The sequence below is a fragment of the Hemiscyllium ocellatum genome (genome assembly GCF_020745735.1).
Source record: "Hemiscyllium ocellatum isolate sHemOce1 chromosome 27 unlocalized genomic scaffold, sHemOce1.pat.X.cur. SUPER_27_unloc_3, whole genome shotgun sequence".
Classification (NCBI taxonomy): Eukaryota; Metazoa; Chordata; class Chondrichthyes; order Orectolobiformes; family Hemiscylliidae; genus Hemiscyllium; species Hemiscyllium ocellatum.
In genome coordinates this window covers 2,035,800-2,179,978 of record NW_026867498.1, presented here as the reverse complement: position 1 = coordinate 2,179,978, position 144,179 = coordinate 2,035,800, and the positions used below count along the sequence as shown (strand labels likewise).

At 48.1% G+C, this 144,179-nt stretch overlaps 4 protein-coding genes across 4 annotated transcripts in view; 1 reads left to right on the top strand and 3 right to left on the bottom strand.

Annotated features, from left to right (window-relative positions):
* LOC132808012 (zinc finger protein 135-like) overlaps positions 1 to 407 on the bottom strand; it is a 47,452-nt gene extending 47,045 nt beyond the window's left edge. The window contains exon 1 of the mRNA XM_060821908.1: positions 1 to 407. This exon is cut by the window's left edge and continues 81 nt beyond it. Coding sequence (XP_060677891.1) covers positions 1 to 374 — 374 coding nt within the window. The 5' untranslated portion in view covers positions 375 to 407.
* A 57,310-nt stretch (positions 408 to 57,717) lies between these two features.
* Positions 57,718 to 118,459, top strand: LOC132808065 (zinc finger protein 850-like). The gene is made up of 4 exons (XM_060821976.1): positions 57,718 to 57,816; positions 60,449 to 61,805; positions 74,128 to 74,136; positions 116,945 to 118,459. Exons 2-4 carry the CDS (start codon positions 60,858 to 60,860, stop codon positions 117,878 to 117,880), a joined length of 1,893 nt encoding a protein of 630 aa, XP_060677959.1. The 5' UTR covers positions 57,718 to 57,816; positions 60,449 to 60,857; the 3' UTR covers positions 117,881 to 118,459.
* LOC132808059 (gastrula zinc finger protein XlCGF26.1-like) lies at positions 69,827 to 85,144 on the bottom strand. Its single transcript, XM_060821970.1, has 3 exons — positions 85,046 to 85,144; positions 81,027 to 82,382; positions 69,827 to 71,459 (listed from the first exon to the last, which is right to left on the bottom strand). Exons 2-3 carry the CDS (start codon positions 81,972 to 81,974, stop codon positions 70,623 to 70,625), a joined length of 1,785 nt encoding a protein of 594 aa, XP_060677953.1. The 5' UTR covers positions 81,975 to 82,382; positions 85,046 to 85,144; the 3' UTR covers positions 69,827 to 70,622.
* LOC132808058 (zinc finger protein 850-like) lies at positions 100,463 to 141,450 on the bottom strand. Its single transcript, XM_060821969.1, has 4 exons — positions 141,365 to 141,450; positions 137,130 to 138,486; positions 121,316 to 121,329; positions 100,463 to 101,884 (listed from the first exon to the last, which is right to left on the bottom strand). Exons 2-4 carry the CDS (start codon positions 138,198 to 138,200, stop codon positions 100,810 to 100,812), a joined length of 2,160 nt encoding a protein of 719 aa, XP_060677952.1. The 5' UTR covers positions 138,201 to 138,486; positions 141,365 to 141,450; the 3' UTR covers positions 100,463 to 100,809.
* Between the last annotated feature and the right edge of the window lie 2,729 nt (positions 141,451 to 144,179).

The window sequence follows — 144,179 nt, the reverse complement described above, 5'->3', positions numbered from 1 at the left end:
GGCCTCTCCCCGGTGTGGACCTGGTGGTGGGTCAGCAGGGTGGAGGAATCACGAAAGGCCTTCCCACACTCGGGGCAGCTGAACGGCCTCTCCCCCGTGTGGATCCGCCGATGGGCCAACATGGCAGAGAAAAATATGAAGGCCTTCCCGCACTCTGGGCAGCTGATGGGTTTTTCCCCCGTGTGGCCCCGCTGGTGGGCCAGCAGGTGGGAGGAATGTCTGAAGGCCTTCCCGCACTCGGGGCAGGGGAATGGCCTCTCCCCGGTGTGACTGTGCCGATGAGTCTCCAGGGCAGACGTGACACGGAAGCCTTTCCCACAGTCACTACACTTCCACGGATCCTCCATAGGGCGGGATTCCTCAGATTTCTCCATGGCCACAGCTTCAGCTGCACACAACACGTGTAGAGTCCCTCCCTCCCGTGAAATCCCCTTCCCAGGCTGTATAACTGTTTCAGGCTCCACACACAGTGCGCTCCAACAGGGGGTCTCTCGTCCAGTTCCACTGATGCTGAAAATGTCCTCAAACAGGAACCAAAAAGCATTGATCCCTCTCACAGAAATCACAGTCAAAAATTGTTGTGTTCCCGATGGATTGAGTAACTGTCAGACATTGACATCAAAGTGAGGACTGCAGACGCTGGAGAGTCAGTCAAAAAATGTGGTGCTGGAAAAGCGCAGCAGGTCAGGCAGCTTCCGAGGAGCAGGAGAGTCAATGTTTCGGGCATAAGCCCTTCATCTGTTGATTTTGAAACTTCAGTCTTCAGATTTTCAAATACTCTGCAAAAAGAGATTACAAAAGTCATCACTATCAGTGCAGGGTAGAAATTCAGAACAAGCAACTCTACTTTCTGTGGAATATTCTTTTGCTGTTCCACAAAATTGAAAGCACCATCCCACTCTCCCTTCCCCTCTGTTCTCACTCTGCTCTAACTAATTCTCCTGAAGGTGCTGATTCAGGATCTTACAGGGACAGAAAAAGCAAAAACATCAAGACTGACAGCTCTCTGAATTTTGGATACCTCTGCCTGAAAGCTAATATCTTTCACAACACTGGGATCCTGCTGAGAGTGAGCAGGTCTGATTTTGGGAAGCAAAACAAAGTGCCAATTCAGGGTGAACCTGCAATGCAGCTTCTTGAGGAAGGACCAGACACAAAATGGTTAACAACCCCGGGAAGGTGGGAGCAAAATGAGACATCAAGGCATTAACACCGATACACTTCAGTCAAACTCTTCTGCTCCCAGTCAGGGCAAAACATGCCCTGAAAGTCCAGCCTTCACAACCACACTTCTGCTTTCACTGAGGGCAATTAGAGTCATACAGCACAGAAACAGACGCTTTGGCCCAACCTGCCCAGATATCCGAAATTAATCTAGTCACATTTGCCATCACTTGGCCCCTATAATAGGCTGGGTGCTGGCAGCTGGGACTAAATTGGATTGGCTATCTTGTCAGCAAGAGTTGGATCGAAGGGTCTGTTTCCATGCTGTAGATCTCGATGACTCCAGTCACATTTGTCACCACTTGGCCTCTCTCTATCTGAACCCTTTGTATTCATCCGCCCATCCAGATGCTTTTTAACTGTAGGAATTGGACCAGCCTCCTCCCACTTCCTCTGGCAGCTCATTCCATATACGCACCACACTCTCCATGAAAAAGTTGACCCTGAGGTCTCTTTTCCATCTCCCCACTGCCCTCACCCTGAACCTATGACCCTCCAGTTCAGGACTCCACAATTCCAAGGGAAAGACCTTGTCTATTTACCCTATCCATGCCCCTCATGAAATTAGAAATGTCTCAGGCTCTGGCACGAGAAGGAGAGGCACCATCCTTCCGTCCCTCCTCACCCGGGTAATAAAGACACATACCTGAGTTTGCAGCGTCTGCTCCCTCCTTGGATTCATTCTAGTTGCCACAAGTGAACATATTTCTCCCCCCCCCACTTGCTCCCAGGATGAAGAATTGCCCAGAGGGAGGGGGTTCACGCAAACTGACAGGGCCACTTCCACGTTGTGATGCCTTCAATGGGTCGGGGATGGGGTAGGGAATGGGAGAAGGGGCGAGAGGAAGGTGTGCGGTGCGGTCGGCTGGCTGGCCATCCCACACTGCCCTGCACAGTTTGCAGGAATTCCTTCCCTTCACAGAATCTCCACAGTGTGGAAGCAGGCCACTCGGCCCGACGAGTCCACACTGACCCTCCGAAGGGTAACCCACCCACACCCATTCCCCTATACCTGTTGCTCTACTCCCTGACTATCACACCTCACCTGCACGTCCCTGGGCACGATTGGTAATTTAGCATAGCAATTCCCCCCTAACCTGGACAAAGTTAAAAATCACACAACACCAGGTTATAGTCCATCAGGTTTATTTAGAAGCACTAGCTTTTGGAGCGCTGTTCCTTCATCAAGTGGTTGTGGAGAATAAGATCATAAGACACAGAATTTATAGAAAAACATGACAGTGTCCTGCCACTGAAATGATACATTGAACAAACCTGGATTGTTAAGTCTTTCATCTTTACAAATGGGTTGCAGATATCAGTAAAATGCAAATCCCAGAACTTCCTGGAAAGCACCTTATCAAGTGAACTTAAAGTTTTATTACGAAAAGTGACATTTCTGCTCAGCTCTGCAAATGTTCATTCACTCCCGCGGGGGTGTGTGTGTGTGTGTGTGCGCATGAGAGAGAAAATGTCTATTTCCATCCTGTATATCTCTCTGTCTATTTGAGAACAGATGCCTTACTTCTGTTGATGTAAATATTGTTGTAAATCATAGCTGGGTTCTCATAGATAGATGCAAGGGAGAGAGAATTCCTCAAGTAGGATAGTATAAGAATCCTGGGAGACCCCCATTTCTCGTTTACTTCCTAATGAATAAACATTAAACAACAGCTCCTATTTCTTACAAATTTGGTTTCATTTTTCTTCTTTGATTCCCTGCTAAGATTTAAGGGAGACAAAATTCCCCCCGAGAATCCTGGGGGAGCCCTATTTCTGGTTTACTTTCTCATGAACAAACATTAAACACGAGCACCTATTCATTTCTAATTTGGTTTCATTTTTCTTGTTTGATTCCCTGCTGTGACTACACTGTACCTGGATGGTTGACAGGCTGGGAGATTGTGGGTTGGGGCTTGATTGACTGAATGCTTTATTGTTCCAGAAGGTGTAGAAGGGGACAAAGCTTCAGCAGAAATCCAGCAGAGCTGAGCACAGACCGACATACTCCTTGGGAACAGGGAGATCAACAGAGGACAGAGACACCAGGACCTGAAATCTGAGCTGACACCAGACTACCCTGTGCTCAGTGCTTTGATTAGCAGTGCCAACCCTCCACCTTAACCAAGCTTCCCATTAGACAACACCCTCAATATACAGGATCTAATCCTTGCCATCCTGAAGCCATGTCTCTGTGAGGAGTCTCAGACCATAATTCTTCACTTCAACGTGTGCAGTCAATTCATTCACTTTTGTCACAATGCAGCACATATTCAGACACACCATTTTTAGTTTCAATTTTTGTGATCTTTTTGATTGCTGGTACATTTACTCTCCTTGTCCCTTTCTCTGATGTTCATTTTCCACATCACCTCACTGCTCACCGGCCTTGGTTTGGATTGGCCATGCTAAATTGCCTATAATGACAACGGATGTGCAGGTTAGGTGGGTTAACCATGGGAAATGCAGGGTTACACAGTTACATAGCAATAAAAGTAGGAGAAGGCCATTTGGCCCGTCCAACCTGCTCTGTCATTCATTAAGATCATGGCTGATCTATTCATCATCTGAGATCCTCCTCCTTGCATTGTCCCAACTACCCTTAATTCCCCCACCATTGCAAAAACCCATCCAACTGTGTCTTGAATATACTTAACAAAGCTGCGTCTCCTGCTTCCTTGGGCAGAGAATTCTATAGATTCACTACTGTCCAGGAAAAGCAGTTCCTCCTCATCTCTGTCCTAAATTTACTCCTCCTAATCTTGAGCCTGGTTTCATTCACCAGTAGAAATGACTCAATAAGTACAGCTTCATCCCCACAGTGCAAAGAATTCCCACTTTGCACCAAAACCTGGGATTTACTCACTCACTCAGTTGCTGTCTCACAAATGCAAGATTTAATTGTAACTTCTTCTGCTCCCATTAAGGGCAAAACATCTTTGAAAGCTGCTCTGAAACTCCAGCCTTCACAATCACACTTCTGCTCTCACTGAAGATGATTAGAGTCATATAGAACGGAATCAGACCCTTTGTCCATCCAAACATCATTCCTGATGAAGTGCTCGGGACTGAAATGTCGACTCTCCTGGTCCTCAGATGCTGCCTGACCTACCACCTTTTCCAGGGCCACATTTTGACTCTAATCTCCAGCATCTGCAGTTCTCAATTTCTCCACATCCCAAACTATCACCATTTAAACAATAAACCGCCTTTCTGCTTTTTTTTCATAGCAAAGGCTATAACTTCACATTGTGGTACTGCATTTGCCACGTGTTTGCAAATTGTCATCTTCTCTACTTCGGGGAGACCGAGAGTAAACTTGGGGAACGGTTTGGTGAGCATCACAGCTGGGTCTGGAGAGGCCATCCTGACCTCCCAGTCACCATCCATTTTAATTCTCCTTCCCACTCCCTTTCTGACAAGAACATCTTAGGCTTCCTCTATTGCCACGACAAACCAACTGCAAATTGGGGGAACAACACCCCATCTTCCGCCTGGGCAGCCGACAGCCTGCAGGACTCAACATCAAGTTCTCCAATTTCAAATAACCTCCCTTTCCATCCCCCGACTCCCTCCTCAGCCCTGTGCCCATCATTTCCACTCCTTCCTGCTACCAACCTGATTTCTTCCACCCATTGACTCATCAGGCCGTACCCTCTCCCTGTCTTCATCTATCCCCACTTTAGCCCCAGCATCCATCTCCAATCCTGAAGAAGGGTTACACCCGAAACATCAACTTCTCCACTTCCTGATGCTACCTGGTTTGCTGTGTTCTTCCAGCCTCTATTTTGCCAATTGAGACACAGACCTCGACCACGTTTCCAGAGTCTGTCCTCCCCCTGGGTTCACCCCCTTTCCCTTCAGTTGCTGAACTCCGGAAAGTAATAGAAATGTCAAAGGGGGCGAGAAAAGAGAGTGCCGTACTCACAGATCTTAGACAGAGGAAGGGGTTTGCAGTCTGGGTGAAGCTCAATGTGGATTCAGAAAGAGAGGAGCAGGAGGAGCACCTTCAGAAACTCGCGGTCCAACTTCCGCATTCAGACAATGGGGTGGCTCTGATTGGCAGGAGGATCAATTTCGTTCCGGTCCTCCACGGTTCCCTATTGGACCATCAAAGGAAGGTCGGGCGCCTTTTTCTTTGCGGAACGCGATGAGAAGCCCAGAGTTTTGCTGACACCGGTAAGCATGCGTACTGCGTTACTGACACCAGGAAACATGCGCAGTATGCTCACTGGAGATGCTGGTGTTCCTGTCAGATTTTAAGTCCAAATGCCAACAGGAAAAAAGGGGTCGAGCTACAATTTGTTTTTCCCTGTGATTCGACATTGCATTGTTTTTGCATTTTGCCTGGCTGCTCAACTTTTGTATGTCTTTTCCACACGTTGGGTGGCGAGTCCGGAACTGGAGGGCATGGGTTTAGGGTGAGAGGGGAAAGGTCTCTGAGGGGTAACCTGTTTGCACAGACGGTGGTGCGTGTCAGCCAGAGGAAGTGGTGGAGGCTAGTACAATGATAATGTTTAAAATGCATCTGGATGGGGATATGAATAGGACAGATTCAGAGGGATAAGGGGCCAAATGCTGGTAAATGGGTCACTAGATTAATTTAGGATATCTGGTCGGCATCGACCGAAGGGTATGTTTCTGTGCTCTGTGACGTTAATTCTAGATAGTTGGAACAACTTCACAAGACAAAGACTAGACCATTCACCACTTACATTCAAGATCAGAGTGGTGCTGGAAATGCACAGCAGGTCAGGCAGCATCCAAGGAGCAGGAAAATCGACGTTTCAGACAAAAGTCTCGAATGCTGCCTGACCGGCTGTGCTTTTCCAGCACCACTCTAATCTTGACTCTCATCTGCAGTCCTCACTTTCGCCCATTCACCCCTTCCAGCCTGTCCTGAGCAGTGGCCTGACTGTGCTGATTTCAGTGAAAGTTTCAGGTGGATTTCAGCAGCTCTTTTAAAAAACTTGAACGTGCTTTCTGGCGTTAACGGTGTTTCTGAAGATATCATTTTAGGTATTCTCAATTTTGAAGATCAGCCATTTCTCACCCCTCTCCCCCGACTCCCAGGTAGAGTCATTGCTACCCATTATCTCTCTCTCACTCTCTCTCTGTCCTTTGAAGGGCTTGATACAGAGGTCAAAGATGGTTCGAGGCTCGAGAAAGGATGGGTGGGGTGGGGTGGGGTGGGGGCTGGGGAGAAAAGACAGAATGGATGGGGGACACAGAGAGAGAAAATGGCAGTCAGACGGTGTGGGTAGAGAGAGAGAGAATGAGTGGGGTTGACAGAGAGATTGAGCGGGGGGAGAGAGAGTGGGCGTGGCGGAGAAGTGGGCGATGGCACAGGGCAGGGTGACACTAGGCACACGGATACACAAGATGGTCACTGAGCCATCAGTTGGCCAACTTGACACACAAGATGGCCGCCGGATCACAATACTGAGAGAAACAGCAGAGCAGATACAGACACTGCCTGGGGGCCACCAGAATGCCAGCACAACGGACTCACAACCCAGGTGATTTCTTTTTTTATTTCAAAAATATACTTTATTCGTAAAATATTCATAAAATAATTTGATACACTGTACATTAGGTAATGCCATACATATGTCAACATTTACATACACAGCTCAGAATTATTATTTCATACAGGTCTGTGCATTTCTCACTCATATGCCCATATATTGAGCTGAGGTGCCAGCAGAGCCCAAATGACTGCATAGGCCCCCTGATCTTCTTTAGACAGGCAGATGTTAAACGGTGGTCTTTCCCCACCGCGCCTTGGCGGCAGCTGCCCCAAGCTCCAGCGCGTCCCTCAACACGTAGTCCTGGACCTTGGAATGTGCCAGTCTGCAACACTCAGTCGGGGTCAACTCCTTCAGCTGGAAGATCAACAGGTTTCGGACCGCCCAGAGAGCGTCCTTCACCGAGTTGATGATCCTCCAGGCGCAGTTGATATTCGTCTCGGTGTGCGTACCGGGGAACAGGCCGTAGAGCACGGAGTCCCGCGTCACGGCGCTGCTCGGGACAAACCTCGACAAATACCACTGCATTCCTCTCCAGACTTCCTCTGCATAGGCACATTCCAGAGGGAGGTGTGTGACAGTCTCGTCCCCCCCCCCGCCGCAGCCGCTTCGAGGGCAGCGTGTGGTGCGGCTGAGAGTCCGGGCGTGCATAAATGATCTCACAGGTAGAGCCCTTCTCACCACCAGCCAAGCCATGTCTTGGTGCTTGTTGGAAAGTTCTGGCGATGAGGCATTGCTTTGACAGTCTGCTCAGGGAACCACTCAACAGTATCCTCCCTCTCCTTTTCCCGAAGGGTCTCGAGGATGCTACATGCTGACCACTTCCTGATGGACTTGTGGTCAAAGGTGTTTTTCTTCAGAAATTTCTCCACGAAGGACAGGTGGTATGGAACGGTCCAACTACTCGGAGCGTTCCGCGGCAGCGAGGCCACCCAGGTGATTAGTTTAAGGAGTGTGGGGGAGAGAATACACATGAGTATTGAACACTGCACGCCGAAGTATCTGGATCTGGCCAACACCTCTTATAGAAGTGCTAACAGCTTGGTACAGACTCAATCCCAAATGCTAATAGCCAGGGCTGCAGGAATCCTCCTTCTCAGGAAGAGCAATTAGCGCCCATTACTACAACAATGGGTTTCCATGCAGACATTGAAATGGACAATGTCTTCACTGAAACTGACAACGCCTGTGCGGAAATTAACAAAGGCTGTGCCTGAACTGACAATGGTTGTATCAATTATCAATGATTCTGCAAGGACTACCATGAACACATCATGTTACAAAGACAATAATCTCACCCCTGACCGATTGTATCACAAGATGTATAAAGGTTTCTTGACGTGTGCTCCGGGTGGAGAGAAGTCTCGCAGCTGACACTGTGCTGTTAGTGTCTTTCTCTCCCCGGAGCCCCGGGATTTCCTTGTGCAATAAACTCTGTCATTGAACCGCAATTCTGACTCCGAGCCTGGTGTTTTTCCCCACAGCAGGGGAGAGAGAATGGGGGTGGGAGGGAAGAGAGAGAATGGGGGTGGGGAAAGAGAATGGGGGTGGGGGTGGGGAGAGAGAATGGCGGGGATAGGGAGAGAGAATGGGGGGTGGGGAGAGAGAATGGGGTGGGGAGAGAGAATGGGGGAGGGGAGAGAGAACGGGGAGGGGAGAGTGAATGGGGGGAGGGGAGTGAGAATGGGTAGAGGGGAGAGAGAATGGGGGTGGGGGAGAGAGAATGGGGGTGGGGGAGAGAGAATGGGGAGAGGGGAGAGAGAATGGGGGTGGGGAGAGAGAATGGGGAGACGGGAGAGAGAATGGGGTAGGGGAGAGTGAATGGCGAGGGGAGAGAATGGGGGAAAGTGGAGGGAGAAGGGGGAAAGAGGAGGGGAGAGAGAATGGGGAGGGGAGAGAGAATGGTAGAGGGGAGAGAGAATGAGGGAGGGGGAGAGAGAATGGGGAGGGGAGAAAGAATGGGGAGAGCGAGAACGGGAGAGAATGGACATGGGACTGAGGGTGTGGTGAGAGAGAATAGTGGGGGGGGGCAGACGGTGGGGAGAGAATAGATGGAGGGCACAGAGGACGGGCAAAGAAACGACAGGGATGCAGAGGTTTGTTTGAGAGAGTTGACAGGGTGTTCAGAGGAAAGAGAGAGAATGGACAAGAAGCTGGGGCTGGAGAGAGAATGGACAGGGGGGCTGCAGTTGGCGGGGGCAATGGACAGTGAGCGCTGAGGAAGGTGGGCAGAATACACGAGGGGCTGTGAGTGGCGTGAAGAATGGATAGAGGGTGCTGGAGTGGCGGGGTGAATGGACAGGGGGCACTTTGAGTGGCGGGGGCTAATGGATAGGGGGCACTCTGGGTGGCAGGGGATAATGGACAGGGGGCGCTGGGGTGGCAGGGGAGAAATGGACAGGAGGCGCTCTGTGTGGCCAAGATCAAAAGGGTTAATGACAGTCAACACTTCTCAGATTGTTCCTGGAACAGAAAAACTTGCACTGGAGTCTCCCAGAAGAGGGGTGTCTCATATATATTCCTTCAATTAGTTTTGAAATATTATTGTGTATCTTAATTGTTAAGGTATATCTGGCATATAGAGAGATGGCTTTGGTTGTTGGAGGTCAGTCATCTCAGTTCCAGGACAACTCTGCAGGAATTCATAGGGTAGTGTCTTAGGCTCAATCATCTTCATCAATGACCTTCCTCCATCATAAGGTCAGAGGTGGAGATATTCGCCAATAATTGCACAATGTTCAGCACGGTTCACAACTCCTCACAAACTGAAGCAGTTCAGTTTGAAATGCAACAAGTCCTTAACAATATCCAATGGGCTGATGAGTGGCAAGTAACATGTATGCCATTCCAATGCCAAACAATGACTCATCCCCAAAAGAGATAATCTGACCACTGTCCCGTGATATTCAACAGTGTTACTGTCACTAAACACCCCACTATCAACATCCTTGGGGTTTACCATTGACCTGAAACTCAACTAGACTAATCACAGACACAATGGCAACAAGAGCAGGCAACAGGTCAGGAATACTGTGGCAAGTGACTCACCTCCTGACTCCCCAAACTCTGCCCATCTTCTACAAGGCACAAGTCAGCAGTGTTATGGAATAATCTCCCACCAGCTTGGATGGGGGCAGCTTCAACAACATTCAAAAAGCTTGATACCATCCAGGACAAAGTCACCTGCTTGATTGGCCCCATCTCCACATACACCCACTCCCTCTGCCCACTGTTAAGAAGCAGGAATGTGTACGGTGTATAAGATGTACCACGGAAATTCACCAAAGATCCTTAGAAAATACCTTCCAAACCAACAACCACTTCCATTTTGAAGGACCAGGGCAACAGATACTTGGGAACACAACCTCTTGCAAGTACCCCTCCAAGCCACTCACCATCTTGACTTGGAAACATATTGCTTTCCTTCAGTGTCCCTGGGTCTAAATCCTGGGTCACCACCTCCTTCTCAAGGGGAACTAAAAGCTGGCCAGCCAGCGATGCACATGTACCATGAGTAACTTTTAATAAATAATTGAAACAGAGGTTTGGAACTCGCAAACTAAACAAAAATCGAGGTTCAGGTGGAACAGATGTAGGGCTTTGATTCTGTCCTGATGTGAGGACAAATAAAGAGTGCTACACTGACACCGAATCGGAAATAGTGTTTAGAGTTGAATGCCTGCAGTATTTCACTCAGTGTATCAATCTAATATCGATTAAAGATTAGTTCCTGACGTATACGTCACCAACATACAAAAAAGGACGGTTAAGTCGGTATATGGAACACTTGATTTCATCTCTTTAATGGCTGATGTATCACCCACAATCCCATGCGATCAATAAACCGTTCTATCGGCCGTGAGCAGTGCTGATGGTGCGCATGCGTGATATCGATCTGGGGCCCCGCCCCTCATCGCTCTGATGGACGGGGAGACGAACCTTTGGAAACCCTGAAGGACCGGAAGGAGCCTGGTCCTCCTGCCAATCAGAGCCCTCCTATTGTCTGAATGCGGATGGGTTTGACCATGAGCTTCTGAAGTTGCTGCTCCACCTCTCTCTCTGAATGAAGGTTGAGCTTTATCCCAGATTGCAACTTCCTTCCTCTGTTTAACATCTGAAAGTACCGCACTCTCTTTTCTCGCTCCCTTTCCCATTTCTTTTCACATCCTTGGGTTCAGCTGTTGGTTTGTAGGAGCTGAGGGAAAAAGAAAGTCAATCGAGGTGAAGGGACAGACTCTGGAAAAGGTTGGTCTAGATCTGTGCCTGTTAATGTTTGACAGGCTTTGTTTCCTGAGCTTGAGCCATTTACTTGTCTGGCAAAAAAGAATGGCCTCTTGATCCATGTTGGGGATGGAAGTGGATTATGCTGTGGGTGACTTGCTCGTAGTAGTCCAGTAAGTATTGGATAAGTAATCATGACACACAAACCTTGAGTTATTGACTGTTTATTCGGGAGCTCACAGGGAGAGCCAAGTCGACCTAATAATCACAAGTCACTCCGATGACAAACAAATTTGTGTGATTATACAGGTCACAATCATTTAACAATTAGCAATCTGTTAATTGCAGGATATTGAGCAAACTGAGGCACTTTGCCCAGTCACGTAGTGTCTGGACAGTTTTGGTTAGAATTTGATAAGTATACAAATAGGTCCTTGCAAAGAGAAGGATATTCCCAGGGAAGGAAAGAATTTGTTTATCAGGTAGCAGTACAGCTGCAAGGCCGAGTGTCTCTGTTGAGCCTGGGAAACACAATCTTAGCCTGGGAAACAGAAGCTTTGGCAAGCAGGCACTAAGCTGAGATTGAAAGTGGTTTCCAGGTTTTTAATATGTGATAAAATGGCTGACCAGAATATAATAATTCCCCCACAATTCCTTCCTTCTTTCCTTTCACCAAATCAGGAGGTCAGTTCAGAGGAACCGGCAAAAGGAGGGATGTAGCGGACCCAGTGGGGGTTGTTGGCGATGGGGGTTTAGAGTCGCCAAGGTAACTGTCATAGTCCAGGTCACCAGGATCAGGAGAGAGAGTGTCAGTGAAACCATCCATTGGTGCGGAAATGTCAGAAATGAGAAGCGGCACAAGTTGGGAAGATGCTGGGATATTCGGCATCAGAAGGCAGCTGAAATGGGCACAGCACTGTTTCTGGAAAATAATGCGATGTGCTCGCAGAACAAAACCAGCAATGAGAAGCACAAGGCCCTTGAAGAGAGCGGTAGCCCAAGAGCCAAGCCAGCCACCCATCCATGTCCAAAGGTCCCAACGGGGAGTAGTGTCATGGAGGGAGGAGGCTGCCTTGCCCATGTGGGCGGCAATGTTAGTAATGTTGTCACTGGAGTCAGGGATGTAGGTACAGCAGTCAGAGCCGATAAGGGCACAAGTGCCTCGTTTCTCGACTAACAGAGAGTCGAGGGCCATGTGACTTTGGAGAGCAATGGTGAGGAGAGTGACCATCCCTGCATTGAGCAGGTCAAAGGCTGAAGATGTGGCATTGACAATCTCTTCCAGAGTGGTAGCAATTCACTAACCCTCAACCTCAAGGTGGAGGGGAGCATAGGGAGGGGAGAAGGTAGCGAAAAGGTGCTGAAAAGTTGTGAGCGCTCTCTTGATTTGTGGTTTGGAAGTCTCAAAAGGCAAAGTGTGAGAGTGGTAAAGGAAAGGGACAACATAACCTAAATCCCAGCTGCCAGTCCAGGAGGTAGGCAGCCAGGGGGAGGCCGTATGGCCACAAATGAAATCAGTGCCATTGAAGGGCAACGAATGATTGCATTGGATTCCAATCCAAAAGGTGGGAAATGAGGAATTGATGGCGGTCTTGTTGGGAACCCTGAGGTTAAGTACGCTCCTGTCTGCAGTGGGTTGGTAAACAGTTAAAGTAAGGAGTAGGGAGTGCAGACACTTACTGAAACCAGCCTGCCATCCTGAGGGATGCTTCCTCTTGATGCAAATACTTCCTAGATGTGGAGTCATGGCTGTGAGATTGGTGAGGAACAGGGAGGGGGGTGTACGGGAGGGGTTGTATTTTTTTTCTCTTCTCTACCCCCTCACTACTGCCTAACTGTGTGAGTGCTTATATTTCCCCCCACACCCATGTTGTGTGTGTGCAGGTGTGAGACACAGTGAGAGACAACAAGTGCACAAATCTTTATTCACCTTCCACCACCAGGAAGAAAGGAAACACCTGAGTGGCCAGTGACAAGCAGTGCCCCTCTCAGAGGGCAATGCTGCATGATCACATAGTGAGGGGGAGGGCAGGGATCAAATCCAAATAGAGTTGGAGGGGGAAATAATACACTCCACTCCCTGCGGTGCCCACCTCTCTCTGAACAGCCCAAAGATGTTGGGCACCGCGTGCTCCTTCTCCAGAGACACCCCGGCTCTGACAAACCCACAGAGGAGGGGCAGGCAGTCGGCCCTAACAACCCCCCTCCACGGCCTGCTGCCTGGATCTGTTTATGGTCAGTTTGGCCAGGCCCAGGAGCAGACCCACGAGGAGATCCTGTGACCTGTCCTCCCCACTTCACACTGGGTGCTCAAACACCACAGGAGTGATAGTATTAGGTTGGAGCCAACCCTTGAATGTATCCATTGTATATCCCACTGATTGCCAGCGGAGGTGGGGATTATCCCCGTCAGAGTTTGGGGTGCTCACCCACTTAGGAAACCAGGGGGATGTGAAAAGTTGTGACAGCAGCAGAATGACCCTGATGCAGCCCCCATTCAGCAGGGTCAGCCTCATTAAAAGGTATGGATCTCAGGGGGATCCTTCCCTTGGAGTGGGTGGGAATATGGGCACAAACCCAGCAGCTAGAGCGGCTGTCCTTTTCTGCATAAAGGTATGTCCTGTAATGAAAAGTATTACACTGTAATTCCCATTTACTACAGGTTATCAGGCTATCCATTGTGTCCCAATCAAACATAGTCAGTGACAGAAAGATAAGGAAGAGTGCAGTGCCAGGCAGAATGATGAGACTGAGCCATTCACGGATGAAGGCTGAAGATGTGTCTCTGACGGGGTCTTCTGGTGTTCCTCCAGGAGGTGGCGCTGGTTTGCATTGTGTAGTGTGTGTCCATGCGGCCTCCCCATGACCTTGCCTGCTGAACGGGGAACCAGCAGGACTAGGGACAGGCCTTTCCGTCTCAGCTCCAATATACCCCGGGCCTAATGCTGAGGCTTGGCGGACCCGTGAATGTAAACTCTGAAGAGTTTTGGTTAACTGATGCAAATATTTCCCACTTGTCCAACACTGGAGAGTCAGCTGTTTCAGCCATTGGGATGGTTTTGATTCATCTACTAAATACATCTGCTATTATTAGACAATATTCATAACAATGTACGCGAGGTGATTCTATAAAAGCAAGTTGCAGACAGGCAAAAAGGCTGACCAGGCAAGGAGGGGGTTAACAACCTCAGGGCATCCCTCTTACAGCATGCATCCTGTTTGTTTACAAATTAAACACGCTTCAGCTCTTTTCCCAGCTGCTTTCTGGAAATCTGGGTGACATCAGGTTTGTAATACAGTATTAACCATTTCCGTCTTGCCCAAGTGTGTACAATAAAGCACATAATTAACTGAAGTAAGCAGCAGCAAAGAAGGAACACAAACCAGTCCATCAGGGGTCACCCACATTTCGGTTTGAGTATCGAGGGAGTACCCTATTTGAGGCCATAGTTTGTGCTGCTCAGCAGGGGGCTTCCCCTGTGATTTCAGTCCCATACCCAGGCCTGGCATTCCTATCCCCATATTGTCTCTATCCGGGTTTTACTGGGGACCCAATGGGACCAGAAGTTTGGGGTGTAAGGCTGCCTGCTTGGCAGCAGCATCCATCTGCTCATTCCTTTGGAAGACTGTATCCATTGCCTCAGCGTGAGCTGAACATCTTGATAGCTGCCAGATTGATTGGACAAAACAGCATTACTATTCGTCTGCCCCGTGGGGGTTACAAATCCTCTAGGTTCCCACAAGGCTCTGTAATCATGGCTCACACCAAAAGCACAGTGAGAGTTGCAGATCTCAACCCCGGGAGGGGTCTCTCAGTTCCGAGATCAGTTAAATGAACACTAGGAGTATGGTCTGCTTCAGTAAGGTTTCACACTTTAATTAGTAACGTCTGGGCAAAGATTTGTCCAGCAACACAGATATTAAAAGATTCTGTGTTCCTTGGAGAAACTGCGTGATTAACTTGGAACAAAAAGCAATTTTCATACGTTTCTTAGAGATAGTACTGCATGAAATTACATAATGGACAACAGGTTAACCCTGGGAAACAATATTTCCTGGGAAACAATGTTGTTTCACATGCATTATCTCCTCATACCTGTGCTTCAAGGTTAGCTGGGATGGTCAGTAATGTCCTAACTAGTTTAATTAGATCCATACTATGAAGAAGGCACTGTTTGCTTAATCTGTGATTCAGTTAGCTCAGGGATGCAGAAATGCAGCTTTTAGCCATTTTAAACACAGTGTTAATTTGCAGCCTGAAGCCATGTTGTTATATTACTTTATATTGAGATGCCATTTTGTGGTTAATAAAAGCTCCTGACAACAGCCTAAATCCAAGTATTAGATCCTCATCTGGTGTGGACCTGCTCCGTCACTCAAAAGAAAACTAGATTTACAATTTAAGGCCATATGTGCTATTCTGCTAAATTAATCCAGTTGATTTGTTTTTGTGTAAAAATGTGAAAACCTCGAGAACAGTTCTTCCAGTTAATCACTGGATATTCAAATTTCTCTTCAAAATTGAAGATCACAACAAAACTGGGTGTCATTGTGGGATTTTGAATCTGGAGGGTGTGCTTGGTAAAGTTTGGAAGAACAATATTTCAAAGTGAATGTTATCGTGTTCAGTACTAAGACTTTCTGGAGATGAAAAATTTGCCCCTGTGTGTTTTGCAACACTTAACCAAGGTCAGTTCCATAGAATATGCAGTCAGGTTGATGCGAGAGTTAAGAGCTGGGGCAAACATCAGAAATAATGGAGGCAGGAACACAGCAATTAGAGTTAGAAAGTTAGCCAAAAATATAAAAAAATGTTGGAATGTTTTGTCAGGGTTTTTTCTTTAAGTTAACAAAGTAAGTGTTGGTTCCGTAGAGAATGAGTCTGGGGATTCAATAAGAGAGTTTAAAGAGATGATCGGAGAATTGAAAAGAGCTTGAATCTGTCTTCACTAGAGACGATTCAAGTTACACACTGGAACTAGATGGAAATCAGGAATTGAAAGGGAAGGAGGAACTGAAGACAATTACAATTACCAGGGAAGTCGAACTGAGTAAACTGTTGGAACTACGAGTTCACAAGTCCCAGTTGGCTGAAGTATTTCATTCTAGACCCTTAAAGTAAAACTAGCTAGTGAAACAGTTAATGTATTAGTTTTAATCTTCCAAACCTCATTAGTTTCAGTGGAGGTTTCTTTAGATTGGAAAACTCCTTTCTTCAAAAAGGCAGACCGAGAACAGGAAACTGCAGACCATTTACCTTAACATATGTCATAGGGAAAATGTTCAAAGCTATGATTAAAGATGTGATGACAGGGCACTTGTATAAGTTCAGGCAGCGTGAATCTGTTTTTGTCAATGGGAAATAATGTTGTAATACTGTTTTGAAGAACTGCCTCTCCGCACTGCGACTGAGCTGATGAATCTCCAGTGCCGATAGGGAATGGAATCCCTTCCTACAGTCCCCACATGTCCAGGCTTCTCCCCAGTTCTGGTATCCTTTTAGCTCCCTGTTTCTGATGAACAATTGAAACTGTGATCACACTCAGGAAACGTGTACAGTCACCCCCTGCTGCGAACAGGGTAATGTTTCTTCACCTGTGTAACTGGTTACAGCTCCTTCCCACAGACAGCTCACTGGGGCACACTCTCTCCCAACAAGGGGAAAAGACATACAAAAGTTGAGGAGTCAGACAAAATGCGGAAGCAATAAAATGTCGAAACACGGGGGGAAAATATTGTGGCTCTCCCCCTTTTTTTCCCTGTTACCATTTGGAAACTTAAAATCTGTCAGAAACACCAACATCCCAAAGTGCGTACTGCGCATGTTTGCCGGTGTCGGCAACGCAGTGCGCATGTTTGTCGGTGTCAGCAAACATATGGGCATGTTCGTCACTGCGCGTTTAAAAAAAAGCGCGACCTTTTCCTGATTACCCAATAGGAGCCTCTGGAGGACCGGAAGGACCTTGGTCCTCCTGCCAATCAGGGTCACCCCATTGTCTGAATGCGGAAGTCCGACCATGAGGTTCCGAAGCTGCTGCTCGTGTCTGAATGAAGATTGAGCTTTATCCCAGACTGCAAATTCCTCTGTCCATTATCTGTGAGTACGGCACTCTCTTCTCTTGCCACCTTCTCCATTTAATTTTCATTCTGGGGTTTAGTTGTTGACTTGCAGCAACTAAAAGGAAAGGGAGTGTGTCGGGGTGGGGACAGACTCTGGAAACGGTACTCCAGGTCTGTGTCTTAATTGGCAAAATAGACAGGCAGGAAGTTGGAAGAACACAGCAAGCCAGGCAGTATCAGGAGGTGGAGAAGTCAATGTTTCGGGTGTAACCCTTCTTCAGGATTGGGGATGGGTGTAGGAGGTGATGCAGATAAAGGGTGTGTTGGTGGATGAAGTGGGCATAGGTGTAGACAGGTAGAGGGTTCGACCTAGGCAAAAGTGAGGACTGCAGATGCTGGAAACCAGAGTTTAGATCAGAGTGGTGCTGGAAAAGCACAGCAGGTCGGGCAGCATCCGAGGAGCAGGAAAATCGACGTTTCGGGCAAAACCCTTCATGAGGAATTTCCCCAGGTTAGCGGAGTCCAAAGCTAGAGGGCATATGTTTGAGGTGAGAGGGGAATGATTTAAAAGGGACGTGAAGGACAACGTTTTCACAGACAGTTGTGCGTGTATGAAACGGACTGCTAGAAGAGTTGGCGGAGACTGGTACGATTATATTTAAAATGCATCTGGCTGGGTACATGAATCGGGATGGTTTGGAGTCGTGTGGGTCACGTGCTGCCAAACGGGACGAGATTAATTTCAGATATGTGGTCGGCACAGACAAGTTGGGCCGTAAGGTCTGTTTCCATGCTGTGAAAGCAAAAGTGTGGTTGTGAAGACTGGACTTTCAGAGCAGCTTTCAAAGATGTTTTGTCCTTACTGGGAGCAGAAGTTACAATGAAATCTTGCATTTGTGAGAGAGCGACTAAGTGAGTGAGTACATCCCAGATTTTGGTGGAAAGTGGGAATTCATTTCACTGTGGGGATGAAGCTGTATCCTATCGAGTCATTTCTGCTGGTGGGTGAGACCAGACCTCAAGACTAGGGACAGTAGATTTAGGACAGAGATGATGAGGAGAAAGTGAGGACGACTGCTTTTCCTGGAGTGTAGTGAATCTATGGAATTCTCTTCATGAAGTATATTTAAAATGGGTTTTTACATGGTTGGGGAATTAAGGGTAGTTGGGGCAATGCTGCTAGCAGGAGCTGAGACGATGGATAGATCGGCCATGATCGCAGTGAAGAATGGGGCAGGCTAGATGGGCCAAATGGCTGACTCCTGTTTTTATTACTGTGTAACTATTACCCATAGCTAAACCACCTAATCTGCACATCACAGAGCACTATGGGTAATTTAGCTGAGCGAATCCACTCTAACCTGCACCTACCTGGACACCATGGGTAATTTAACACAGCCAATCCAACCGAAGCCCCACAACACTGAATACTGGGTAATTTAACATGGTCAATCCACCCTAACCTGGACAAAGTTAAACATCACAACACCAGGTTTGTGCCCAATGGGTTTATTTGGAAGTACTCGCTTTCAGAGCACTGCACCATCATCAGGTGGTTGTGGAGTACATGATCATATGGAAAAAGATTCAAGTGTCCTGCCACTGAAATGATATATTGAACAAGCCTGGATTGTTACCTCTTTCATCTTTTACAGTGGGTTGGAACTATCATTCATAAGGTTTTATAACAAAAGGTAACAACATCTGGGCGGCATGGTGGCTCAGTGGTTCTTAATTCTGCCTCACAGCGCTTGGGACTCAGGTTCAATTCTAGCCACTGGCCACAGTCTGTGTGGAGTTTGCACATTCTCCCCGTGTCTGCATGAGATTTCTCCAGGTGCTCCGGTTTCCTCCCACAATCCAAAAATATGCAGGTTCGGTGAATTGGCCATGCTTAAATTGCCCATTGTGTTCCATCCATTGGTCAGGGGTAAATATGGGGAATGGGGCCTGGTGGGTTACTCTTTGGAGGGTTGGTGTGGATCTGTTGGGCCAAAGGGCCTGTTTCCGTACTGTACAGAATCTAATCCAATCTCAGCTCAGACAATGTGTTCAAAGTGTGAGGTCAGAGTCTGTCTTTATCCCCATCTTGAATCTGACTAGTTCTGTTTCTAAAGTGGGAATTTATCAAATACAACATGTTCTGACAGCTTGCAGGTTGTGTATTTTTAAGCAAAATAGAATTTATCTGAAAATATAATTCTGCAAATGCAACTTCACCCCCATGGACCTGTGTGTGCTTACATGCATGAGACCGCAAAAAAGTTTATTTCCGTGCTGTGTATTTGATAACAGATACTTTATTTCTGTTGGCGTAAATATTGTTGTAAGTCATAGCTGGGTACTAACAGTTAGATATAAGGCAAAGAGAATTCCTCAAGTAGGGCACTATCAGAATCCTGGGAGACCCCTATTTCTGGTTTACTTCCTATTGACAAACCTGAAGCATGAGCACCTGGAGATAGTGGATTGGGTTTCGATTGACTGAATATTGTGTTGTTCTGGAAGGTGGGGTGGTTGGGGAATCAAAACTTCAGAAATCCAGCAGAGCTGAGAACAGACCAACATCTTATTCTGTGGGAACAGGACAGAGAAACCAGGACCTGAAATCCGACCTGACACCGGATTACTGTGATCAGTGTTTTGATTAGCAATGCCAACCCTCTTCGGGCATGAAGACTTCTTCAGGAATGAGGAAAGTGTGTCCAGCAGGCTAAGATAAAAGGTAGGGAGGGGTGTTGGAAATGCGATAGGTGGAAGGAGGTCAAGGTGAGGGTGATAGGCCGGAGCTTCCTGTTTGACTACCCCCTCGATATTCAAGATCCAATCCTTGTCGGCCTGAAGCCAAGTCTATGTAAGGAGCCTCAGATCATAATTATTCTCTTCTGTGTGCAGTCAATTCATTCACTTTTGTAACAGTGCAGCACACATGCAGAAGCACTGTTTTCGGTTTTAATTTGTATGATCTTTGCAATCCGGTTTTGATTGCTGATACATTTACTCTCCTTGTCCCTTTCCATCATTCTGTGATGTTCATTTCCCACATCACTACATTGCTCACTGGCCTTGATTGGGATTGGCCGTGCGAAATTACCCATAGTGCCCAGGGATGTGCAGGTCAGGTGTATTTGTCAGGGTAATGTAGAGCAGTAGGGGAATGGGTATGGGTGGGTTCCCCTTCAGAGGGTCGGTGTGGACTCGTTGGGCCGAGCGGCCTGCTCCCACTCTGTGGGGATTCTCTGTAGCGAATGTATAGGAGCAAACGGTGCAGGACAACGCAGGTGCAGTGCGTGCGCCCGGCTTGGCCACGCCCACCCTCTCAATCGTCTGAGTACAGGATTTGGGAGATTACGTTGTAGCTGTCCAGGACATTGGTTAGGCCACATTTGGAATATTGTGTGCAGTACTGGTCTCTCTGCTGTAGGAAGGATGTCATGGATGTTGTGAAACTTGAAAGGATTCAGAAAAGATTGGCATGGATGTTGTCAGGGTTTGAGCTGAACAGGATGGGGCTGTTTTCCCTTGAGTACCAGAGGCTGAGGGGTGACCCTACAGGTTTCTATAAAATCATGAGTGACATGGATAGGATAAATACACAAGGCATTTCCCTGGAATGGGGGAGTCCAGAACTAGAGGGTAATAGGTTTAGGGTTGGGGGGAGATTTGAAAGGGCCCTAAGGGGCTACTCTTATATTCAGAGGGTGGTATTATGTAAGGAATGAGCTGCCAGAGGAAGTGGTGGAGGCTGGTACAATTACAGCATTTAAAAGGCATCTCGCTGGGTATATGAATAGAAAGGGTTTAGAGGGATATGGGCCATGTGCTGTCAAATGGAACTAGATTGATTTAGGATATCTGATCGGCATGGATGAGTTGGACTGAAGACTATTTCTGTGCTGTACATCGGGTAGACAACGGTCCTCAAAATTCTGATCCCATTAGGCTCTCCCTTAACTCGATTGCACATGATAGCCGACCCAATTTAGTCCCAGCTGACAGCATCCGGCCCTTATAGGGGCCAAGTGATGGCAAACGTGACTAGATTACTTTAGAATATCTGGTCAACTCGGACAGATTGAGCTAAAGGGTCTGTTTCTGTGCTGTGTGACTCTAATTGTCTTCAGTGAAAGCAGAAGTGTGGTTGTGAAGGCTGGACTTTCAGAGCATGTTTTGCCCTGACTGGGAGCAGAAGAGTTTGACTGAAGTGTATCGGTGTTAATGCCTTGATGTCTCATTTTGCTCCCACCTTCCCGGGGTCGTTAACCATTTTGTGTCTGGTCCTTCCTCAAGAAGCTGCATTGCAGGTTCACCCTGAATTGACACTTTTTTTTGCTTCCCAAAATCAGACCTGCTCACTCTCAGCAGGATCCCAGTGTTGTGAAAGATATTAACTTTCAGGTGGAGACATCCAAAATTCAGAGAGATGTCAGTCTTGATGTTTTTGCTTTTTCTGTCCCTGTAAGATCCTGAATCAGCACCTTCAGGGGAATTAGTTAGAGCGGAGTGAGAACAGAGGGGAAGGGAGAGTGGGATGGTGCTTTCAATTTTGTGGAACAACACAAGAATATTCCACAGAAAGTCGAGTTGCTTGTTCTGAATTTCTACCCTGCACTGATAGTGATGACTTTTGTAATCTCTTTTTGCAGAGTATTTGAAAATCTGAAGACTGAAGTTTCAAAATCAACGAATGTAGGGCTTATGTCCGAAACATTGACTCTCCTGCTCCTCGGATGCTGCCTGACCTGCTGTTTTGCCAGCGCCACATTTTTTGACTGACTCTCCAGCGTCTGCAGTCCTCACTTTGATGTCAATGTCTGACAGTTACTCAATCCATCGGGACAGCAACTGTTTTTGACTGTGATTTCTGTGAGAGGGATCAACGCTTTTTGCTTCCTATTTGAGGACATTTTCAGCATCAGTGGGACTGGACGAGAGACCCCACTGTTGGAGCGCACTGTGTGTGGAGCCTGAAACAGTTATACGGCCTGGGAAGGGGATTTCACGGCAGGGAGGGGCTCTACACGTGTTTGTGAGAAACTGAAGCTGTGGCCATGGAGAAACCCGAGGAATCCCGCCCTGGGGAGGAACCGTGGAAGTGTGGGGACTGTGGGAAAGGCTTCCGTGTCCCGTCTGCCCTGGAGACTCATCGGCGCGGTCACACCGGGGAGAGGCCATTCCCCTGCACCGACAGCGGGAAGGCTTTCAGCACATCCTCCCACCTGCCGGCCCACCAGCAGCACCACACAGAGGAGATGCCCTTCAGCTGCCCAGAGTGCGGGAAGGCCTTTACCCGATCCTCCACCCTGCTGAGGCACCAGCGTGTCCACACCGGGGAGAGGCCTTTCAGCTGCCCTGAGTGCGGGAAGGCCTTCAGCGATTCCTCCACCCTGCTGACCCACCAGCGGGTCCACACGGGGGAGAGGCCATTCACCTGCACTCAGTGCGGGAAGGGCTTCATCTGCTCCTCCAACCTGCGGAGCCACCAGCGGGTCCACACGGGAGACAGGCCCTTCAGCTGCCCTGAGTGTGGGAAAGGCTTCAGCAATTCCTCCGCCCTGCTGACCCACCAGCATGTCCACACCGGGGAGAGGCCGTTCACCTGCTCTCAGTGTGGGAAGGGTTTCATCTGCTCCTCTACCCTGCGGAGCCATCAGCGGGTCCACACGGGGGAGAGGCCCTTCAGCTGCCCCGAGTGCGGGAAGGCCTTCAGCACTTCCTCCGCCCTGCTGACCCACCGACGGGTCCATACTGGGGAGAGGCCGTTCATCTGCTCTCAGTGCGGGAAGGGCTTCAGTACTTCCTCCGACCTCCAGACCCACCAGAGGGTCCACACAGGGCAGAGGCCCTTTAGCTGCCCCGAGTGTGGGAAGGCCTTCAGCACATCCTCCACCCTGCTGAAGCACCAGCGGGTCCACACCAGGGAAAGGCCGTTCAGCTGCTCCAAGTGTGGGAAGGCCTTTACCCAGGCCTCCACCCTGCTGACCCACCAGCGGGTCCACACCGGGGAGAGGCCGTTCACCTGCTCTCAGTGCGGGAAGGGCTTCAGGTATTCCTCCCACCTGCTGACCCACCGGCGGGTCCACACGGGGGAGAGGCCCTTCAGCTGCCCCGAATGCGGGAAGGCCTTCAGCGATTCCTCCACCCTGCTGAGGCACCAGCGGATCCATACTGGGGAGAGGCCGTTCACCTGCTCTCAGTGCGGGAAGGCCTTCACCTGCTCCTCCACCCTGCTGACCCACCAACGGATCCACACCGGGGAGAGGCCCTTCAGCTGCCCCGAATGCGGGAAGGGCTTCATCTGCTCCTCCAACCTGCGGAGCCACCAGCGAGTTCACGTGCCATCACAGGGGGATTGGAGGAGTGACGGCCGAGTGCCATTATCGATCGACCGGTTCCGGAGGACTCTCGGCTTTGAATCTCACCACGACAGATGGCAGAATTGGTATACGGTCAGAAACGTGGAGTTTGGAATCTAACGATGAGACCGTTTCAGGGAGGGGGTGGTGCAGGGGAGAAAGCCCCCATCTGATTCCCTCTCTCCCTTGTTAGGGAAGGGAACCGCCATTGTGGGATAGGATTCACTCAGTCGTTCCAGCTGCATCCTTTACCCGGTCTGGCCTACACGTGACTCCAGACCCACAGCAGTCTGGTTGACTCTACACTGCCCTCCCCCCACTGGCAAAGGAGTGAGGAGAAACTTACTTGGAGACAGGGTATGGGTTGAAATTGCTGAGTGAGGCAATACTTCCTCCGGATTACGGCTGTACCAAGGATCCAATTACTAAGGGACAACTTGGTGCTGACCAATAGTAAAGATAGTGAGGGGTGGGGGGGAGGGACAGGTTAGGTGTGGTTTGTGCGCTTTGACCCTGAGCTGTTCAGAAAGCAACTACTTTTTCTCTGCCTTTTTGCTGGGGGGATCTGAAGCTGTAACAAATTTGGGTTGCAATAAAGGTTACCTGAACTTACCACCGGGCTCAGACTCTCATTGAAAGCTTTGAGCTCCAAGAGATTTTTGTTTTAAAGCTGCTCATTTCTTTCAGCCTCCTGCACTACGTTTAGAACATAGAACAATCCAGCACAGAACAGGGCCCTTCGGCCCTCGATGTTGTGCTGACCTGTGAACTATTCTCAGCTCATTCCCTGACACTATCCCAAAATCATCCATGCGCTTGTCTAAGGATTGTTTAAATCTCCCTAATGTGGCTGAGTTGACTACCTTAGCAGGTAGGGCATTCCACGCCCTTACCACTCTCTGTGTAAAGACCTTGCCTCTGACATCTGTTTTAAATCTATCACCCCTCAATTTGTAGTTATGCCCTCTCGTACAAGCTAACGTCATCGTCCTAGGAAAACGTCTTTCACGGTCTAAACTTTCTAATCCTCTGATCATCTTTTATGTCCCTATCAAATCCCCCCCTGAGCCGCCTTCTTTCCAATGAGAAAAGACCTAAGTCTCTCAGCCTTTCCTCATAAGACCTTCCCTCCAGGCCAGGCAACATCCGGTAAATCTCCTCTGCACCTTTTCCAATGTTTCCACATCCTTTCTATGATGGGGCGACCAGAACTGTACACACTATTCCAAGTGTGGCTGCACCAGTGTTTTGTATAGTTGCAGCATGATATTGCGGTTCTGGAACTCAATCCCTCTCCCAATGAAAGCTAACACACCGTGTGCCTTCTAAACAGCACTGTACACCTGGGTTGCAACTTTCATGGATTTATGCACTTGGACTCAAAGATCCCTCCGCACATCCACACTACCAAGAATCTTTCCATTGACCAACTACTCTGCCATCCTGTTATTCTTCCCGAAGTGCATCACCTCACATTTAGCTGCATTGAAATCCATTTGCCACCTCTAAGCCCAATTCTGCAGTTTATCCAAGTCCCCCTGCAATCTGTAACATTCCTCCAAACTGTCCACTACTCCACCGACTTTAGTGTCGTCTGCAAATTTACTAATCCATCCACCTGTGCCTTCATCTAAGTCAGTTATAAAAATGACAAACAGCAGTGGTCCCAAAACATCCTTGTGGAACACCACTACTTGACTCCAGACTGAGTATTTTCTATCAACCACCACTCGCTGCCTTCTTCCAGTTTCTCATCCAAACTGATGAAGGGCTCTGGCCCGAAACGTCAAATTTCCTGTTCCTTGGATGCTGCCTAACCTGCTGTGCTTTAACCAGCAACACATTTTCAGCTCTAATCCAAACTGCTAAACCACCCTCAATTCCATGCCTCTGTACTTTCTCCATCAGCCTACCATGTGAACCTTATCAAAGGCTTTACTGAACCAAGTATACCACGTCAACTGCTCTACCCTCATCTGCATGCTTGGTCACCTTCTCAAAAAACTCAATGAGGTTTGTGAGACACGATCTGCCCTTGACAAAACCATGTTGACTATCTGAAATTAAATTGTTGCTTACTAGATGATTATAAGTTTTATCACTTATAATCCTTTCCAAAATCTTTCATACAATAGAAGGAAGGCTCACTGATCTATAATTACCTGGGTCATCTCTGCTGCCCTTCTTGAACAAGGGCACAACATTTGCAATCCTCCAGTCCTCAGATACTAAACCCGTAGACAATGATGACTCAAATATCAAAGCCAAAGGCTCTGCTATCTCCTCCCGAGCTTCCCAGAGAATCCTCGGATAAATCCCATCCAGCCCAGGGACTTTTCTACTTTCACTCCTTGAATTGATAACACCTGTGTGCAACTAACCTCGATCCTTTCGAGGAGAAAGTGAGGACTGCAGATGCTGGAGATCAGAGCTGAAAATGTGTTGCTGGAAAAGCACAGCAGGTCAGGCAGCATCCAAAGAGCAGGAGAATCGATGTTTCAGGCATAAGCCCTTCTTCAGGAATGAGGAAAGTGTGTCCAACAGGCTAAGATAAAAGTGGGGGAGGAGGGACTTGGGGGAGGGGCGTTGGAGATGCGATTGGTGGAAGGAGGTCAAGGTGAGGGTGGTAGGCCGGAGTGGGGTGGGGGTGGAGAGGTCAGGAAGAAGATTGCAGTTTAGGAAGGCGGTGCTGAGTTCGAGGGCTTTGACTGAGACAAGGTGGGGGGGAGGGGAAATGAGGAAACTGGAGAAATCTGAGTTCATCCCTTGTGGTTGGAGGGTTCCTAGGTGGAAGATGAGGCGCTCTTCCTCCAACCATCGTGTTGCTATGGTCTGGCGATGGAGGAGTCCAAGGACCTGCATGTCCTTGGTGGAGTGGGAGGGGGAGTTGAAGTGTTGAGCCACGGGGTGGTTGGGTTGGTTGATCCAGGTGTCCCAGAGGTGTTCTCTGAAACGGTCCGCAAGTAGGCGGCCTGTCTCCCCAATATAGAGGAGGCCACATCGGGTGCAGCGGATGCAATAAATGATGTGTGTGGAGGTGCAGGTGAATTTGTGGCGGATATGGAAGGATCCCTTGAGGCCTTGGAGGGAAGTAGGGGGGAGGTGTGGGCGCAAGTTTTGCATTTCTTGCGGTTGCAGGGGAAGGTACCAGGAGTGGAGGTTGGGTTGGTGGGGGGTGTGGACGTGACGAGCGAGTCACGGAAGGAGTGGTCTTTCGGAACGCTGATAGGGGAGGGGAGGGAAATATATCCCTGGTGGTGGGGTCCGTTTGGAGGTGGCGGAAATGACGGCGGATGATACGCTGTATATGGAGGTTGGTGGGGTGGTAGGTGAGAACCAGTGGGGTTCTGTCCTGGTGGCGGATGAAGGGGTGGAGCTCAAGGGCGGAGGAACGGGAAGTGGAGGAGATGCAGTGGAGGACATTGTCGATCACGTTGAAGAAGGAGGCTATCTAGGTTGTACGGTATTGAAACTGGTCCTCCTGGGAGCAGATGCGGCGGAGACGAAGGAATTGGGAATATGGGATGGCGTTTTTACAGGGGGCAGGGTTGGAGGAGGTGTAGTCTAGGTAGCTGTGATCGTCAGTCGGTTTATAGTAAATGTCCGTGTTGATTCGGTTATCCGAGATAGAAATGGAAAGATCTAGGAAGGGAAGGGAGGGATCTGAGACGGTCCAGTTGAATTTGAGGTCAGGGTGAAAGGTGTTGGTAAAGTGGATGAACTGTTCAACCTCCTCGTGCGAGCACGAGGCAGCGCTGATACAGTCATCGACGTAGCAGAGGAAAAGGTGGGGCTGGTGCCAGTGTAGTTGCGGAAGATGGACTATTCCACATATCCTACGAAGAGGCAGGCATAGCTGGGGCCCATGCGGTTGCCCATGGCTACTCCTTTGGTTTGGAGGAGTGGGAGGATTGGAAAGAGAAGTTGTTCAGGGTGAGGACCAGTTCAGTCAGTCGAAGGAGGGTGTCAGTGGAAGGGTACTGGTTGGGTCGGTGGGAAAGGAAGAAGCGGAGGGCTTTGAGTCCTTCATGATGGGGGATGGAGGTGGAAAGGGACTGGATGTCCATGGTGAAGATAAGGCGTTGGGGACCGGGGAAGCGAAAACCATGGAGGAGGTGGAGGGCGTGGGTGGTGTCCCAAACTTATGTGGGGAGTTCTTGGACTAAGGGGGACAGGACCGTGTCGAGGTATGCAGAGATGGGTTCAGTGGGGCAGGAGCAGGTTGAGACAATGGGTCGGCCGGGGCAGTCAGGTTTGTGGATTTTGGACAGGAGGTAGAAACGGGCAGTGCAGGGTTGTGGGACTGAGGTTGGAGGTGGTGGATGGGAGATCCCCTGAGCTGATGAGGTTATGCATGGTCTGGGAGATGATGGTTTGGTGGTGGTCAAGGGGGCAGAAGGAGGAGGTGTCCATGAGCTGGCGTTTAGCCTCACCGGTGTAAAGGTCTGTGCGCCAAACTACTACCGCACCTCCCTTGTCTGCCAGTTTGATGGTGAGGTTGGGATTGGAGCGGAGGGAGTGAAGGGCTGCATATTCAGTGGGTGAGAGGGGTGGAGAGGTTGAGGCGGTTAATGTCGCGGTGGCAGTTGGCTATAAAGTGATCAAGGGCAGGTAAGAGGCCAGCACGGGGCGTCCAGGTGGATGGGCTGTGTTGGAGGCGGGAGATGGGGTCGTCAGAGGGTGGGCAAGAATCTTGGTTGAAGAAGTAGGCAGGGAGGCGAAGGCGGCGGAAGAATTGTTCGATGTCTTGCCGCGTGTTGAACTCGTTAATCCGAGAGCGTAGGGGAATGAAGGTGAGGCCTCTGCTGAGGACTGATCTTTCATCCTCAGAGAGGGGGAGGTCTGGAGGGATGGTGAAAACACGGCAGGGCTGGGAGCTAGGTCCTGCTGTGGGGCTGGAGCTGGGAGTGAGGGTGGGTTTAGGGGCGGGGACGGGGACGAAGATCGGTGTGGGGGCGGAGTTGGGCATGGTGACAGAGATCGGCATGGGGGTGGGGGTGGGCGCGGTGACGGAGATCGGCGTGGGGGCGGAGACACATGCGGCGTTGTGGTCGTGCGGGTTAGTGATGTCACTGGGGGCAGAAGTGGCTGCGGCGATGGCAACCCAAGGGGCTAAAGTGGCTGTGGCGACGAAAGAAACCATGTTATTCCCGATAGCCGTGGAGGTCGCAAATTGGCCACAAACAGGTCCAGGCAGCGGGCCGTGGAGGGGGTTGTTAGGGCCGACTGCCTTACCCCTCTTCCGCGGTTACGTTAGAGCCCGGGTGTCCTTGGAGAAGGAGCACGCGGTGTCCACCAACACCCTGGAGTTGTTCAGGGGGAGGTGGGCGCCGCAGGGAGTGGAGTGCATCATTTCCCCCTCCAACTCTATTTTGATTGAGTCCCTGCCCTCCCCTTCACTGATTGATCACACAGCATTGCCCTTTGATGTGAAGGGCGCTGCTTGTCACTGGCCACCCGGGTGTTTTCCTATCTTCCTGGTGGTGGGAATTGAATAAAGATTGGTGCACTTTGTTTCTCTCACTGTGTCTCACACCCGCTCACACACAACATGGTCAATGTGACTATGACAGGACAGGCCCCACATTCCTTCCCCTCCGTCCCCCCCCACAACCTGCCTCACCTTTCACCTCCCGGGCCCAGTACCTTCCAGGTGGCCCCATAGTTGACACAGGGGCCGCCCCACGACCAGTAGAACTCCACCACCCAGGCGCCCGACCAGTTCCCAAGCAGGTCCTTAACCCCATCCGCCTCCAGAATGTTCACCGGCTCCTGGCTGCTGTACAGCCGGCCGGTGTGGCCGTGACACAGCAGCTGCGCCAGGAAGGCGGCGGCGGCGGCCAGTGCCGGGTGTCTGCCCCGGGCCGCACGGCGCCATTTTCCTAACGGCCGCCCTCCCGCCGCTTCCTCGCTCGAGCGACTTCTCCTCCCAACCGCCTTCGCCCCCGCGTGACGTCTGCACGGGGGGATGGGCGGGGCCGGGGGAGCCTCACCGTCACCAAGCAACAGCCACCTCGCGCTACAACTGCTCATTCACAAAAACAAACTCTCCTGTCTCGCTCTGCAGCTGCAGGGGGGGACACTGCCACGTTTCGAGGAGCCCTGTCTACATTGGGAAAGCTCACCGCTCCATTTAAACACATATTCCCACATCTAACGGAACGGCCTCATATCTAAAGGGGCCAATCTGCATTTTAAAGGGACATGGACATTTTAAAGGTATTTCTGCAAATAAAGAAATTTAAATGGACGAGATTACATTTCAAAGGGATGTGGCACATTCAAAGGGATATCTTAATATGTAAAGTGACGCAGTTATATCTAAATGAATCTACATTTCGAAGAGACGTTGCCCTGTTTATAAGTAGAGACAATAGGTGTGAATACTGTCTGTGCCCCAATGTTCAGTCAGACTGACATTTTTCTCAGAAAAGCTCTGCACTTAAATTACATTCTTGAGAAGGTAATTTATAGGTTAGAGTGTAGGTTAGGGAGAATTGGCCGTGCTAAGTTACCCATAGTGACCAGGGATGTACAGGTTCGGGTGGATTGGCCATGGGAAATACAGAGTAAGGGGTTGTGTATGGGTGGGATACTGTTCAGAGGACCAGAGTGAAATAGATGGGCTGAATGGCCTGCTTCCACATTGTCGGAATTCGAGACCCTCCCCCACAAAGAGGCATTTTATCTGCATCTATCCTGTCAAACTCCTTTCAGAATTCTACTGGTTTCAATAGAGGCTGCTGCCGCTGGAATACAGAAAATGTCACCTTTATTTGTGGTTAGCACTGCTGCCTCACAGCGCCAGAGCCCCGGGTTCAATTCCTCTCCCACATCTGCGTGGGTGTCCTCCCACAGTCCAAAGACGTGCGGGTTCGGGTGAATTGGCCACGCTAAATTGCACCATAGTGTTAGGTGACGGGGAATGGGGCTGGGTGTTTTGCTCTTCGGCGGGTCGGTGTGGACTTGCTGGGCCGAAGGGCCTGTTTCCACACTGTAGGGAATCTGATCTAAAGTTCTGGAATTTATATATTGATGAACTAAAACCTGCAACCTATTTTAAAAGATGAAGGACTCAGCAGCGATCCAGGTTTGTTCCAAATATTGCGTCGGTTGCATGACGCTGTGACCTTTTGCTATTAATTTTGTGTCTTATGATCCTGCAGCACAGCTCCCCGCAGAAGGAGCAGCGCTCCAGAAGCTAGTGCTTCCAAATACACCTGGGGGGGCGGGGTTTACCAGGAGGGGCGGGGTTTAGCGGGAGGGGGTTGCTCATGGGCGGGGCGTGTCTCGTGAAAGGAACGCGCGCTAGTAGGCGGGGCGAGGCTCAGCGGGCGATGCGGTGCGTTGAGCCTGGAGGCGGCGGCTTTGTGGGCGGTTGCTCGTGGGGGAAGGGGGCGTGGTTTTTTTCGCGCGGGGACCAAGGGAAGGGGTGGGTTTTGGTGCGGGAGGGGGAAAGAGGTGTGGTTACAAGAGGCGGGGCTTTGTCTCGAAGGGGCAGGGTTTACGATGTTTGTTCGGAAGGGACGGGGTTTACGGGCTGCCTTCGGAAGGGGCGGGGTTTACGTTCTGAAGAGACGGGGTTTACGTGCAGCGTTCTGAAGGGGCGGGGTTTACGTGCAGCGTTCTGAAGGGGCGGAGTTTACGTGCAGCGTTCTGAAGGGGCGGGGTTTACGTGATGCGTTCGTAAGGGGCGGGGTTTACGTGTCGCATTGGCGTCGGAGGGGGCGGGGTCGAGGCCGTCCCGAAGACGGAAGTGTGTCCGCGGCCTATTGCCTCCGCTGGAGTCTCGGCTGCAGCAAGTAAGGTAAAACTTTATCAGTATTTCCTTTTACAGAGTTTGTATTTAATAACCAGTAATGGCTACTCAATATCATCATAAAGTCCCAAAATGCCATTCATTACAATCCATTGCAGATAAGCACTAAGAGTTAATTTTCTACGGGATTCAACAGCCTCAGCACGAAAATGGTCTCACAAGGGAACGGCTGTGAATGTTATCACTTGGTGTCCTGTTCACACAGATTCACCGATGCTGAGGCAAACCTTCTTAATTGCCTTACAGCATCCTGTTATCACTTGGTGAGCCCAGGTGTCCCTATCTTTAAGTTCTCTCCTCTTTCTCAGCCTTCCTGCCTGTTTATTTTCTAGTGCAGTAAATGTGTTCAATAATTCAGCATTACATTTTAGTCTAAATGTTTAATGACAAGTTTTAAGGCTGTAGACTTTATCACCCAGATGCCCACACCCTCATTCCTCCCTTTGATTGCACCGCGATCACTGAAAGAGAAGGCTAGTCCAAACGAATGCCCTTCAAGGTGGTCCAGCCATCAACATCCTGTAGAGCGGCACCACCATCTTCACGGCTCATCTGGTCATATTTATCATCACCATCGACACATGTGGGTGAGCCATCGGATCGCAAAGGGTGCATCTTCTGGGGCAAATCTATATCACTAAGGGACCTCATAAGCCGAGCAATTAAATACCTAACAATACCAATACCGACAAACATAAATAGCTAAATCGATAAGCCAATTATACCATCAGCCGGACCTGCAGTTTCCCCAACTGGTCCCTTCAGTCATTCTGTCAAGGAATCCCTGGATCTCTTCTTGTATCTTAGTAATATTGCCAGTGAGATCGGGAATGCCCATAGTGCATTTATCTTGGACAGTGATGCAGACCTCACCCTCCTGGGCGAGTATATAGTCTAAGGCATACCGATTCTGCATAGAGTAAAGACACAGGTCTGATAATCCCAGTTTACTCTGTTCCAGAGCCTCTTTAGTCTTATTTCCTCGAATGGTCAGGCCACAAAAGAGGGAATTGCGGTTCTTTTGACTTGTCACGCCGGCCGATCCTTCCAACCTCAGGGTACTCTGGATTCCCCAGCCTATTGGGTGTCCTGTATTGTCACCCAGTCCATTGGGATCCTTCCAGTCGGAGTAAAGTTGGCTGAGACCGACCGCTGCATTCTCCTCAGACGGAGGTTCCATCGACTTGTCCACTGACCAGGACAAGGTACTGTTGTGGGAACAAGGTCTCCGATATTGATGTTATGAGGGACATCTTTGCCATCCATGACAAGGAAATTGGTAGCTTTACCTCAGCTGAAGAAATAATAGTCTGATTTGGGGTAGATTAGGGAGAGTTTGTCAAAATAGGTTACTGAAATGTTACAGCAGGGGGTCTGGTCAGATATACAGGAGCAAAGGGTCGACGCTTTGCAAGAGGATTCGCTTGAGCGCTGTAAAAAATGGGCCAAGTGACTCGAGCACCCGCACTGTATAGGAGACAATGGTCCTCAGAATGCTGTTCCCATTGGACTCTCCCTTAGCTCTATTGTACATGGTCTTGGTGACAATATCAGATTCTGAAAAGAGAAAAGGCCTATAAATGCGCAAGGAAAGGGTTCTGTTCCAGGTCCATGTACCGCATAAGGCCTGCTGTACCCCAGCCAGTGTTACTCCAGCTGTTTGTATACACAGACCGGAGCTATTGAAAAGTGATATTTCACTTCGCAGGGTCGGCAGCAGGAAGACTGACGAATAGTATGGAATCAGGGACTGGGGACTGGGCAAGTAAGTCATCTCCTGATAGAGAGGAGTAACATACTCCTGCCTCTGGGGTGAAGAGCGTTCTGTGGGCCTGTATAAATAAGTTGTTTGCGGATTGTGGAGTTTCCCCTATCAAGCTTCCCTTTTCTCGAGTCGGCCCGTCCTGCAAAATGGGATGGTGTTCCCAGGCATCCTTAAAATATTTACCATAATAACGGGGTTGATCATTTTTATCCTCACTAGGCTTGCGTCTGCAGGTAAAATAAAAAAAAACATGGTAACGACATGGTAACTCCCACTGATTTCTACTGTCCAGATGGACCATCTGGTCTTTCTGATGTAAGAGTCCATTGCAATAATCAATCTTCATCACGTCCCACACGTCAAAGGTGTCTGGTCCGGTGCACTGGACCACATCTCCTCAGCATGGGTGGTGGATAATCTCTGATCATTCCGGGTCGCATCCATACTTAGTGGCTTTCCCCATCAGGGTGTTATACGTGATCAGAAAGGTGAGGAGATAGGCGATCCCCCACATGTCCCTCCTCTTAGTTCAAGTATCTGTAATAAGATTAACATTAGAACAACAGCAAAATTCAAAAACCCAAATGGACAGTGTCCACTCCTTTTGTTGGGATTCCAGTATTCTCTCCTCCTCTTCTCCACTTTTGATTGGTGCGGTCAATCAATTTACAATGGTGCAGTTGGACCCAAGCCGAACGCCCAGCGACTTTGACCACCGTAGGGGTGGGAAGTAAAACCTGGAAGGGGCCATCCCAACGAGGTTGGAGACCTTTGCAAGTCCAGGTCTTGATGAGCACCAACGAACCAGGCTCTCCCAGCGACGAGGCTGAAAGGGAGGGAACATCGCTGGAGGCCGCACGCTCCTGGGAGTGAAAGGCACGCATAACACTAGTTAGAGCAAGAACATAACCAACCATTTCTTCGGTCATGTGGTGGAAGTGGACTGAGAAAGGAGCCGAATCGTTCCAAGGAGTACGGAGAGGGTAACCAGAGAGACTCTCTGCTGGAGACAGTCATGTCTTGCCCACAGACATGGATCCCATCTGGAATAAGGCCACAGGGATTAGCATAACCAGGAGAGGCCAGACTCAGCCATTAATTTGGCAAGTTTAGTCTTGACTCTGGTTAAAACATTCACCAAGGCCGGCCGCCTGAGGATAATAAGCACCATGCAGTTGCCGACAAATACAAGGCTGGGAACAGAGTTCTCCGTTAATATTACCTACAAAGTGTGGTCCATTGTCCGAGCTAATGCACGCAGATATACTGAAGCGGGGAATTATTTCCTTAAACAAAATCTTCACCACAGACTCAGCAGTCGCGTTAGGAGGAGGGTAGGCTTCAGTCCACTTAGAAAAGACATCAACAATAAGCAAAACATATTTATAGCAACTCAACTCATTTCTACAACTCAATGAAGTCCAGTTGAAGTGTCTCCAAGGGACCCTCCAACAAGGGAGTTCTCGTAGAGATACTTGAACTAAGAGGTGGGGGATCGCCTACCCACTGACCTGTATGATCACGTACAACATCCTGATCGGGAAAGCCACTGACTGAGTATCGATGCGATCTGGAACGATCTGAGATTATCCTGATGTCATCTGGTGCACCAGACCAGACACTTTCAACGTGGAGTCGCTTGAGCGATGGCGTGAGCTGCCAGAGGAAGTGGTGTGTGCTGGTACGATGATATGTCAAAAGGCTCTTGGACGGGCATCTGAATATAAAGGGTTCAGATGGGTCAGGGCCAAGTGATGGCAAATGCGACTGGAGTCATCGAGATGGACAGCACGGAAACAAACCCTTCGGTCCAACTTGTCCTTGCTGACAAGATAGCCAACCCAATTTAGTCCCAGCTGCCAGCACCTGGCCCATATAGGGGCCAAGTGATGGCAAACGTGACTAGATTAATTTCGGATATCTGGGCAGGTTGGGCCAAAGGGTCTGTTTCCGTGCTGTGTGATTCTAATTGTCTTCAGGGAAAGCAGAAGTGTGGTTGTGAAGGCTGGACTTTCAGGGCATGTTTTGCCCTGACTGGGAGCAGAAGAGTTTGACTGAAGTGTATCGGTGTTAATGCCTTGATGTCTCATTTTGCTCCCACCTTCCCGGGGTCATTAACCATTTTGTGTCTGGTCCTTCCTCAAGAAGCTGCATTGCAGGTTCACCCTGAATTGGCACTTTGTTTTGCTTCCCAAAATCAGACCTGCTCACTCTCAGCAGTATCCCAGTGTTGGGAAAGATATTAACTTTCAGGTGGAGGCATCCAAAATTCAGAGAGATGTCAGTCTTGATGTTTTTGCTTTTTCTGTCCCTGTAAGATCCTGAATCAGTACCTTCAGGGGAATTAGTTAGAGCGGAGTAAGAACAGAGGGGAAGGGAGAGTGGGATGGTGCTTTCAATTTTGTGGAACAACAAAAGAATATTCCACAGAAAGTAGAATTGCTTGTTCTGAATTTCTACCCTGCACTGATAGTGATGACTCTTGTAATCTCTTTTTGCAGAGTATTTGAAAATCTGAAGACTGAAGTTTCAAAATCAACAGATGAAGAGCTTATGCCCGAAACATTGACTCTCCTGTTCCTCGGATGCTGCCTGACCTGCTGTTTTGCCAGCGCCACATTTTTTGACTGACTCTCCAGCATCTGCAGTCCTCACTTTGATGTCAATGTCTGACAGTCACTCAATCCATCGGGACCACAACAATTTTTGACTGTGATTTCTGTGAGAGGGAGCAACGCTTTTTGGTTCCTGTTTGAGGACGTTTTCAACATCAGGTGGGACTGGACGAGAGACCCCACTGTTGCAGCGCACTGTGTGTGTGGAGCCTGCAACAGTTATACGGCCTGGGAAGGGGATTTCACGGCAGGGAGGGGCTCTACACGTGTTTGTGAGCAGCTGAAGCTGTGGCCATGGAGAAACCCGAGGAATCCTGCCCTGTGGAGAAACCGTGGAAGTGTGGTGACTGTGGGAAAGGCTTCCGTGTCCCGTCTGCCCTGGAGACTCATCGGCGCAGTCACACCGGGGAGAGGCCATTCCCCTGCACCGACCGCGGGAAGGCCTTCAGACATTCCTCCCACCTGCTGGCCCACCAGCGGGGCCACACGGGGGAAAGGCCCTTCAGCTGCCCAGAGTGTGGGAAGGCCTTCAGCACTTCCTCCACCCTGCTGAGCCACCAGCATATCCACACGGGAGAGAGGCCGTTCAGCTGCCCTGAGTGTGGGAAGGCCTTCAGGTATTCCTCCACCTTGCGGACCCACCGGCGTTTCCACGCGGGGGAAAGGCCGTTCAGCTGCCCCGAGTGTGGGAAGGCCTTCAGGTATTCCTCCATCTTGTGGACCCACCGGCGTTTCCACACGGGGGAGAGGCCCTTCAGCTGCCCCGTGTGTGGGAAGGCCTTTACCCGCGTCTCTGCCTTGCGGAGCCACCGGCGTGTCCACACCGGGGAGAGGCCCTTTAGCTGCCCCGAATGCAGGAAGGCCTTTACCGACATCTCCTCCCTGATGAAGCATCAGCAGATCCACACGGGGGAGATGCCCTTTACCTGCTCTCAGTGCGGGAAGGCCTTCAGCACATCCTCCCACCTGCTGACTCACCTGCATGTCCACACAGGGGAGAGACCGTACACCTGCCCTCACTGTGGGAAGGGCTTCAGGTATTCCTCCGGCCTGCTGACCCACCAGCGGGTCCACACCGGGGAGAGACCGTACACCTGCTCTCAGTGCGGGAAGGGCTTCACCTGCTCCTCCCACCTGCGGAGACACCAGCGGATCCACACGGGGGAAAAGCCCATCAGCTGCCCAGAGTGCGGGAAGGCCTTGACCGACATCTCCTCCCTGATGAAGCATCTGCGGATCCATACCGGGGAGAGACCGTACACCTGCCCTCAGTGTGGGAAGGGCTTCAGCACATCTTCCTCCCTGCTGAGGCACCAGCGGATCCACACCGGGGAGAGACCGTACACCTGCCCTCACTGCGGGAAGGGCTTCACCTGCTCCTCCAACCTGCGGAGACACCAGCGAGTTCACGTGCCATTGCAGGGGGATTGAAGGAGTGACGGCCGAGTCCCATTATCGACCGGACTATCAACCCGGTTCCGGGGACTCCCGGGTTCGAATCCCGCCACGACAGATGGCAGAATTGGTATTCAGTCAGAAATGTGGAGTTCGGAATCTAATGATGAGACCGTTTCAGGGAGGGGGTGGTGTGGGGGAGAAAGCCCCCATCTGATTCCCTCTCTCCCTTGTTGTTAGGGGAGGGAACCCCCATTGTGGGAAAGGATTCACTCAGTCGTTCCAGCTGCATCCTTTACCCAGTCTGGCCTACACGTGACTCCAGACCCACAGCAGTCTGGTTGACTCTACACTGCCCCTTCCTGGTAAAGGAGCGGGGAGAAACTTACTTGGAGACAGGGTATGGGTTGAAATTGCTGAGTGAGGCAATACTTCCTCCGGGTTATGGCTGTACCAAGGATCCAATTACAAAGGGACAGCTTGGTGCTGGCCAATAGTAAAGACAGTGAGAGGGGTGGGGATGGGGCCAGGGGAGGTGTGGTGTGTGCACTTTCACCTTGAGCTGTTCAAATAGCAACTACTTTTTCTCTGCCTTTTTGCTGGGGGGATCTGAAGCTGTAACAAAGTTGGGTTGCAATAAAGATTACCTGAACTTACCACCGGGCTCAGACTCTCATTGAAAGCTTTGAGCTCCAAGAGGTTTTTGTTTTAAAGCTGCTCATTTCTTTCAGCCTCCTGCACTAAGTTTAGAACATAGAACAATCCAATGCAGAACAGGCCCTTCGGCCCTCGATGTTGCGCCGACCTGTGAACTATTCTCAGCTCGTCCCCCTACACTATCCCAAAATCATCCATTCACTTATCTAAGGATTGTTTAAATCTCCCTAATGTGGCTGAGTTGACTACCTTAGCAGGTAGGGCATTCCACACCCTTACCACTCTCCGTGTAAAGAACTTGCCTCTGACATCTGTCTTAAATCCATCACCCCTCAATTTGTAGTTATGCCCTCTCTTGAATAAGGGCACAACATTTGCAATTCTCCAGTCCTCAGGTACTAAACCCGTCGACAATGACGATTCAAATATCAAAGCCAAGGGCTCTGCTATCTCCTCCCTCGCTTCCCAGAGAATCCTCAGATAAATCCCATCCAGCCCAGGGACTTGTCTACTTTCACTCCTCCTCGAATTGATAACACCTGTGTGTAACTAACCTTGATACTTTTGAGTCTAATATCTCGTACCTCATTCTTTTCCTGAGTGAAAACCGATGAGAAATGTTCATTTAGCACCTCTCCGATCTCTACAGTGTCCACACTCCACTTCCTGCTTCTGTCTTTGACTGGCCCTATTCCTACCCTAATCAACCTTTTATTCCTCACATGCCTATGGGAAGCTTTAGGGTTCTCCTTTATTCTATTTGCCTAAGACTGTTCGTGTCCTCTCTTTGCTCTTCTTAACTCTCTCTTTAAATCCTTCCTCGGTGATCTGTAATTCTCTATCGCCTCATCTGTACCATCTTGCCTCATGGAACAGCATCATAAGACACAGAACTTACATCAAAAGATCAGTGTCATGCAACTGATAGAATATATTGAACAAACTTAGATAGTCTTCATCTCCTAGAATGGGTGCGGGCTTTGGTTCATTAATATGTAACAATGTTCTTGAGATGACATAAGGTTTTATTAAAAGAAAGGCATCTCCGTTCAGACAATGCATTAAAGGTGTGAGATTTGAGTCTGTCAATATTCCAATCTTGAATCAGACCGGTTCTGTTTCCAAAGTCGGAATTTGTAAAATATTACATGGATTGACTGCCTGCAGATTGTGTGCTTTTTGAACAAAATTGAATGTATCTGCAAATATAATTCTGCCAATACAATTTCAACCCATAGAGTGGTGTGTGTGTGTGCATGAGAGAGTGAGAGTGTGTGCATGTGAGTTTGTGTGTGAGTGTGCACAGAAGTGTGTTGTGCATGCTTGGGAAAGTGAGAGTGTGATGGAGTATGAGGCTGTGTTTGTGAGAGAGTGTTGAGGGCTGTGTGTGTGTGTGTCTGTCTGAGAGATAGAGTATGTGTGTGAGAGAGAGGCTTAATAAAAGCAAGGGGTTGCATTTTTGGTAAAACAAGGACTTGTACAGATAATGGTTGGGCCATGAGTCATGTTAGAGAACAGATAGACATGGAGATGGGGGGTGGCGGTGTTCAGGTACATAGTTCTTTGGAAGTTGCATCACTGCTCGACAGGGTGGTTTTCAGACGGCATTTTGCAACATTGTCTTCATTGTTCACACCACTGAGTATAGGGGTTGGGACATCATGTTGAGGTTGTACAGGATGTTGGTGAGGCCACTTTCAGAGTACTGAGTACAGTTCTGGTGGCCCTGTAATAGGAAGAATACTGTTAGAGAGGGTTTAATAAAGATTTACCAGGATGTTGTAAGTTCTGGAGGGTTTGAGTTATAAGGAGAGGCTGGGACTTTATTCACTGGAGCACAGGAGGTTGGGGGGTGACCTCATTGAGATTGATAAAATCATGAGGAGTGGAGGGAAGGTGAATAGAAAATGGCTCTTGCTTAGCGTAGGGGAACTCAAAACTAGGGGACTTTTTTTAAATATGAGGAAAGAGATTTAAAAGGACCGGAGGGGCAACGATTTGAAAGAGGGTGATTTACATGTGGAATGAACTTGTTGAGGATGTGGTCGATGCAGGTACAGTGACAACATTTGGATGGGTACATGAATAGAAAGGTTTAGAGGGAAATGGACCAAATGCAGGCAAGTGGGACTGGTTTAGTTTTGAATCCTGGTGGGCATGGACGAATTGGACCAAAGTGTCTGTTTCTGTGTTGTATACCTCTATTGAAACCAGTAGAATTCTGAAAGGGGCTTGCTAAGATAGATGCAGATAAAATGCCTCTTTGTGGGGAGGGTCTCGAATTCCGACAATGTGGGAGCAGGCCATTCAACCCATCTATTTCATTCTGGCCCTATGAACAGTATCCCACCCATACCCAACCCCTTACTCTGTAGTTCCCATGGCCAATCCACCCTAGCCTGTACATCCCTGGTCACTATGGGTAACTTAGCACGGCCAATTCTCCCTATGACCTACACTCTAATCTAAACTCGTCGGGCGCCTGGGTGGTGGAGTTCTACTGGTCGTGGGGCGGCCCCTGTGTCAACTATGGGGCCACCTGGAAGGTACTGGGCTCGGAACGTAAAAGGTGATGCAGGTTGTGGGGGGACGGAGGGGAAGGAATGTGGGGCCTGTCCTGTCATAGTGACATTTTACACTCACTTTCCATCTGCTTTTACTGGCGCTTGTGCTGTTTTCCCCTCACTGTGTTTTTAATCCTTGTGCTGTTTACCCCTCACTGTGTTTTTAATCCTTGTGCTGTTTACCCCTCACTGTGTGTTTAATCCTTGTGCTGTTTACCCCTCACTGTGTTTTTAATCCTTGTGCTGTTTACCCCTCACTGTGTGTTTTTAATCCTTGTGCTGTTTACCCCTCACTGTGTGTTTAATCCTTGTGCTGTTTTCCCCTCACTGTGTGTTTAATCCTTGTGCTGTTTACCCCTCACTGTGTTTTTAATCCTTGTGCTGTTTACCCCTCACTGTGTGTTTTTAATCCTTGTGCTGTTTACCCCTCACTGTGTGTTTTTTAATCCTTGTGCTGTTTACCCCTCACTGTTTTGATTAATCCTTGTGCTGTTCCTTGTGACAGTGCAGGGAGGAGAAGATGAAACGATGGATAGATCAGCCATGATCTTAATGAATGACGGAGCAGGCTCACTTGTAGCAACTGGAGTGAATCCAGAGAGGGAGCAGACTTTGCGACCTCAGGTATGTGTCTGGGTGACCCGGGTGAGGAGAGACAGAGGTTCAGGTTAGGACTGTTTTCTGTAGCTTGCCAGAGTCTGAGGAGTGACCTGATACACTTTTATATCATCATGAAGGGCATGGATAGGGTAAATAGACGTGGTATTTTCCTTTGGATGGGGCTGTCCAGAACTGGAGGGTAATAAGTTTAGGATCAAGAGGGTGGTGCTGCAGCAAGTCAGGCAGCATCCGAGGAGCAGGAAAACTGACGTTTCGGGGAAGCGCCCTTCATCAGGGAAGTGTGTGTGTGAGAGTTTGTGTTTAAGACTGTGCGCTGTGAGTGTGTATTTACATGTGTGCCTGCTTGATAAAGTGTGATTGTGATGGAGTATGAACCTGCGAGAGGGTGTGTGTGTTGAGGGGGTGGTGTATGTGTATGTCAGAGAGAGAGCGTGTGTGTGTATGAGAGAGGTATGGATATAAGTGAGGGGTTGCATTTTGCTAAAACAAAGGAGGGCAAGACTTGAACAGGTAATGGTAGGGCCCTGGGTCATGTTGTAGAACAGAGACCTGGAGGTGTTCAGGTTCATTGTTCTTGGAAGTTACCTCAGTGGTAGACGGGGGTGAAGAAGGTGTTCAGCACACTTGCCTTCATTGTTCACATGCTGAGTACAGGAGTTGGGACATCATATTGGAGATGCACACAGAAAGTACGTTACTCAGAGGGTGATAGGTGCCTGGAACGCATTGCCAGCAGAGGTAGGGACGGTAGATTCATTCAAGGTGCATCCGAGCAGTAGGACAGTCAAAGTTTCGGGCACAAGCCCTTCATCAGGAATGATGCGTGGATGTTCCGAGGGGCATCAGCGTCCTTCTGTGCCAGTTGTCAGACAGGAGCAGCAGGCAATGAGCAAGGCAAGTGGTGTATTAGCAAGAGGAATTGAGTTCAGAAATGGGGATGTCATCCTGCAGTTAGGGGGTCATTTGAATAAATACAAGGCTGAGTTAATCTGATTTTTGAACAAGAAAGAAGTGGATGTTTATGGAGGAAGGCAAGAAAATGGTTTTAAGCCCAGTTTAGAACAGTTCCAGAGTCAGACAACACAGAAACAGACCCTTCAGTCCAACTAAACCGTGCTGACTGTGTTCACAAACTAAACTAGTCCCACCTGTGTGTATTTGGCCCATATCCCTCTGACCCTTTCCTATTCATGTCCTTATCCAAATGTCTTTTAAACCTTGTTACTGTACCTACATCCACCACCGTGTCTGGACATTGATTCCACACACAAACTACTCTCCAAAAAAAAGGCGCTACTCCAGTCTTTTGAAAATCTTTCTCCACTCCCCTTCCTCATTTGCTCCCTAATCTTGAAACCCCCATCCTAGGGAAAGGACACCTGCGGTTCACCTCATCTACCCTCCTCAGGATTTTATGAACCTCTTTTAAGGTCACCTCTCAACCTCATGTGTTCCAGTGAAAAAAAGTCCCAGCCTATCCACCTAGCTGTAGGTATATTCCTATCCAGTTATGAATTGTTCAATGCTGGTGCCGACTCGAAAGACCGAATGGTCTAGTCTTGCTCCCAACTCTGTCACTCTGTGTCCAGGACAACAAGAGGCCCTAAGTCAGAGGAGCAGAAATTAGGCCATTCAGTCCATCAGGTCTAATCACCCCATTCAATCGTGGCTGCTAGGTTTCTCAACCCCATTCTCCCCGTAACCCTCGATCCCCTTGATACTCAAGAACCTATCTGTCTCAGTTTTAAATATCCCCAGTGACCTGGCCTCCACAGCCTTCTATGGAAATAGATTCCACAGATTCACCGCTCTCTGGCTGAAGAAGTTTCTCCTTTCTAAAAGGACTTCCCTTTACTCTAAAGCTGTGCCTCTGGTCTGAGTCTGTCCTACCAATGGAAACATCTTCGCAACGTCCACTCTGTCTGGGCTGTTCAGGATTATGTAGGTTTCATTTAGACCCACCCCCTCCCGAGTGTGGGCCTATTAATCAGCATGAGCCAGACCCTTCAGGATGAGGTACAGCAGGGATTAGGGTCAGTAAACTGAGAATGGAGGGAGAGTGTGTGGGATGGCGATTTTCAGCTTCTAGAGAATGAGAGAGAAAAGTGAGTTTGCTATAAATTAGAATTGATCGGATGGGCCAAAGTGTGGTAGATGGAATTAAATTTTGAGAAATGAGAGTTGTTGCATTTTGGTCAAGCAATCCAGGCAGGAGTGACACAGTTAAGGGGAGTGTTGCAGAACAAAGAGACCTTGGAGGGCAGGGTCCATAGTTCCTTGAAAGTGGAGTCTCAGGTAGACAGGATAGTGAATGAGGCATTTGGTAGGATGGCCTTTATTGGTCAGAGCATTGAGTAGATGAGTTGGGAGGTCATGTTGTGGCTGTCCAGGATGTTGGTTAAGCCAATTTTGGAATACTGCGTTCAGTTCTGGTCTCCCTGCTGTCGGAAAGATGTTATGAAACTTTGAAAGGGGTCAGAAAAGATTTGGGCTATAGGGAGAGGCTGAATAGGCCAGGGACATTTTCCATGGAGCATCAGAGGCTGAGGGGTAAACTTAATGACCTTTGTAATGGGCATGGATAGTGGGGGGGAAACCTAAGGTCTTTTCCCCAGGGTAGGGGAGTCCAAGAAAACTAGAAGGCGTATGTTTGAGGTAAGAGCAGAATGATTTAACTGGGGTCTGAGGGGCAACCTTTTCACACAGAGGGTGGTGCATGTATGGCACGACCTGCCAGAGGAAGTGGTGGAGACTGGCACAATTACAACATTTAAAAGGCATGTGGATGTCAGTCTGTTCTCAGCTCTGCTGGATTTCTGTTGAAGCTTTGACCCCCCCTCCCCCAGAAATAGGGCTCTCCCAAGGATTTGTATGGTGTCCTATTTGAGGAATTCTTTCTGTCTTACATCGAACTGTTCGTATGCAGCTCTGATTTACAACAATATTTACGTCAACAGGACTAAAGCATCTGCTATCAAATTGGCATCGAGCTATACAGCACGGACATTGACTTTTTCTCTCTCTCATGCACAGACGCACATAACAAGTCCATGGGGGTGAATTTGTATTTGCAGAATGATACTTCTATTTTGCTCAAAAAATACACAACCTGTAAGCAGTCAATCCATGTAATATTTTGTAAATTCCACTTTGGAAGTAGAACCAGTCTGACTCAAGACTGGGACACACAGACAGACTCTGACCTCACACCTTTAATGCATTGTCTGAACTGAAATGTCACATTTTGCTATAAAACCTCGAGTTACCTTGATAAGGTGCCTTGCAGGAAGGTCTGGGATTTACATGTGAATGATAGCTGCAATCCAGTCTAAAAGATGAAAGACTTGACAATCCAGGTTTGTTCAATATATCATTTCGGTGGCAGGACACTATAATGTTTTTCTATAAGTTGTGTCTTATGATCTTATTCTCCACAACCACCTGAAGGATCAGCGCTCTGAAAGCGAGTGCTTCCAAATAAACCTGTTGAACACTCACCTGGTGGTGTGAATTTTAACTTTGTCCAGCTTAGGATGGATTGACCATGCCCAGAGATGTGCAAGTTAGGTAAATGTAGAGCAGTAGGGGTAGGGGAATAGGTGTAGGTCTGTTACCTTTCAGAGGGTCGGTGTGGATTTGTGGGGCTGAGTGGCCTGCTTTCACACACTGGGAATTCTCTGAAGGGAAGGGATTGGCACAAACTCATTTTTTTTTTGGCTTCCCAAATTCAGACCTCCTCACCTCTCAGCAGTATCCCAGTGTTGTGAAAGATATTAACTTCCAGGTGGAGTTATCCAAAATTCAGAGAGATGTCAGTCTTGACGTTTTTGCTTTTCTGCCCTGGAAGATCCTGAATCAGCACCTTCAGGGGAATGAGTTAGATCAGAGTGAGAACAGAGGGGGAGAGAGAGTGGGATGGTGCTTTCAATTTTGAGGAATAACAAAAGAAAGTATTCCACAGAATTCCTTGTTCAGAATTTCTACCCTGCACTGACAGTGTTGACTTTTGTAATCTCTTTTTACATTTCAGGATCTGAAGATGGAAGTTTCAAAATCAACAGATGAAGGCCTAATGCCCAAAACGTTGACTCTCCTGCTCCTCGGATGCTGCCTGACCTGCTGTGCTTTTCCAGCACTGCACTTACTGACTCTGACTCTCCAGCGTCTGCAGTCATTACTTTGACGTCCATGTCTGACTGTCATTCAATCCATTGGGACAGCAACAGTTTTCAACTATGATTCTGTGAGAAGGAGCAAAGCTTTTTGGTTCCTGTTTGAATACGTTTTCAGCATCAGTGGGACTGGATGAGAGACCCTACCGTTGCAGTGCACTGAGTGAGGAGCGTGCAACAGCTCTACGGTTTGGAAAGAGGAATTCACGGTGGAGAGAAGCTCCACATGCGTTTGTGTGCGGCTGAAGCTTCGGCCATGGAGAAACCCGAGGAATCCCGCCCTGTGGAGAAACCATGGAAGTGTGGCGACTGTGGGAAAGGCTTGTTTCCCGTCTGCCCTGGAGACCCATTGGCGCAGTCACACTGGGGAGAGGCCGTTCCCCTGCCCTGACTGCGGGAAGGGCTTCAGCGATTCCTCCAACATCCAGACCCACCAGTGGATCCACATGGGAGAGAGACCCTTAAGCTGCCCCGAGTGCGGGAAGGCCTTTACCCAGGCCGCCTCCTTGCTGACCTACCAGCGGGATCGCATGGCATTGCAGGGGGATTGAAAGAAAGACAGCCGAGTGCATTTACCAACTGGACTATCAACCCAGTTCTAGTGGCTCCCGAGTTCGATTCCCACCGCGACAGATGGTGGAATTGGAATTTGGTCAGAAATCTGGAGTTCAGAATCTAACGGTGAAACCATTGTCGGTGGGGTGGGGGTGGAAGAAAACCCCCATCTGATTCACTCAGTTCTTTTTTAGGGAAGAGCAGCGTGGAGTCAACCAGACTACTGTGGGTCTGGAGTCACGTGTAGGCCAGACCGGGTAAAGGATGCAGCTGGGACATCGGGAAAAGTTTGTTTATAAACAGTGTGTTTCATGTATTGAGTGAATGTAAAGAGGAAGTGGTGGATGCATGTTCAGATGCAACGTTTAAAAGACATGTGGATAAGTACATGAATAGGGAAGGTGTGGAGGTATATGGGCCAAACACTGGCAAGTGGCACTAGTTTAGTTTGAGAACATAGTCAGCGTGGCATAGTTGGACTGAAGGGTCCGTTTCTGTGCTGTCTGACCATAACTGTTCTGTCATGGTCTTAAATCCATTTTCTTGCCTTCCACTATAAATGTGGTTCCTGTACCTGCATCCAACACAAACCACAAAAAAACCCCTCATGCACACAACATAAAAATCCACACTTTATTGTTCAAAACTCAGATGAACTCAGCCTTGAATAAACTCAATGACCCCCTAACTGCAGGAAGACATCCCCACTTCTAATCTCAGTCCAGCCTGCTAATATACCACTTGCCTTGCTGCACCTGTCTGACAACTGGCATTGACTGATGTAGAAGGATGCTGCTAATCAAAGCACTGATCACAGGCTGGTCTGGTTTCAGGACCTGATTTCTCTATCCTCTGTTGATCTCCCTGTTCCCACAGACTAAGATGTCGGTCTGTTCTCAACTCTGCTGGATTTCTGCTCAAGCTTGGACCCCGCCTTTTATAACTTCTGGAACGATAAAATATTCAATCAAGACCCAAGCCACAATCTCCCAGCCTGTCAACTATCCTAATACAAGGTGTAGTCATTGCAGGGAATCAAACAAGAAAAATGAAACAAAATCATAAATAAATAGGTGCCTGTGCTTAATGTTTGTTCATGAGGAAGTCAACCAGAAATAGGGGTCTCCCAGGAATCTTACAGTGCCCTACTTGAGGAATTGTCACCCTTACACCTATTAGGATCCAGCTATGAATTACAACAACATTTACACCAACAGAAATAAAGCATCGGTTATCAAATAGAGATAAACAGCACGGAAATAGATGTTTCTCTATCTCATGCACACACAAGATAGATCATCCATGGGGGTGAGTTTGTATTTGCAGCATGCTGTTTGCAAATACATTCTACTCTGCAAGGTTTGTGAAGGTTTGTAGCTCAGGTTGAGGTTTAGCGTGTAGGTTTGCTCGCTGAGCTGTAGGTTTGATATCCAGACGTTTCATTACCTGCCTAGGTAACATCATCAGTGGCGACTTCTATGTGAAGCGAAGCTGTTGTCTCCTGCTTTCTATTTATATGTTTGTCCTGGATAGGGTTCCTAGGGTTTGTGGTGATGTCATTTCCTGTTCATTTTCTGAGGGGTTGATAGATGGTATCAAGATCTGTGTGTGTGTTTATGGCGTTGTGGTTGGAGTGCCAGGCCTCTAGGAATTCTCTGGCATGTCTTTGCTTCGCCTGTCCCAGGATAGATGTTGTCCCAGTCGAAGTGGTGGTTTTTTTCATCCGTATGTAGGGCTACGAGGGATAGAGGGTCGTGTCTTTTTGTGGCTAGCTGGTGTTCGTGTATCCTGGTGGCTAACTTTCCTCCTGTTTGTCCTACGTAGTGTTTGTGGCAGTCCTTGCAAACCCCCGGAGTATGGGTCTGGGTGGTGTACACGTCGACAGGTCGGTGTGGACTTGTTGGGCCGAAGGGCCTGTTTCCACACTGTAAGTAATCTAATCTAAAAAGATTTACAAGGATGTTGCCAAGACTGGAGGATTTGAGCTATAGGGAGAGACAGAACAGGCTGGGGCTGTTTTCCCTGGAGCGTCAGAGGCTGAGGGGTGACCTTATAGAGGTTTATAAAATCATGAGGGGCATGGATAGGATAGATAGACAAAGTCTTTTCCCTGGGATGGGAGAGTCCAGAACTAGAGGTCATAGGTTTAGGGTGAGAGGGGAAAGATATGAAAGAGACCTAAAGGGCAACCTTTCCATTTAGAGGGTGGTACGTGTATGGAATGAGCTGCCAGAGGAAGTGGTGGAGGCTGGTACAATTGCAACATTTAAAAGGCAACTGGGGGGATATGGGCCCCGTGCTGGCAGGTGGGACTAGATTGGGTTGGGATATCTGGTCGGTATATACGAGTTGTCCAGCTTCAGGTGGATTGACAGTACTAAAATACCCATAGTGCCCAGGGATGTGCAGGTTAGGTGGATTAGTCAGGGGTAAATGTTGAGCAATAGGGGTTGGGGAATTGCGTGGTGGGTTACCCTTTGGAGGATCGGTGTGCAGTCTTTGGGTCGAGTGGCCTGCTTCCACACTGTGGGGAGTGTCTGAAGGGGAAGGGATGTTTGTAAACTGTGCAGGGCAACGCAGGTGTAGTGCGGGGGCCTGCTGTTGGCCTTGCCCTGCCTCTTGCTCCTCCCCCTGTTGTTGAGCTGTCTAAAAAACAGCTACTCTTTCTCTGCCCTTTTGCTGGGGGCATCTGAAGCTGTAACAATGTTGGGCCACAATAAAGGTAACCAGAACGTACTGCTGGGCTCAGGCTCTCATTGAAAGCTCCAAGCGGTTTTTGTTTTAAAGCTGCTCATTTCTTGCAGCCTCCTGCACTACATTCCCAATGTCGTGTATCAGATGGAGCAGTGAATGAGTAGCTGGGTTCGTTAGAAATTATAAACTTTTCAGGAGTGCAGGCACTGCATCGTTTCATCTGCAGTTTACTGGCAGCACTGGGAGGTATGAGCTGTGTTCATTAGAAAGGAGGTGGAGGTGCTGCTGTTGGACTAGGTGGGACAAGGTTTAAAAATCACAACACCGGGTTATAGTCCAACAGTTTTATTTGGAAGCACTAGCTTTCGGAGCGCTGCTCCTTCATTGGGTAGCTGTGGAGCAGGATCATAAGACGCAGAGTTAAGAGCAAAAGGTCACAGTGTCATGCAACTGATATGATATATTGACAAATGTAGATTGATGTTAAGCATTCAGCACACTTACCTTAATTGTTCACACCATTGAATAAAGGAGTTGGGACATCATGTTGAAGTTGTACAGGATGTTGGTGAAGTCACTTGTAGAGTACTGAGAAGGCTTCTGGTGGCCCTGTAATAGGAAGAATACTATTACAGAGGGTTCAGTAAAGATTTACCAGGATGTTGCCAGGACTGGAGGGTCTGAGTTATAAGGAGAAGCTGAGACTGTCTTCACTGGAGCACAGGAGGTTGAGGGGTGACCTCATTGAGATTGATATAATCATGAGGGTTCTATGTAACATGAACATCAAAGAGCGAGGAGCCTGCACGGTTATGTCAAGTGAGTGGGGGAGAAATTGTGGCATTTGGACACTTTAAATCCATCAGAAATAGCATCTCCATAGAGCATACTGTGCATGTCAGGTGAGGTGCCAGAAGACTGGAGGTTGGGTCATGTGGTGCCACAGCTTAAGAAGGGTGGTAAGGACAAGCCAGGGAACTATAGACCAGTGTGCCTGACATCAGTGGTGGGCACATTGTTGGAGGGAATCCCGAGGGACAGGATTCTACCTTCATCTAGGTGGATGGGCTGGGACTTTTTCACTGGAGCATTGGAAGTGGAGATGTGACCTTATCAACGTGTATAAAATCATGAGGGGGGAGATGAGGTGAACGAAGGGTGTCCTTCCCTGAGGGTTGGGGTTTCAAGATTAGGAAGCAAATTTTGACAGTGACAGGAGAAAGAGATTTTAAAAAGAAGGGCACAATTTTTTTTTACACAAAGTGGTTCACGTGAGGACTAAATGTCGAGAGGAAGTGGTGGATGCAGGTACAGTAACGTCATGAATAGGAAAGGTTTGGAGGGATATGGGCCAAAACACTGGCAGGTGGGACTGGTTTAGTTTGAGAACATAGTCAGCATTGACTAGTTGGACTGAAGGGTCTGTTTCTGTGCTGTCTGACTCTGGAACGGTCTTAAAACTGGATACTGGTCTTAAAACCATTTTCTTGCCTTCCCCCACAAGCATCCACATAAAAATCACGTGAACTCAGCCTTGAATGTATTAAATGACCTCCTAACTGCTGGAAGACATTCCCACTTCTGAACTCAATTCCTCTTGCTAATACACCACTTGCCTTGCTCATTCCTGCTGCACCTGTCTGACAACTGGCACAGAAGGACACTGATGCCCCTCTGAACATCCATGCATCATTCCTGATGAAGAGCTTGTGCCCCAAAATATGACTGTCCTACTGCTCGACCCACTGTGCTTTGCCAGTTGTGGTCGTCTCTACATCAGGAAGACCGAGCGTAAACTTGGGGAGTGGTTTGCCGAGCATCACAGCCGGGTCTGCAGAGGCTGAGCGGACTTCCCAGTCTCCACCCATTTTAATGCCCCTTCCCACTCCCCTTCTGACAAATTGGAGGAACAAAACCTCATCTTGTCTGAGCAGTCCACAGCCCGGAGGACTCGACACTGAGTTCTCCAATTTCAAATAATCTCCCATCCCATCCCCCAACTCACTTCCCAGCCCCTTCCACTCTTCCCTGCCAACTAGATTCCTTCCTCCCATTCACCAACCAGGTTATGGGGGTAAGGCAGGAACAGGATACTGATTGAGGATGATCAGTCATGATCATAATGAATGGTGGTGCTGGCTCGAAGGGCAGAAGAGCTGACTCCTGCACCTATTGTCTATTGTACCCTCTACCTGTCTCCACCTATCCCCACTTCATCACCCTGCCCCCAGCACACCCTTGTTCCACAGCTCTGCCTATACACACCCCAATCCTGAACAAGGGTTACACCAGACACCTCAACTTCTCCACCTCCTGATACTGCCTGGCTTGCTGCGTTCTTCCAGTCTCCTGTCTGTCTATTTTGCCAATTGAGACAAAGGCTTGGACTAACTTTTCCAGAGTCTGTCCCCTCGCTGGATTCACTCCCATTCTTTTCAGTTGCTCCAAGTCAACAATTGAACCCCAGAATGAAACGTAAATGGAAAAGGGGGTGAGAAAACAGAATGCTGTACACACAGATGTTGGACAGAGGAAGGAAGCTGCAGTCTGAGTGAAACTCAATCTTCATTGAGAGAGTGGAGGGGCAGGAGCTTCAGATCCTCATGGCCCAACTTCCGCATTCACCAATAGGGGAGCTCCGAATGGCAGGAGGACAAGTCTCCTTCCGGTCCTCCAGTGATCCTTATTTGGCCATCAAAAGTCGGTTTCGCCCCTTTTCTGCCAACAATGAGGAACACACCCAATGTTTTGGTGACAGTGGCAAACATGTGTTCTGCTTGTTGACACTGAGGAGTGTGCACAATATGCTCTGGAGCAATGCTGGTGTTACTGACAGATTTTAAGTTTCCAAATGTCTATTGGAGATCAAAAAGGGCAGAGCGATATTTTTTTCCCCCATGTGGCTCGATATTTGATTGAGCAGCCAGACAAATGCAAAAGCAATGTTTTTAAGTCTTTTCCTCCGTGTTGGGGTGACCTTCACAACTAGAGGACATAGGTTTAGGGTGAGGCCACAAAGATATAAAAGGTACCTGAAGGGCAATGTTTCCATGCAGAGGGTGGTGCAGGTATGGAATGAGCTGCCAGAGGAAGTGGTGGAGGCCGGTATAATTACAGCCTTTAAAAGGTATCTGGATGGGTATATGAATAGGAATGGTTTAGAGGGATATAGTGCTGGCAAAGGGGACTAGATTAATGTAGGATATCTGGTTGGCGTGGTCAGGTTGGACTGAAGGGGTGTGTTTCCGTGCTGTACATCTCTATGACTTTAAATAATAAAAAGTCTACTTCTCCAATGAACAAACTATATCCATGTTAACAAGGCTTAGTGCACAACCTGCTTTACTAACCATTCTCAACAGGTCCTGCCCCTTCAATGACTGAGGAACATATACATGTTGGTGCATAGTATCCTTCACTAGTATTTACACACTACCCTCAGCAATTGCACAAGTAACAGCAAAGGGCAAACAGCACAAGGATTAAAAAACACAGTGAGGGGTAAACAGCACAAGGATTAAAACACAGTGAGGGGTAAACAGCACAAGGATTAAACACACAGTAAGGGGTAAACAGCACAAGCGCCAGTAAAAGCAGATGGAAAGTGAGTGTAAAATACCGGTGTCTGCCCCGGGCCGCACGGCGCCATTTTCCTAACGGCCGCCCTCCCGCCGCTTCCTCGCTCGAGCGACTTCTCCTCCCAACCGCCTTCGCCCCCGCGTGACGTCTGCACGGGGGGATGGGCGGGGCCGGGGGAGCCTCACCGTCACCAAGCAACAGCCACCTCGCGCTACAACTGCTCATTCACAAAAACAAACTCTCCTGTCTCGCTCTGCAGCTGCAGGGGGGGACACTGCCACGTTTCGAGGAGCCCTGTCTACATTGGGAAAGCTCACCGCTCCATTTAAACACATATTCCCACATCTAACGGAACGGCCTCATATCTAAAGGGGACAATCTGCATTTTAAAGGGACATGGACATTTTAACGGGTATTTCTGCAAATACAGAGATGTAAATGGACGAGATTACATTTCAAAGGGATGTGGGCACATTCAAAGGGATATCTTAATATGTAAAGTGACGCAGTTATATCTAAATGAATCTACATTTCGAAGAGACGTTGCCCTGTTTATAAGTAGAGACAATAGGTGTGAATTCTGTCTGTGTCCCAATGCTAACATTTTTCTTAGAAAAGCTCTGCACTTAAATTACATTCTTGAGAAGGTAATTTATAGATTAGAGTGTAGGTTAGGGAGAATTGGCCGTGCTAAGTTACCCATAGTGACCAGGGATGTACAGGTTAGGGTGGATTAGCCATGGGAAATACAGAGTAAGGGGTTGGGTATGGGTGGGATACTGTTCACAGGGCTAGAGTGAAATAGATGGGCTGAATGGCCCACTTCCACAATTCGTTCATCCCCACCAGGATTCCAAACTAGACCAGTCTCACTTGCCTGCATTTGGCCCATTTCCCTCTAAACCTTTCTATTCATGTACCCATCCAAATGCTGTTTCAATGTTGTCACTGTACCTGTATCGACCACATCCTCAGCAAGTTCATTCCACATGCAAATCATTTTCAAAATGTTCCCCCTCCGGTTCGTTTTAAATCTCTCTCCTCACATTTAAAAAAAAATGCCCCCCGAGTTTTGAGTTCCCCTACGCTAAGCAAGAGCCATTTTCTATTCACCTTACCTCCACTCCTCATGATTTTATCAATCTCAATGAGGTCACCCTCCAACCGCCTGTGCTCCAGTGAATAAAGTCCCAGCCTCTCCTTATAACTCAAACCCTCCAGTCCTTACAACATCCTGGTAAATCTTTATTAAACCCTCTCTAACAGTATTCTTCCTATTACAGGGCCACCAGAACTGTACTCAGTACTCTGAAAGTGGCCTCACCAACATCCTGTACAACCTCAACATGATGTCCCAACCCCTCTCCTCAGTGGTGTGAACAATGAAGGCAATGCTGCGACATGCCGTCGGGAAACCACCCTGTCTACCAGTGATGCAACCTCCAAAGAACTATGTACCTGAACACTCCCCCCAATCATGTCTGTCTGTTCTACAACAGGACTCATGGCCCAACCATTATCTGTACAACCCCTTGCCTTTATTAAGCGTCTCTCTCACACACATACTCTCTCAGACAGACAGACACACACCCCTCAACACACTCTCACACTCGCAGCCTCATACTCCATCACACTCTACTTTCCCAAGCATGCACACACACAAACTCACATGCACAAACACTCACTTTCTCATGCACATACACACACTACTCTTTGGGTGAAATTGTATTGGCAGAATTATATTTGCAGATACATTCAATTTTGTTCAAAAAGCACACAATCTCCAGGCAGTCAATGCATGTTATATTCTAGAAATTCCGACTTTGGAAACAGAGCCAGTCTGATTCAAGATTGGAATACTGACAGACTCAAATCTCACACCTTTAATGCATTGTCTGAGCGGAGATGCTTTTTTTTATAAAACCTTATGTCATCTCAAGAACATTGTTACATATTAAAGAACCAAAGCCCGCACCCATTCTAAGAGATGAAGACTATCTATCAGTTGTATGACACTGATCTTTTGATATAAGTTCTGTGTCTTATGACGCTGTTCCATGAGGCTTATGTATTGATGAAGCAAGATGGTACAGATTAGGCGAAACAGAATTACAGATCAGCTAGGAAGGATTTAAAGAGAGAGTTAAGAAGAGCAAAGAGAGGACACGAGCAGTCTTTAGCAAATAGAATAAAGGAGAACCCTAAAGCTTTCTATACGTATGTGAGGAATAAAAGGATGATTAGGGTAGGAATAGGGCCAGTCAAAGACAGAAGCGGGAAGTGGAGTGTAGACCCTGTAGAGATCGGAGAGGTGCTAAATGAACATTTCTCATCGGTGTTCACTCAGGAAAAGAATGAGGTACGAGATATTAGACTCGAAAAGCTGGAGGTTAGTTACACCCAGGTCTTATCAATTCGAGAAGGAGTGAAAGTAGACAAGTAGACAACCTTTCACAATAAAGATTACCTGAACTTCACGCCGAGCTCAGACTCTCATTGAGAGCTTTGAACTCAACAGGTTTTTGTTTTAAAACTGCTCATTTCTTACAGGTGAAAGTGAGAACTGCAGATGCTGAAGATCAGAGACAAGATTAGTGTGGTGCTGGCAAAGCACAGCAGGTCAGGCAACGTTGATTTTCCTGCTCCTCAGATGCTGCCTGACCTGTTGTGCTCATTTCTTACAGCCTCCTGTACTATGTTTTCAATGTTGTGTATCAGTTGCAGCAGTGAATGAGTAACCAGTATTGTTAGAAATTGTGAATTTTTCAGGAGTGCAGGTACTACATCATCCCATTGTCATTGTCCAGTTTCCTGGCAGCACTGGGAGGTGTGGGCTGTGTCCACTGGAAAAGATGTGGAGGTGCCAGTGTTGGACTGGGTGGTTAAAGTTAAAAATCACACAACACCAGCTAATAGTCGAACAGGTTTATTTGTAAGCATGAGCTTTCAGAGTGCTGCTCCTTCATCAGGTAGCTGTGGAGCAGGGTCATAAGACACAGAATTTATAGCAAAAGATCACAGTGTCATGCAACAGATAGGATATATTGAACAAATCTAGATTGCAGATTAATCTTTCATCTTTTACCATGGGTTTCAGGTTTCAGTTCATTAATATGTAAACCCCAGAACTACTTTTAATTCACCCTCTCGAGATAATTTAAGGTTTTATAAAAATAGATGACATCTCAGCTCAGATACTGCACAAAAGTGTCTGTGTCCGAATCTTGAATCAGACTGGTTCTATTAATCCAAGTAAAGTTTAAAATCTCTCAACACCAGGTTATTGTCCAACTGGTTTATTTGGAAACACAGCTGTTGGAGCGCTGCTCCTTCATGGGGTGTTTGTGGAGCAGGGTCATAAGACACAACCACCAGATGAAGGAGCAGCGCTCCAAACGCGAATGCTTGTAAATGAGCCTGTTGGAGTATCACCTGGTGTGGTGTGAATTTTAACTTCGTACATCCCAGTCCAACACCGGCATCGCCAAATCGGGGACATAGTTCTTTGAAAGTTGCCTCATTGCTGGACAGGGTGGTGAAGGAGGCGTTTAGCACACTTGCCTTCATTGTTCACACCGTTCAGTGTAGGAGTTGGGACATCACGTTGAGGTTGTACAGGATATTGGTGAGACCATGTGTAGTGTACTGAGTACACTTCTGGTCGCCCTATGGGTGGCACGGTGGCACAGTGATGCTCCAGGGTAAAATAAATGCCCCAGCCCCTCTCTCAGTCTGTGTAACTGGTTAAAACTCCTTCCCATAGTCAGCTCCCTGGGACACATACACTCATTCTGTGTAACCAGTTAAAGCTCAGTTCACTGGTGTGTTCCTCTCTGAGTGCTTCTCTGCTCACACTGATGTCCAGTACTTTTGAAGCAGGTCAAATGGATTTCTCTTTCCAGACTCAACCTCCCCAATGATATTGAGTGATCAGATCTTGTTATGGAATTTCTTCCAAGATTTCTGTCCGCAGATCCTCCCCTTCTGATACCCTGTTAGCAAAGTTGAAACAAGTCATGACTGTCTGTACCGAATAGAAATTCTGATTATGATGTATGTGTCTGTGTGTTTAAAGTGCTAACCCAGTAACATACAACCAGTATTATTGATTTAAAATGCACAGGAGACGTGAGGAAGGAGGTGTCAGGACCTGGCACACTCTGAACCCTAACAGGGTGTTCCAAGTGGTAATGAAAACATTTCAAAATGAAGTGGATGGCCATAGAGCTGTACAGCACAGAAACAGTCCGTCTCGTCCATGCTGACTAGATATCCGAAATTAATCTATCCTATTTTCCAGCACTTGGCCCATATCCCTCTAAACCCTACCCTTTCACGTCCCCATCCAGCTGTCTTTTAAATGTTGTATTTGAATCAGCCTCCACCACTTCCTCTCGCAGCTCATTGCACACACGCACCACCCTCTGTGTGAAAAAGTACAAATCTATGCCTTCCTCATCCCCCGTTTTACCTGTACTGATACCTTCGGGGATCTCTGAACTTGGACAGTTAGTTTCCCTTGTTCCTCAGCACTCTGTAGTATTTGTTCTGTACTTCCTTCCCTTATTAAATTTCCCAAAATGCCTGGAGATTACATTCCATAGTTCTGCCCCATTTACTAGCTGATAGATATCAGAGTGTAGCTGGAGACCATCCTCCTCCAGCGTTTACTCCTGGACAGAGGAGGCAGTGTTTTCTCCAGCTGAGCAGTGTGTTTGTAAGCTGATCAGCATGTCCAACTATATTAATCAAAAGTACCTCACGCTAGCTACACAATAAACCAGTGATTTTAGTTCCCATTATCTCTTTAGTTGTGCCCTTATAGTTTTTCCTACATTCTACTAAATGTTATTCTAATGTCACAGTTAGAGATTTAGTGTCAGCTTTTGCAACAATGGTCTTGCATTCCAGACCCTACTTAATATTTTCCTAATGTCATGATGAGATATTTATTATCAATAGTCTCAAGCAGGCTGACTCTACTCATTATTAATCAGATATTTGATGTCATGTCCCAAATATTTATTGTCCCCGTCTTGTCAATCATATTTAGCAGGTGAGGCTAACTTTACTGACTGTTATCTTGCCAAAGTGACCTTTCAGCCTCAACCTTACTCTGCTAATTGGTGTAAGAGCTTTGAACTATCCTTTGCAACAAATTGGCAGTAGTCTCCATGCTCTAACCCTTCCCATGCTTTCATGCTCTTTATTTTCCATACTATCTAAAAATAGACTCAGAGTTGTAGAGCACAGAAACAGACCCTGCGGTCCACGCTGACCAGATGTCCTAATTAATCTAGTGATCCATTTGGCAGCATTTTGCCCCTTACCCCTCTGAATCTTTCCTATCCATATCCGCATTCAGATGCATTTTAAATACTGTAATTGTACCAGCCTCCACCACTTCCTCTGGCAGCTCATTCCATACACATACCACCCTCTGTGCGAAAGGATTGCCCCTTAGGACCCTCAGAAATCTTTCCCCTCTCACCCTAAACCTATGCCCTCCAGTTCTGATCTCGGCGTCTTGCTCCCACAACAAGGGGAAAAGTCATACAAAAGTTGAGCAGCCAGACAAAATGCAAAAGGAATAAAATATCGAGCCGCAGGGAAAACAATTGTGGCTCTATCTTTTCATCCCGCTGGCATTTGGACACTTAAAATCTGTCAGGAACACCAACATCCCCAGAGAGCATACTGCGCATGTTTGCTGGTGTCAGCAACGCAGTGCGCATGCTGGCCAGTGTCAGCAAAACACTGAGCATGCTCATCGCTGTACGCAAAAAAAGGCGTGAGACCTTCTTTTGATTGACCAATAGGCAGCATTGGAGGACTGGAAGGAGACTGGTCCTCCTGCCAATCAGAGGCAGCCCATTGTCTGAATGCGGAAGTTGGACTCTGAACTTCTCAAGCTGCGACTCCTGATCCTCTCTCTCTGAATAAAGATAGAGCTTTACCCAGACTGCACATTCCTTCCTCTGTCCCAGATCTGTGAGTACGGCACTCTCTTATCTCGCCCCCTTTTCCATTTCTTTTTCATTCTGGGGTTCAGTTGTTGACTTGCAGCAACTGAAAGGAAAGAGTGAATTCGGCAGGGACAGACTCCGGAAACGTTGATCCAGGTCTGTATCTCAATTGGCAAAATAGTTAGGCAGGAGGCATCAGATGGTGGAGAAGTCGACGAATCGGTTGTAACCCTTCTTCAGGGCTGGGGCTGGGTGCAGAAGCTGCAGAGAAAAGGGGGTGGGGATGAAGTGGGAAAAGGTCAAGACAGTTAGAGGGTACGACCTGGTTGGTCAATAGGAGGAATGAATCTTGTTGGTGGCAGGGAGGAGGGCGGGGATGGGAATGGAATCAGAGAATGGAGAGGGAGGTTTTTTGAAATTGGAAAACTCAACGTTGAGTCCTTCGGGCTGCAGGCTGCCCGGAAGATGAGGTGTTGTCCCTCCAATTTGCGGTTAGATTGGTTGTGGCAATGGAGGAGGCCAAAGATGGTCATGTCAGAAAGGGGGTGGGAAGGAAATTGGATTGGGTAGTTACTGCGAGGTGTGGTCGCCCTCTGCGGGCACAGCTGCGATGCTCGACGAATCGTTCCCCAAGTTTGCACTCGCTCTCCGATACAGAGAAGACCACAATGGCAAATGCAGTACCACAATATGAAGTTATAGCCTTGGCTGTGGAAAACAAACGCAGAAAGGAGGTGCATTGTTTAAATGGAGATGTAGATCAGGGTCAAACATTGTGGTACTGGAAGAGCACGGGAGGTTAGGCAGCATCCGAGGAGCAGGAGAGTTGACGTTTTAGACATGAGCCCTTTATCTGGAATGATGTGTGGATGGACAAAGAGGCCTCAGCGTCCTTCTACACCAGTCACTGTCATTTGTCAGATAGGTGTAGCAAGCAATCAGCAAGGCAAGTGGTATATTAGCAAGAGGAGAAAGTGAGGACTGCAGATGCTGGAGATCAGAGCCGAAAATGTGTTGCTGGTAAAGCGCAGCAGGTCAGACAGCATCCAAGGAGCAGGAGAATCCACGTTTCGGGCATGAGCCCTTCTTCAGGAATGAGGAAAGTGTGCCAAGCAGGCTAAGATTAAAGGAAGGGAGGAGGGACTTGGGGGAGGGGTGTTGGAAATGCGATAGGTGGAAGGATGTTAAGGTGAAGCTGATAGGCTGGAGTGGGAGCGGGGGTGGGGATGGAGAGGTCAGGAAGAAGATTGCAGGTTGGGAAAGAGGTGCTGAGACACGGTGGGGGGAGGGAAAATGAGGAAACTGGGACTCAAGGGTGGAGGAGCGGGAAGTGGTCCAACTTTTCATGGAGATGTACAGCTTAGAAACAGACCCTTTGGTTCAACCTGTTCATGCCAACCAGATATCCCAACCCAATCTAATCCCAATTGCCAGCATTTGGCCCATATCCCTTCAAACCCTTCCTATTCATACACTTGTCCAGATGTCTTTTAAATGTTGCAATTGTACTGGCCTCCACCATTTCCTCTGGCAGCTCATTCCATACACGTAATACTCTCTGTGTGAAAACGTTTCACCTCAGATCTCATTTGTGTCTTTCCCCCTCACCCTAAACATATGCCCTCTAGTTCTGGACTCTTTTCCCCCCGACCCCCTCCCCTGGATAAGGCTTTGTCTATTTATCCTATCCATGCCCTTCATGATTTTATAGATTACTCCTTAGCCTCCAAAGCTGAGGGGAAACAGCCCTCGCCTCCCTATCGATCACATCCTCCAACCCTGGCAACATCCTTGTATATTTTTTCTGAACTCTTTGAAGTTTCCCAACATCTTACCGATAGTAAGGAAACCAGAATTGCACACAATATTCCAAATGTGGCCTAACCAATGTCCTGTACAGCCACAACATAACTTCCCAAATCCTATACTCAGAGGATTGGGAAAGTTTTCAAAACCTACAAAAGACAACTGGGAAAGAATCGAGGACAAACCAAACCTTTGAGGGTCAGCTTGGAGGCATAAGGTCTCAGGACAGGGGGTGGGGATGACCCCAGCTATGGACCACATGCCAGCAAATGGGACTAGATTGATTTAGGATATCTGGTCAGTACAGGCGTGTTGGACAGAAGGGTCTGTTTCTGTGCTGTACATCTCTATGACTCTGGCTTTCCACTAACTTTTGCCACGTCAGTAGGTTCACTTTCTCTCTAATGTCGGTGTTAATGCCTTGACGTCTAATTTTGCTCCCACCTTCCTGGGGACATTAACCATCTTGTGTCTGGTTGTTCCTCAAGAAGCTGCATTGCAGGTTCACCCTGAATTGACACACTTTTTTTTGCTTCCCAAAATCAGACCTGCTCACTCTCAGCAGTATCCCAGTGTTGGGAAAGATATTAGCTTTCAGGTGGAGATATTCAAAATTCAGAGAGATATCAGTCTTGATGTTTTTGCTTTTTCTGTCCCTGTAAGATCCTGAATCAGCATCTTCAGGGGAATTAGTTAGAGCGGAGTGAGAACAGAGGGGGAGAGAGAGTGGGATGGTGCTTTCAATTATGTGGAAAAACAAAAGAAAAGAATGTTTTGCAAAAAGTAGAATTCCTTGTTCAGAATTTCTACCCTGCACTGACAGTGATGACTTTTGTAATCTATTCTGACAGGATTTTTGAAGATATGAAGAGGGAAGTTTTAAAATCAAGAGACGAAGGGTTTATAACCGAAACATTGACCCTCCTGCTCCTCGGATGCTGCCTGACTCCCCTGTGATTTTCCAGTGCCACATTTTTCGACTGACTCTCCAGCATCTCTGGTCCTCACTTTGATGTCAATGTCTGACAGTCACTCAATCCACTGGGGCCAGCAAAGATTTTCGTCCGTGATTTCTGAGAGAGGAATCAAAGCTTTTTGGTTCCTGTCTGAGTATGTTTTCAGCGTCAGTGGGACTGGACGAGAGACCCCACTGTTGCAGCGCACTGTGTGAGGAGCCTGAAACAGTTATTACGCCTGGGAAGGGGATTTCACGGCAGGGAGGGGCTCTACACGTGTTTGTGTGCAGTTGAAGCTTTGGCCATGGAGAAACCCGAGGAATCCCGCCCTGTGGAGAAACCGTGGAAGTGTGGGGACTGTGGGAAAGGCTTCCGTGTCCTGTCTGCCCTGGAGACTCATTGGCGCAGTCACACCGGGGAGAGGCCATTCCCCTGCACCGACTGTGGGAAGGCCTTCAGACATTTCTGCCACCTGCTGGCCCACCAGCGGGTCCACACGGGTGAAAGGCCCTTCAGCTGCCCTGAGTGTGGGAAGGCCTTCAGCGATTCCTCCACCCTGCGGACCCACCGGCGTGTCCACACCGGGGAGAGGCCCTTCAGCTGCCCCGAGTGCGGGAAGGCCTTTACCCAGTCCTCCACCCTGATTAGGCACCAGCGTGTCCACACCGGGGAGAGGCCGTTCACCTGCTCTCAGTGCGGGAAGGGCTTCACCTGGTCCTCCACCCTGCTGACCCACCAGCGGGTCCACACCGGGGAGAGGCCCTTCAGCTGCCCCGAGTGCGGGAAGGCCTTCAGCAATTCCTCCGCCCTGCTGATCCACCAGCATGTCCACACCAGGGAGAGGCCATTCACCTGCTCTCAGTGCGGGAAGGGCTTCATCTGCTCCTCCGCCCTGCTGACCCACCAGCGGATCCACACGGGGGAGAGGCCCTTCAGCTGCCCCGAGTGCGGGAAGGCCTTCAGCGATTCCACCACCCTGCTGAAGCACCAGCGGGTCCACACCGAGGAGAGGCCGTACATCTGCTCTCAGTGCGGGAAGGGCTTCATCTGCTCCTCCGCCCTGCTGACCCACCAGCGGATCCACACGGGGGAGAGGCCCTTCAGCTGCCCCGAGTGCGGGAAGGCCTTCAGCACATCTTCCTCCCTGCTGAGGCACCAGCAGATCCACACCAGGGAGAGGCCGTTCATTTGCCCTCAGTGCGGGAAGGGCTTCACCCGCTCCTCCCACCTGCGGAGACACCAGCGAGTTCATGTGCCAACGCAGGGGGATTGAAGGAGTGACGGCCGAGTCCCATTATCGATTGGAATATCAACCCGGTTCTGGGGACTCCCAGGTTCGAATCCCACCACGACAGATGGCAGAATTGGTATTCGGTCAGAAATGTGGAATTCGGAATCTAACGATGAGACCATTTCAGGAAGGGGGTGGTAGGGGGAGAAAGCCCCCATCTGATTCCCTCTCTCCCTTGTTAGGGAAGGGAACCGCCATTGTGGGAAAGGATACACTCAAGTCGTTCCAGCTGCATCCTTTACCCGGTCTGGCCTACACGTGACTCCAGACCCACAGCAGTCTGGTTGACTCTACACTGCCCCTTCCTGGCAAAGGAGTGGGAAGAAACTTACTTGGAGACAGGGTATGGGTTGAAATTGCTGAGTGAGGCAATACTTCCTCTGGGTTACGGCTGTACCAAGGATCCAATTTCAAAGGGACAGCTTGGTGCTGACCAATATTGATATGGGTGATGTAATTTCTGCAGTTTCACACACTCTCTCTCTCTCTCACACGCTCTCTCTCTCACACGCTCTCTCTCTTGCACACAACTCTCTCTCACACACACACACACTCTCTCTCTCTCTCTCTCTCTCTCTCTCTCTCACACATTCTCTCTTGGTATGGGTAAGGTAATTTCTGCAGTTTAACTAAGGGTTAATGAGTAAGGGCTAACTGTGAGACTGAATGCAAGCAGGCCTGCTTGGGAACATGAAGGAACTGTTATGTCAAAAACATGGCGGATTGTAACCTTGGATAAAACTGACATAAGTTATTAATTAAAACTAGGCTGCTATGAAGCTAGGTAACCTTGGGCAAGGTACAATAGAAGCCCTTTAGAATATTAGAAACATACAGATAACCAAGGAATGCTTTAGCCAGCAGAATTGTTAAAAACAATATAATGTTTAAGAACATACAGATAATCAAAGAATTGGCAGAGAGAACCGTGAAATGTTTTAACCAATGGAATTGTTACTATCCTTTTCGGATGTAAAAATAATGTATAAATATTACTGCTGCGAACCTTTCGGTGCGGTCCTTCCCTTTTTCTTTTGGAAGGCGCCCAAACTTGCAAGTTTGAATAAACATTCGTTGCTTCATCTGTGTGTCTCGCAGCATTTCGATTTGCGACGGGATAGCGGTAGCCGGTGGGGATAAGGGCTGGTGCTGACAGCTTGGAGTTCGCCTCCTAGGACGGGACCTTGTAGACAGTCTCCCTTAGACTGGGTGTGGGAGCGGTTCGTCCGCCACACGGAAGTCAAGGGTTAAAGGACAGTCCGCGGTCAGCAGAGTGTGGAGGCAGAACCCGGTTGATCTGAACCATAGCCCTAGTGTAGAGTAGTTAGCCGAGTGTCAGGGACTATTCTCCGGAGATTTAGAATACCTAGACAGAAGTCACCTATAACAATAGTAAAGACAGTGAGGTGGGGGGGCGTGGGGGGAACAGGGGAGGTGTGGTGTGTGCACTTTCACCTTGAGCTGTTCAAAAAGCAACTACTTTTTCTCTGCCTCTTTGCTGGGGGGATCTGAAGCTGTAACAAAGTTGGGTTGCAATAAAGATTACCTGAACTTACCACCGGGCTCAGACTCTCATTGAAAGCTTTGAGCTCCAAGAGGTTTTTGTTTTAAAGCTGCTCATTTCTTTCAGCCTCCTGCACTACGTTTAGAACATAGAACAATCCAATGCAGAACAGGCCCTTCGGCCCTCGATGTTGCACCAACCTGCGAACTATTCTCAACTCGTTCCCCTACACTATCCCAAAATCATCCATACACTGATCTAAGGATTGTTTAAATCTCCCTAATGTGGCTGAGTTGACTACCTTAGCAGGTAGGGCATTCCACGCCCTTACCACTCTCTGTGTAAAGACCTTGCCTCTGACATCTGTCTTAAATCCATCACCCCTCAATTTGTAGTTATGCCCCCTCGTACAAGCTAACGTCATCATCCTAGGAAAAAGTCTTTCTCTGTCTACCCTATCAAATCCTCTGATCATCTTTTATGTCTCTATCAAATCCCCCCTTAACCGCCTTCTTTCCAATGAGAAAAGACCCAAGTCTCTCAGCTCGAAATGTCGACTCTCTTGCTCCTTGGATGCTGCCTGACCTGCTGCGCTTTTCCAGCAACACATTTTCAGCTCATCAATATATAAAGCCTCATGGAACAGCGTCATAAGACACAGAACTTATATCAAAAGATCAGTGTCATGCAACTGGTAGAATATATTGAACAAACTTAGATAGTCTTCATCTCTTAGAATGGGTGCAGGCTTTGGTTCATTAATATGTAACAATGTTCTTGAGATGACTTAAGGTTTTATAAAACAAAGATATCTCCGCTCAGACAATGCATTAAAGATATGAGATTTGAGTCTGTCTGTATTCCAATCTTGAATCAGACTGATTCTGTTTCCAAAGTCGGAAGTTGTAAAATATTACATGCATTGACTGCCTGCAGATTGTGTGCTTTTTGAACAAAATTGAATGTATCTGCAAATATAATTCTGCCAATACAATTTCACCCCAAAGAGTAGTGTGTGTGTGTGTGTGTGTGCATGAGAGAGTGAGAGCGTGTGCATGTGAGTTTGTGTGTGAGTGTGCGCAGAAGTGTGTGTGTGTGCATGCTTGGGAAAGTGAGAGTGTGATGGAGTATGAGGCTGCGAGTGTGAGAGTGTTGAGGGGTGTGTGTGTGTGTCTGTCTGAGAGAGAGAGTATGTGTGTGAGAGAGAGGCTTATTAAAAGCAAAGGGTTGCATTTTTGCTAAAACAAGGACTTGTACAGATAATGATCGGACCATGAGTCGTGTTATAGAACAGACAGACATGGGGTGGGGGTGTTCAGGTACATAGTTCTTTGGAGGTTGCATCACTGGTAGACAGGGTGGTTAAGGTGGCGTTTTTCAACATTGTCTTCATTGTTCACACCACTGAGGAGAGGGGTTGGGACATCATGTTGAGGTTGTACAGGATGTTGGTGAGGCCACTTTCAGAGTACTGAGTACAGTTCTGGTGACCCTGTATTAGGAAGAATACTATTAGTGAGGGTTTAATAAAGATTTACCAGGATGTTGTAAGGACTGGAGGGTTTGAGTTATAAGGAGAGGCTGGGACTTTATTCACTGGAGCACAGGAGGTTGGGGGTTGACCTCATTGAGATTGATAAAATCATGAGGAGTGGAGGTAAGGTGAATAGCAAATGGCTCTTGCTTAACGTAGGGGAACTCAAAACTGGGGTGGGGGGGGCATTTTTTTTAAATGTAAGGAGAGAGATTTAAAAGGAACCGGAGGGGCAACATTTTGAAAGAGGGTGATTTGCATGTGGAATGACCTTGCTGAGGATGTGGTAGATGCAGGTACAGTGACAACATTGAAACAGCATTTGGATGGGTACATGAATAGAAAGGTTTAGAGGGAAATGGGCCAAATGCAGGCAAGTGGGACTGGTTTAGTTTAGAATCCTGGTCGGCATGGACGAATTGGACCGAAGTGTCTGTTTCTGTGCTGTATACCTCTATTGAAACCAGTAGAATTCTGAAGATAGATGCTCTAATCTATAAATTACCTTCTCAAGAATTTAATTTAAGTGCAGAGCTTTTCTAAGAAAATTGTCAGTCTGACTCAACATTGGGACACAGACAGAATTCACACCTATTGTCTCTACTTATAAACAGGGCAACGTCTCTTCGAAATGTAGATTCATTTAGATATAACTGCGTCACTTTACATATTAAGATATCCCTTTGAATGTGCCCACATCCCTTTGAAACGTAATCTTGTCCATTTATATCTCTTTATAAGTCCGTTAAAATGTCCATGTCCCTTTAAAATGCAGATTGCCCCCTTTAGATATGAGGCCGTTCCGTTAGATGTGGGAATATGTGTTTAAATGGAGCGGTGAGCTTTCCCAATGTAGACAGGGCTCCTCGAAACGTGGCAGTGTCCCCCCCTGCAGCTGCAGAGCGAGACAGGAGAGTTTGTTTTTGTGAATGAGCAGTTGTAGCGCGAGGTGGCTGTTGCTTGGTGACGGTGAGGCTCCCCCGGCCCCGCCCATCCCCCCGTGCAGACGTCACGCGGGGGCGAAGGCGGTTGGGAGGAGAAGTCGCTCGAGCGAGGAAGCGGCGGGAGGGCGGCCGTTAGGAAAATGGCGCCGTGCGGCCCGGGGCAGACACCCGGCACTGGCCGCCACCGCCGCCTTCCTGGCGCAGCTGCTGTGTCACGGCCACACCGGCCGGCTGTACAGCAGCCAGGAGCCGGTGAACATTCTGGAGGCGGATGGGGTGAAGGACCTGCTTGGGAACTGGTCGGGCGCCTGGGTGGTGGAGTTCTACTGGTCGTGGGGCGGCCCCTGTGTCAACTATGGGGCCACCTGGAAGGTACTGGGCCCGGGAGGTGAAAGGTGAGGCAGGTTGTGGGGGGGACGGAGGGGAAGGAATGTGGGGCCTGTCCTGTCATAGTCACATTGACCATGTTGTGTGTGAGCGGGTGTGAGACACAGTGAGAGAAACAAAGTGCACCAATCTTTATTCAATTCCCACCACCAGGAAGATAGGAAAACACCCGGGTGGCCAGTGACAAGCAGCGCCCTTCACATCAAAGGGCAATGCTGTGTGATCAATCAGTGAAGGGGAGGGCAGGGACTCAATCAAAATAGAGTTGGAGGGGGAAATGATGCACTCCACTCCCTGCGGCACCCACCTCCCCCTGAACAACTCCAGGGTGTTGGTGGACACCGCGTGCTCCTTCTCCAAGGACACCCGGGCTCTAATGTAACCGCGGAAGAGGGGTAAGGCAGTCGGCCCTAACGACCCCCTCCACGGCCCACCGCCTGGACCTGTTTGTGGCCAATTTGCGACCTCCACGGCTATCGGGAATAACATGGTTTCTTTCGTCGCCACAGCCACTTTACCCCCTTGGGTTGCCATCGCCGCAGCCACTTCCGCCCCCAGTGACATCACTAACCCGCACAACCACAACGCCGCATGTGTCTCCGCCCCCACGCCGATCTCCGTCACCGCGCCCACCCCCACCCCCACCCCCACCCCATTGCCGATCTCTGTCACCATGCCCAACTCCGCCCCCACACCGATCTTCGTCCCCATCCCCGCCCCTAAACCCACCCTCACTCCCAGCTCCAGCCCCACAGCAGGTCCTCGCTCCCAGCCCTGCCGTGTTTTCACCATCCCTCCAGCCCTCCCCCTCTCTGAGGATAAAAGATCAGTCCTCAGCAGAGGCCTCACCTTCATTCCCCTATGCTCTCGGATTAACGAGTTCAACACGCGGCGAGACATCGAACAATTCTTCCGCCGCCTTCGCCTCCCTGCCTACTTCTTCAACCAAGATTCTTGCCCACCCTCTGACGACCCCATCTCCCGCCTCCAACACAGCCCATCCACCTGGACGCCCCGTGCTGGCCTCTTACCTGCCCTTGATCACTTTATAGCCAACTGCCGCCGCGACATTAACCGCCTCAACCTCTCCACCCCTTTCACCCACTCCAACCTCTCACCCACTGAATATGCAGCCCTCCACTCCCTCCGCTCCAATCCCAACCTCACCATCAAACTGGCAGACAAGGGAGGCGCGGTAGTAGTTTGGCGCACCGACCTTTACACCGGTGAGGCAAAACGCCAACTCATGGACACCTCCTCCTTCTGCCCCCTTGACCACCACCAAACCATCATCTCCCAGACCATGCATAACCTCATCAGCTCAGGGGATCTCCCATCCACCACCTCCAACCTCAGTCCCACAACCCTGCACTGCCCGTGTCTACCTCCTGCCCAACATCCACAAACCTGACTGCCCCGGCCGACCCATTGTCTCAACCTGCTCCTGCCCCACTGAACCCATCTCTGCATACCTCGACACGGTCCTGTCCCCCTTAGTCCAAGAACTCCCCACATAAGTTCGGGACACCACCCACGCCCTCCACCTCCTCCATGGTTTTCGCTTCCCCGGTCCCCAACGCCTTATCTTCACCATGGACATCCAGTCCCTTTCCACCTCCATCCCCCATCATGAAGGACTCAAAGCCCTCCGCTTCTTCCTTTCCCACCAACCCAACCAGTACCCTTCCACTGACACCCTGCTTCGACTGACTGAACTGGTCCTCACCCTGAACAACTTCTCTTTCCAATCCTCCCACTCCTCCAAACCAAAGGAGTAGCCATGGGCAACCGCATGGGCCCCAGCTATGCCTGCCTCTTCGTAGGATATGTGGAATAGTCCATCTTCCACAACTACACTGGCACCAGCCCCACCTTTTCCTCTGCTACGTCGATGACTGTATCAGCGCTGCCTCGTGCTCGCACAAGGAGGTTGAACAGTTCATCCACTTTACCAACACCTTCCAACCTGACCTCAACTTCAACTGGACCGTCTCAGATCCCTCCCTTCCCTTCCTAGATCTTTCCATTTCTATCTCGGATAACCGAATCAACACGGACATTTACTATAAACCGACTGACGATCACAGCTACCTAGACTACACCTCCTCCAACCCTGCCCCCCTGTAAAAACGCCATCCCATATTCCCAATTCCTTCGTCTCTGCCGCATCTGCTCCCAGGAGGACCAGTTTCAATACCGTACAACCCAGATAGCCTCCTTCTTCAACGTGATCGACAATGTCCTCCACCGCATCTCCTCCACTTCCCGTTCCTCCGCCCTTGAGCTCCACCCCTTCATCCGCCACCAGGACAGAACCCCACTGGTTCTCACCTACCACCCCACCAACCTCCATATACAGCGTATCATCCGCCGTCATTTCCGCCACCTCCAAACGGACCCCACCACCAGGGATATATTTCTCTCCCTTCCCCTATCAGCGTTCCGAAAGACCACTCCTTCCGTGACTCGCTCGTCACGTCCACACCCCCCACCAACCCAACCTCCACTCCTGGTACCTTCCCCTGCAACCGCAAGAAATGCAAAACTTGCGCCCACACCTCCCCCCTACTTCCCTCCAAGGCCTCAAGGGATCCTTCCATATCCACCGCAAATTCACCTGCACCTCCACACACATCATTTATTGCATCCGCTGCACCCGATGTGTCCTCCTCTATATTGGGGAGACAGGCCGCCTACTTGTGGACCGTTTCAGAGAACACCTCTGGGACACCCGGATCAACCAACCCAACCACCCCGTGGCTCAACACTTCAACTCCCCCTCCCACTCCACCAAGGACATGCAGGTCCTTGGACTCCTCCATCGCCAGACCATAGCAACACGATGGTTGGAGGAAGAGCGCCTCATCTTCCACCTAGGAACCCTCCAACCACAAGGGATGAACTCAGATTTCTCCAGTTTCCTCATTTCCCCTCCCCCCACCTTGTCTCAGTCAAATCCCTCAAACTCAGCAACGCCTTCCTAAACTGCAATCTTCTTCCTGACCTCTCCACCCCCACCTCACTCCGGCCTACCACCCTCACCTTGACCTCCTTCCACCAATCGCATCTCCAACGCCCCTCCCCCAAGTCCCTCCTCCCCCACTTTTATCTTAGCCTGTTGGACACACTTTCCTCATTCCTGAAGAAGGGCTTATGCCTGAAACATCGATTCTCCTGCTCTTTGGATGCTGTCTGACCTGCTGTGCTTTTCCAGCAACACATTTTCAGCTCTGATCTCCAGCATCTGCAGTCCTCACTTTCTCTTCGAAAGGATCGAGGTTAGGTACACACAGGTGTTATCAATTCAAGAAGGAGTGAAAGTAGAAAAGTCCCTGGGCTGGATGGGATTTATCCGAGGATTCTCTGGGAAGCTAGGGAGGAGATAGCAGAGCCTTTAGCTTTGATATTTGAGTCATCATTGTCTACGGGTTTAGTACCTGAGGACTGGAGGATTGCAAATGTTGTGCCCTTGTTCAAGAAGGGCAGCAGAGATGACCCAGGTAATTATAGATCAGTGAGCCTTCCTTCTATTGTACGAAAGATTTTGGAAAGGATCATAAGAAATAAAATTTATAATCATCTAGTAAGCAACAATTTAATTTCAGATAGTCAACATGGTTTCGTCAAGGGCAGATCGTGTCTCACAAACCTCATTGAGTTTTTTGAGAAGGTGACCAAGCATGCAGATGAGGGTAGAGCAGTTGACGTGGTATACTTGGTTCAGTAAAGCCTTTGATAAGGTTCACATGGTAGGCTGATGGAGAAAGTACAGAGGCATGGAATTGAGGGTGGTTTAGCAGTTTGGATTAGAGCTGAAAATGTGTTGCTGGTTAAAGCACAGCAGGTTAGGCAGCATCCAAGGAACAGGAAATTTGACGTTTCGGGCCAGAGCCCTTCATCAGTTTGGATGAGAAACTGGAAGAAGGCAGCGAGTGGTGGTTGATAGAAAATACTCAGTCTGGAGTCAAGTTACTCGTGGTGTTCCACAAGGATGTTTTGGGACCACTGCTGTTTGTCATTTTTATAACTGACTTAGATGAAGGCACAGGTGGATGGATTAGTAAATTTGCAGACGACGCTAAAGTCGGTGGAGAACTGGACAGTTTGGAAGAATGTTACAGATTGCAGGGGGATTTGGATAAACTGCAGAATTGGGCTGAGAGGTGGCAAATGGAGTTCAATGCAGCTAAATGTGAGATGATGCACTTCGGGAAGAATAACAGGATGGCAGAGTAGTTGGTCAATGAAAGATTCTTGGTATTGTGGATGTGCGGAGGGATCTTTGAGTCCATGTGCATAAATCCATGAAAGTTGCAACCCAGGTGTACAGTGCTGTTTAGAAGGCACACGGTGTGTTAGCTTTCATTGGGAGAGGGATTGAGTTCCAGAACCGCAATATCATGCTGCAACTATACAAAACACTGGTGCAGCCATACTTGGAATATTGTGTACAGTTCTGGTTGCCCCATCATAGAAAGGATGTGGAAACATTGGAAAAGGTGCAGAGGAGATTTACCGGATGTTGCCTGGCCTGGAGGGAAGGTCTTATGAGGAAAGGCTGAGAGACTTAGGTCTTTTCTCATTGGAAAGGCGGAGGAAGTGCTGAAGGCCTTCCCGCACTCGGGGCAGCTGAAGGGCCTCTCCCCTGTGTGGACCCGCTGATGGATCCGCAGGGTAGAGGAGCAGATGAAACCCTTCCCACACTGAGAGCAGGTGAACGGCCTCTCCCCGGTGTGGACATGCTGGTGGGTCAGCAGGGCGGAGGAATTGCTGAAGCCTTTCCCACACTCAGGGCAGCTGAAGGGCCTCTCCCCCGTGTGGACCCGCTGGTGGCTCCGCAGGTTGGAGGAATCGCTGAAGCCCTTCCCGCACTGAGTGCAGGTGAATGGCCTCTCCCCCGTGTGGACCCGCTGGTGGGTCAGCAGGGTGGAGGAATCGCTGAAGCCCTTCCCGCACTCAGGGCAGCTGAAAGGCCTCTCCCCGGTGTGGACACGCTGGTGCCTCAGCAGGGTGGAGGACCGGGTAAAGGCCTTCCCGCACTCTGGGCAGCTGAAGGGCATCTCCTCTGTGTGGTGCTGCTGGTGGGCCGGCAGGTGGGAGGATGTGCTGAAAGCCTTCCCGCTGTCGGTGCAGGGGAATGGCCTCTCCCCGGTGTGACCGCGCCGATGAGTCTCCAGGGCAGACGGGACACGGAAGCCTTTCCCACAGTCCCCACACTTCCACGGTTCCTCCCCAGGGCGGGATTCCTCGGGTTTCTCCATGGCCACAGCTTCAGTTTCTCACAAACACGTGTAGAGCCCCTCCCTGCCGTGAAATCCCCTTCCCAGGCCGTATAACTGTTTCAGGCTCCACACACAGTGCGCTCCAACAGTGGGGTCTCTCGTCCAGTCCCACTGATGCTGAAAATGTCCTCAAACAGGAAGCAAAAAGCGTTGATTCCTCTCACAGAAATCACAGTCCAAAACAGTTGCTGTCCCGATGGATTGAGTAACTGTCAGACATTGACATCAAAGTGAGGACTGCAGACGCTGGAGAGTCGGTCAAAAAATGTGGCGCTGGCAAAACAGCAGGTCAGGCAGCATCCAAGGAGCAGGAGAGTCAATGTTTCGGACATAAGCCCTACATTCGTTGATTTTGAAACTTCAGTCTTCAGATTTTCAAATACTCTGCAAAAAGAGATTACAAAAGTCATCACTATCAGTGCAGGGTAGAAATTCAGAACAAGCAACTCGACTTTCTGTGGAATATTCTTGTGTTGTTCCACAAAATTGAAAGCACCATCCCACTCTCCCTTCCCCTCTGTTCTCACTCCGCTCTAACTAATTCCCCTGAAGGTGCTGATTCAGGATCTTACAGAGACAGAAAAAGCAAAAACATCAAGACTGACATCTCTCTGAATTTTGGATGCCTCCACCTGAAAGTTAATATCTTTCCCAACACTGGGATCCTGCTGAGAGTGAGCAGGTCTGATTTTGGGAAGCAAAACAAAGTGCCAATTCAGGGTGAACCTGTAATGCAGCTTCTTGAGGAAGGGCCAGACACAAAATGGTTAATGACCCCGGGAAGGTGGGAGCAAAATGAGACATCAAGGCATTAACACCGACACACGTCAATCAAACTCTTCTGCTCCCAGTCAGGGCAAAACATGCCCTGAAAGTCCAGCCTTCACAACCACACTTCTGCTTTCACTGGAGACAATTAGAGTCACACAGCACAGAAACAGACCCTTTAGCTCAATCTGTCCGAGTTGACCAGATATTCTAAAGTAATCTAGTCACGTTTGCCATCACTTGGCCCCTATATGGGCCGGGTGCTGGCAGCTGGGACTAAATTGGGTCGGCTATCATGTACAATAGAGCTAAGGGAGAGCCTAATGGGAACAGAATTTTGAGGACCGTTGTCTACCCGATGTACAGCACAGAAATAGTCCCTTCGGTCCAACTCATCCATGCCGATCAGATATCCTAAATCAATCTAGTCCCATTTGACAGCACATGGCCCATATCCCTCTAAACCCTTTCTATTCATATACCCAGCGAGATGCCTTTTAAATGCTGTAATTGTACCAGCCTCCACCACTTCCTCTGGCAGCTCATTCCTTACATAATACCACCCTCTGAATATAAGAGTAGCCCCTTAGGGCCCTTTCAAATCTCCCCCCAACCCTAAACCTATTACCCTCTAGTTCTGGACTCCCCCATTCCAGGGAAATGCCTTGTGTATTTATCCTATCCATGTCACTCATGATTTTATAGAAACCTGTAGGATCACCCCTCAGCCTCTGGTACTCAAGGGAAAACAGCCCCATCCTGTTCAGCTCAAACCCTGACAACATCCATGCCAATCTTTTCTGAATCCTTTCAAGTTTCACAACATCCATGACATCCTTCCTACAGCAGAGAGACCAGTACTGCACACAATATTCCAAATGTAGCCTAACCAATGTCCTGGACAGCTACAACGTAATCTCCCAAATCCTGTACTCAGACGATTGAGAGGGTGGGCGTGGCCAAGCCGGGCGCACGCACTGCGCCTGCGTTGTCCTGCACCGTTTGCTCCTATTCATTCGCTACAGAGAATCCCCACAGAGTGGGAGCAGGCCACTCGGCCCAACGAGTCCACACCGACCCTCTGAAGGGGAACCCACCCATACCCCTACTGCTCTACATTACCCTGACAAATACACCTGACCTGCACATCCCTGGGCACTATGGGTAATTTCGCACGGCCAATCCCAATCAAGGCCAGTGAGCAATGTAGTGATGTGGGAAATGAACATCACAGAATGATGGAAAGGGACAAGGAGGGTAAATGTATCAGCAATCAAAACCGGATTGCAAAGATCATACAAATTAAAACCGAAAACAGTGCGTCTGCATGTGTGCTGCACTGTTACAAAAGTGAATGAATTGATTGCACACATTGAAGAGAATAATTATGATCTGAGACTCCTTACATAGACATGGCTTCAGGCTGACAAGGATTGGATCTTGAATATCGAGGGGGTAGTCAAACAGGAAGCTCCGGCCTATCACCCTCACCCTGACCTCCTTCCACCTATCGCATTTCCAACACCCCTACTCCAAGTCCCTCCTCCCTACCTTTTATCTTAGCCTGCTGGACACACTTTCCTCATTCCTGAAAAAGGGCTCATGCCCGAAGAGGGTTGGCATTGCTAATCAAAACACTGATCACAGTAATCCGGTGTCAGGTCGGATTTCAGGTCCTGGTTTGTCTGTCCTGTTGATCTCCCTGTTCCCACAGAGTAAGATGTTGGTCTGTTCTCAGCTCTGCTGGATTTCTGAAGTTTTGATTCCCCAACCCCCCCCCCACATCCTTTACACCTTCCAGAACAATACAACATTCAGTCAATCGAAACCCAATCCACTATCTCCCAGCCTGACAACCGACCAGACACAGAGTGTAGTTGTACCAGGGAATCAAACAAGAAAAGTGAAACAAAAAAATAGAAATAAATAGGTGCTCATGCTTAAGGTTTGTCAATAGGAAGTAAACCAGAAATAGGGGTCTCCCAGGATTCTGATAGTGCCCGACTTGAGGAATTCTCTTTGCCTTATATCTAACTATTAGTACCCAGCTATGACTTACAACAATATTTACGCCAACAGAAATAAAGCATCTGTTACCAAATAGACAGAGATACACAGCAAGGAAATAAACGTTTTTGCTGTCTCATGCATGTAAGCACACACAGGTCCATGGGGGTGAATTTGCATTTGCAGAATTATATTTTCAGATAAATTCTATTTCGCTCAAAAATGCACAATCTGCAAGCTGTCAGAACATGTTGCATTTTATAAATTCCTACTTTAGAAACAGAACTAGTCAGATTCAAGATGGGGATAAAGACAGACTGACCTCACACTTTGAACACATTGTCTGAGCTGAGATTGGATGAGATTCTGTACAGTACGGAAACAGGCCCTTTGGCCCAACAGATCTACACCAACCCTCCAAAGAGTAACCCACCAGGCCCCATTCCCCATATTTACCCCTGACCAATGGATGGAACACAATGGGCAATTTAAGCATGGCCAATTCACCGAACCTGCATATTTTTGGATTGTGGGAGGAAACCGGAGCACCTGGAGAAATCTCATGCAGACACGGGGAGAATGTGCAAACTCCACACAGACTGTGGCCAGTGGCTGGAATTGAATCTGGGTCCCAAGCGCTGTGAGGCAGAATTAAGAACCACTGAGCCACCATGCCGCCCAGATGTTGTTACCTTTTGTTATAAAACCTTATGTTATCGAGATTTACACATGAATGATAGTTGCAACCCACTTTAAAAGATGAAAGACGTAACTATCTAGGTTTGTTCAATACATCATTTCAGTGGTAGGACACTTTAATCTTTTTCCATATGATCTTGTACTCCACAACCACCTGATGATGGAGCAGTGTCCAAAAGCGAGTACTTCCAAATAAACCCAGAAAGTCCAGTCTTCACAACCACACTTCTGCTTTCACAGCATGGAAACAGACCTTACGGCCCAACTTGTCTGTGCCGACCACATATCTGAAATTAATCTCGTCCCGTTTGGCAGCACGTGACCCACACGACTCCAAACCATCCCGATTCATGTACCCAGCCAGATGCATTTTAAATATAATCGTACCAGCCTCCACCAACTCTTCTAGCAGTCCGTTTCATACACGCACAACCGTCTGTGAAAAAGTTGTCCTTCATGTCCCTTTTAAATCATTCCCCTCTCACCTCAAACATATGCCCTCTAGCTTTGGACTCCCCCAACCTGGGGAAATTCCTGATAAAGGGATTTTGCCCGAAACGTCGATTTTCCTGCTCCTCGATGCTGCCCGACCTGCTGTGCTTTTCCAGCACCACTCTGATCTAAACTCTGGTTTCCAGCATCTGCAGTCCTCACTTTTGCCTAGGTCGAACCCTCTACCTGTCTACACCGATGCCCACTTCACCACCCAACACACCCTTTATCTGCATCACCCCCTACACCCATCCCCAATCCTGAAGAAGGGTTACACCCGAAACATTGACTTCTCCACCTCCTGATACTGCCTGGCTTGCTGTGTTCTTCCAACCTCCTGCCTGTCTATTTTGCCAATTCAGACACAGACCTGGAGCAACGTTTCCAGAGTCTGTCCCCACCCCGACACACTCCCTTCTCTTTTAGTTGCTGCAAGTCAACAACTGAACCCCAAAATGAAGATTAAATGGAAAAGGTGGCAGGAGAAGAGAGTGCCGTACTCACAGATAACGGACAGAGGAATTTGCAGTCTGGGATAAAGCTCATTCTTCATTCAGATACGAGCAGCAGCGTCGGAACCTCATGGTCCGACTTCCGCATTCAGACAATGGGGTGCCCCTGATTGGCAGGAGGACCAACGTCCTTTCGGTCCTCCAGGGCTCCCTATTGGACAATCGACTTTTAATCGCGCACCTTTTTTAACGCACAGTGACGAGCATGCCCAGATGTTTGCTGACACCGATAAACATGCGCACTGCGTTGGTGACACCGGCAAACATGCGCAGTGTGCTCTTTGGGATGTTGGTGTTTCTGACAGATTTTAAGTGTCCAAATGGTAACAGGGAAAAAAAGGGGGGAGAGCCACAATATTTTCCCCCCGTGATTCGACATTTTATTGCTTCCGCATTTTGTCTGACTCCTCAACTTTTGTATGTCTTTTCCCCTTGTTGGGAGAGAGTGTGCCCCAGTGAGCTGTCTGTGGGAAGGAGCTGTAAGCAGTTACACAGGTGAAGAAACATTACCCTGTTCCCAGCAGGGGGTGGCTGTACACGTTTCCTGAGTGTGATCACAGTTTCAATTGTTCATCAGAAACAGGGAGCGAAAAGGATACCAGAACTGGGGAGAAGCCTGGAAATGTGGGGATTGTGGGAACGGATTCCATTCCCTATCGGCATTGGAGATTCATCAGCTCAGTCGCAGTGCGGAGAGGCGGTTCTTCAAAACAGTATTACAACATTATTTCTCATTGACAAAAACAGATTCACGCTGCCTGAACTTATACAAGTGCCCTGTCATCACATCTTTAATCATAGCTTTGAACATTTTCCCTATGACATAAGTTAAGTTAAATGGTCTGCAGTTTCCTGTTCTCGAAGTAAAAACAATGACTGCAGATACTGGAAACCGGATTCTGGATTAGTGGTGCTGGAAGAGCACAGCAGTTCAGGCAACATTCAAGATGCAGCGAAATCGACATTTCGGGCAAAAGCCCTTCATCAGGAATAATGAGCCTGAAGCGTGGAGAGATAAGCTCGGGGAGGGTGGCGGTGGGGAGAAAGTAGCATAGAGTACAATGGGTGAGTGGGGGAGGGGATGAAGGTGATAGGTCAGGGAGGAGAGGGTGGAGTGGATAGGTGGAAATGGAGATAGGCAGGTAGGACAAGTCATGGGGACAGTGCTGAGCTGCAAGTTTGGAACTAGGGTGAGGTGGGGGAAGAGGAAATGACGAAACTGTTGAAGTCCACATTGATGCCCTGGGGTTGAAGTGTTCCGAGGCAGAAGATGAGGCGTTCTTCCTCCAGGTGTCTGGTGGTGAGGGAACAGCGGTGAAGGAGGCCCAGGACCTCCATGTCCTCGGCAGAGTGGGAGGGGGAGTTGAAATGTTGGGCCACGGGCCAGTGTAGTTGATTGGTGCAGGTGTCCCGGAGATGTTCCTTAAAGCGCTCTGCTAGGAGGTGCCCAGTCTCCCCAATGTACACTGCCACGTTTCGAGGAGCCCTGTCTACATTGGGAAAGCTCACCGCTCCATTTAAACAGATATTCCCACATCCCATTTGCCTGCATTTGGCCCATTTCCCTCTAAACCTTTCTATTCATGTACCCATCCAAATGCTGTTTCAATGTTGTCACTGTACCTGCATCGACCACATCCTCAGCAAGTTCATTCCACATGCAACTCACCCTCTTTCAAAATGTTGCCCCTCCTCTTCCTTTTAAATCTCTCTCCTCACATTAAAAAAAAGCTCCCCGAGTTTTGAGTTCCCCTACGTTAAGCAAGAGCCATTTGCTATTCACCTTACCTCCACTCCTCATGATTTTATCAATCTCAATGAGGTCAACTCCCAACTTCCTGTGCTCCAGTGAATAAAGTCCCAGCCTCTCCTTATAACTCAAACCCTCCAGTCCTTACAACATCCTGGTAAATCTTTATTAAACCCTCATTAATAGTATTCTTCCTATTACAGGGCCACCAGAACTGTACTCAGTACTCTGAAAGTGGCCTCACCAACATCCTGCACAACCTCAACATGATGTGCCAACCCCTCTCCTCAGTGGTGTGAACAATGAAGGCAATGTTGCAAAACGCCGCCTTAACCACCCTGTCTACCAGTGATGCAACCTCCAAAGAACTATGTACCTGAACACCCCCACCCCATGTCTGTCTGTTCTATAACACGACTCATGGTCCGATCATTATCTGTACAAGTAAATGCAACCCTTTGCTTTCAATAAGCTTCTCTCTCACACACATACTCTCTCGCTCAGACAGACACACACACACCCCTCAACACTCTCACACTCGCAGCTGATATGGGTAATGTAATTTCTGCAGTTTCACACACTCTCTCTATCTCTCTCACACACACACACACGCTCACACACATTCTCTCTCACACACACACACACTCTCTCACACATTCACACACACACTCTCTCACACACTCACACACACACTCTCTCACACACATTCACTCTCACACACACTATCTTGGTATGGATGAGGTAATTTCTGTACTAAAACTAAGGATTAATGAGTAAGGGCTAACTATGAGACTAAACTGCAGGCAGGCCTGCTTGGGAACATGAAAGAAGTCAGAAGGAACTGTTATGTCAAGAACGTGGCGGATTGTGACCTTGGATAAAATTGACATAAGTTATTAATTAAAACTAGGCTGCTATGAAGTTAGGTAACCTTGGGCAAGATACCAAGGAATGCTTTAGCCAGCAGAATTGTTAAAATGATATAATGATTAAGACACAGAGGGCAAGATACAATAGAAGCCCTTTATAACATTAGAAACATACAGATAACCAAGAAATGCTTTAACCAGCAGAATTGTTAAAAACAATATAATGTTTAATCAAAGAATTGGCAGAGAGAAGCGTGAAATGTTTTAACCAATGGAATTGTTACTAACCTTTTCAGATGTAAAAATAATGTATAAATATTACTGCTGCAAACCTTTCGGCGCGGACCTTCCCTTTTTCTTTTGGAAGACGCCCAAACTTGCAAGTTTGAATAAACATTCGTTGCTTCATTTGTGTGTTTCGCAGCATTTCGATTTGCCACGGGATAGCGCTAGCCAGTGGGGATAAGGGCTGGTGCTGACAGCTTGGAGTTCGCCTCCTAGGACGGGACCTTGTGGACAGTCTCCCTTAGACTGTGTGTTGGAGCGGTTCGTCCGCCACACGGAAGTCAAGGGTTAAAGGACAGTCCGCGGTCAGCAGAGTGTGGAGGCAGAACCCGGTTGATCTGAACCATAGCCCTAGTGTAGAGTAGTAAGCCGAGTGTCAGGGACTATTCTCCGGAGATTTAGAATACCTAGACAGAAGTCACCTATAACACTACCTCATACTCCATCACACTCTCACGTTCCCAAGCATGCACACACACACTTCTGCGCACACTCACACACAAACTCACATGCACACGCTCTCATTCTCTCATGCACACACACACACACTACTCTTTGGGGTGAAATTGTATTGGCAGAATTATATTTGCAGATACATTCAATTTTGTTCAAAAAGCACACAATCTGCAGGCAGTCAATGCATGTAATATTTTACAAATTCCGACTTTGGAAACAGAACCAGTCTGATTCAAGATTGGAATACTGACAGACTCAAATCTCACACCTTTAATGCATTGTCTGAACGGAGATGCCTTTCTTTTATAAAACCTTATGTCATCTCAAGAACATTGTTACATATTAATGAACCAAAGCCCACACCCATTCGAAGAGATGAAGACAATCTAAGTTTGTTCAATATATTCTACCAGTTGCATGACACTGATTTTTTGATATAAGTTCTGTGTCTTATGACACTGTTCCATGAGGCTTATATATTGATGAACTGAAAATGTGTTGCTGGAAAAGCGCAGCAGGTCAGGCAGCATCCAAGGAGCAAGAGAGTCGACATTTCGAGCTGAGAGACATGGGTCTTTTCTCATTGGAAAGAAGGCGGTTAAGGGGGGATTTGATAGAGACATAAAAGATGATCAGAGGATTTGATAGGGTAGACAGAGAAAGACTTTTTCCTAGGGTGGTGACGTTAGCTCGTACGAGGGGGCATAACTACAAATTGAGGGGTGATGGATTTAAGACAGATGTCAGAGGCAAGTTCTTTACACAGAGAGTGGTAAGGGTGTGGAATGCCCTACCTGCTAAGGTAGTCAACTCAGCCACATTAGGGAGATTTAAACAATCCTTAGATCAGTGCATGGATGATTTTGGGATAGTGTAGGGGAACGAGCTGAGAATAGTTCACAGGTCAGCGCAACGTCGAGGGCCGAAGGGCCTGTTCTGCGCTGGATTGTTCTATGTTCTAAACTTAGTGCAGGAGGCTGAAAGAAATGAGCAGCTTTAAAACAAAAACCTCTTGGAGCTCAAAGCTTTCAATGAGAGTCTGAGCCCGGTGGTAAGTTCAGGTAACCTTTATTGCAACCCAACTTTGTTACAGCTTCAGATCCCCCCAGCAAAAAGGCAGAGAAAAAGTAGTTGCTTCTTGAACAGCTCAAGGTCAAAGTGCACACACCACACCTCCCCTGTTCCCCCCACGCCCCCCCACCCCACTGTCTTTACTATTGGTCAGCACCAAGCTGTCCCTTTGAAATTGGATCCTTGGTACAGCCGTAACCCGGAGGAAGTATTGCCTCACTCAGCAATTTCAACCCATACCCTGTCTCCAAGTAAGTTTCTCCCCGCTCCTTTGCCAGGAAGGGGCAGTGTAGAGTCAACCAGACTGCTGTGGGTCTGGAGTCACGTGTAGGCCAGACCGGGTAAAGGATGCAGCTGGAACGACTTTAGTGTATCCTTTCCCACAATGGCGGTTCCCTTCCCTAACAAGGGAGAGAGGGAATCAGATGGGGGCTTTCTCCCCCTACCACCCCCTCCCTGAAATGGTCTCATCGTTAGATTCCGAATTCCACATTTCTGACCGAATACCAATTCTGCCATCTGTCGTGGCGGGATTCAAACCTGGGAGTCCCCAGAACCGGGTTGATATTCCAATCGATAATGGGACTCGGCCGTCACTCCTTCAATCCCCCTGCGATGGCACGTGAACTCGCTGGTGGCTCCGCAGGTGGGAGGGGCGGGTGAAACCCTTCCCGCACTGAGAGCAGATGTACGGCTTCTCCCCGGTGTGGATCCGCTGGTGGCTCAGCAGGGAGGAAGATCTGCTGAAGGCCTTCCCGCACTGAGGGCAGCTGAAGGGCCTCTCCCCCGTGTGGACCCGCTGGTGGCTCCACAGGGTGGAGGAGTAGGTGAAGCCCTTCCCGCACTGAGAGCAGGTGAACGGCCTCTCCCCAGTGTGGACATGCTGGTGGCTCATCAGGGTGGAGGACCGGGTAAAGGCCTTCCCGCACTGAGAGCAGATGTACGGCCTCTCCTCGGTGTGGACCCGCTGGTGGGTCAGCAGGGTGGAGGATGTGCTGAAGGCCTTCCCGCACTGAGAGCAGATGTACGGCCTCTCCTCATTGTGGACCCGCTGGTGCTTCAGCAGGGTGGAGGATGTGCTGAAGCCCTTCCCACACTCGGGGCAGCTGAAGGGCCTCTGCCCCATGTGGACCCGCTGGTGGATCAGCAGGGCGGAGGAATCGCTGAAGGCCTTCCCACACTCAGGGCAGCTGAATGGCCTTTCCCCTGTGTGGATCCGCTGGTGCCTCCGCAGGTTGGTGTTGTTGGTAAAAGCCTTCCCGCACTCTGGGCAGCTGAATGGCCTCTCTCCTGTGTGAACCCGCTGGTGGGCCAACAGGGCGGAGAAAAACACGAAGGCCTTCCCGCACTCAGGGCAGCTGAAGGGTCTTTCCCCCGTGTGGTCCCGCTGGTGGGCCAGCAGGTGGGAGGAATATCTGAAGGCCTTCCCACACTCGGTGCAGGGGAATGGCCTCTCCCCGGTGTGACTGCGCCGATGAGTCTCCAGGGCAGACGGGAAACGGAAGCCTTTCCCACAGTCCCCACACTTCCACGGTTTCTCCACAGGGCGGGATTCCTCGGGTTTCTCCATGGCCACAGCTTCAGCTGCACACAAACACGTGTAGAGCCCCTCCCTGCTGTGAAATCCCCTTCCCAGGCCGTATAACTGTTTCAGGCTCCACACACAGTGCGCTGCAACAGTGGGGTCTCTCGTCCAGTCCCACTGATGCTGAAAACATACTCAGACAGGAACCAAAAAGCTTTGATTCCTCTCTCAGAAATCACGGCGAAAATCTTTGCTGGCCCCAGTGGACTGAGTGACTGTTAGACATTGACATCAAAGTGAGGACCGGAGATGCTGGAGAGTCAGTCGAAAAATGTGGCACTGGAAAATCACAGGGGAGTCAGGCAGCATCCGAGGAGCAGGAGGGTCAATGTTTCGGTTATAAGCCCTTCATCTGTTGATTTTAAAACTTCCCTCTTCAAATCTTCAAAAATTCTGTCAGAATAGATCACAAAAGTCATCACTGTCAGTGCAGGGTAGAAATTCTGAACAAGCAATTCTTTTCTTTTGTTATTCCACAAAATTTAAAGCACAATCCCACTCTCTCCCCCCCTCTGTTCTCACTCCGCTCTAACTAATTCCCCTGAAGGTGCTGATTCAGGATCTTACAGGGACAGAAAAAGCAAAAATGTCAAGACTGACATCTCTCTGAATTTTGGATACCTCCACCTGAAAGTTAATATCTTTCCCAACACTGGGATCCTGCTGAGAGTGAGCAGGTCTGATTTTGGGAAGCAAAAAAAAGTGTCAATTCAGGGTGAACCTGCAATGCAGCTTCTTGAGGAAGGACCACACACAAGATGGTTAATGTCCCCAGGAAGGTGGGAGCAAAATGAGACGTCAAGGCATTAACACCGACATGAGAGAGAAAGTGAACCTATTGACGTGGCAAAAGTTAGTGGAAAGCCAGAGTCATAGAGATGTACAGCACAGAAACAGACCCTTCTGTCCAACACGCCTGTACTGACCAGATATCCTAAATCAATCTCGTCCCATTTTCTGGTATGTGGCCCATGGTCATCCCCACCCCCTGTCCTGAGACCTTGATGCCTCCAAGCTGACCCTCAAAGTTTTAGTTTGTCCCTTCATTCTTTCCCAGTTGTCTTTTGTAGGTTTTGAAAACTTCCCCAATCCTCTGAGTATAGGATTTGGGAAGTTATGTTGTGGCTGTATAGGACATTGGTTAGGCCACATTTGGAATATTGTGTGCAATTCTGGTTTCCTTAGTATCGGTAAGATGTTGGGAAACTTCAAAGTGTTCAGAAAAAATTTACAAGGATGTTGCCAGGGTTGGAGGATGTGATCGATAGGGAGGCGAGGGCTGTTTCCCCTCAGCGTTGGAGGCTAAGGAGTAACCTATAAAATCATGAAGGGCATGGATAGGATAAATAGACAAAGCCTTATCCAGGGGAGGGGGTTGGGGGGAAATGAGTCCAGAACTAGAGGGCATATGTTTAGGGTGAGGGGAAAAGATACAAATGAGATCTGAGATGAAACTTTTTCACACAGAGGGTATTACGTGTATGGAATGAGCTGCCAGAGGAAATGGTGGAGGCCAGTACAATTGCAACATTTAAAAGACATCTGGACAGGTGTATGAACAGGAAGGGTTTGAAGGGATATGGGCCAAATGCTGGCAGTTGGGATTAGATTGGGTTGGGATATCTGGTTGGCATGAACGGGTTGAACCGAAGGGTCTGTTTCTAAGCTGTACATCTCCATGACTAGTTGGACCACTTCCCGCTCCTCCGCCCTTGAGCCCCAGTTTTCTCATTTTCCCTCCCCCCACCTTGTCTCAGTCCCAACCCTCGAACTCAGCACCACCTTCCCAACCTGCAACCTTCTTCCTGACCTCTCCACCCTCACCCCCGCTCCCACTCCGGCCTATCACCTTCACCTTAACATCCTTCCACCTATCGCATTTCCAACACCGCTCCCCCAAGTCCCTCCTCCCCCACTTTTATCTTAGCCTGCTTGGCACACTTTCCTCATTCCTGAAGAAGGGCTCATGCCCGAAACGTGGATTCTCCTGATCCTTGGATGCTGCCTGACCTGCTGCGCTTTTCCAGCAACACATTTTCAGCTCTGATCTTCAGCATCTGCAGTCCTCACTTTCTCCTCTTGCTAATATACCACTTGCCTTGCTGATTGCTTGCTACACCTGTCTGACAAATGACAGTGACTGGTGTAGAAGGATGCTGAGGCCTCTTTGTCCATCCACACATCATTCCTGATAAAGGGCTCATGTCCAAAACGTCAACTCTCCTACTCCTCGGATGCTGCCTAACCTCCCGTGCTCTTCCAGTACCACAATGTTTGAGCCTGATCTCCAGCATCTGCAGTTCTCACTTTCTCCACATTCAAATACATCGCCATTTAAACAATGCACTTCCTTTCTGCGTTTGTTTTCCACAGCCAAGGGTATAACTTCATATTGTGGTACTGCATTTGCCATTGTGGTCTTCTCTATATCGGAGAGCGAGTGCAAACTTGGGGAACGATTCGCCGAGCATCGCAGCTGTGCCCGCAGAGGGCGACCAGACCTCGCAGTAACCACCCATTCCAATTTCCTTCCCACCCCCTTTCTGACATGACCATCTTTGGCCTCCTCCATTGCCACAACCAATCTAACCACAAATTGGAGGGACAACACCTCATCTTCCGGGCAGCCTGCAGCCCGAAGGACTCAACGTTGAGTTTTCCAATTTCAAAAAACCTCCCTCTCCATTCCCTGACTCCATTCCCATCCCCGCCCTCCTCCCTGCCACCAACAAGATTCATTCCTCCGATTGACCAACCAGGTCGTACCCTCTAACTGTCTTGACCTTTTCCCACTTCACCCCCACCCCCTTTTCTCTGCAGCTTCTGCACCCAGCCCCAGCCCTGAAGAAGGGTTACAACCGATTCGTCGACTTCTCCACCATCTGATGCCTCCTGCCTAACTATTTTGCCAATTGAGATACAGACCTGGATCAACGTTTCCGGAGTCTGTCCCTGCCGAATTCACTCTTTCCTTTCAGTTGCTGCAAGTCAACAACTGAACCCCAGAATGAAAAAGAAATGGAAAAGGGGGCGAGATAAGAGAGTGCCGTACTCACAGATCTGGGACAGAGGAAGGAATGTGCAGTCTGGGTAAAGCTCAATCTTTATTCAGAGAGAGAGGATCAGGAGTCGCAGCTTGAGTAGTACATGGTCGAACTTCCGCATTCAGACAATGGGCTGACTCTGATTGGCAGGAGGACCAGTCTCCTTCCAGTCCTCCAATGCTGCCTATTGGTCAATCAAAAGAAGGCTTCACGCCTTTTTTTGCGACAGCGATGAGCATGCTCAGTGTTTTGCTGACACTGGACAGCATGCGCACTGCGTTGCTGACACCAGCAAACATGCGCAGTATGCTCTCTGGGGATGTTGGTGTTCCTGACAGATTTTAAGTGTCGAAATGCCAGCGGGATGAAAAGATAGAGCCACAATTTTTTTGCCTTTGGCTCGATATTTTATTCCTTTTGCATTTTGTCTGGCTGCTCAACTTTTGTATGTCTTTTCCCCTTGTTGTGGGAGCAAGACGCCGAGATCAGAACTGGAGGGCATAGGTTTAGGGTGAGGGTCCGAAGGGGCAATCCTTTCGCACAGAGGGTGGTATGTGTATGGAATGAGCTGCCAGAGGAAGTGGTGGGGGCTGGTACAATTACAGTATTTAAAATGCATCTGGATGCGGATATGGATAGGAAAGATTCAGAGGGGTAAGGGGCGACATGCTGCCAAATGGGTCACTAGATTATCTTAGGACGTCTGGTCAGCGTGGACCGCAGGGTCTGTTTCTGTGCTTTACAACTCTGAGTCTATTTTTAGATAGTATGGAAAATAAAGAGCATGAAAGCATGGGAAGGGTTAGAGCATGGAGACTACTGCCAATTTGTTGCAAAGGATAGTGGAACACTCTTACACCAATTAGCAGAGTAAGGTTGAGGCTGAAAGGTCACTTTGGCAAGATGAGGTAACAGTCAGTAAAGTTAGCCTCACCTGCTAAATATGATTGACAGGAGGGGGACAATAAATATTTGGGACATGACATCAAATATCTGATTAATAATGAGTAGAGTCAGCCTGCTTGAGACTATTGATAATAAATATCTCATCATGACATTAGGAAAATATTAAGTAGGGTCTGGAATGCAAGACCATTGTTGCAAAAGCTGACACTAAATCTCAAACTGTGACATTAGAATAACATTAAGTAGAATGTAGGAAAAACTATAAGGGCACAACTAAAGAGATAATGGGAACTAAAATCACTGGTTTATTGTGTAGCTAGCGTGAGGTACTTTTGATTAATATAGTTGGACATGCTGATAAGCTTACAAACACACTGCTCAGCTGGAGAAAACACTGCCTCCTCTGTCCAGGAGTAAACGCTGGAAAGGTTGTATTGTTCCTGGGGAGGAGGATGGTCTCCAGCTACACTCTGATATCTATCAGCTAGTAAATGGGGCAGAACTATGGAATTTAATCTCCAGGCATTTTGGGAAATTTAATAAGGGAAGGAAGTACCGAACAAATACTACAGAGTGCTGAGGAACAAGGGAAACTAACTGTCCAAGTTCAGAGTTCCCCGAAGGTATCAGTACAGGTAAAACGGGGGATGAGGAAGGCATAGATTTGTACTTTTTCACACACAGGGTGGTGCGTGTGTGCAATGAGCTGCGAGAGGAAGTGGTGGAGGCTGGCACAAATACAACATTTAAAAGACAGCTGGATGGGGACGTGAAAGGGTAGGGTTTAGAGGGATATGAGCCAAGTGCTGGTAAATAGGATAGATTAATTTCGGATATCTAGTCAGCAGGGACGAGACGGACTGTTTCTGTGCTGGACAGCTCTATGGCCATCCACTTCATTTTGAAATGTTTTCACTACCACTTGGAACACCCTGTTAGGGTTCAGAGTGTGCCAGGTCCTGACATCTCCTTCCTCACGTCTCCTGTGCATTTTAAATCAATAATACTGGTTGTATGTTACTGGGTTAGCACTTTAAACACACAGACACATACATTATCATCAGAATTTCTATTCGGTACAGACAGTGATGACTTGTTTCAACTTTGCTAACAGGGTATCAGAAGGGGAGGATCTGCGGACAGAAATCTTGGAAGAAATTCCATAACAAGATCTGACAGGGTCACTCAATATCATTGGGGAGGTTGAGTCTGGAAAGAGAAATCCATTTGACCTGCTTCAAAAGTACTGGACATCAGTGTGAGCAGAGAAGCACTCAGAGAGGAACACACCAGTGAACTGAGCTTTAACTGGTTACACAGAATGAGTGTATGTGTCCCAGGGAGCTGACTATGGGGAGGAGTTTTAACCAGTTACACAGACTGAGAGAGGGGCTGGGGCATTTATTTTACCCTGGAGCATCACTGTGCCACCGTGCCACCCATAGGGCGACCAGAAGTGTACTCAGTACACTACACACGGTCTCACCAATATCCTGTACAACCTCAACGTGATGTCCCAACTCCTACACTGAACGGTGTGAACAATGAAGGCAAGTGTGCTAAACGCCTCCTTCACCACCCTGTCCAGCAATGATGCAACTTTCAAAGAACTATGTCCCCGATTTGGAGATGTCGGTGTTGGACTGGGGTGTACGAAGTTAAAATTCACACCACACCAGGTGATACTCCAACAGGCTCATTTACAAGCATTAGTTTTTGGAGCGCTGCTCCTTCATCAGGTGGTTGTGTCTTATGACCCTGCTCCACAAACACCCCATGGAGGAGCAGCGCTCCAACAGCTGTGTTTCCAAATAAACCAGTTGGACAATAACCTGGTGTTGAGAGATTTTAAACTTTATGTACCAGAACCCCTCCACGCAGCCCCACCCCCCCCCCCCCCATGAATCTGTTCTACAACACGATGCAGGGCCCTACCATTAACTGTTCAAGTCCTGCCCTTCCCTGTTTTAGCAAAATGCAACCCCTTGCCTTTACCTGTCACTCTCTCAGACACACACACCCTAACACCCACACCATCTCACAGGCTTATACTCCAACTCACACACACTTCATTAGCATGCATGCACAAACTCGCACATGCGCAAACATACACACTCGTGCAGATACAGTCACACATCAGTCAATGAGGTGAATTTGCATTTGCAGAATTATATTTGCAGATATAAATATTCAATTTTGCTCAAAAAGCACACAAACTGTAGGCCGTCAATCCATGTAATATTTTATAAATTCCTACTTTGATTAATAGAACCAGTCTGATTCAAGATTCGGACACAGACACTTTGTGCAGTATCTGAGCTGAGATGTCATCTATTTTTATAAAACCTTAAATTATCTCGAGAGGGTGAATTACAAGTAGTTCTGGGGTTTACATATTAATGAACTGAAACCTGAAACCCATGGTAAAAGATGAAAGATTAATCTGCAATCTAGATTTGTTCAATATATCCTATCTGTTGCATGACACTGTGATCTTTTGCTATAAATTCTGTGTCTTATGACCCTGCTCCACAGCTACCTGATGAAGGAGCAGCGCTCTGAAAGCTCATGCTTACAAATAAACCTGTTCGACTATTAGCCGGTGTTGTGTGACTTTTAACTTTATCCACCCAGTCCAACACCGGGACCTCCACATCATTTTCAGTGGACACAGCCCACACCTCCCAGTGCTGCCAGGAAACTGTACAATGCCGATGACATGGTGTAGTACCTGCACTCTTGAAAAATTTACAATTTCTAACAATACTGGTTACTCATTCACTGCTGCAACTGATACACAACATTGGAAACATAGTACAGGAGGCTGTCAGAAATGAGCACAACAGGTCAGGCAGCATCTGAGGAGCAGGAAAATCAACGTTGCCTGACCTGCTGTGCTTTGCCAGCACCACACTAATCTTGACTCTGATCTTCAGCATCTGCAGTTCTCACTTTCTCCTGTAAGAAATGAGCAGTTTTAAAACAAAAACCTGTTGAGTTCAAAGCTCTCAATGAGAGTCTGAGCTCGGCGTGAAGTTCAGGTAATCTTTATTGTGAAAGGTTGTCTACTTGTCTACTTTCACTCCTTCTCGAATTGATAACACCTGGGTGTAACTAACCTCGAGCTTTTCGAGTCTAATATCTCGTACCTTATTCTTTTCCTGAGTGAACACCGATGAGAAATGTTCATTTAGCACCTCTCCGATCTCTACAGTGTCCACACTCCACTTCCTACTTCTGTCTTTGACTGGCCCTATTCCTACCCTAATCATCCTTTTATTCCTCACATACGTATAGAAAGCTTTAGGGTTCTCCTTTATTCTATTTGCTAAAGACAGCTCATATCCTCTCTTTGCTCTTCTTAACTCTCTCTTTCAATCCTTCCTAGCTGATCTGTAATTCTCTATCGCCTAATCTGTACCATCTTGCTTCATCAATACATAAACATCATGGAACAGCGTCATAAGACACAGAACTTATATCAAAAGATCAGTGTCATGCAACTGATAGAATATATTGAACAAATTTAGATAGTCTTCATCTCTTAGAATGGTTGCGGGCTTTGATTCATTAATATGTAACAGAGTTCTTGAGATGACTTAAGGTTTTATATTAAAAAAAGACATCTCCGCTCAGACAATGCATGAAAGGTGTGAGATTTGAGTCTGTCAATATTCCAATCTTGAATCAGACTGGTTCTGTTTCCAAAGTCGGAATTTGTAAAATATTACATGGATTGACTGCCTACAGATTGTGTGCTTTTTGAACAAAATTGAATGTATCTGCAAATATAATTCTGCCAATACAATTTCACCCCAAAGAGTAGTGTGTGTGTGTGCATGTGAGAGTGTGTGCATGTGAGTTTGTGTGTGTGCACGCTTGGGAAAGTGTGTGTGTGAGATGGAGTATGAGGCTGCGAGTGTGAGAGAGTGTTGAGGAGTGTGTGTCTGTCTGAAGGGTGTGAGGGAGAGGCTTAATAAAAGCAGGGGGTTGTGCAGATAATGGTCAGGCCATTAGTCACTTATAGAACAGACAGACATGGGGTGGGGGTGAGGTGTTGTGGTGTTCAGGTACTTAGTTCTATGGAAGTTGCATCACTGGTAGACAGGGTGGTTTTCAGACGGCATCTCGCAACATTGCCTTCATTGTTCACACCATTGAGGAGAGGGGTTGGGACATCATGTTGAGGTTGTACAGGATGTTGGTGAGGCCACTTTCAGAGTACTGAGTACAGTTCTGGTGGCCCTGTAATAGGAAGAATACTATTAGAGAGGGTTTAATAAAGATTTACCAGGATGTTGTACGGACTGGAGGGTTTGAGTTATAAGGAGAGGCTGGGACTTTATTCACTGGAGCACAGGAGGTTGGGGGTTGACCTCATTGAGATTGATAAAATCATGAGCAGTGGAGGTAAGGTGAATAGCAAATGGCTCTTGTTTAGCGTAGGGGAACTTAAAACTAGAGGGGGAGGGGGTGTCATTTTTTTAATGTAAGGAGAGAGATTTAAAAGGAAGCGGAGGGGCAACATTTTGAAAGAGGGTGATTTGTATGTGGAATGACCTTGCTGAGGATGTGGTCGATGCAGGTACAGTGACAACATTGAAACAGCATTTGGATGGGTACATGAATAGAAAGGTTTAGAGGGAAATGGGCCAAATGCAGGCAAGTGGGATGTGGGAATATGTGTTTAAATGGAGCGGTGAGCTTTCCCAATGTAGACAGGGCTCCTCGAAACGTGGCAGTGTCCCCCCCTGCAGCTGCAGAGCGAGACAGGAGAGTTTGTTTTTGTGAATGAGCAGTTGTAGCGCGAGGTGGCTGTTGCTTGGTGACGGTGAGGCTCCCCCGGCCCCGCCCATCCCCCCGTGCAGACGTCACGCGGGGGCGAAGGCGGTTGGGAGGAGAAGTCGCTCGAGCGAGGAAGCGGCGGGAGGGCGGCCGTTAGGAAAATGGCGCCGTGCGGCCCGGGGCAGACACCCGGCACTGGCCGCCGCCGCCGCCTTCCTGGCGCAGCTGCTGTGTCACGGCCACACCGGCCGGCTGTACAGCAGCCAGGAGCCGGTGAACATTCTGGAGGCGGATGGGGTTAAGGACCTGCTTGGGAACTGGTCGGGCGCCTGGGTGGTGGAGTTCTTCTGGTCGTGGGGCGGCCCCTGTGTCAACTATGGGGCCACCTGGAAGGTACTGGGCCCGGGAGGTGAAAGGTGAGGCAGGTTGTGGGGGGGACGGAGGGGAAGGAATGTGGGGCCTGTCCTGTCATAGTCACATTTTACACTCACTTTCCATCTGCTTTTACTGGCGCTTGTGCTGTTTACCCCTCACTGTGTGTTTAATCCTTGTGCTGTTTACCCCTCACTGTGTGTTTAATCCTTGTGCTGTTTACCCCTCACTGTGTGTTTAATCCTTGTGCTGTTTGCCCTTTGCTGTTACTTGTGCAATTGCTGAGGGTAGTGTGTAAATACTAGTGAAGGATACTATGCACCAGCATGTATATGTTCCTCAGTCATTGAAGGGGCAGGACCTGTTGAGAATGGTTAGTAAAGTATGTGGTGAACTAAGCCTTGTTAACATGGAGATGGCTTGGTACTTGAAAATATATACTTTGTATTATTTAGAGTCTCTCAGTTGTACAGCATGGGAACACATTCATTTGGTGCAACCTGTCCATGCCAACCAGATATCCTAAATGAATGTAGTCCCATTTGCCAGCACTTGGCTCATATCCCTCTGAACCCTTTATATTCATATACCTATCCAGATGCCTTTTAAATGTTGTAGTTATACCAGCCCCCACTGCTTCCTCTTGCAGCTCATTTCATACATGCACCACGCTCTGCAGGGAAAAGTTGCCCCTGTGGTACCTTTTATATCCTTCTGCTCTAACCCTAAACCTATGCCCTGTAGTTGTGAACCTCACCCCTACTCTGGGGAAAAGACATTTTAAAAAAAGTTGAGCAGCCAGCTATAAAATGTTGAGCCTCAGAGGGGAAAAAAAACTGTGGCTGTACCCTTTATTTCTCCTCTTGGCATTTGAACACTTAAAATCTGTCAATAACATCAGCATCGCCACAGAGCACATTGCGACTGCTCCTCGGTGTGAACAACAGCGCACCTGCTCGCTCATGTCACCAATACATTGTCCAGGCTCCTCGCTGTCAGCAGAAAAGGAGACATCGCTTATCTCTGTTCCTGAAGGTTTTCACTTTATTCTTAACGCTGTGTCCTCTGGTCCTAGTCTCTCCTACCGATGGAAACATCTTCCCAATGTCATTGCACTGTGGGGATGAAGTCCTACCCTGTCCGGTTATTTCTGCTGGTGGGTGACACTAGGCCTCCAGTTTAGAGGGAGTAGCTTTCAGACAGAGATGAGGAACTGCTTTTCCCAGAGGGTCGTGAGTCTATGGAATAGTCTAGATTAGAGTGGTGCTGGAAAAGCACAGCAGGTCAGGCAGCATCTAGAGCACAGCAAGCTTGATGTTTCGGGCAAAAGCCCTTCATCAAAATCTATGGAATACTCTGGCCAAGGAAGCAATAGAGGCAGCTTCATTAAGTATATTCAAGACACAGTTGGGTGGGATTTGGCCTGGTAGGGGAATTAAGGGGTTCCTGTGACAGTGCAGGGAGGAGGAGATGAGATGATGGATAGATCAGCCATGATCTTAATGAATGACGGAGCAGGCTCACTTGTAGCAACTGGAGTGAATCCAGAGAGGGAGCAGACTTTACAACCTCAGGTATGTGTCTTGGTTACCCGGGTGAGGAGAGACATAAGGACAGGTTGGGACTTTTTTCCGTAGCTTGCCAGAGTCTGAGGAGTGACCTTATATGCTTTTATATCATCATGAAGGGCATGGATAGGGTAAATAGACATGGTATTTTCCTTTGAATGGGGCAGTCCAGAACTAGAGGGTAATAGGTTTAGGATTGAGTGTGTGGTGCTGCAGCAAGTCAGGCAGCATCCAAGGAGCAGGAAAATTGACATTTCGGGGAAATGCCCTTCATCAGGGAAGTGTGTGTCAGAGTTTGTATATAAGACTGCATGTATTTGCATGTGTGCCTGCTTGATAAAGTGAGATTGAGATGGAGAATGCACCTGCGAGAGGGTGTGTGTGTTGAGGGGGTGGTGTATGTGTATGTCTGAGAGAGAGCGTGTGTGTATGAGAGGGGTATGGCTATAAGTAAGGGGTTGCATTTTGCTAAAACAAAGGAGGGCAAGACTTGAACAGGTAATGGTAGGGCCCTGGGTCATGTTGTAGAACAGAGACCTGGAGGTGTTCAGGTTCATTGGTCTTGGAAGTTACATCACTGGTAGATAGAGAGGGGTGAAGAAGGTGTTCAGCACACTTGTACTCAGCATGTGAACAATGAAGGCAGGTGTTGGGACATCATGTTGGAGATGCACACAGAAAGTACATTATTCAGATGGTGATAAGTGTCTGGAACGCATTGCCAGCAGAGGTAGTAGAGGCAGGGACAGTAGATTCATTTAAGGTGCATCTGGACAGATGCATGAGTCGTTGGAGAGCAGAGGGATACAGATTCAGGAATTGGGCGATAGGTTTAGACAGAGGATTTGGATCAGCTCAGGTTTGGAGGGCTGTAGGGCCTTTTCTTTGTTCTCCATTAAGGTTGTACAGGATGTTGGTGAGGCCATTTGTTTTGGAGTACTGAGTATAGCTGTGGTCGCCCTGTAATGGGAAGAATAGTGTTAGCGGCCGGACCAATGAGGAGCACTGGAACACCAGAGGGAGTCTGGTCCTCCTACCATTCAGAGCAGCCCTATTGTCTGAATCTGAGACGTCGATTTTCCTGCTCCTCGGATGCTGCCTGACCAGCTGTGCTTTTCCAGCATGACTTCAATCTTGACCCATGAGCTTCTGAAGCTGCTGCTGCTCCTCCCTCTTTGAATGAAGATTGAGATTCATCCAAGACTGTAATTTCCTTCGTCTGTCCAACAGCACACACTTCTCTCACTCCCTTTTCTATTTCTTTTATTTTCTTGCTGGGATCCAATTGTTGACTTGCAGCAACTGAAAAGAAAGGGAGTGAATCCAGAAAGAGACCAGACTCTGGAAAAGCTGGTCCCGGTCTGTGCCTCAAACACCTGCCAAGTGCAGTACCACAGTGTGAAGTTATAGTCTTTGCTGTGGGAAAAAAAGCAGAAATGAGGTGTATTGTTTAAATGGTGATATATTGGGAAGTGGAGAAAGTGAGGACTGCTAATGCTGGAGATCAGAGTCAAAACGTGCAGTGCTGGAAAAGCACAGCAAGTCAGGCAGCATCCAAGGAGTAGGAAAGTTGACGTATCGGGCACAAGTCCTTCATCTGGAATGATGTGGTTTAGGGTGAGGGGGGAAAGATATAAAAGAGACCTAAGGGGCAGCCTTTTCATGCAGAGGGTCGTATATGTATAGAATGAGCTGCCAGAGGAAGTGGTGGAGGCTGGTACAATTGCAACATTTAAGAGGCATTTGGATGGGTATATGAATAGGAAGAGTTTGGAGGGATATGGGCCGGGTGCCGGCAGGTGGGACTAGATTGGGTTGGGATATCTCGTTGGCATGGACGGGTTGGTCCAAAGGGTCTGTTTCCATGCTGTCCATGTCTATGACTCGAAGACTCTGTGTGGATGTCCAAAGAGGCCTCCGTGTCTTCCTACACCAGTCACTGCCAGTTGTCAGACAGGTGCAGCAAGCAATCAGCAAGGCAAGTGGTATATTAGCAAGAGGAATTGAGTTCAGAAGTGGGGATTTCTTTCTTCACTTCAGGGATCATTGAATATATTTAAGGCTGAGTTTTGATCAACAGAGAAGTGGATGGTTAGTGGGAAGGCAAGAAAATAATTTTAAAACCAGTACAGAACATTGACAGTCATTCAGTGTAGAAACATACCCTTCAGTCCAACTAATCCACGCTGACTATATTCAGAAATTAACCTCATCCCACCTGTCTGTGGTTGGCCCATGTCCCTCCGAACCTTTCCTATTCATCTACTTATCCAAACATCTTTTAAACGTTACTGTTCCTGCATCTACCACTTCCTCTCGACTTCATTCCACACACGAACCACTCTCTTTTTAAAATAAAAAGGTGCTCCTCAGGTCTTCAAAATTGTTCTACTCTCACCTTAAACGTTTGCTCCCTAATCTTGAAATGACACCTGCCGTTCAGACAGGATAGTGAAGATGATGTTTGGTATGCTTTCCTCTGTTGGTAAGAGCATTGAGTGAAGGAGTTGGGAGGCCATGTTGCGGCTGCACAGCACCTCGGTTGGGCCACTTTTGGAATATGGTGTTTAATTCTGGTCTCCATCCTATGGAAGGATGTTGTGAAACTTGAAAGGGTTTGGAAAAGGTTTATAAGGCTGGTGCCAGAGTTGGAGGGTTTGAGGGAGAGGCTGAATAGGCTGGGACTGTTTTCCCTGTAATGTCGGAGGCTGAGGGGTAACATTATATAAGTTTATAAGGGGCATGGATAGGGGTGAATGGCCAAGGTCTTTTCCTTAGGATAGGGGAGTCCAAAACTAGAGGGCAGAGGTTTGAGCTGAGGGGGCAAAGATTTAAAAAGGACCTGAGGGGCTACTATTTCACATAGAGCGTGTTGCATGTATGGAACGAGCTGCCAGAGGAAGTGGTGGAGCCTGGTATCATTGCAATATTTAACAAGCATCTGGATGGGTACGTGGAGAGGCAGCGTTTCAAGGGAAATGGGCCAAATGCTGCCAAATGGGAATAGATTGATTTCGGATATATGGTTTGCATGGACGAGTTGGGCCATGTTTCTGTTTCTGTTTCTGTGTCTGACTGTAATTGTCTTCGGTGAAAGCAGAAGAGTGGTTGTGAAGGCAGGACCTTCAGAGCAGCTTTCAAAGATGTTTTGCCCTGACTGGGATCGGAAGAAATTACAATGAAATATTTCATTTGGGAGACAGCAAGCAACTAAGTGAGCCCATGTGGGATTTCGGTGGAAACTAGGAATTCGTTGCACTGTGGGGATTTAGAATATCCATTCTCTCTCTCGCCACCCTCTGACCCTGTCCAGTCAATCATCCCACCCTCTTACCATTCATTCTCTCTCTCACCCCCACCTTTTGCCCACCCACCCACCCACCCATTCTGTTCCCTCCACCACCCCCCCATCTTCTGCTTCTTGTCCTTTCTCTTCCCACCGATTGCCCACGTACATGTTCTCTATCTCTCTCTCCCCCCACACTCTGCAGCCCCCCCCCCTCATTTGGTCTCTGCTCACACACTGGACCCCACCCCATTTTCTCTCACTCCTCCACAATACGCTATCCCCCCATTTTCTCTCTCTCTCCGGCCCCTCTCACATTCTGTCCCAGTTCCCCCAGTCTTTCTCTGCCCCCTGTCCATTTTCTCTCTCTCTCTCTCCCCCCCCCCCCCCCCACAACATTCTCTCTTTTCTCCTGTCCATTCCCGTCCATGACCCACGTCAGCCCCTATCCATTCCTCCAACCAGCCTCAGCACCCCCTGTCCATTCCCCCTGCCACCTACACCACCCCTTGACCGTCTCCTGCATCACCCACATCAGCTCCTATCCATTCCTCCAACCAGTCACAGTATCCCCTATCCATTCCCCCTGCCACCTACAGTGCCTCTTGTCAATTTCCTCCAGCCACCCACAGTGCTCCCTGTCCATTCCACACCGGCCACCCACAGTGCCCCTGTCCATTCACCCCGCCACCCACGACGCCCCTGCCTAGTCCCCCTTGCCATTCACAGCACCAACTGTTCAACCCATAGCGCCCCCTGTCCATTCCCCCATCATCCACAGCTTCCCCCCCAAGTCCATTCAACCCGCCAGCCACAAGTCCCCCATCCATTCCCCCTGCCACCCAGAGCACCCCCTGTCCATTTCCCCCAACACCCTCAGTGCCCCCTGTCCATTCCCACCTCCACCAACAGCGCCTCCTGTCCATTCGTCCCGGTACCCACCGTGCCCAAATCCATTCCCCCATGGACTATAACCTGGTGTTGTGTGATTTTTTTTAAACCATATTCAGAAACGTCTGAAAGCATATACTTTTTTTTAAAAAGAGCTGCTGAAATCTTTCTGAAACTTTTATTGAAGTCTGCGCAGTTAGGCTACAGCTCAGGACAAGCTGTAAGGGGTGAATGGCCTATACTTAGTCTCGTGAAATTGGTTCCAACTATGTAGAAATAGAGTTGTAAAGCATGGACACAAGGACTTTCAGTCCAGGCTGACTAGATATCCTAATTTAATCTAGTGACCCATTTGTAAGCATTTGGCCCATGTTCTTCTGAACCCTTCCTTTTCATATGCCCATCCAGGTGCCTTTTAAATGCTGTAATTGTACCAGCCTCCACCACTTCCTCCGGCAGCTCATTCCAAACACACACCACCCTCTGTGTGAAAGAGTTGCCCCTTAGCTTCCTCATAAATATTTTCACCCTCATCCTAAATCTATGCCCTCAAGTTCTGGACTCGCTCCCACTACCCTGGGGAAAAGGCATTTAAAAAGTTGAACAGCCAGACAATGCAAAAGGAATAAAATCTTAAGCCACAGGAAAAAATGTGATTCTGTCCTTTTTTTTCCCGATTTGCATTTGGACGCTTAAAAACGTCAGTAATAATGGCATCTCCACAGAGCATACTGCGCATGCTCGTTGGTGTCAGTAAGGCACAACGCATATTTGCCGGTGTCAGCAAATCACTGCGCATGCTTCTTGCTCTCCGTCGAAAGGCGCGCGACCTACTTTTGACGAACCAATACAATGCCAAGGAGGACCGGAAGAAGACCGGTCCTCCTGCCAATCAGGGGCTCCCCATGGTGTCTGAATGCGGAAGGTGCTCCATGAGTTTCCGAACCTGCTGCTGATTCTCTGCCTCTGAATGAAGATTCACCTTCACGCCGGACTGCAACTTCCCTCCTTTGTCCCACTTCTGTGAGTACGGCGCTCTCTTTTGCCACTGCCGTTTTCCATTTATTTTTAATGCTGGGCTCAAGGGCCGTGGGTTTTACTCCCACAATCCAAAGGTGTGCAGGTTAGGTGAATTCCCCATTGTAATCAGGGATGTGTAGGTTTGGTGCATTACTCAGAAGTAAGTGTAGAGTCATAGGGAAATGGGTCTGAATGGGTTGCTTTTCGGAGAGTTGGTGTGGACTGGTTGGTCCGAAAGGCCTCTTCCCACACTGCAGGGGTTCTATAAATTATTGACTTGTAGAAACTGAAAGGAAAAGTTTTTTTTCCCCAGGAATCCTTTTCAGCTTTCAGGCTTCTCCAGCTCCAGTTATCATGAAGGAAAGGTCAAGCTCAGTGGGGAAAGGCTGAGGAATAGCATATCTTGGCTCTCACCCAAGTATTCTCCGAAGAAAACCATACACCTGGATGGGGACATGAATAGGAAGCATTCAGAGGGTTATGGGCCAAATGCTGACAAATGGGTCACTAGATTAATTTAGGATATCTGGCTGGCCTGGACTGAAGACTTTGTTTCTGTGTACTCATTACTCACGCCCCTTTTCTAGGTGTTCCCTATACCAGCTGTTATTTTCATGAAATAATCTGACAATTGTTGACTTCCATCAACCTATTCCATCCGGAGAAATTTCCTCTCTCTGCAAAGTGTGGTTCACGTTGGCAAGTTCAATCCTCCTCCGGTCCTCAGGAACACACTATAATGCGCAACGTTCTCAATGCCTGTTTAACGTTCAGTGGGGAAACTACTTTCAGTCAGAAATGTTTTTGGCAAATGCACTGCTCCCACGAGAGCTCATGGACCCACAGTTAAAATGCTTTTAACAGCCTGATTTTTTTATTTTCTCGCCTTCCCAGGATGCAGAATTTCTCTCACCAGAAATTGTTTGCCCTGAAAAAAATCCAGCAGGAAGATGATTATGGAGCTCTCAGTAAAAATGTCTCATGGGTCACCCAAGATTAGAAATGGAACAATATCTCTTTTCAAAGTTACTGTTCCATTTTCCCTTTCAAACCACCTCGAATTTAAGGTGTTCCATTGTAGCATTTAATTATGATCCATTAAAAGCAGTATCCTGTCTCATCTGAGTGAGGAACTGACTCAACAAGTGAAATAACTTTTCAGTCTGCTCTTTAGATGTGACATCCTCTCCCTCTCTCTGATGCAACAGGATTACCAGAGCTGGAAGTACCACTCTCTGAATACAATTGCTGATCGACAGTTTACTTCAACTGCTTAACATAAGGATTTAAAAGCTGCTAGCCCGATCTCGCGCAAAGCACAAAAAACAAACTGTTCACCCGTGCCTGCGCAGAGTAGAAATTTCACTTGGAATAGATCACAAAATAAGAACTGTTACCAGTCCCACAACTCATGTGTATCCCATGGACAAAGTTAAAAATCACACAACACCAGGCTATAATCCAACAGGTTTGTTTGGAAGCACTAGCTTTCGGAGCGCCGCTCCTTCATCAGGTGGCTGTGGAGAATGAGATCATGATCACAATTTATATCGAAAGGAGTCTAGTGTCATGGAAGTGTGACACATCAGACAATTTTAGATTAAATCTTTCACCTTTAGAATGGGTTTCTGTTCTTTGGCATGTTAATCCCAGAACTTGTTTTTTGTTACATTCTCAAGAATGTCATTCAAATGCACAGCTTTTCTAACAATGTGTGAATTCTGTCTGCACCCGAATGTTGAGTCAGACTGACGTCTTGCTTAGAGAAAAACTCTACATTTAAATGACATTTTTGAGAAGCTAATTTATAGAATAGTGTGTAGAGGTTCAGATGGATTGGCTGTGCTAAATTACCCATAGTGACCCTAGATGTGCAATTTAGGATTGATGGGCCATGGGATGGATGTGGGCGAGATGATCTTCGGAGGGCTAGCATGGAATAGATGGGCTGAATGGCCTGCTTCCACATTGTTGGCATTCTATGACTCACCCCACAAAGGAGCATTTTATCTGCATCAATCCTGTCAAGCCCCTTTCAGAATTCTACTGCTTTCAATAAGGCCACTTCAATAAGATCTCATTTGTCTGCGTTTGGCCCGTGTCCCTCTAAACCTTTCTATTCATGTACTCATCCAAATGTCATTTATAATTTGTAACTTCATCTGCATCTACCACATCCTCATCCAACTTCATTCCACGTGTAAACTGCCTTCTGTCAAAACGTTGCCGCTCAGGTTCCTTTTAAATCTCTCTCCTCTCACTTTAAAGAAATGTGCCCCCTAGTCTTGAGCTCCCCTACGCTAAGGAAGAGCCCTTACCTCCACTCCCCATGATTTTATCAATCTCAATGATGGCACCCCTAACTCAAACCCTCCAGTCTTGGCAACATCCTGATAAATCTTTACTGAACCCTCTCGAATAGAATTCTCACACTCTGCACTCCTGAAACATTTACCATTTCAAACGATACTGGCTGCTCATTCACTGATCCAACTGATAAGCGACATGGGAAGCTTAGTGCAGGAGGCTGAAAGAAATGAGTAGCTTTAAAACCAAAACCTCTCGGAGCTCAAAGCCTTCAATGAGAGTCTGAGCTCGGCGTTAAGTTCACTTCACCTTTATTGTGACCCAACCTTGTCAAAGCTTCAAATCCCCCTCAGCAAAAAGGCAGAGAAAAAGTAGCTGCTTTTTAAACAGCTCAAGATAAAGCACACTCACTCACGCTTATACACCCACCCAACCTCACTGTCTTCACTATTGGTCAGCACCGAGATGTCCCTTTCTAATTGGATCCTTAGTACAGCCGTAACCCAGAGGAAGCATTGTCTCACTCAGCAATTTCAACCCATACCCTGTATAGTGCCATCTGCCGCAGCGGGATTCAAACCCGGAAGTCCCGGGAGCTGGGCTGATAGTCCAGTGAATAATGACATTCAGCCTTCACTCCTTCAATCCCCCTGCGATGGTACGTGAACTCGCTGGTGCCTCTGGAGGTTGGAGGAGCGGGTGAAGGCCTTCCCACACTTGGGGCAGGGGAATGGCCTCTCGCCAGTGTGGACCCGCTGGTGGGCCAGCCTGTCGGAGGAATTGCTGAAGGCCTTCCCACATTCAGGACAGCTGAAGGGCCTCTCCCCAGTGTGGACCCGCCGGTGAGTCCTCAGGTTGGAGGAATTGCTGAAAGTCTTCCTGCACTCGGGGCAGCTGAAGGGCCTCTCCCCTGTGTGGACCTGCTGGTGCCTCAGCAGGTGGGAGGAGCGGGTAAAGGCCTTCCCGCACTCGGGACAGCTGAAGGGCCTCTCCCCAGTGTGGACCCGCCGGTGAGTCAGCAGGGTGGAGGAATTGCTGAAAGTCTTCCTGCACACGGGACAGCTGAAGGGCCTCTCCCCCGTGTGGACCCGCTGGTGCCTCAGCAGAGAGGAGGAATTGTTGAAGGGCCCCTCCCCTGTGTGGACACGCTGGTGCCTCAGCAGGTGGGAAGAGCGGGTAAAGGCCTTCCCGCACTCGGGGCAGCTAAATGGCCTCTCCCCAGTGTGGACCCGCTGGTGCCTCAGCAGGTGGGAGGAATTGCTGAAGGCCTTCCTGCACTCGGGGCAGCTGAAGGGCCTCTCCTCAGTGTGGATCCGCTGGTGCCTCAGCAGAGAGGAGGAATTGCTGAAGGCCTTCCTGCACTCGGGGCAGCTGAAGGGCCTCTCCTCAGTGTGGATCCGCTGGTGCCTCAGCAGAGAGGAGGAATTGCTGAAGGCCTTCCTGCACTCGGGGCAGCTGAAAGGTCTCTCCCCCGTGTGGACACACTGGTGGTTTAGCAGTCCAGAGACCTGGATAAAGGTCTTCCTGCACTTGGGGCAGCTGAAGGGCATCACCCCAGTGTGGACCCGCTGGTGCCTCAGCAGAGAGGAGGAATCCCTGAAGGCTTTCCTGCACTCGGGGCAGCTGAAGGGCCTCTCCCCCGTGTGGACCCACTGGTGGTTTAGCAGTCCAGAGACCTGGGTAAAGGCCTTCCCGCACTCAGGGCAGCTGTACGGCCTCTCCCCCGTGTGGATCTGCTGGTGGGTCAGCAGGGTGGAGGAATGTCTGAAGGCCTCACTACAGACAGGGCAGGTGAATGGCCTCTGCCCGGTGTGACTACGCCGATGAATCTCCAGGGAAGATGGGAAACGGAAGCCTTTCCCGCAGTCACCACACTTCCATGGTTTCTCCAAGAGGTGGGATTTGTCAGGTTTCTCCATGGCCGAAGTGTGGAGCCACTCCCTGCTGTGATTCCTCTTTCCAGGCCGTATAGTTGTTTAAGGCTCCACACTCAGTGCACTGCAATGGTAGGGTCTCTCATCCAGTCCCACTGATGCTGAAAACGTACTTAAACAGGACCCAAAAAGCTTTGCTCCTTCTCACAGAATCATAGATGAAAACCGTTGCGCTCCCAATGGATTGAGTGACTGTCAGACATTGACATCAAAGTGAGGACTGCAGACACTGGAGAGTCAGTATCGAAAAGTGCGGCACTGGAAAAGCACAGCAGGTGAGGCTGCATCTGAGAAGCAGGAGAGTCAACGTTTCGGGCTTAAGCCCTTCATCTGTTGATGTTGAAACTTCCGCCTTCAGATTTTCAAATACAGTAGCGCCTCGACTTATGAACTTAATCCGAAAAGTTCGCGAACTGAATCAACTTTTCCCATTGTTCGGATGGCGTAAGAATGGTTGGACGACTGTTCTCGGTGCATGCACCAAAGACAAACTGAATGAGATCACGCGGGGCCCGAGAGCTTTTGTGTTCGTACCTTGAATTTCGTACGTACGTTGAAGCAAAATTTTACGTACAATCCTGTTCGTAAACCGATTTGGACATGAACAGGTTTGTTCGTATGTCGAGGCGCTACTATGCTCTGTAAAAAGAGATTACAAAGGTTATTAGTGCAGGGTAGAAATTCAGAACAAGCAATTCTACTTTCTATGGAATATTCTTTTCTTTTGTTATTCCACAAAATTGAAAGCACCATCCCACTCTCTCTCCCCCTCTGTTCTCACTCGGCTCGAACTCATTCTCCCGAAGGTGCTGATTCAGGATCTTATCGGACAGAAAAGCAAAAACATCAAGACTGCCGTCTCTCTGAACTTTGGATACCTCCGCCTGAAAGCTAATATCTTTCACAACACTGGGATATTGCTGAGAGTGAGCAGGTCTGATTTTGGGAAGCAAAAAGAAAGTGTCAATTCAGGGTGAACCTGCCACGCAGCTTCTTGAGGAAAGACCAGACACAAAATGGTTAAAGTCCCTAGGAAGGTGGGAGCAAAATGAGACGTCAAGGCATTAACATTGAAAGTAGAGAGAAAGTGAACCTCCTGACTCTGCAAACGCTAGAGTCATAGAGATACATAGCACAGAAACAGACCCTTCTGTCCAACACAACTGCACTGACCAGATATCCTAAATTAATCTAATCCCATTTGCTGGCATGTGGCCCATAGCTGGGGTCATCCACACCCCCTGTCCTGAGACCTTGATGCCTCCAAGCTGACCCTCGAAGGTTTGGTTTGTCCTCCATTCTTTCCCAGTTGTCTTTTGTAGGTTTTGAAAACTTTCCCAATCCTCTGAGTATAGGATTTGGGAAGTTATGTTGTGGCTGTACAGGACATTGGTTAGGCCACATTTGGAATATTGTGTGCAATTCTGGTTTCCTTACTATCAGTAAGATGTTGTGAAACTTGAAAGGGTTCAGAAAGATTTACAAGGATGTTGCCAGGGTTGGAGGATTTGATCTACAGGGAGGTTAGGGCTGTTTTCCCTGGAGCGTTGGAGACTAAGGAGTAACCTTAGAGGTTTACAAAATCATGAAGGGCATGAATACGATAAATGGCCAAGGTCTTTTCCCTGGGGGATGGGGTCCAGAACTAGAGGGCATAGGTTTAGGGTGAGGGGGGAAAGATACAGAAGAGATCTGAAGGGCAACCTTTTCACACCGAAGTGGTACATGTTTGGAATGAGCTGTCGGAGGTGGAGGTTAGTACAATTGCAATATTTAAAAGGCATCTGGATGGGTATATGAATGGGAAGGATTTTGAGGGATGTGCGCCAGGTGCTGACAGGTGGGACCAGATTGTTGGTCCCACCATGGATGAGTTGGACCAAAGGTTCTGTTTCCATGTTGTATATCTCTATGACAGGTTGGACTAAAGGGTCTATTTCTGTGCTGTATGACTCTGGAACCATTCTATACTGGTCTTAAACCATGTTCTCGCCTTCCCCCACAAACATCCACTTCTTTGTTCAAAAATCAGATTAACTCAGCCTTGAATATACTCAATGACACCCTAACTGCAGGAAGACATCCCACTTGTGAACTCAATTCCTCTTGCTAATATAACGCTTGCCTTGCCGATTGCTTCCTACATCTGTCGGACAACTGGCAGTGACTGGAGTAGGAGGACACTGAGGCCTCTTTGCCCATCCACACATCAGTCTAGATGAAGGGCTCGTGCCCAAAACGTCAACACTCCTGCTCCTAAGATGCTGCCTGACCTACCGTGCTCTTCCAGTACCACAATGTTTGAGCATGATCTCCAGCATCTGCAGTTCTCACTTTCTCCACATTCAAATACATCTCCATTTAAACAATGCACCTCCTTTCTGTTTTTCTTTGCCACAGCCAAAGCTATAATTTCATATCGTGGTCCTGTGTTTGCCAATTGTGGTCCTCTCTATATCGGGGAGAGCGAGCACAAACTTGGGGAACGGTTCACTGAGCATCACAGCTGGGTCCACAGAGCCGACCGGACCTCCCAGTCACCACCCATTACAATTCCCTTTTCTGACATGACCATCTTTGGCCTCCTCCATTGCCACAACGAACCTAACTGCAAATTGAAGGGACCACACCTCATCTTCCAGGCAGCCTACAGCCTGAAGGACTCAACGTTGAGTTTTCCAATTTCAAAAAAAGTCCCTCCTTGTTCTTTGCCAGCAACCACATGCATTCCTCCCATTGACCAATCAGGTCGTAGCCTCTACCTGTCTTGACCTATCTCCACTTCACTCCCACCCCCTTTATCTGCAGCTTCTCCAGCCCCAGCCCCGAGGAAGGGTTACACCTGAAACGTCGACTTCTCCACCTCCTGTCTATTTTGCAAATTGAGACACAGACCTGGACCAGCGTTTCCAGAGTCTGTCCCCTTCCGGATTCACTCTCTTTTCTTTCAGTTGCTGCAAGTCAACAACTGAACCCCAGAATGAAAAATACATGGAATGGGAGCAAAATAGTGCCGTACTCACAGATCTGGGACAGAGGAAGGAATGTGCAGTCTGGGTAAAGCTCTATCTTTATTCAGAGAGAGAGGATCAGGAGCTGCAGCTTGAGAAGCTCATGGTCCGACTTCCGCATTCAGACAATGGGCTGACTCTGATTGGCAGGAGGACCAGTCTCCTTCCGGTCCTCCAACGTTGCCTATTGGTCCATCAAAAGAAGGTTTCGCGCCTTTTTTGCGTACAGCGATGTGCATGCTCAGTGTTTTGCTGACATTGGTAAGCATGCGCACTGCGTTGCTGACACTGGCAAACATGCGCAGTATGCTCTCTGGGGATGTTGGTGTTCCTGACAGATTTTAAGTGTCCAAATGCCAACAGGAGAAAAAAGATAGAGCCACAATTTTTTTTCCCTGCCTCTCGATATTTTATTCCTTTTGCATTTTGTCTGGCTGCTCAACTTTTGTATGTCGTTTCCCCTTGTTGTGGGGGCAAGGCACCGAGACCAGAACTGGAGGGCATAGGTTTAGGGTGAGAGGGGAAAGATTTCTGAGGGTCCGAAGGGGCAATCCTTTCACACAGAGGGTGGTATGTGTATGGAATGAACTGTCAGATGACGTGGTGGGGGCTGGTACAATTACATCATCTGGATGGGGATATGAATAGGAAAGATTCAGAGGGATAAGGGGCGACATGCTGACATCTGGTCGGGATAGACTGAAGGGTTTGTTTCTGTGCTCTACAGCTCTGTGACTCTATTTTTAGATAGTATGGAAAATAAAGAGCATGAAAGCATGGGAAGTGTTAGAGCATGGAGACCATTTCCAGTTCATAGAGTCATAGAGAGATGTACAGCATGGAAACACACCCTTCGGTCCAACCCGTGTATGCCGACCAGATATCCCAACCCAATCTAGTCTCACTTGCCAGCACCTGGCCCATATCCCTCCAAACCCTTTGTATTCATATACCCATCCAAATGCCTCTTAAATGTTGCAATTGTACCAGCTTCCACCATTTCCTCTGGCAGCTCATTCCATACATGTACCACTCTCTGCATGAAAATGTTGCCCCTTAGGTCTCTTTAATATTTTTCCCCCCTCACCCTAAACCTATGCCCTCTAGTTCTGGACTCCCCAGGGAAAAGACTTTGCCTATTTATCCTATCCATGCCCCTCATAATTTTGTAAACCTCTATGAGGTCACCCCCCGACCAAGCCTCTGACGCACCAGGGAATCAGCCCCAGCCTGTCCCTATAGCTCAAATCCTCCAACACTGGCAACATCCTTGTAAATCTTTTTCGAACCCTTTCACGTTTCACAACATCTTTCCGATAGGAAGGAGACCAGAATTGCATGCAATATTCCAACAGTGGCCTAACCAATGTCCTGTACAACCGCAACATGACTTTCCAACTACTGTACTCAATACTCTGACCAATAAAGGAAAGCATACCAAACGTCTTCTTCACTATCTTATCTACCTGTGACTCCACTTTCAAGGAGCAATGAACCTGCACTCCAAGGTCTCTTTGTTCAGCTACACTCCCTAGGACCTCACCATCAAGTGTATAAGTCCTGCTAAGATTTGCTTTCCCAAAATGCAGCACCTTGCATTTATCTGAATTAAACTCCATCTGCCACTTCTCAGCCCATTGGCCCATCTGGTCCAGATCCTGTTGTAATCTGAGGTAACCCTCTTCGCTGTCCACTACAGTTGCAAAGGATAGTGGAACACTCTTACACCAATTAGCAGAGTAAGTTTGAGGCTGAAAGGTCACTATGGCAAGATGAGATAACACCGTTAGTTAGCAGATGAGGCTAACTTTACTATCATTATTGGGACAATAAATATTTGGGACATGACATTAAATATCTAATTGTTAGTGAGTAGAGTCAGCCTGCTTGAAACTACTGACAATAAATACCTAATCATGACATTAGGAAAATATTAAGTAGGGTCTAGAATGAAAGACCATTGTTGCAAAAGCTGACATTAAATCTCTAACCGAGACATTGGAATAACATGAAGTAGAATGTACAACTAAAGAGATAATGGGAACTAACATCACTGGCTTATTGTGTAGCTAGGCTGAGGTACGTTGATAAATATAGTTGGACATGCTGATAAGCTAACACAAACATGATTTAAAAAAAAGATATTTTAAAACCACAGACCCTGAGGTTTGTGGGCATTCGAGAATCTGCTTTTCAAGTGTCACGGTCTTTTTGTTTACAAATAAACGACCTACTTCTTGAAGAACTCTCTGTGTCTCCTGGTCATTCTCTACATTTTATCCACGACAACAGTCAGAACCAATTTCATGGTAATAGGAGAGAAAGACTCGGGGCGGGGGGGTGGGCAAAGGGTGGGGTGAGAGAAAGACTGGGGGGGTTCAGAGGGTGGGGTGAGAGAAAGACTGGGGGTGGACAGAGGGTGGGGTGAGAGAAAGACTGGGGGTGGACAGAGGGTGGTGTGAATTTTAACTTCGTACACCCCAGTCCAACACCGGCATCTCCAAATCGGGGACATAGTTCTTTGAAAGTTGCATCATTGCTGGACAGGGTGGTGAAGGAGGCGTTTGGCACACTTGCCTTCATTGTTCACACCGTTCAGTGTAGGAGTTGGGACATCACATTGAGGTTGTACAGGATATTGGTGAGACCACGTGTAGAGTACTGAGTACACTTCTGGTCGCCCTATCGACGACCACAAGTTGACTGGTGACCTTATTTCGATTTATAAAGTCATGGGGCGTGTAGGAAAGGTAAATATCACAGGGGGGAAGAAAGGGTGGATCTCCCCTTTTTTTTTTACTTCTCTTGGCACTTGGACACAAATTCTGTCAGTAACAGCAGCATCACCAGAGAGCACACTGCGCGTGCTCCTCGCCGCACGCATCGCGACTTTTTCTTGGTGGGCCAATCGGAAGTCCTGGAGGACCAGAAGGATATAGGTCCTCCTGCCAATCAGAGCCTTCCTGTTGTCTGAATGCAGAAGCTGGAACACGAGCTTCGGAAGGTGCTGCTCCTCTCTCTGAATGAAGATTGAGTTTGTTCCAGACTGCAACCTCCTTACTCCGCCAGTACACCACTCTCTTCTCAACTCCTTTTTCATTTTTTTTCATTCTGGGCTTCAATTTTTGACTTGCACCAACCGAACGGAAAGGGAAATGAATCCACGAAGTGGACAGAATCTGGAAAAGGTTTTCATAAACAGAGAGTGGTTCATGTATGGAATGAATGTCCAGAGGAAGTGGTGGATGCACGTACAGATGCAACTTTTAAAAGACATTTGGGAGAGATCCAAGATGGCGGCGACTCAGCAAGTCTGAGTCTACAGAGCCCTTCCCAAAACCTGGGAAAAGTGGGTTTCCTGCCCCCACCACACTTGCCAAACCACCCAAAAAATTTCTTTAATCTTAATTAGCTGCTGAATATTATATTTAAACAGTCCAATACTGAGTGGATAATGAGTAAATCAAAGGGAACCCGCAGCTCTCAGAAAACAAAGACCCCTCCCCCACCCTCCTCTCCTCCGGCTGCAGCTGATGTAAAAACAGGTCTTATAGAGATGATTGCCAGGCTGGAAACGACACTTGTCAATTTCATCGCAGAATCCAGACAGAGATGGAATGCATTCGAAGAAAAGCTGCAGAAACAGAATCACTCTATCGGAGAATTGCAGGGCCGAGTGGAGGGGGCGGAGCTAAAGGCCACGACCTCCGAGGCTGCAGCTCAAACAGCTGCAGAACAGGTGCGAGCTCTGGAGCAGAGAGTCCGGGCCTTTGAAATCTACATGGATGATATTGACAACAGAAATCGGAGAAAAAATATTCGGTTGCTGGGCCTTCAAGAACAAGAAGGGAAAGGACAGTTAGCAGCATTTCTGGAGCGATGGCTGCCCCAGCTTTTAAACCTGGGGGCTGAAACTGACCGGGTAAGGGTGGAGTGGGCCTACCGGGTCGCAGTACGCGGATCTGGCCCAAACCAGCGCCCACGCCCGGTCCTGTTCTGGCTGCAGAGTTATAGGGAGAGGCAGATACTCCTGGATGCCTCCAGAAAGCTTGGAAAGGATCTTAAAGCCATGATTCATGAAGGATCCAAGATTATGTTATTTCAGGACTTCTCCCCGGCTTTGGCACGAAGGAGGAAGGCGTTTGATGAGGTGAAGAAATGTTTAAGGGACTTAGATATTCAATACACCTAACGCTACCCAGCGACGTTATGCTTTACCCACGAAGGATCCGAGTATAATTTTAGATCATCGGAAGAGGCCAAGAAACTTTTAGACTCGGTTAAATAAATCGTAAGAGACAATTTATGTTGGCTTGCCTCTCCCACACTCCGTGGGGAGAAATGGATACTTTATTCTACTTTACTTTTGCCTCTGGGAGCGGGGTTGTCTTCCTTGCTATGTTATTATACTTAACTGTAATCTGTTGGAGTTGTAATTTTATAGTTATGTGTGTTTGTACGTGGCATTGATGCTAGCAGATATACTCAGGTATGGGTGGGGAGGGGTGGGGGTGCGGTGCTCACTGTTAACTCTAGCTCGGTATTATATCTAAATCCTATTAAGGAGCACCCGGGTCGAGGGTGGGACACTGTTTGGGAGAGGATATGGTGGAACGTTGAAAAGGTAGTAAGGCCCCCTGAGAACAAGGGGAAGATCTCCATTCAAACATGTTTAATTTTTTTTTGTTCTTATTGTTTGGAAATAACTTCCTTTTTATCATACTGTTATGAGTGTATTAGAGAACATTTTCTCTTATTTGAAGGATGGAAGCGACTCAACTATACACTCTGGATGATTGTGGATTAGTTGAATTTTGATGATTATATATTTAAGATCTATTTTTATATTAATGTTTGTGCTTGAAAATTCTGCTTATTTTTGTAAATTTGTCAAAATGTTAAATTCCCAATAAAAATATCTATATAAAAGACATTTGGATAAGTACATGAATAGAGAAGGTGCGGGGGGATATGGGCCAAACATTGGCAAGTGGCACTGAAACATAGTCAGCATGGAAGAGTAGGGCTGAAGAGTCCGTTTCTGTGCTGTCTAACTAACCGTTCTGTCGTGGTCTTAAAACTTTCTTGCCTTCCACTTTAAACGTGGTTATTGTACCTGCATCCAACACATAAACCACTGTCAACAAAAAAAATCACCTCATCCACACAACATAAAAATCCACACTCTGTTGTTCAAAAAACAGATGAACTCAGCCTTGGATATATTCAATGACCCCCTAACTGCAGGATGACATCCCCACTGCTAATCCCAGTTCATCTTCCGAATATACCACTTGCCTTGCTGATTGCTTGTGCATCTGTCTGATGACTGGTGGAGAAGGACGCTGAGGCCCCTTTGGACATCCATGCATCATTCCTGATGAAGGGCTCGGGCCTGAAATGTCGACTCTCCCACTCCTCCGATACTGCCTGTTCTGCTGTGCTTGTTCAGCCCCACACTTTTAGACTCTGATTCCAGCATCTGCAGGTCTCACTTTCTGCACATCGGACGCTGAGGGTTAACCTTTATAAGGGGCAAGGTCTTTCCCCAGGATTTGAGAGTCCAGAACTAAAGTGGCATAGATTTTAGGTGAGTGGGGAAAGGGACATGAGGGACAACCTTTTCACACAGAGGGTGGTGCATGTATGGAACGAACTGCCAGAGGAAGTGGTGGAGGCTGGAACAGGTACAACATTTAAAACCCATCTTGATGGGTACATGAATAGGAAGAGATTAGAGGGATATCTGGGCAAATGAGACAAGGTTAATTTCGGATATTTGGTCAGCATGGACGTGTTTGGCTGGAGGGTCTGTTTCTGTGCTGTTATCCTGGAATTGTCTCTGGTGAATGCAGAAGTCTGGTTGGACTTTCAGAGCAGCTTTCCAAGATGGGTTGCCCTTACTGGGAGCAAAAGAAGTTACAATGAAGTATTTCGTTTGTGAGACAGCAACTGAGTGAGTGAGTACATCTGGGAGTTTGGTGGAAAGTGGGAATTTATTGCACTGTGGGGATGAAGCCCTACCCTACCCAGGATGAGACCAGGCATTGAGTTGAGGAGAGTAGATTTAGGACAGAGATGAGGAGGAACTGCTTTTCCCAGAGAGTAGTCAATCTATGGAATTCCCTGCCCCAGGAAGCAGTAGAGGCATCTTCATTAAGAATATTCAAAACACAGTGGAATGGGTATTTGCATGGTGTGGGAATTAAGGGTAGTTGGGACAATGCAGGGAGGAGGATCTCAGATGACGCATATATCAGCCATGATCATAATGAATGGTGGAGCAGGTTCGATGGGCCAAATGGCCAACTACTACTTCTTTTACTATGAAACTCTAACCCTGCATTTCCCATGGCTACCCCATCTAACCTTCACATGCCTGTACATTATGGACAATTTAGCATGACCAATCCAAATCAAGGCCGGTGAGCAATATAGTGATGTGGAAAATGAACATCAGAGAACGATAGAAAGGGACAAGGTGAGTAAATGTACCAGCAATCAAAACCGGATTCTGAAGATCACAAAACTTGAAACTAAAAACGATGTTTCTGAATGTGTGGTGCATTGTAACAAAATTGGCTGCACACATTGAAGAGAATAATTATGATCTGAGACTCCTTACAGAGGCATGGCTTCAGGATGACAAGGATTGGATCCTGCATAGCGAGGGGGTAGTCAAATGGGAAGCGAGGTGAAGGTAGAGGCTTGGCGCTGCTCATCAAAGCACTGATCACAGGGAAGTCTAGTGTTAGCTTGGATTCAGGTCCTGATTTCTCTGTCCTCAGATGTCCCTGTACCCACAGAGTAAGATATTGGTCTGTTCTGCTCTGCTGGATTTCTGCTGAAGCTTTGACCCCCCCACCCCTACACCTTCTGGAACAATAAAACATTCAGTCAATTAAGACCCAAGCCACAATCCCCAGCCTGTCAACCATCCAGACACACAGTGAAGTCCTAGCTGGGATTTATGATTTATAACAGCTATGATTTATAAAAATATTTACGCCAGCAGAATTAAAGCATCTGTTATCAAGTAGACATCGGGATATACAGCACGCAATAGACTTTACTCTGTCTCATTCACACACATAAACACGTACATCCATGGGAGTGAATTTGTATTTGCAGAATTATATTTGCAGATACATTCTATTTTTCTCAAAAAATGCACAACCTGCAGGCTGTTTAATCAGTTTGACCTATACTGATAACTTCAGGGATTTCTGAACTTGGACAGCAAGGACCCTTTGTTCCTCAGCACTCTGTAGGGATCTACTATTTATTACTTCCTTCCTTCTCTTATTAAATTTCGCAGAATGCCTGGAGATTAAATTCCATAGTTTTGCCCCATTTACTAGCTGATAGATATCAGAGTGTAGCCAGAGACCATCCTCCTCCCTAGGAACAATACAACCTTTCCAGCGTTTATTCCTGGACAGAGGAGGCAGTGTTTTCTCCAGCTGAGCAGTGTGTTTGTTAGCATGTCCAACTATATTAATCAAAAGTACCTCACGCTAGCTACACAATAAACCAGTGATGTTAGTTCCCATTATCTCTTTATTTGTGCCCTCACAGTTTTTCCTACATTCTACTTAATGTTATTCAAATGTCACAGTTGGAGATTTAATGTCAGCTTTTGCAACAACGGTCTTGCATTCCAGACCCTACTTAATATTTTCCAAATGTCATGATTAGATATTTATTATCAATAGTCTCAAGCAGGCTGACTCTACTCATTATTAATTAGATATTTAATGTCATGTCCTGAATATTTATTGTTCCCGTCCTGTCAATCATATTTAGCAGGCGAGGCTAACTTTACTGACTGTTATCTCATCTTGCCATAGTGACCTTTCAGCCTCAACCTTATTCTGCTAATTGGTGTAAGAGCTTTCCACTATCCTTTGCAACAAATTGGCAGTAGTCTCCATGCTCTAACCCTTCCCATGCTTTCATGCTCTTTATTTTCCATACTATCTAAAGATAGACTCAGAGTTGTAGAGCACAGAAACAGACCCTGCGGTCCACGCTGACCAGATGTCCTAATTAATCTAGTGATCCATTTGTCAGCATGTCGCCCCTTACCCCTCTGAATCTTTCCTATCCATATCCGCATTCAGATGCATTTTAAACACTGTAATTGTACCAGCCTCCACCACTTCCTCTGGCAGCTCATTCCATACACATACCACCCTCTGTGCGAAAGGATTGCCCCTTCGGACCCTCAGAAATCTTTCCCCTCTCACCCTAAACCTATGCCCTCCAGTTCTGGTCTCGGTGCCTTGCCTCCACAACAAGGGGAAACGTCATACAAAAGTTGAGCAGCCACACAAAATGCAAAAGGAATAAAATATCGAGCCGCAGGGAAAAAAAATTGTGGCTCTATCTTTTCACCCCGTTGGCATTTGGACACTTAAAATCTGTCAGGAGCACCAACATTCCCAGAGAGCATACTGCGCATGTTTGCCAGTGTCAGCAACGCAGTGCGCATGCTGTCCAGTGTCAGCAAAACACTGAGCATGCTCATCGCTGTACGCAAAAAAAGGCGCGAGACCTTCTTTTGATTGACCAATAGGCAGCATTGGAGGACCGGAAGGAGACTGGTCCTCCTGCCAATCAGAGTCAGCCCATTGTCTGAATGCGGAAGTTGGACCATGAACTTCTCAAGCTGCGACTCCTGATCCTCTCTCTCTGAATAAAGATAGAGCTTTACCCAGACTGCACATTCCTTCCTCTGTCCCAGATCTGTGAGTACGGCACTCTCTTATCTCGCCCCCTTTTCCATTTCTTTTTCATTCTGTAGTTCAATTGTTGACTTGCAGCAACTGAAAGGAAAGAGTGAATTCGGCAGGGACAGACTCCGGAAACGTTGATCCAGGTCTGTATCTCAATTGGCAAAATAGTTAGGCAGGAGGCATCAGATGGTGGAGAAGTCGACGAATCGGTTGTAACCCTTCTTCAGGGCAGGGGCTGGGTGCAGAAGCTGCAGAGAAAAGGGGGTGGGGGTGAAGTGGGAAAAGGTCAAGACAGTTAGAGGGTACGACCTGGTTGGTCAATAGGAGGAATGAATCTTGTTGGTGGCAGGGAGGAGGGCGGGGATGGGAATGGAGTCAGGGAATGGAGAGGGAGGTTTTTTGAAATTGGAAAACTCAACGTTGAGTCCTTCGGGCTGCAGGCTGCCCGGAAGATGAGGTGTTGTCCCTCCAATTTGCGGTTAGATTCGTTGTGGCAATGGAGGAGGCCAAAGATGGTCATGTCAGAAAGGGAGTGGGAAGGAAATTGGAATGGGTAGTTACTGCGAGGTGTGGTCGCCCTCTGCGGGCACAGCTGCGATACTCGGCGAATCGTTCCCCAAGTTTGCACTCACTCTCCGATATAGAGAAGACCACAATGGCAAATGCAGTACCACAATATGAAGTTATAGCCTTGGCTGTGGAAAACAAACGCAGAAAGGAAGTGCATTGTTTAAATGGAGATGTATTTGAATTGGAGAAAGTGAGAACTGCAGATGCTGGAGATCAGGGTCAAACAGTGTGGTACTGGAAGAGCACGGGAGGTTCGGCAGCATCCGAGGAGCAGGAGTGTTGACATTTTGGACATGAGCCCTTTATCAGGAATGATGTGTGGATGGACAAAGAGGCCTCAGCATCCTTCTACACCAGTCACTGTCATTTGTCAGACAGGTGTAGCAAGCAATCAGCAAGGCAAGTGGTATATTAGCAAGAGGAGAAAGTGAGGACTGCAGATGCTGGAGATCAGAGCCGAAAATGTGTTGCTGGAAAAGCGCAGGATCAGGAGAATCCACGTTTCGGGCATGAGCCCTTCTTCAGGAATGAGGACAGTGTGCCAAGCAGGCTAAGATTAAAGGAAGGGAAGAGGGACTTGGGGGAGGGGTGTTGGAAATGCGATAGGTGGAAGGATGTTAGGGTGAAGGTGATAGGCCGGAGTGGGAGCGGGGGTCGGGGTGGAGAGGTCAGGAAGAAGATTGCAGGTTGGGCTGGTGGTGCTGAGTTCGAGGGTTGGGACTGAGACAAGGTGGGGGGAGGGAAAATGAGGAAACTAGGGCTCAAGGGCAGAGGAGCGGGAAGTGGTCCAACTAGTCATGGAGATGTACAGCTTAGAAACAGACCCTTCGGTTTAACCCGTTCATGCCAACCAGATATCCCAACCCAATCTAATCCCAACTGCCAGCATTTGGCCCATATCCCTTCAAACCCTTCCTATTCATACACCTGTCCAGATGTCTTTTAAATGTAGCAATTGTACTGGCCTCCACCATTTCCTCTGGCAGCTCATTCCATACACGTAATACCCTCTGTGTGAAAAAGTTTCACCTCAGATCTCATTTGTATCTTTTCCCCTCACCCTAAACATATGCCCTCTAGTTCTGGACTCTTTTCCCCCGACCCCCTCCCCTGGATAAGGCTTTGTCTATTTATCCTATCCATGCCCTTCATGATTTTATAGGTTACTCCTTAGCCTCCAACGCTGAGGGGAAACAGCCCTCGCCTCCCTATCGATCACATCCTCCAACCCTGGCAACATCCTTGTAAATTTTTTCTGAACACTTTGAAGTTTCCCAACATCTTACCGATACTAAGGAAACCAGAATTGCACACAATATTCCAAATGTGGCCTAACCAATGTCCTGTACAGCCACAACATAACTTCCCAAATCCTATACTCAGAGGATTGGGAAAGTTTTCAAAACCTACAAAAGACAACTGGGAAAGAATCGAGGACAAACCGAACCTTTGAGGGTCAGCTTGGAGGCATCAAGGTCTCAGGACAGGGGGTGGGGATGACCCCAGCTATGGGCCACATACCAGCAAATGGGACTAGATTGATTTAGGATATCTGGTCAGTACAGGCGTGTTGGACAGAAGGGTCTGTTTCTGTGCTGTACATCTCTCTGACTCTGGCTTTCCACTAACTTTTGCCACGTCCATAGGTTCACTTTCTCTCTAATGTCGGCGTTAATGCCTTGACGTCTAATTTTGCTCCCACCTTCCTGGGGACATTAACCATCTTGTGTCTGGTCCTTGCTCAAGAAGCTGCGAGGCAGGTTCACCCTGAATTGACACTTTTTTTGCTTCCCAAAATCAGACCTGCTCACTCTCAGCAGGACCCCAGTGTTGGGAAAGATATTAACTTTCAGGTGGAGGTATTCAAAATTCAGAGAGATGTCAGTCTTGACATTTTTGCTTTTCTGTCCCTGTAAGATCCTGAATCAGCACCTTCAGGGGAATTAGTTAGAGCGGAGTGAGAACAGAGGGGGAGGGTGAGTGGGATGGTGCTTTCAATTTTGTGGAATAACAAAAGAAAAGAATTGCTTGTTCAGAATTTCTACCCTGCACTGACAGTGATGACTTTTGTAATCTATTCTGACAGAATTTTTGAAGATTTGAAGAGGGAAGTTTTAAAATCAACAGATGAAGGGCTTATAACCGAAACATTGACCCTCCTGCTCCTCGGATGCTGCCTGACTCCCCTGTGATTTTCCAGTGCCACATTTTTCGACTGACTCTCCAGCATCTCCGGTCCTCACTTTGATGTCAATGTCTGACAGTCACTCAGTCCACTGGGGCCAGCAAAGATTTTCGCCGTGATTTCTGTGAGAGGGATCAACGCTTTTTGGTTCCTGTCTATGTTTTCAGTATTAGTGGGACTGGACGAGAGACCCCACTGTTGCAGCGCACTGTGTGTGGAGCCTGAAACAGTTATACAGCCTGGGAAGGGGATTTCACGGCAGGGAGGGGCTCTACACGTGTTTGTGTGCAGGTGAAGCTTTCGCCATGGAGAAACCTGAGGAATCCCGCCCTGTGGAGAAACCGTGGAAGTGTGGGGACTGTGGGAAAGCCTTCCGTGTCCCGTCTGCCCTGGAGATTCATCGGCGCCGTCACACCGGGGAGAGGCCATTCCCCTGCACCGACTGTGGGAAGGCCTTCAGACATTCCTCCCACCTGCTGGCCCACCAGCGGGACCACACGGGGGAAAGGCCCTTCAGTTGCCCCGAGTGCGGGAAGGCCTTCGTGTTTTTCTCCACCCTGCTGAGGCACCAGCAGGTCCACACAGGAGAGAGGCCGTTCAGCTGCCCAGAGTGCGGGAAGGCTTTTGCCAACAACTCCGCCCTGCTGAGGCACCAGCAGTTCCACACCGGGGAAAGGCCCTTCAGCTGCCCTGAGTGTGGGAAGGCCTTCAGGGATTCCTCCATCCTGCTGGCCCACCAGCGAGTCCACACGGGGCAGAGGCCCTTCAGCTGCCCAGAGTGTGGGAAGGGATTCAGCACATCCTCCGCCCTGCTGAAGCACCAGCGGGTCCACACCGAGGAGAGGCCGTACATCTGCTCTCAGTGCAGGAAGGGCTTCAGCACATCCTCCATCCTGCTGACCCACCAGCGGGTCCACACCGAGGAGAGGCCGTACATCTGCTCTCAATGCGGGAAGGGTTTCAGCAGATCCTCCACCCTGCTGACCCACCAGCGGGTCCACACCGAGGAGAGGCCATACACCTGCTCTCAGTGCGGGAAGGCCTTTACCCGGTCCTCCACCCTGATGAGGCACCAGCGGGTCCACACCGGGGAGAGGCCCTTCAGCTGCCCCGAGTGCGGGAAGGCCTTCAGCAGATCTTCCTCCCTGCTGACCCACCAGCGGATCCACACCGGGGAGAAGCCCTACATCTGCTCTCAGTGCGGGAAGGGCTTCACCCGCTCCACCCACCTGCGGAGACACCAGCGAGTTCACGTCCCGTTGCAGGGAGATTGAAGGAGTGACGGCCGAGTCCCATTATCGATTGGAATATCAACCCGGTTCTGGGGACTCCCGGGTTCGAATCCCACCACGACAGATGGCAGAATTGGTATTCGGTCAGAAATGTGGAATTCGGAATCTAACGATGAGACCATTTCAGGGAGGGGGTGGTAGGGGGAGAAAGCCCCCATCTGATTCCCTCTCTCCCTTGTTAGGGAAGGGAACCGCCATTGTGGGAAAGGATACACTAAAGTCGTTCCAGCTGCATCCTTTACCCGGTCTGGCCTACACGTGACTCCAGACCCACAGCAGTCTGGTTGACTCTACACTGCCCCTTCCTGGCAAAGGAGCGGGGAGAAACTTACTTGGAGACAGGGTATGGGTTGAAATTGCTGAGTGAGGCAATACTTCCTCCGGGTTATGGCTGTACCAAGGATCCAATTTCAAAGGGACAGCTTGGTGCTGACCAATAGTAAAGACAGTGAGGGGGGTGGGGGGAACAGGAGAGGTGTGGTGTGTGCACTTTCACCTTGAGCTGTTCAAAAAGCAACTACTTTTTCTCTGCCTCTTTGCTGGGGGGATCTGAAGCTGTAACAAAGCTGGGTTGCAATAAAGGTTACCTGAACTTACCACTGGGCTCAGACTCTCATTGAAAGCTTTGAGCTCCAAGAGGTTTTTGTTTTAAAGCTGCTCATTTCTTTCAGCCTCCTGCACTAAGTTGAGAACATAGAACAATCCAGCGCAGAACAGGCCCTTCGGCCCTCGATGTTGTGCTGACCTGTGAACTATTCTCAACTCATTCCCCGACACTATCCCAAATTCATCCATGCACTTATCTAAGGATTGTTTAAATCTCCCTAATGTGGCTGAGTTGACTACCTTAGCAGGTAGGGCATTCCACGCCCTTACCACTCTCTGTGTAAAGAACTTGCCTCTGACATCTGTCTTAAATCCATCACCCCTCAATTTGTAGTTATGCCCTCTCGTACACGCTAACGTCATCATCCTCGGAAAAAGTCTTTCTCTGTCTACCCTATCAAATCCTCTGATCATCTTTTATGTCTCTATCAAATCCCCCCTTAACCACCTTCTTTCCAATGAGAAAAGACCCAAGTCTCTCAGCTCGAAACGTTGACTGTCTTGCTCCTTGGATGCTGCCTGACCTGCTGCGCTTTTCCAGCAACACATTTTCAGCTCATCAATATATAAGCCTCATGGAACAGTGGCATAAGACACAGAACTTATATCAAAAGATCAGTGTCATGCAACTGATAGAATATATTGAACAAACTTAGATAGTCTTCATTTCTTAGAATGGGTGTGGGCTTTGGTTCATTAATATGTAACAATGTTCTTGAGATGACTTAAGGTTTTATAAAAAAAGGCATCTCTGCTCAGACAATGCATTAAAGATGTGAGATTTGAGTCTGTCAGTATTCCAATCTTGAATCAGACCGGTTCTGTTTCCAAAGTCGGAATTTGTAAAATATTACATGGATTGACTGCCTGCAGATTGTGTGCTTTTTGACCAAAATTGAATGTATCTGCAAATATAATTCTGCCAATACAATTTCACCCCAAAGAGTCGTGTGTGTGTGTGTGTGTGCATGAGAGAATGACAGCGTGTGCATGTGAGTTTGTGTGTGAGTGTGCGCAGAAGTGTGTGTGTGCATGCTTGGGAAAGTGAGAGTGTGATGGAGTATGAGGCTGCGAGTGTGAGAGTGTTGAGGGGTGTGTGTTGTCTGTCTGAGAGATCGAGTATGTGTGTGAGAGAGAGGCTTATTAAAAGCAAGGGGTTGCATTTTTGCCAAAACAAGGATTTGTACAGATAATGATCGGGCCATGAGTCATGTTATGGAACAGACAGACATGGGGTGGGGGTGTTCAGGTACATAGTTCTTTGGAGGTTGCATCACTGGTAGACAGGGTGGTTAAGGCGGCGTTTTGCAACATTGCCTTCATTGTTCACACCACTGAGGAGAGGGGTTGGGACATCATGTTGAGGTTGTACAGGATGTTAGTGAGGCCACTTTCAGAGGACTGAGTACAGTTCTGGTGGCCCTGTATTAGGAAGAATACTATTAGTGAGGGTTTAATAAAGATTTACCAGGATGTTGGAAGGACTGGAGGGTTTGAGTTATAAGGAGAGGATGGGACTTTCTTCACTGGAGCTCAGGAGGTTGGGGGTTGACCTCATTGAGATTGATAAAATCATGAGGAGTGGAGGTAAGGTGAATAGCAAATGGCTCTTGTTTAGCGTAGGGGAACTCAAAACTCGGGGAGCATTTTTTTTAATGTGAGGAGAGAGATTTAAAAGGAAGAGGAGGAGCAACATTTTGAAAGAGGGTGAGTTGCATGTGGAATGAACTTGCTGAGGATGTGGTCGATGCAGGTACAGTGACAACATTGAAACAGCATTTGGATGGGTACATGAATAGAAAGGTTCAGAGGGAAATGGGCCAAATGCAGGCAAGTGGGATGTGGGAATATCTGTTTAAATGGAGCGGTGAGCTTTCCCAATGTCGACAGGGCTCCTCGAAACGTGGCAGTGTCCCCCCCTGCAGCTGCAGAGCGAGACAGGAGAGTTTGTTTTTGTGAATGAGCAGTTGTAGCGCGAGGTGGCTGTTGCTTGGTGACGGTGAGGCTCCCCCGGCCCCGCCCATCCCCCCGTGCAGACGTCACGCGGGGGCGAAGGCGGTTGGGAGGAGAAGTCGCTCGAGCGAGGAAGCGGCGGGAGGGCGGCCGTTAGGAAAATGGCGCCGTGCGGCCCGGGGCAGACACCCGGCACTGGCCGCCGCCGCCGCCTTCCTGGCGCAGCTGCTGTGTCACGGCCACACCGGCCGGCTGTACAGCAGCCAGGAGCCGGTGAACATTCTGGAGGCGGATGGGGTTAAGGACCTGCTTGGGAACTGGTCGGGCGCCTGGGTGGTGGAGTACTACTGGTCGTGGGGCGGCCCCTGTGTCAACTATGGGGCCACCTGGAAGGTACTGGGCCCGGGAGGTGAAAGGTGAGGCAGGTTGTGGGGGGGACGGAGGGGAAGGAATGTGGGGCCTGTCCTGTCATAGTCACATTTTACACTCACTTTCCATCTGCTTTTACTGGCGCTTGTGCTGTTTACCCCTCACTGTGTGTTTAATCCTTGTGCTGTTTACCCCTCACTGTGTGTTTAATCCTTGTGCTGTTTACCCCTCACTGTGTGTTTAATCCTTGTGCTGTTTGCCCTTTGCTGTTACTTGTGCAATTGCTGAGGGTAGTGTGTAAATACTAGTGAAGGATACTATGCACCAGCATGTATATGTTCCTCAGTCATTGAAGGGGCAGGACCTGTTGAGAATGGTTAGTAAAGCAGGTTGTGCACTAAGCCTTGTTAACATGGAGATAGTTTGTTCATTGGAAAAGTTGACTTTTTATTATTTAGAGTCATAGAGATGTACAGCACGGAAACATACCCCTTCAGTCCAACCTGACCACGCCAACCAGATATCCTACATTAATCTAGTCCCCATTGCCAGCACTATATCCCTCTAAACCATTCCTATTCATATACCCATTCTGATACCTTTTAAAGGCTGTAATTATACCGGCCTCCACCACTTCCTCTGGCAGCTCATTCCATATCTGCACCACCCTTCTTCATGGAAACATTGCCCTTCAGGTACCTTTTATGTATTTGTGGCCTCACCCTAAACCTATGTCCTCTAGTTGTGAAGGTCACCCCAACATGGAGGAAAAGACTTAAAAACATTGCTTTTGCACTTGTCTGGCTGCTCAATCAAATATCGAGCCACATGGGGGAAAAAAAATCGCTCTGCCCTTTTGGATCTCCGATAGACATTTAGAAACTTCAAATCTGTCAATAACACCATTGTTGCAGAGCATATTGTGTACACTCCTCGGTGTCAACAAGCAGGGCACATGTTTGCCAATGTCACCAGAACATTGGGCGTGTTCCTCATTGTCGGCTGAAAAGGGGCAAAACCGACTTATGATGGACAAATAAGGATCACTGGAGGACCGGAAGGAGACTTGTCCTCTTGCCATTCGGAGCTCCCCTATTAGTCATGAGGTCTGAAGTTCCTGCCCCTCCTCTCTCTCAATGACGGTTGAGCTTCACTCAGACTGCAGCTTCCTTCCTCTGTCCTACATCCGTGTGTACAGCATTCTGTTTTCTCACCACCTTTTCCATTTAAGTTTCATTCTGGGGTTCAATTGTTGACTTAGAGGAACTGAAAGGAATGGGAGTGAATCCAGCGAGGGGACAGACTCTGGAAAAGTTAGTCCAAGCCTTTGTCTCAATTGGCAAAATAGACAGGCAGGAGACTGGAAGAACGCAGCAAGCCAGGCAGTATCAGGAGGTGGAGAAGTAGAGGTATGTGGTGTAACCCTTGTTCAGGATTGGGGGTGGGTATAGGGAGAGTTGTGGAACAAGGGTGTGCTGGGGGCAGGGTGATGAAATGAGGATAGGTGAAGCCAAGTGGAGGGTACAATAGACAATAGGTGCAGGAGTCAGCTCTTCTGCCCTTCGAGCCAGCACCACCACTCATTATGATCATAGCTGATCATCCTCAATCAGTATCCTGTTCCTGCCTTATCCCCATAACCTGGTTGGTGAATGGGAGGATGGAATCTAGTTGGCAGGGAAGAGTGGAAGGGGCTGGGAAGTGAGTTGGGGGATGGGATTGGAGATTATTTGAAACTGGAGAACTCAGTGTCGAGTCCTCCGGGCTGTGGACTGTTCAGACAAGATGAGGTTTTGTTCCTCCAATTTGTCAGAAGGGGAGTGGGAAGGGGCATGGAACGCATTGCCAGCAGAGGAAGGGACAGTAGATTCATTCAAGTGCATCCGAGCAGTAGGTCAGTCGAAGATTTGGGGCACAAGCCCTTCATCAGGAATGATGCATGGATGTTCAGAGGGGCATCAGTGTCCTTCTGTGCCAGTTGTCAGACAGGTGCAGCAGGCAATGAGCAAGGCAAGTGTTAGCAAGAGGAATTAAGTTCAGAAGTGGGAATGTCTTCCAGCAGTTAGGGGGTCATTGAATATATTCAAGGCTGAGTTCACATGATTTTGATGTGGATGCTTGTGGGGGAAGGCAAGAAAATGGTTTTAAGACCAGTATCCAGTTTTAAGACAGTTCCAGAGTCAGACAGCACAGAAACAGACCCTTCAGTCCAACTAGTTAATGCTGACTATGTTCTCAAACTAAACCAGTCCCACCTGCCAATGTTTCGGCCCATATCCCTCCAAACCTTTCCTATTCATGACGTTACTGAACCTGCATTCACCACTTCCTCTAGACATTCAGTCCTCACGTGGTTCCACTCTGTGTAAAAAAAAAATTGTGCCCTTCTTTTTAAAATCTTTTTCTCCTGTCACCGTCAAAATTTGCTCCCTAATCTTGAAACCCCTACCCTAGGGGAAGGACACCCTTCGTTCACCTCATCTCTCCCCTCATGATTTTATAAACGTTGATGAGGTCACATCTCCACTTCCAATGCTCCAGTGAAAAAGTCCCAGCCCATCCACCTAGATGAAGGTAGAATCCTGTCCCTCAGGATTCCCTCCAACAATGTGCCCACCACTGATGTCAGGCACACTGGTCTATAGTTCCCTGGCTTGTCCTTACCACCCTTTTTAAACTGTGGCACCACATGAGCCAACCTCCAGTCTTCTGGCACCTCACCTGACATGCACAGTGTGCTCTATGGAGATGCTGTTTCTGATGGATGTAAAGTGTCCAAATGCCACAATTTCCCCCCCACTCACTTGACATAACCGTGCAGGCTCCTCGCTATTTGATGTTCACGTTACTTAGAGCCCTCATGATTATATCAATCTCAATGAGGTCACCCCTCAACCTTCTATGCTCCAGTGAAGACAGTCTCGGCTTCTCCTTATAACTCAAACCCTCCAGTCCTGGCAACATCCTGGTAAATCTTTACTGAACCCTCTGTAATAGTATTCTTCCTATTACAGGGCCACCAGAAGCTTTCTCAGTACTCTACAAGTGACTTCACCAACATCCTGTACAACTTCAACATGATGTTCCAACTCCTTTATTCAATGGTGTGAACAATTAAGGTAAGTGTGCTGAATGCTTAACATCAATCTACATTTGTCAATATATCATATCAGTTGCATGACACTGTGACCTTTTGCTCTGAACTCTGCGTCTTATGATCCTGCTCCACAGCTACCCAATGAAGGAGCAGTGCTCCGAAAGCTAGTGCTTCCAAATAAAAGTGTTGGACTATAACCCGGTGTTGTGATTTTTAAACCTTGTCCCACCTCCTTTCTCATGAACACAGCCCATACCTTCCGATGCTGCCAGTAAACTGCCAATGAAACGATGCAGTGCCTGCACTCCTGAAAAGTTTATAATTTCTCGTGAAACCAACTACTCATTCACTGCTCCATCTGATACACGACATTGGAAACTTAGTGCAGGAGGCTGCAAGAAATGAGCAGCTTTAAAACAAAAACCGCTTGGAGCTTTCAATGAGAGCCTGAGCCCAGCAGTACGTTCTGGTTACCTTTATTGTGGCCCAACATTGTTACAGCTTCAGATGCCCCCAGCAAAAGGGCAGAGAAAGAGTAGCTGTCTTTCAGACAGCTCAACAACAGGGGGAGGAGCAAGGGGCAGGGCAAGGCCAACAGTAGGCCCCCGCACTACGCCTGCATTGCCCTGCACAGTTTACAAAAATCCCTTCCCCTTCAGAGACTCCCCACAGTGTGGAAGCAGGCCACTTGACCCAAAGACTACACACCGATCCACCAAAGGGTAACCCACCGCGCAATTCCCCTTACCCCTATTGCTCAACATTTAGCCCTGACTAATGCACCTAACCTGCACATCCCTGGGCACTATGGGTATTTTAGTACTGTCAATCCACCTGAACCTGGACAACTCGTATATGCCGACCAGATATCCCAACCCAATCTAGTCCCACCTGCCAGCACGGGGCCCATATCCCCCCAGTTGCCTTTTAAATGTTGCAATTGTACCAGCCTCCACCACTTCCTCTGGCAGCTCATTCCATACACGTACCACCCTCTAAATGAAAAGGTTTCCCCTTAGGTCTCTTTCATATCTTTCCCCTCTCACCCTAAACCTATGACCTCTAGTTCTGGACTCTCCCATCCCATGGAAAAGACTTTGTCTATCTATCCTATCCATGCCCCTCATGATTTTATAAACCTCTAAGGTCACCCCTCAGCCAGGGAAAACGCTCCAGGGAAACAGCCCCAGCCTGTTCTGTCTCTCCCTATAGCTTAAATCCTCCAGTCTTGGCAACATCCTTGTAAATCTTTTTAGATTAGATTAGATTACTTGCAGTGTGGAAACAGGCCCTTCGGCCCAACATGTTCACACCGACCCGCCGACGCGTATACCACCCAGACCCATACTCCGGGGGTTTGCAAGGACTGCCACAAACACTACGTAGGACAAACAGGAAGAAAGTTAGTCACCAGGATACATGAACACCAGCTAGCCACAAAAAGACACGACCCTCTATGCCTCGTAACCCTTCATGTGGATGAAAAAAACCACCACTTCGATTGGGACAACATCTATCCTGGGACAGGCTAAGCAAAGACATGCCAGAGAATTCCGAGAGGCCTGGCACTCCAACCACAACGCCATAAACACACACACAGATCTCGAGACCATCTATCAACCCCTCAGAAAATGAACAGGAAATGACATCACCACAAACCCCAGGAACCTCATCCAGGACAAACATATAAATAGAAAGCAGGAGACAACAGCTTCGCTTCATTTGGAGGTCACCACTGATGATGTTACCTAGCCAGGTAATGAAACGACTGGATATCAAACCTACAGCTCAGCGAGCAAACCTACACCCTAAACCTCAACCTGAGCTACAAACCTTCACAAACCTGTAAACCTTCGCTAAGATTCCTGGGAGTCCCCTATTTCTGGTTTACTTCCTCATGAACAAACATTAAGCACGTGCACCTATTTATTTATGATTTTGTTTCATTTTTCTTGTTTTGATTCCCTGCTATGACTACACCTTGTATTAGGATAGTTGACAGGCTGGGAGATTGTGGCTTGGGTCTTGATTGAATATTTTATCGTTCCAGAAGTTATAAAAGGCGGGGTCAAAGCTTTAGTAGAAATCCAGCAGAGCTGAGAACAGACCGACATCTTAGTCTGTGGGAACAGGGAGATCAACAGAGGATAGAGAAACCAGGTCCTGAAACCAGACCAGCCTGTGATCAGTGCTTTGATTAGCAGCATCCTTCTACATCAGTCAATGCCAGTTGTCAGACAGGTGCAGCAAGGCAAGTGGTATATTCGCAGGCTGAACTGAGATTAGAACTGGGGATGTCTTCCTGCAGTTAGGGAGTCATTGAATTTATTCAAGGCTGAGTTCATCTGATTTTTGAACAATAAAGTGTGGATTTTTATGTTGTGTGCATGAGGGTTTTTTTTTGTGGTTTATGTGTTGGATGCAGGTACAGGAACCACATTTAAAGTGCAAGGCAAGAAAATGGTTTTAAGACCATGACAGATGTTGTCCCAATCGAAGGGTTACGGTCAGACAGCACAGAAACGGACCCTTCAGTCCAACTATTCCATGCTGACTATGTTCTCAAACTAAACTAGTGCCACTTGCCAGTGTTTGGCCCATATACCTCCACACCTTCCCTATTCATGTACTTATCCACATGTCTTTTAAACATTGCATCTGAACATGCATCTACCACTTCCTCTTTACATTCACTCAATACAGGAAATACACTGTTTATAAACAAACTTTTCCCTGATAGTGTCCATTCCATGGATTCATTCTCTTTCCTTTCAGTTGCTGCAAGTCATAAATTGAAGCCCAGAATGAAAGAAATGGAAAAGGAGTTGTGAAGAGAGTACCTTACTCACAGATGGTTGACAGAGTAAGGAGGTTGCAGTCTGGAGCAAACCCGAAATGTCGATTTTCCTGCTCCTCGGACGCTGCCTGACCTGCAGTGCTTTGCCAGCACTACTCTAATCTTGACCCTGATCTCCAGCATCTGCAGTTCTCACTTTCTCCTGTAAGAAATCAGCAGTTTTAAACCAAAAACCTGTTGCAGTTTAAAGCTGTCATTGAGAGTCTGAGCTCAGTGTGAAGTTCAGGTAATCTTTATTGTGACCCTACTTTGTTACAGCTTCAGAATCTCCCAGCAGAAAGGCGTAGAAAAAGGAGCAATTTTTTAAAAAACAGCTCAAGGTCAAAGTGCAACCCCTCACTTTCTTCATTATTGGTCACCACTGAGTTGTCCCTTTGTAATTGGATCCTTGATATAGCCTTAACCTGGAGGAAGTATTGCCTCACTCAGCAATTTCAACCTGTATCCCAGTAAGTTGGATGAGCAGCGTAGAGTCAACCAGACTACTGTGTGTCTGGAGTCATGTGTAGGCTAGACCGGGTAAAGGATGCAGCTGGGACGACTGCTCTAATACCCGCTCAAGTCTTCCCTAAAAAAGAACTGAGTGAATCAAATGGGGGTTTTCTTCCGCCCCCACCCCACCGACAATAGTTTCACCGTTAGATTCTGAACTCCAGATTTCTGACCAAATTCCAATTCCACCATCTGTCGCGGTGGGAATCGAACTCAGGAGCCACTGGAACTGGGTTGTTAGTCCAGTTGGTAAAGGCACTCGGCCGTCTTTCTTTCAATCCCCCTGCAATGCCAAGTGATCCCGCTGGGAGGTCAGCAAGGAGGCGGCCTGGGTAAAGGCCTTCCCGCCTTAAGGGCCTCTCCCCCATGTGGATACATTGGTGGGTCTGGAGGAATCGCTGAAGCCCTTCCCACAGTCAGGGCAGGGGAACGGCCTCTCCCCAGTGTGACTGCGCCAATGGGTCCCCAGGGCAGACGGGAAACAAGCCTTTCCCACAGTCGCCACACTTCCATGGTTTCTCCACAGGGCGGGATTCCTCGGGTTTCTCCATGGCCGAAGCTTCAGCCCCACACAAACGCATGTGGAGCTTCTCTCCACCGTGAATTCCTCTTTCCAAACCGTATAGCTGTTACACGCTCCTCACTCAGTGCACTGCAACGGTAGGGTCTCTCATCCAGTCCCACTGATGCTGAAAACGTACCCAAACAGAAACCAAAAGGCTTTGCTCCTTCTCACAGAATCATAGTTGAAAACTGTTGCTGTCCCAATGGATTGAATCACTGTCAGACATGGACGTCAAAGTAAGGACTGCAGACGCTGGAGAGTCAGAGTCAGAAGGTGCGGCGCTGGAAAAGCACAGCAGGTCAGGCAGCATCCGAGGAGCAGGAGAGTCAATGTTTTGGGTATAAGGCCTTCATCTGTTGATTTTGAAACTTCCATCTTCAGATCCTGAAATGTAAAAAGAGATTACAAAAGTCATCACTGTCAGTGCAGGGTAGAAATTCTGAACAAGGAATTCTGCGGAAAGTTCTTTTTTGTTATTCCACAAAATTGAAAGCACCATCCCACTCTCTCTCCCCCTCTGTTCTCACTCTGATCTAACTCATTCCCCTGAAGGTGCTGATTCAGGATCTTCCAGGGGCAGAAAAGCAAAAACATCAAGACTGACATCTCTCTGAATTTTGGATAACTCCACCTGAAAGTTAATATCTTTCACAACATTGGGATACTGCTGAGAGGTGAGGAGGTCTGATTTTGGGAAGCCAAAAAAGAAACCAACGAGTTTGTACCAATCCCTTCCCTTCAGAGAATCCCCAGAGTGTGAAAGCAGGCCACTCAGCCCCACAAATCCACACCGACCCTCTGAAGGGTAACAGACCCACACCTATTCCCCTACCCCTATTGCTCTACATTTACCCCCTGATTCATGCACCTCAACTGCACATCTCTGGGCACGGTCAATCCATCCTAACCTGGACAAAGTGAAAAATCACACCACCAGGTGAGCGTTCAACAGGTTTATTTGGAAGCACTCGCTTTCAGAGCGCTGATCCTTCAGGTGATTGTGGAGAATAAGATCATAAGACACAACTTATAGAAAAACATTGTAGTGTCCTGCCACCGAAATGATATATTGAACAAACCTGGATTGTCAAGTCTTTCATCTTTTAGACTGGGTTGCAGCTATCATTCACATGTAAATCCCAGACCTTCCTGCAAGGCACCTTATCAAGATAACTCGAGGTTTTATCGCAAAATGTGACATCTCAGTTCAGACAACGCATTAAAGGTGTGAGGTCAGAGTCTGTCTGTGTGTCCCAGTCTTGAGTCAGACTGGTTCTACTTCCAAAGTGGAATTTACAAAATATTACATGGATTGACTGCTTACAGGTTGTGTATTTTTTGAGCAAAATAGAAGTATCATTCTGCAAATACAAATTTACCCCCATGGACTTGTTATGTGCGTCTGTGCATGAGAGAGAGAAAAAGTCCATGTCCGTGCTGTATAGCTCGATGCCAATTTGATAGCAGATGCTTTAGTCCTGTTGACGTAAATATTGTTGTAAATCAGAGCTGCATACGAACAGTTCGATGTAAGACAGAAAGAATTCCTCAAATAGGACACCATACAAATCCTTGGGAGAGCCCTATTTCTGGGGGAGGGGGGGGGTCAAAGCTTCAACAGAAATCCAGCAGAGCTGAGAACAGACTGACATCCACATGCCTTTTAAATGTTGTAATTGTGCCAGTCTCCACCACTTCCTCTGGCAGGTCGTGCCATACATGCACCACCCTCTGTGTGAAAAGGTTGCCCCTCAGACCCCTGTTAAATCATTCTGCTCTCACCTCAAACATATGCCTTCTAGTTTTCTTGGACTCCCCTACTCTGGGGGAAAAGACCTTAGGTTTCCCCCCCCCCCCATCCATGCCTATTACAAAGGTCTATAAGTTTACCCCTCAGCCTCTGATGCTCCATGGAAAATGTCCCTGGCCTATTCAGCCTCTCCCTATAGCCCAAATCTTTTCTGACCCCTTTCAAAGTTTCATAACATCTTTCCGACAGCAGGGAGATGAGAACTGAACGCAGTATTCCAAAATTGGCTGAACCAACATCCTGGACAGCCACAACATGACCTCCCAACTCATCTACTCAATTCTCTGACCAATAAAGGCCATCCTACCAAATGCCTCATTCACTATCCTGTCTACCTGAGACTCTACTTTCAAGGAACTATGGACCCTGCACTCCAAGGTCTCTTTGTTCTGCAACACTCCCCTTAACTGTGTCAGTCCTGCCTGAATTGCTTGACCAAAATGCAACAACTCTCATTTCTCAAAATTTAATTCCATCTACCACACTTTGGCCCATCCGATCAATTCTAATTTATAGCGAACTCACTTTTCTCTCTCATTTTCGAGAAGCTGAAAATCTCCATCCCACACACTCCCTCCATTCTCAGTTTACTGACCCTAATCCCTGCTGTACCTCATCCTGAAGGGTCTGGTTCATGCTGATTCATAGGCCCACACTCGGGAGGGGGTGGGTCTAAATGAAACCTCCATAATCCTGAACAGCCCAGACAGAGTGGACATTGCGAAGATGTTTCCATTGGTAGGACAGACTCAGACCAGAGGCACAGCCTTAGAGTAAAGGGAAGTCCTTTTAGAAAGGAGAAACTTCTTCAGCCAGAGAGCGGTGAATCTGTGGAATCTATTTCCATAGAAGGCTGTGGAGGCCAGGTCACTGGGGATATTTAAAACTGAGACAGATCGGTTCTTGAGTATCAAGGGGATCGAGGGTCACGGGGAGAATGGGGTTGAGAAACCTAGCAGCCACGATTGAATGGGGTGATTAGACCTGATGGACTGAATTTCTGTTCCTCTGACTTAGGGTCTCTTGCTGTCCTGGACACAGAGTGAGAGAGTTGGGAGCAAGACTAGGCCATTCGGTCTTTCGAGTCGGCACCAGCATTGAACAATTCATAACTGGATAGGAATATACCTACAGCTAGGTGGATAGGCTGGGACTTTTTTTCACTGGAACACATGAGGTTGAGAGGTGACCTTAAAAGAGGTTCATAAAATCCTGAGGAGGGTAGATGAGGTGAACCGCAGGTTCACCTAGGATGGGGGTTTCAAGATTAGGGAGCAAATGAGGAAGGTGAGTGGAGAAAGATTTTCAAAAGACTGGAGTAGCGCCTTTTTTTTTTTGAGAGTAGTTTGTGTGTGGAATCAATGTCCAGACACGGTGGTGGATGTAGGTACAGTAACAAGGTTTAAAAGACATTTGGATAAGGACATGAATAGGAAAGGTTCAGAGAGATATGGGCCAAATACACACAGGTGGGACTAGTTTAGTTTGTGAACACAGTCAGCACGGTTTAGTTGGACTGAAGGGTCTGTTTCTGTGTTGTCTGACTCTGGAACTGTTCTAAACTGGTCTTAAAACCATTTTCTTGCTTCCTCCATAAACATCCACTTTATTCTCGTTGAAAAATCAGATTAACTCAGCCTTGTATTTATTCAAATGACCTCCTAACTGCAGGATGACATTCCCATTTCTGAACTCAATTCCTCTTGCTAACACACCACTTGCCTTGCTCATTGCCTGCTGCTCCTGTCTGACAATTGGCACGGAAGGACGCTGATGCCCCTCTGAACATCCACGCATCATTCCTGATGAAGGGCTTGTGCCCGAAACTTTGACTGTCCTACTGCTCGGATACACCTTGAATGAATCTACCGTCCCTACCTCTGCTGGCAATGCGTTCCAGGCACCTATCACCCTCTGAGTAATGTACTTTCTGTGTGCATCTCCAACATGATGTCCCAACTCCTGTACTCAGCATGTGAACAATGAAGGCAAGTGTGCTGAACACCTTCTTCACCCCTGTCTACCAGTGATGTAACTTCCAAGAACAATGAACCTGAACACCTCCAGGTCTCTGTTCTACAACATGTCCCAGGGCCCTACCATTACCTGTTCAAGTCTTGCCCTCCTTTGTTTTAGCAAAATGCAACCCCTCACTTATATCCATACCTCTCTCATACACACACGCGCTCTCTCTCAGACATACACATACACCACCCCCTCAAAACTCTCACCCTCTCGCAGACTCATCCTCCATCACAATCACACTTTATCAAGCCGGCACACATGTAAATACACACTCACAGTGCACAGTCTTATACACAAACTCACACACACACACACACACACACACACACACACACTTCCCTGAAGGGAGTTTCCCTGAAACGTCAATTTTCCTGCTCCTCGGATGTTGCCTGACTTGCTGCAGCACCACACGCTCGATTCTAAACTTATTACCCTCTAGTTCTGGACTGCCCCATCCAAAGGAAAATACCACGTCTATTTACCCTATCCATGCCCCTCATGATGATATAAAAGTGTATAAGGTCACTCCTCAGACTCTGGCAAGCTACTGAAAACAGTCCCAGCCTGTCCTTCTGTCTCTCCTCACCCGGGTCACCAAGACACATACCTGAGGTCGCAAAGTCTGCTCCCTCTCTGGATTCACTCCAGTTGCTACAAGTGAGCCTGCTCCATCATTCATTAAGATCATGGCTGATCTATCCATCGTCTCATCTCCTCCTCCCTGCACTGTCACAAGGAACCCCTTAATTCCCCTACCAGGCTAAATCCCACCCAACTGTGTCTTGAATATACTTAATGAAGCTGCCTCTATTGCTTCCTTGGCCAGAGTATTCCATAGATTTTGATGAAGGGCTTTCCCGAAACATCGATCTTCCTGTGCTCTGGATGCTGCCTGACCTGCTGTGCTTTTCCAGCACCACTCTAATCTAGACTATTCCATAGATTCACGACCCTCTGGGAAAAGCAGTTCCTCATCTCTGTCTGAAAGCTACTCCCTCTAACCTGGAGGCCTAGTGTCACCCACCAGCAGAAATGACCGGACAGGGTAGGACTTCATCCCCACAGTGCAATGACATTGGGAAGATGTTTCCATCGGTAGGAGAGACGAGGACCAGAGGACACAGCTTTAAGAATAAAGGGAAGACCTTTAGGAACAGAGATAAGTGATATCTCCTTTTCTGCTGACAGCGAGGAGCATGGACAATGTATTGGTGACATGAGCGAGCAGGTGCACTGTTGTTCACACCGAGGAGCAGTCACAATGTGCTCTGTGGTGATGCTGATGTTATTGACAGATGTTAAGTGTTCAAATGCCAAGAGGAGAAATAAAGGGTAGAACCACAGTTCCTTTTCCCCATGTGGCTCAATATTTTGTAGCTTTTGCTTCTTGTCTGGCTGCACAACCTTTTTTTAAATGTCTTTTCCCCAGAGTGGGGGTGAGGTTCATAACTATAGGGCATAGGTTTAGGGTGAGAACAGAAAGATATTAAAGGTACCCATGGGGCAACTTTTCCATGCAGAGGATGGTGCATGTATGGAATGAGCTGCCAGAGGAAGTAGTGGAGGCTGGTATAATTACAGCATTTAAAAGGCATCTGGATGAGTATATGAATAGGAAGGGTTTAGAGGGATATGAACCAAGTGCTGACAAATGGGACTAGATTAATTTAGGATATCTGGTTGGCATGGGCAGGTTGGAGCAAATGGGTGTGTTCATGTGCTGTACATCTTTATGACTTGAAATAATAAAAAAGTATATTTTTCCAAATACCAAACTATCTCCATGTTAACAAGGCTTAGTTCACCACATACTTTACTAACCATTCTCAACAGGTCCTGCCCCTTGAATGACTGAGGAACATATACATGCTGGTGCATAGTATCCTTCACTAGTATTTACACACTACCCTCAGCAATTGCACAAGTAACAGCAAAGGGCAAACAGCACAAGGATTAAACACACAGTGAGGGGCAAACAGCACAAGGATTAAACACACAGTGAGGGGCAAACAGCACAAGGATTAAACACACAGTGAGGGGCAAACAGCACAAGGATTAAACACACAGTGAGGGGTAAACAGCACAAGCGCCAGTAAAAGCAGATGGAAAGTGAGTGTAAAATGTCACTATGACAGGACAGGCCCCACTGTTTCCTCTCTTTTCCCCCCCCATTCCACATGCAAATCACCCTCTTTCAAAATGTTGCCCCTCCGGTTCCTTTTAAATCTCTCTCCTCACATTAAAAAAAAATGCTCCCCGAGTTTTGAGTTCCCCTACGCTAAACAAGAGCCATTTTCTATTCACCTTACCTCCACTCCTCATGATTTTATCAATCTCAATGAGGTCACCCACCCGCCCCAACCTCCTGCACTCCAGTGAATAAAGTCCCAGCCTCTCCTTATAACTCAAACCCTCCAGTCCTTATACATCCTGGTAAATCTTTACTGAACCCTCTCTAATAGTATTCTTCCTATTACAGGGCCACCAGAACTGTACTCAGTACTCTGAAAGTGGCCTCGCCAACATCCTGTACAACCTCAACATGATGTCTCAACCCCTCTCCTCAATGGTGTGAACAATGAAGGCAATGTTGCGAAATGCCTTCTTAATCACCTTGTCTACCAATGATGTAACTTCCACAGAACTCAGTACCTGAACACCACCACCCCCCACCTCCCCTATGTCTGTCTGTTCTATAAGTGACTCATGGCCCATTATCTGCACAACCCTCTGCGTTTATTAAGCCTCTCCCTCACACCTCTCAGACAGACACACACTCCTCAACACTCTCTCACACTCGCAGCCTCATACTCCATCTCTCTCACACACTTTCCCAAGCATGCACACACACTCGCATGCACACACATACACACTCACATGCACATACTCTCCCATGCACATACACACACTACTCTTTGGGGTGAAATTGTATTGGCAGAATTATATTTGCAGATACATTCAATTTTGTTCAAAAAGCACACAATCTGCAGGCAGTCAATCCATGTAATATTTTACAAATTCCGACTTTGGAAACAGAACCAGTCTAATTCAAGATTGGAATACTGACAGACTCAAATCTCACACCTTTAATGCATTGTCTGAGCGGAGATGCCTTTTTTTTAATAAAACCTTAAGTCATCTCAAGAACATTGTTACATATTAATGAACCAAAGCCTGCACCCATTCTAAGAGATGAAGACTATCCAAGTTTGTTCAATATATTCTGTCAGTTGCATGACACTGATCTTTTGATATAAGTTCTGTGTCTTATGACGCTGTTCCATGAGGCTTTATATATTGATGAGCTGAAAATGTGTTGCTGGAAAAGCGCAGCAGGTCAGGCAGCATCCAAGGGGCAGGAGAGTCGACATTTCGAGCTGAGAGACTTGGGTCTTTTCTCATTGGAAAGAAGGCGGTTAAGGGGGGATTTGATAGAGACATAAAAGATGATCAGAGGATTTGATAGGGTAGACAGAGAAAGACTTTTTCCTCGGATGATGACGTTAGCTTGTACGAGGGGGCATAACTACAAATTGAGGGGTGATGGATTTAAGACAGATGTCAGAGGCAAGGACTTTACACAGAGAGTGGTAAGGGCGTGGAATGCCCTACCTGCTAAGGTAGTCAACTCAGCCACATTAGGGAGATTTAAACAATCCTTAGATCAGTGCATGGATGATTTTGGGATAGTGTAGGGGAACGAGTTGAGAATAGTTCGCAGGTTGGCGCAACATCGAGGGCCGAAGGGCCTGTTCTGCATTGGATTGTTCTATGTTCTAAACTTAGTGCAGGAGGCTGAAAGAAATGAGCAGCTTTAAAACAAAAACCTCTTGGAGCTCAAAGCTTTCAATGAGAGTCTGAGCCCGGTGGTAAGTTCAGGTAATCTTTATTGCAACCCAACTTTGTTACAGCTTCAGATCCCCCCAGCAAAGAGGCAGAGAAAAAGTAGTTGCTTTTTGAACAGCTCAAGGTGAAAGTGCACACACCACACCTCCCCTGTTCCCCCCACCTCACTGTCTTTACTATTGTTATAGGTGACTTCTGTCTAGATATTCTAAATCTCCGGAGAATAGTCCCTGACACTCGGCTAACTACTCTACACTAGGGCTATGGTTCAGATCAACCGGGTTCTGCCTCCACACTCTGCTGACCGCGGACTGTCCTTTAACCCTTGACTTCCGTGTGGCGGACGAACCGCTCCCACACCCAGTCTAAGGGAGACTGTCTACAAGGTCCCGTCCTAGGAGGCGAACTCCAAGCTGTCAGCACCAGCCCTTATCCCCACCAGCTACCGCTATCCCGTGGCAAATCGAAATGCTGCGAGACACACAGATGAAGCAACGAATGTTTATTCAAACTTGCAAGTTTGGGCGCCTTCCAAAAGAAAAAGGGAAGGACCGCGCCGAAAGGTTCACAGCAGTAATATTTATACATTATTTTTACATCTGAAAAGGATAGTAACAATTCCATTGGTTAAAACATTTCACGGTTCTCTCTGCCAATTCTTTGATTATCTGTATGTTCTTAAACATTATATTGTTTTTAACAATTCTGCTGGCTAAAGCATTCCTTGGTTATCTGTATGTTTCTAATATTCTAAAGGGCTTCTATTGTATCTTGCCCAAGGTTACCTAGCTTCATAGCAGCCTAGTTTTAATTAATAACTTATGTCAGTTTTATCCAAGGTTACAATCCGCCATGTTTTTGACATAACAGTTCCTTCATGTTCCCAAGCAGGCCTGCTTGCATTCAGTCTCACAGTTAGCTCTTACTCATTAACCCTTAGTTAAACTGCAGAAATTACCTTACCCATACCAAGAGAGAATGTGTGTGAGAGAGAGAGAGTGTGTGTGTGTGTGAGAGAGAAAGAAAGAGAGAGAGAGAGAAAGAGAGAGAGAGAGTGTGTGTGTGCAAGAGAGAGAGCGTGTGAGAGAGAGAGGGAGTGTGTGAAACTGCAGAAATTACATCACCCATATCAATATTGGTCAGCACCAAGCTGTCCCTTTGAAATTGGATCCTTGGTACAGCCGTAACCCAGAGGAAGTATTGCCTCACTCAGCAATTTCAACCCATACCCTGTCTCCAAGTAAGTTTCTTCCCACTCCTTTGCCAGGAAGGGGCAGTGTAGAGTCAAACAGACTGCTGTGGGTCTGGAGTCACGTGTAGGCAAGACCGGGTAAAGGATGCAGCTGGAATGAGTTGAGTGTATCCTTTCCCACAATGGCAGTTCCCTTCCCTAACAAGGGAGAGAGGGAATCAGATGGGGGCTTTCTCCCCCTACCACCCCCTCCCTGAAATGGTCTCATCGTTAGATTCCGAATTCCACATTTCTGACCGAATACCAATTCTGCCATCTGTCGTGGTGGGATTCGAACCTGGGAGTCCCCGGAACCGGGTTGATATTCCAATCGATAATGGGACTCGGCCGTCACTCCTTCAATCCCCCTGCGATAGCACATGAACTCGCTGGTGTCTCCGCAGGTGGGAGGAGCGGGTGAAGCCCTTCCCGCACTGAGAGCAAATGAACGGCCTCTCCCTGGTGTGGATCTGCTGGTGCCTCAGCAGGGAGGAAGATGTGCTGAAGGCCTTCCCGCACTCGGGGCAGCTGAAGGGCCTCTCCCCCGTGTGGATCCGCTGGTGGGTCAGCAGGGCGGAGGAGCAGATGAAGCCCTTCCCGCACTGAGAGCAGATGTACGGCCTCTCCCCGGTGTGGACCCGCTGGTGGGTCAGCAGGGTGGAGGAGCAGATGAAGCCCTTCCCGCACTGAGAGCAGATGTACGGCCTCTCCCCGGTGTGGACCCGCTGGTGGGTCAGCAGGGTGGAGGAGCAGATGAAGCCCTTCCCGCACTGAGAGCAGGTGAATGGCCTCTCCCGGGTGTGGACATGCTGGTGGATCAGCAGGGCGGAGGAATTGCTGAAGGCCTTCCTGCACTCGGGGCAGCTGAAGGGCCTCTCCCCGGTGTGGATCCGCTGGTGGCTCCGCAAGTTGGAGGACCAGGTGAAGCCCTTCCCGCACTGAGAGCAGGTGAACGGCCTCTCCCCGGTGTGGACACGCTGGTGCCTCATCAGGGTGGAGGACTGGGTAAAGGCCTTCCCGCACTCGGGGCAGCTGAAGGGCCTCTCCCCAGTGTGGACACGCCGGTGGGTCCGCAGGGTGGAGGAATCGCTGAAGGCCTTCCCACACTCAGGGCAGCTGAAGGGCCTTTCACCCGTGTGGACCCGCTGGTGGGCCAGCAGGTGGCAGAAATGTCTGAAGGCCTTCCCACAGTCGGTGCAGGGGAATGGCCTCTCCCCGGTGTGACTGCGCCGATGAGTCTCCAGGGCAGACAGGACACGGAAGCCTTTCCCACAGTCCCCACACTTCCACGGTTTCTCCACAGGGCGGGATTCCTCGGGTTTGTCCATGGCCAAAGCTTCAGCTGCACACAAACACGTGTAGAGCCCCTCCCTGCCGTGAAATCCCCTTCCCAGGCCGTATAACTGTTTCAGGCTCCTCACACAGTGCGCTGCAACAGTGGGGTCTCTCATCCAGTCCCACTGACGCTGAAAACATACTCAGACAGGAACCAAAAAGCTTCGATTCCTCTCTCAGAAATCACGGACGAAAATCTTTCCTGGCCCCAGTGGATTGAGTGACTGTCAGACATTGACATCAAGGTGAGGACCGGAGATGCTGGAGAGTCAGTCGAAAAATGTGGCACTGGAAAATCACAGGGGAGTCAGGCAGCATCCGAGGAGCAGGAGGGTCAATGTTTCGGTTATAAGCCCTTCGTCTCTTGATTTTAAAACTTCCCTCTTCATATCTTCAAAAATCCTGTCAGAATAGATTACAAAAGTCATCACTGCCAGTGCAGGGTAGAAATTCTGAACAAGGAATTCTACTTTTTGCAAAACATTCTTTTCTTTTGTTTTTCCACATAATTGAAAGCACCATCCCACTCTCCCTCCCCCTCTGTTCTCACTCTGATCTAACTAATTCCCCTGAAGGTGCTGATTCAGGATCTTACAGGGACAGAAAAAGCAAAAACATCAAGACTGATATCTCTCTGAATTTTGAATATCTCCACCTGAAAGCTAATATCTTTCCCAACACTGGGATACTGCTGAGAGTGAGCAGGTCTGATTTTGGGAAGCAAAAAAAAGTGTGTCAATTCAGGGTGAACCTGCAATGCAGCTTCTTGAGGAACAACCAGACACAAGATGGTTAATGTCCCCAGGAAGGTGGGAGCAAAATTAGACGTCAAGGCATTAACGCCGACATTAGAGAGAAAGTGAACCTACTGACGTGGCAAAAGTTAGTGGAAAGCCAGAGTCATAGAGATGTACAGCACAGAAACAGACACTTCTGTCCAACACGCCTGTACTGACCAGATATCCTAAATCAATCTAGTCCCATTTTCTGGCATGTGGTCCATAGCTGGGGTCATCCCCACCCCCTGTCCTGAGACCTTGAGCCTCCAAGCTGACCCTCAAAGGTTTGGTTTGTCCTCGATTCTTTCCCAGTTGTCTTTTGTAGGTTTTGAAAACTTTCCCAATCCTCTGAGTATAGGATTTGGGAAGTTATGTTGCGGCTGTACAGGACATTGGTTAGGCCACATTTGGAATATTGTGTGCAATTCTGGTTTCCTTAGTATCGGTAAGATGTTGTGAAACTTCAAAGTGTTCAGAAAAAATTTACAAGGATGTTGCCAGGGTTGGAGGATGTGATCGATAGGGAGGCGAGGGCTGTTTCCCCTCAGCGTTGGAGGCTAAGGAGTAATCTATAAAATCATGAAGGGCATGGATAGGATAAATAGACAAAGCCTTATCCAGGGGAGGGGGTCAGGGGGAAAAGAGTCCAGAACTAGAGGGCATATGTTTAGGGTGAGGGGAAAAGACACAAATGAGATCTGAGGTGAAACGTTTTCACACAGAGAGTATTACGTGTATGGAATGAGCTGCCAGAGGAAATGGTGGAGGCCAGTACAATTGCAACATTTAAAAGACATCTGGACAGGTGTATGAATAGGAAGGGTTTGAAGGGATATGGGCCAAATGCTGGCAGTTGGGATTAGATTGGGGTGGGATATCTGGTTGGCATGAACAGGTTGAACCGAAGGGTCTGTTTCTAAGCTGTACATCTCCATGACAAGTTGGACCACTTCCCGCTCCTCCACCCTTGAGTCCCAGTTTCCTCATTTTCCCTCCCCCCACCGTGTCTCAGCACCACCTTCCCAACCTGCAATCTTCTTCCTGACCTCTCCACCCCGACCCCCGCCGCCACTCCAGCCTATCAGCTTCACCTTAACATCCTTCCACCTATCGCATTTCCAACACCCCTCCCCCAAGTCCCTCTTCCCTTCCTTTTATCTTAGCCTGCTTGGCACACTTTCCTCATTCCTGAAGAAGGGCTCATGCCCGAAACGTGGATTCTCCTGCTCCTTGGATGCTGTCTGACATGCTGCGCTTTACCAGGAACACATTTTCGGCTCTGATCTCCAGCATCTGCAGTCCTCACTTTCTCCTCTTGCTAATATACCACTTGCCTTGCTGATTGCTTGCTACACCTGTCTGACAAATGACAGTGACTGGTGTAGAAGGATGCTGAGGCCTCTATGTCCATCCACACATCATTCCTGATAAAGGGCTCATGTCCAAAACGTCAACTCTCCTGCTCCTCGGATGCTGCCTAACCTCCCGTGCTCTTCCAGTACCACAATGTTTGACCCTGATCTACATCTACATTTAAACAATGCACTTCCTTTCTGCGTTTGTTTTCCACAGCCAAGGCTATAACTTCATATTGTGGTACTGCATTTGCCATGTGTTTACCAATTGTGGTCTTCTCTGTATCGGAGAGCGAGTGCAAACTTGGGGAACGATTCGTCGCGCATCGCAGCTGTGCCCGCAGAGGGCGACCACACCTCGCAGTAACTACCCATTCCAATTTCCTTCCCACCCCCTTTCTGACATGACCATCTTTGGCCTCCTCCATTGCCACAACGAATCTAACCGCAAATTGGAGGGACAACACCTCATCTTCCGGGCAGCCTGCAGCCCGAAGGACTCAACGTTGAGTTTTCCAATATCAAAAAACCTCCCTCTCCATTCCCTGACTCCATTCCCATCCCCGCCCTCCTCCCTGCCACCAACAAGATTCATTCCTCCGATTGATCAACCAGGTCGTACCCTCTAACTGTCTTGACCTATCCCCACTTCACCCCCACCCCCTTTTCTCTGCAGCTTCTGCACCCAGCCCCAGCCCTGAAGAAGGGTTACAACCGATTCGTCGACTTCTCCACCATCTGATGCCTCCTGCCTAACTATTTTGCCAATTGAGATACAGACCTGGATCAACGTTTCCGGAGTCTGTCCCTGCCGAATTCACTCTTTCCTTTCAGTTGCTGCAAGTCAACAATTGCTGCAAATGTGTTGCTGGTCAAAGCACAGCAGGCCAGGCAGCATCTCAGGAACAGAGAATTCGACGTTTCGAGCATAAGCCCTTCATTATTCCTGATGAAGGGCTTATGCTCGAAACGTCGAATTCTCTGTTCCTGAGATGCTGCCTGGCCTGCTGTGCTTTGACCAGCAACACATTTGCAGCTGTGATCTCCAGCATCTGCAGACCTCATTTTTTACTCGCAAGTCAACAATTGAACTACAGAATGAAAAAAAATGGAAAAGGGGGCGAGATAAGAGAGTGCCGTACTCACAGATCTGGGACAGAGGAAGGAATGTGCAGTCTGGGTAAAGCTCTATCTTTATTGAGAGAGAGAGGATCAGGAGCTGCAGCTTGAGAAGTTCATGGTGCAACTTCCGCATTCAATGCGGTGACTCTGATTGGCAGGAGGACCAGACTCCTTCCAGTCCTCCAACGTTGCCTATTGGTCAATCAAAAGAAGCATGCGCACTGCGTTGCTGACACTGGCAAACATGCGCAGTATGCTCTCTGGGGATGTTGGTGCTCCTGACAGATTTTAAGTGTCCAAATGCCAACGGGGTGAAAAGATAGAGCCACATTTTTTTTTCCCTGCGGCTCGATATTTTATTCCTTTTGCATTTTGTCTGGCTGCTCAACTTTTGTATGTCTTTTCCCCTTGTTGTGGGAGCAAGACGCTGAGATCAGAACTGGAGGTCATAGGTTTAGGCTGAGAGGGGAAAGATTTCTGAGGGTCCGAAGGGGCAATCCTTTCGCACAGAGGGTGGTATGTGTATGGAATGAGCTGCCAGAGGAAGTGGTGGAGGCTGGTACAATTACAGTATTTAAAATGCATCTGGATGCGGATATGGATAGGAAAGATTCAGAGGGGTAAGGGGCGACATGCTGCCAAATGGGTCACTAGATTAACTTAGGACATCTGGTCAGCGTGGACCGAAGGGTTTGTTTCTGTGCTCTACAACTCTGAGTCTATTTTTAGATAGTGTGGAAAATAAAGAGCATGAAAGCATGGGAAGGGTTAGAGCATGGAGACCATTGTCAATTTGTTGCAAAGGATAGTGGAAAGCTCTTACACCAATTAGCAGAGTAAGGTTGAGGCTGAAAGGTCACTATGGCAAGATGAGGTAACAGTCAGTAAAGTTAGCCTCACTTGCTAAATATGATTGACAGGATTGGGACAATAAATATTTGGGACATGACATCAAATATCTGATTGATAATGAGTAGAGTCAGCCTGCTTGAGACGATTGATAATAAATATCTAATCATGACATTAGGAAAATATTAAGTAGGGTCTGGAATGCAAGACTGTTGTTGCAAAAGCTGACATTAAATCTCAAACTGTGACATTAGAATAACATTAAGTAGAATGTAGGAAAAACTATAAGAGCACAACTAAAGAGATAATGGGAACTAACATCACTGGTTTATTGTGTAGCTAGCGTGAGGAACTTTTGATTAATATAGTTGGACATGCTGATAAGCTAACAAACACACTGCTCAGCTGGAGAAAACACTGCCTCCTCTGTCCAGGAGTAAACGCTGGAAAGGTTGTATTGTTCCTAGGGAGGAGGATGGTCTCTGGCTACACGCTGATATCTATCAGCTAGTAAATGGGGCAGAACTATGGAATTTAATCTCCAGGCATTCTGGGAAATTTAATAAGAGAAGGAAGGAAGTAATAAATAGTAGATCCCTACAGAGTGCTGAGGAACAAAGGGTCCTTGCTGTCCAAGTTCAGAAATCCCCAAAGGTATCAGGACAGGTCAAACGGGGGATGAGGAAGGCATAGATTTGTACTTTTTCACACAGAGAGTGGTGCGTGTGCAATGAGCTGCTATAGGAAGTGGTGGAGGCTGATCCAAATACAACATTTAAAATATAGTTGGATGGGGGCATGAAAGGGCAGGGTTGAGAGGGATATGAGCCAAGTGCTGGTAAATAGGATAGATTAATTTCGGATATCTAGTCAGCATGGACGAGATGGACTGTTTCTGTGCTGTACAGCTCTATGGCCATTCACTTCATTTTGAAATGTTTTCACTACCACTTGGAACACCCTGTCAGGGTTCAGAGTGTGCCAGGTCCTGACATCTCCTTCCTCACGTCTCCTGTGCATTTTAAATCAATAATACCAGTTGTATGTTACTGGGTTAGCACTTTAAAACACAGACGCATACATTATCATCAGAATTTCTATTCGGTACAGACAGTGATGACTTGTTTCAACTTTGCGAACAGGGTATCAGAAGGGGAGTATCTGCAGACAGAAATCTTAGAAGAAATTCCATAACAAGATCTGACAGGGTCACTCAATATCATTAGGGGGTTGAGTCTGGAAAGAGAAATCCATTTGACCTGCTTCAAAAGGTACTGGACATCAGTGTGAGCAGAGAAGCACTCAGAGAGGAACACACCAGTGAACTGAGCTTTAACTGGTTACACAGAATGAGTGTATGTGTCCCAGGGAGCTGACTATGGGAAGGAGCTTTAACCAGTTACACAGACTGAGAGGGGGGCTGGGGCATTTATTTTACCCTGGTGCATCAGAGCCTGAGGGGTGACTGTAGAGTTGAAAACTAGAAGGCGTAGGTTTAAGGTGAGAAGGGAAAGATTTAAAAGCGACCTAAGGGACAACTTTTCATGCAGAGGGTTGTGCATGTATGGAATGAACTGCCAGAGGAAGTGGTGGAGGTGGGGACAATTGCAACATTTAAGAGGCATTTGGATGGGTATATGAATAGGAAGGGTTTGGAGGGATATGGGCTGGGTGCTGCCAGGTGGGATGAGATTGGGTTGGGATATCTGGTCGGCATGGGCAGGTTGGACCGAAGGGTTTGTTTCCGAGCTGTACATCTCTATGACTAGCACTCGGAGCATGGCTCCTTCATCAGGTGATTGTGGAGAATAAAATCATAAGGCACAGAATGGATGGAAAAACATTACAGTGCACTGAAATGATATGTTGAAAAACCCTGGATTGTTAAGTCTTTCATCTTTTAGTATGGGCTGCTCGTATCATTCATTTGTAAATCCCAGAAATTCCTGAAAGACATTTTCTTGAGATAACTCAAAGTTTTATAAGAAAA

Excerpts from the sequence above, each read along its gene's own strand:
- LOC132808065 (XM_060821976.1), top strand. The coding sequence starts at position 60,858 with ATGGAGAAACCCGAGGAATCCCGCCCTGTGGAGAAACCGTGGAAGTGT.
- LOC132808059 (XM_060821970.1), bottom strand. The coding sequence starts at position 81,974 with ATGGAGAAACCCGAGGAATCCCGCCCTGTGGAGAAACCGTGGAAGTGT. Across the intron at positions 71,460-81,026 it reads GGAGCCACCAGCGAGTTCAC|GAATCCCGCCCTGGGGAGGA; the intron begins GTGCCATCGCAG and ends GAGAAACCCGAG.
- LOC132808058 (XM_060821969.1), bottom strand. The coding sequence starts at position 138,200 with ATGAGAGACCCCACTGTTGCAGCGCACTGTGTGAGGAGCCTGAAACAG.